This window comes from Choloepus didactylus (genome assembly GCF_015220235.1).
Source record: "Choloepus didactylus isolate mChoDid1 chromosome 24 unlocalized genomic scaffold, mChoDid1.pri SUPER_24_unloc1, whole genome shotgun sequence".
NCBI lineage: Eukaryota > Metazoa > Chordata > Mammalia > Pilosa > Megalonychidae > Choloepus > Choloepus didactylus.
In genome coordinates this window covers 1,461,648-1,605,826 of record NW_023637604.1, presented here as the reverse complement: position 1 = coordinate 1,605,826, position 144,179 = coordinate 1,461,648, and the positions used below count along the sequence as shown (strand labels likewise).

General features: G+C 38.7%; 1 protein-coding gene, 1 long non-coding RNA gene and 1 pseudogene across 2 annotated transcripts; 1 reads left to right on the top strand and 2 right to left on the bottom strand.

The window, feature by feature from the left end:
• Positions 1-63,445: 63,445 nt before the first annotated feature.
• On the bottom strand, positions 63,446-72,688 carry LOC119525142 (annotated as a pseudogene).
• A 17,189-nt stretch (positions 72,689-89,877) lies between these two features.
• On the top strand, positions 89,878-132,231 carry VSIG4 (V-set and immunoglobulin domain containing 4). Its single transcript, XM_037823755.1, is given in 9 exon segments — positions 89,878-90,031; positions 96,920-97,276; positions 97,824-98,105; positions 125,429-125,491; positions 126,042-126,119; positions 128,719-128,823; positions 131,093-131,114; position 131,239; positions 131,443-132,231. Coding segments are annotated over 9 exon segments (1,203 nt in total). The 5' UTR covers positions 89,878-89,973; the 3' UTR covers positions 131,680-132,231.
• Positions 132,232-134,155: 1,924 nt separating this feature from the next.
• On the bottom strand, positions 134,156-142,342 carry LOC119525147. Its single transcript, XR_005214929.1, has 2 exons — positions 142,043-142,342; positions 134,156-138,459 (listed from the first exon to the last, which is right to left on the bottom strand). It is a non-coding gene; the product is annotated as an uncharacterized LOC119525147 (long non-coding RNA).
• Between the last annotated feature and the right edge of the window lie 1,837 nt (positions 142,343-144,179).

Below are 144,179 nucleotides of genomic sequence, written 5' to 3'. Positions count from 1 at the left end.
GCTCTCTCATTGTCCTTGGTATTCATCAGTTTGACTGCTGTGTCTGGGCATGGTTCTCTTTGAATTTATCATGTTTGAGGTTTGTTGGTATTTTTGAATGTTTATGTTCATTTCTTTCATTAAATTTGGGAAGTTATTTTTTTGCCATTATTACTTTGAATATTCCTTCTCCCCCCTTCTCTCTTTCTTCTCCTTTGACTCTTATAAAGCATACTTTGGTACACTGATTTTGTCCCATCTGCCTCTTAGGCTCTTTTCACTTTTTTCATTCTTTTTTTTTTCTACTCTTCATCCTGAATCATTTCAATTTTCTTATCTTTGGGTTGGTTGATTATTTTTCTGTCAGCTCCAATCTAATGTTGAATCCCTCTAGGGAATTTTTCCATTTCATTTATTGTGGTCTTAATTCTCAGTATTTTTCTCTAGTTCCCTTAAAAATTTTATATATAGTATTGAAATTCTCATATTTTTTCATTCACCATTCTCTTAATATCATTTAGTTCTTTCTCTATGATTTCCTTTATCTCTTTGAGTATATTGAGGTTCTCTTTTTAAAGTATTTTTTCCAGTATTGTCAACATTTTGTCTTATTCATTGATGGCTTCTAACTTTGTAATTTTTTTTTTTTTTTTTTTGGAATTAGGTATCATTTCTCATTGTTTTGTCTTGTAAACTTTTGTTACAGTGTATATTTTAACATTTTAAGTCTTAACTCTGGGACTTAGTCCTTGAGCTTTTTGTTCCTTAAGTTTCTATCCAGCTAGTAATATGACAGAGATTTCCTTGAGTTCCCAGGAGCTAACCAGAACAAGCAATCCAATACAAAACAAGAAAACACCTTTCTTTGATTTTGCAGATTGGCTCTATGTTGGCTGCTGCTCTGCTTCAGAATTTAGCCCTCCTATGAAGTTCAGCCTGAGGCAAATACTACATGCAGAGTACTCTCTGTATTTTCTTAACCTCCTTGTTTTCCTGAAATTGTGCTCACTTGTGGCATTAGAAATCCCGCCATTAACAGGAACACAAATGTCCCCTCTACTCCTTATTTAATAGGAGTCACCTTTCTTTCATGCTCCATTGTATATCTTAAAGCTTGTAATCCTTTACATCACTTTGACATAACTGTTTCTTGCACTGCTTTAGCTGTCTGCAAGCTGCTTTGACCTTCAGGGCAACTTCTGGAAAACTTCTCTGGGTCAGAGAAGAATATATTGCTTTAGTATTTCAGGCTGCTAACCCATAAATTGCCACCAATATAGAGGTATCCCTGTATGCACATATGGATTACACTTTCCCCTCCAGAGCAGGGCTAGGAACCCACAATGAGTGTGCAAACTGCCTCCACACTGTCATGGGGAGTGGGTGGGAGAGGTGCTAGCAAAAATGTCACAAGCTTCTACTAAAGCTGAGTTTCCTTGATTAGGCATTTGCCCAATTTCTGCCACCCTTTGAATGTTTTCAAGAGAATTGAGGAATATGTCTAAGTTTCTGCCAGTTTTTCAAAGAACTTGTGGGACAGCAGCTCATGAAGCAGTTTACACTGCCTTCTTGGTTGACTGGAAGACTCTCCCTTTCTCTTTAGCTCCAGATCTGCATATAAGTTTGGCTGTTGAACATGTGCACATGGATTTCTTGCAAACACCTTAAATTAAAAATGTTCTAGACTGCACTCACCATTCTTATTCTCCTCTAACCCCGTAACATGTCCCTCTTCAATGAAATGACAGTAAATAGCACCAACCTTATTCCCTAAGCCAGACACCTGAAACTCATTCTTGTCTCTCTCCCTCTCTCTCTCTCTCCCTCACTCTCCATCTTTCATTACTATAGAAACTGTAGTCTCAAATAAGAGCTCACTGAGTGTCAACTTACATGCCTTCAACAGTTAGTATCTTTAGCAATCTATCCTTTCTCTCTTTAAGTTTCAGAGGGGGAAGAGATGTTACTTATTCATTAAGAGACTTCAAAGTTAATCCACTTATTTTCTGCAGCCTATTTCCTTTTGTAATTTTACACTATTGATGATCTCAGCTTTATGTTGCATATTAATTATCTTTCCTGGTTTCTGCCTATCAGTATAGATAAAAGCTCAAATATCTGCTATCTTAATGAAAACCCACACTTAAACACCCTATCTTTTGATATTATATAATATCATATCATACCAATTCACATTTATACCATACTCCTGGTAGGAGTTGTATATACACTCTGTTTCCACTTCTTCAGCTTTCGTTGATTCTTCAGTCCATTAGAATCTGGCTTCTGATCCCACTGCTCCATGGAATTTTCTCTGGAGAAAGTTACCAATGACATACATAGCATTGATTAATTATTTTCTCACTGAATCTCTCTCCCTCATTTGATAGGTAATTTCTTGAAACTACCTTGGCTTGTGACAACAACTCTCTCCTGTTTTTTCTTTTCTTTAGCTTTTCCTTATAATTCTTCTTCATGGAACCTTCTTATCCTGCTTGTTCTTAAATATTGGTGGCCCTAAAATTGTGTCCTTGGATTTCTTCTTTTTTTCTCTTCATGGGTGATCTTACCTCTATCCATGGCTTCAACAGCTGTTTATAGCTTGATAACTTCAATATTTCAGTTTTCATCATAGATCTCTCCACTGAGCTCCAATTAGATAGCACACAAATCTAAAGAGTATAAAACAGATCTGATCATTACATCCCACATTCTTCCATTATAGTCTTCACCTTGGAAAGAAGCCATATAAGTGAGGAACCTGGGAATTATCCTTAACCACTACTTTTCCATCATTCCCCAATTCCTACTCCTAAACAGTCCATAACCACATCCTATTTATTCTACATGGAATACAATTAGAAGTCAATGACTATCAGAGACAGAAAATTCACAAACACCTGGAGGTTAAACAACACACTCCTAAATTAAATGGTTTATAATGTAGAATGTAGGGGAACTAGCGATAGAGAGCAATTAATGAAGGGGGAACAATAACCCAATAAGACCAGATAAGCTTTTGTGGGTAAATTTAACATTCTGGGAATGCCCAGGAATGACTATGCTTTGTCAGTTTCTGACCGGTATGGCAGCTTACTCCTGCCTGCTTCTGCTAAGAAGAGAGGTTTCTGGCTGGACTCACTGACACTACCCTGATAAGAGAATGAGACTACTGACTGTTTCTTTCAGGCAGGGGTGAAAGATCATCTCCCAGTTGGACCCTGTGACACCACCTGTGAGTAAATTTCAGTGTCTCCACTTTTGTCAGGTGGGAAATGAAATATTAGTTCCCTGTTCAGGGGATGAAACATTAGCTCTCTGCTTGGCACTGCCAACATCAACCTGTGGAGAAGAATACCACTTGCCTCTGGGGGTGGGGATGATGGGTAAAAGTGGGTTAGAAGATGGTTTTTCCATTGGTGTTTGGCTGGAGCAGGGTGGGAATTGACAGAAATGTTTTCTATTGTTAGACTACTATTTTCCCAGTCCTTTGACCAGGCTTGGAGGTACTTTTTGTCTGGTTCTAGGTTAGAGGATTCTGGAGTACCTTGTGCAGGATATATGAGAGGTAATGAACAAACCCAGGGAACTCACTACCATGTCATTCCTCAAGTTCAAAGATTTCTAGGCAATCTGCCTTATTTCCATCTTTCTGTCTTCTTATGTTTGTTTGTTATTATGCCCAGGAATTTTTAGTCATCAGAGGAAGGAACTGGGAGGAATGAATATTTCCATCTTGGGGGGTAGGGGGGGGCGGGGGCTACTGAAAGTTCTCTGCACCATTTTCTAGGAAAAACTGTTCCATACATTCACCATTGGTAAGCATCAGTTTTCCTAAAAGGAAACTTTAAAAGAAAAAAACAATTTAACTAAAATGCCTTGTGTGATCATTACTTCTTAGAACTCCAGGGCTAGAAAAGTTCTTAGATTATCTATTCTCATTCCCTCATTTTACAGTGAGGAAATCAAGGTTCGGAGAGATCATAGGGATTGTTCTAAATCACACAGTGAATCAGAAATGGTTCGAGGATTAGAAAGTAAGCCTCTGATCTCTTAGCCCTTTTTGGTAATCCATACTGCCTCACATCTGCATTCCTTGTTATCTTCAAATGTGTTGTTTGTCTTCGGTTGTAAGTGATCAGAGGGCAGGGAGCAAGGCTGGGGCAATTGTTTGTACCAGGCTTGTTATGGCACCAGGAAGAACAAGGTGTATAATCATTGCTTTTTTGATGATGATGGTGGTGTTACACTAACATTCAGGGGAAAGGAAGGGTAAAGAGCAAAGGCTTATTTCCTTTCCAATATCAGTTTAAAGAGGCCATCAGTCAATTCATCAAAGTCAAAGTCATCAGGGAGAATTTCAGCATTCCAGCATTGGGTGTGGATTCAACATATATGTTCAGCTCAGCTTTCACCATTGGCTTCATTTCAAAATCATTTAATTAAGTCTTTATTATGGTGATCTTTAAGTTTTTAGGTAAGGATGCTACATCCTATTTCAGATGTGTGAGCTGCCAGAGCTCAGAAGAATCTTGAACTTTTTATAAATGTCTTTATGCTTTCTCACAGCACTCTCATAACCATTCTCACTGGATATTGAGGGACCCCAGGATATAGGTCTGGTGGCGAGGTGGTTTTATTCCCAATTTAGCAGATGAAGACTCTGAGGCTCTTGTTCATAAGTGAAAAAAGTTCTGATGTCATAAAGAGAAAAAAATATTAATGGCAAGATGGGAGTAAATCTAGGACACCTGATTTTCCTCTATTGTATGATCACAGAGAAGAGAAAATGAAGCTTAAATGCCCAGAATCATAATTTATTAGTGTTTACTCAGTCTTCTGAAGCAGCTTTTCTAAATGACTTGGTTCAGCCTAGGGATTTATTTCCTGCCCTTTTGCTGTGACACCCAGAGCAACTCCTTTTAAAGTGTCATTAACTTTGCAAAAGAAAATAAAAGTTAATATTTTTGTAAAAAAAATGGTAATAGTACCATAAATAAATAACAGTGTGTAGCTCTATGAGCATGGAGAATGACTTAAAACACTGCATACTAATTAAAAGTTGCATTCCAAAATCGTTGGGGAATTACAGTTCACAGTGAGTGGACTAGGAGTTAAAAGATTTTACCCCAGTTAGTGTTGTGTGAAAGACAAATTCAGCAACAGATAAGGAAAGACAGACATGAAGATCAACAGAGATAAAGGAAACAGAAGCAGAGACACATACAGAAGCTATTGACAGAGAAAGGAGAAGGCTGTGAGATAGAGAAAAAGGAGCCAAATAAGATTGAAGAGGAGAGAGAAAAGGGGAAAGAAGAGTGAGAGAGAAGAGAAGAAAAAGTAGAGAGAAAAGAAAAAGCAGATAGAAAGTGGTACATGGAAATGAAGTAAGTGGGAGAAAGGCAAGGGTGAGAATAGGCAAGGAGATAGATGGAGAAGAATGAGGATTTTTGTTAAAGAAAGACAAGAAAGGGATATAAAAAAGAGGCCATCTGGGTCTTTTTTAATTTTTATTTTTTAATGCATTTTCAGACTGTAATCAGGCACTCAACTATGCTGTGTAATCAGGCACTGAATTGTGGTCATAACCATGGCTACAGTAATGGCATATTGGTGATGGGTTAGAAAGTTGAAAGAATACTAATAAAAGCCCCTTGCATTTATGTATCACTTTAATTTATCACTTTTAAAATTACAAAGTTCCTGATGCACATTTCTCTTAGGAATACTGAGAGTGCTCAGCATTTATAAACTTCTCTTTCAGTCTCTTCTAGCTGAAGCTCCTGAAAGAAAAAGTGAGTTTGCAGGGGCCTTGTAAGGAAACTGGTATACAAATGCAAGTCATGGTTACATGCATTTTAACAATGCATCACCGTTTTCTCTCTAGTCTTCTAATGGAATGAAGTGTTTTGCTTAGTAGTCAATCATTTCTGTGATTGAAGGGAATGTGTGTTCTGCATTTTACACTAATGACCCCTCTTGTATCAGATCACATAATGGGGACCTCCTTTCTGAAAACTTCTTTGTTGATCAAAAACTTCTCTCTCTTGGTCAAGATTTATCCAGCAGAAACTTTTGGCTTTAAAAAGTTGAAGCTAAATATGTGCTTTCCCTGAAATCATGCCTTTTGCCAGGATAGCCATTTTAATCTAAGCAGTCATTAGACCAAAACTATTCATAATGGATCCACTTTACACTGTATGTAGTGTGTGCCAGCATTATTGTTCCTTGATGCATCCATCCAATAGATATTTATTAGGTACAGAAAATTATACTGAGCTCTAAAAGATACCAATAATGGACCTAATAAACCTGCTTTAAAACAACATGCATGCATTCTCTCCACACTGAGCTTGGAAATCAGGCTTATGTGCTTCTTCAGCACCCACTACTCTCATTTCCAATACTAGAAGTGTTAGTGAAGAAGGAAGGGTAACATGCCATGTGAGTCATGTGGCTCAGTCTGGTAATCAGAGAGGTGACAGATAACAACTAGATACTCTCACACCTAAGACAAACCCCCCACAGCGAATTACTAGAAATTGATATGAGATATTATCAGACTAAGGGCCACATTGCTTGGTACCAACTACAGATGCTCTAGGAATTTGAGGGAGGAAGCAATTCATAAAACCTGGAGTCAGAGAAGGTTTTCTGGACAAGGTAGGACTTCAATGTATCCTTGAAGGATAAGAAGGTTTTGGATTAGATGAGTAAGAGAAGATTATTTCAAGTAGGGGGGAAGGGGGATGGGCAGACATATTTATACTCCTGAAATAGGCTCTAGGTATAAACTGACATTACCTTTTAGAATTAAGATGTTTTTCTGTCCTACACTATTTTTGTATCCAACCATGGCTGCCTCAGAAGAGAAAGTGTCCTAAAAGTTTCTTATAAAACTGAAATGCATCAGAGAATCAGGAATGATAGCTTCCTTTGACTAAACCATAACAGTCAGAACTGTTAGTCACAAATCATGCATATTTCACAGACAGTGATAGTTAACATTTATTTTTTGTGCACCAGAAGCTATTCTATGTGATTGCCATGCATTTACTCATGTGACTCTCACAACAGTCCTATAAGATTAGTACTATTAATATCTCCAGTTTATAGTGAGAGAAATAAAGCACAATGAGGTTTCAGTAAACTACCTAAAGCCCACAGCTAGGAAGTGGCAGAGAACTGAAGTAGAATTGAAAGATTCAATTCTAGGTTTGACCGAGGGTTAAAGGGAGAGCTCTATCTTCTGAGAGCTAAAGACTAAGTCTTAGGACCCAGAATGAGAGGGAACCTTTGGGGAAGGCCCTGTAGTAAGGAGTAGTAATTACTTATAGTTCATGCTTTCCACAGATAGGGGAAAGTGATAATACCATGATAGACAGATGGATAGATAGATAAATTTATGATAGCATTATTTTCATAGGAATTTAAAGCATTACGGATAAGGCTAATGTCCCCTTGACCACTACCTCTAATCCTGATATATACACACTGTCCCCAACTCTTAGGTAATTTCTATACTTTTTAAAATTTGTCTCTGTATGTATGCATGTGTGTCTTTTACAAATAGACATATCTTCTGTGATGGTATATGTAATTTTGAAGTGGTATGTATTGGTCTGTAACAGTACAAATTCATACATATGTCTTACCTAAAGAAAATGCATAATATTTTTATGTTACAGTGTCTTTTAACATAAGTGGTATATATATAGATAGATATAGAGATACACACACACACACACACACAATATATATATATGCTGTATATATATGTTTGTATATATTTGTGACATATTTTTCCCGATCTATTGGTCATTTTTCCACTTTATCATGTTTTGGTTGCACAGAACTATGCCATCTATTTCGGTGGCAAGTTTACTTTAGTTAATGGCTACCTGTGATGTTGACAAACAAGGTAGTTTCTCAGTTCACAGAGGAGGACTCTAAATATCAGAGAGGTAAAGAAGTCTTCTTAATGTCACACAGTTAGTATGTGATGATACCAGGACTCAGAGTCAGCTCTTTTGACCCTGTATTAGTTTTCTGTTGTTGCTGTAACAAATTGCCAAAAACTTGGTGTCTTTAAAAAACACATATTTATTTTCTTACAGTTCCAGAGATCAGAAGTCCAAAATGAGTCTCACTAGGCTAAAATCAAATTGTCAGCAGGGCTGTTTCCTTTTGGAGTCTCTAGGTGGAGAATTCCTTTCCTTGCCTTACCTTCTCCAGATTGTAGAGACCACCTAAATTTCTTGGTTCCTAGCCCCCTTCCATCTTTAAAGCCAGCACCACAGCATCTTCAAACTCTCTGATTCTGACACTCTGCTTTCATCATCACACCACAGTCTCTGTCTGTTTTAAGGACCTTTGTGTTTACATTAGCCCCACAGGATAATCCAGGATAATGTTCCACCTCAAGGTCCTTAATTTAAACACACCTGCAAAATCCCTTTTGCTAACTAAGGTAACATATTCATAGGTTAAGGGATTAGGACATAAACATCTTTGTGTTGGTGGGGGCATTATTCTGCCTACCTAAACTCCCAATCCACTTTTTCACTACAACAGATTAACAAGTAACAAGAGGAGTAACAGAGCTAAAACCAATTCGTTTGGAAAGTAGAGCTGACAAGGAACCCATTCGCACAGCCTGGAATATACCCTGTGCTTTGATTGTGCTCTCATTTCCCAGAAGAGCAGTAGTATTGTGAAAATGCTTGGGTGTTTTGCATATGACTAAAAATCAAGGATTTGAAACTGCACACAACTCATTTTCTCAAGACGTATTGCCATAAAATCATTCATGCAAACTTGGAGGACCTATAAATTGTCTTCAGACACCTGTGTGTGCCTTCTGGATGCTGGTAGGTTCTAATTTAAAAACCTGTATCATAGAACCATAGGATGTGAGAGACAGAAGGGACCACATCTCCCATTTTACAAGTGAGAAATGGAGGAGCAAAGAGAAGATATGACCTCCCTAAGGTCACACACAGGTTTGTGGCAGAGTGAAGCTGGGAATGCAGTCCTCACTACTAGGTCCAACTTCTCCAAGCCATGCTGCCTTTTGGGGGCTCAGGGAAGGTAATTTAAAATGCCTTAGGTTATATCATGTAGATGACCACTTCCTGTAGCTTGTGGTTAAGCCAGTCACAACACTTGAATTTTACACCACACATCTTTGGGAATGAAGAAAGTATTGGGCATGAGTACTCATAAAGAATAGGGAAAAGATGAGGCTTTGGAGCCAACACAGCATTGTAGGTGCCCAGGAGGAGCACTGACTGGCATTTTTGCTCCCAGATATTGATTCAACAGAAAAAGGAACCAATGAGCTGAAGCTATCTTAGGTCAGATGTTGGACTTTAATATAAAGAAAAGTCACCCAGGGGTGGAATGAGTTGCCTTGGGAGACAGTGAGTTATGGGAGGTATACAAGCAGAGTATGTATAACCATTTGGAAAGAATGCTGTAGGTGGGCTTGGGAGTTTTCAGGATTCTTTTCCTAACAACTCTTTCTTTGAATAGAAGTCTACAGAATTCAAAACAGATAAATACAGTCTCTTTAACAGCCCTGCGAGGCAACCTGATCTGAAAGCTAACTCCCTCCATGCTTTCTGAGGCCTCTTTTTGCTCACTATTTTTGTAACACAAGATAAACTGAGAGGATTTGGGGGTCAGATGTTAAAGGAACAGGGCTGGGCTAGTTACAATGGATCAATAAGAACAGCACAGGAACTGGCAGTGACCTACACACAGGTTTTTGGGAACAGGCTTATTAACAAAACAGTGAAACTGTTAGGTAAAGTCAATCCAACCTTAAAATTGGAAAAACCTGTCTTTAAGTTTTCTTCCCAAACATGAAGTTCACAAATGTAGTTGTTTTCTAGTAAAAAAGGCTCAAACTCAAAGTTCATTCTTTCATTTATCATTTATTCATTCAGCAAATATTTATTGAGCACCAACTTTGTGTCAATCACTGTCTTAGACTGTGAGGCTACAATTGTTACCAGCTCACCGGACAAGGCCTAGCTCCTACCAGAGTCCGGTTGAGAAGGAATTCACAGATAGAACAGGCCAGTGGCAAGATGACAGCAAGGCTTTATTTGAGATGTTATGGAGGGCAACATCAGGCTGGAGCCTCCAAGCAAAGAGACTGCTCCTGGCAGGCTATAGCTCAGGCAGAATTACAGCTTAGGCCGTGTTACAGCTCAGACAGTGTTACAGCTTAGGACAGCACACCCCAAAGAATGTCAGGGCAAGCAAACTCAAGAGAGAGTCGCCCCCAGTGAATTTGGTCTTCGCCTTTTATTGTTTAGAGGGGGAGGGCTTAGACAATTGGTGTGTTAAAATTGGCTGATTTTTATGCAAATAAGGGCCTGCACTGTGGTCAAATGGGGGACCAGCTAAGAGCAACTTGTGATTGGTTCAACTGAAAGCCACTCTGATTGCCACTTGCATTCTGGACTATCTTGACTGGCTCATTTGCAATCTTAGTCCCATGCTCCCTTTCTGCCAGCCCAAGGTTCCCTATATATTTGTATATGTAATATATACACATTTTACACATATACATATACATGATGTAATATTTTATGTGCATTATATATAGCCTATTTAAATACATATATACATAAAAAATAAATATATGTAAAAGAAAGATCTGATCACTGACTTCACAGATTAAAACAAGGCAGTTAGACAAAGAACTTCATAAACTGTGGTTAAAAGCACAGGGTAATTTTAAAAAGTGGTGACTGCAGCCATGTGTTGGTTTGCCACTCCATCTCCTTTAACGTGTAACAGTGCTGCAGGAAGACCAAATCAGAAGGCCAACGAGAAGATAATTTCCACAGCTTCAACAACTAGTTTTTAAAAATGTCTGCAAGAATGAGTCTTTTTCAGAGATAACAGTCAAACCAACAGAATACTAATAAAGGCTTTAATGTCATGCACACACACACACGCAGAAAAGTACAGGGTACGCTAAGAGCACATGTCAGGAACTTTCTAACTCAGAAGCACAGGGAATCAGGGAAGACATCCTAGAGAAAGCGACTTCTAAGGTGAGACTTGAAAGATGAGTGGGAAGAAGATTACAGGGAAGAGTTTTGAGTTAGATGGAATGGCATATAAGAAGGTCTGGGGATGAGAGAGAGCACATAGTACCTTGGAAAACTGACAGACTGACAGAACTCTGGTATGGTGGAGCATAGGAAGTGCAAGCAAGGAAGTGCAAGCAGTGAGGTAGAAAAAAAGGCCAGATAACAAAGGGCCTTTGGGCCTTGTTAAAGTACTTGATCATTATCCTAGTGAAAATGAGACACAATTAAGGTTTTTTTAAAATATGACAGTGATGAGGGTTTTTTTAATGCACAGAAATACAAAGAAGGAAACAAAAGTGGGCCTTTATTCATTTCCCAGATAACACATAATGGCCATTTTGAAAAATAATTTCAGATAAGACACTTGAAAATTCAAACAGTTCAAAAATGAAAAATGAAAGTTTCCTTCCCCCAACCAAAGAAAACCACTACCAAGAATAATTTTGTGATTATTCTCAGAAGAAAAATTCCCTATCTCCCATATATCCATATATTTATATGTATATATGCATGTATATTTATTATTTATGTATATATGTATTTAAATAGGCTATATATAATACACATATAAAATATTACATGCATGTATATGTATATTGTATAATATGTATATATTACATATACAAATCTATGTACACATATATATTATATATATTGTATAATAGGCTATATATAATACACATATAAAATATTACATGCATGTATATGTATATTATATAATATGTATATATTACATATACAAATCTATGTACACATATATATTATATATATTGTATAATAGGCTATATATAATACACATATAAAATATTACATGCATGTATATGTATATTATATAATATGTATATATTACATATACAAATCTATGTACACATATATATTATATATATTGTATACCCACACATACACACAACACCTAGAAGCAATTGCATATGCTCACTCTTCTGTACCCTCCTACTTTTTACTTAATAGTATGTCTTGGAGATCTTTCCATATGTACCCTCACACATAAAAGGAACACTTCACCAGTTTGAGTGTTATCCTAACCCAGGGGCGCTGCTAATCTTTGTGTCACGCCATTTTCAGTCAATAAGGCAAACACTGCCAAAGGGTTTTAAGCAAGGGGGTAATATAATCATGTCTGTGTTTGGGGAAGAATAGCTTTGGATGTTACATGAAGAACAATTTATGAGCAGCAAAAGTGAAGGGAGAAAAAACCGTAAGGAAGCTATCACAGTTGTCCAATTAAGAGATTATGGTGTGATGGTTAGGTTCATGTGTCAACTTGGCCAGGTGATGGTACCCAGGTGTCTGGTCAAGCAAGCACTGGCCTAACTGTTACTGCAAGGACATTTGTGGCTGGTTAATAAACCAGAAGGCTGGTTTATTAAATCATCAGTCAATTGGCTGCAGCTGTGACTGATTATATCAGCGAAGGGTATGTCTTCCACAATAAGAGAATTCAATCAGCTGGATTTAATCTAATGAGTTGGGGGTTTTTACGAGAGAAAGTTAGAGGACCTCTACTTCTTCAGCTAGCCAGCGAAGCATTTCCTGAAGAGATCATCGAACACCTTTTTGGAGTTGCCTGTTCGCTCGCTGCTTGAAGAATTCATTGAACACCTTCATTGGAGTTGCCAGTTTGCTGCCTGCCCTATGAAATTTGTACTTGTGCATACCCACAATTGTGTGAGACACTTTTATAAAATCTTATATTTATAGATATCTCTTGTTGATTCTGTTTGCCTAGAGAACCCTAACTAATACAGATGGTAACTCAGACCAAGGCTATGACAATGAATTTGGAAAGAAGTAGGTAGATTCAAAAGATATTTAGGACATAAATACAACACTGATTCACTGATGAACTAGGCTGTATAGTGAGGGAGAAGGGAGGAATCTATGATGGCACTTAGATTTCTGACTTGGAAAATGGGAGTTGTAAGGATGATGATGTCATTTAGTCATTCATGAAGCTCATCCTGAAACCCACACGTTGAAAATGATCTCTCCCCCTCTAAAATGTTTTATCACTTTATTTATGTACTTGTTTTATCTTTCTTACTTGCTGTGGGCTCCTCAGGAGTAGGGATAGGGGTAGGCAGAAATGAGGAGAGTAAAGGAAGTAAGGAAAAGGCTAACATTTACTGAGCACTTACAATGTGACAGGTGCTGTGCTAAACCCTTTTGCAGACATTTTCCTATTTTATTTTTACATCCCCGTTTTACAGATAACAAAACTGAGGCTCCAAAAGCTCAAGTCACTTTCCCAAGATCACACATTTTAGGGAGATGCAAGCAAAGATTCAAACCAGACCTGTCTGTACCCAGAGCCCAGAGTCAGGGAGCCACATGAAAATACAGAAGAGATTTGGAAGAACAAGCTGATACCACCAATAGAGCTATTACAGGCAAGAAACCAGAAAGGAGGACACGTAAATCAAGCAGGAAGGGGAAATGGAGATTCACCCAAACAGAAAGGGTCTGGGACAAAAGGAGTGGACAAATAGGTACTGGAAGGATTCTATGGGAGTTTCCACATGAATGATGTACCAGGTGGCTTTAGAAAATATACTTTTGACCTGGGGCCAAAGAGTGACCTCCTAAAAAGGGGGAGTTAAGAGCTCAGAGCTCAGTCTGCAGAGGCAAGTTAGCTGACAGGGCATGAGCCTCAGAGCAAGAATCCCTTAGATCAGTGGTTCTCAGTGTGGTCCTTGGACCAGCAAGCATCGGCAACACCTGGGAACTTTTTAGAAATGCAAATTTAGGGGCCTGCCTCCAGATTTACTGAAGCAGAGACTCAGTATCTTAACAAACCCTGCAAGTGGTTTCAGTGCATGCTCAAGTTTGAGAGCCATGTCCTGGAGGACAGAAGAAAGCAGCCAATGGAATTCAAGAACCAAGTACAACACCCAGGCAGTGTCCTTAGAGGGAGCCCAGGGTAGTCAGTATAACTGCAGTGCAGAAGCAGTGGTGGAGAATGAAAAGGAAGAGCTATAGATTCAGAGGTGCAGTCTCTGGGGAGCAACACATTCTTCCCTCCATGCCCCAACCTTTGCTCAGATGCTGTCTTTCTAAGAACTGCTAAGAGCAAACACATCAGAGGGACCTGAGACAAAGGAGGTATACTGGCTACACCAGGGAACTCTATGAACTACCCACAGTTTTTCCTTTTCACCAGATACCTAATGCTGTCACTAAATTTCACTGCAGGAAAGATGGGAAGGAAAAGAACATTTACTAAGGGTCTCAAGTTCTCACACATGCCAGCTTATTTAATCCTCGCAATATTCCAGTTACAGAAGTATTAGAAACTAGAGGCTCAGAGAGGTTAATAGACTTTCCCAAGTTCACTCAGTTCAGAAGGAAACAACCAGGATATAAACCCTGATTCTTACTGACTCTAAACCCCATGCTTCCAACATTAGGCAATGTTGCCTCTAACATGAGGGTTCCCATGAAAAACTCATCTCTGTAGCTGCCCTAGGGCCTTACCCTTGTGATATCACTTAGATGGGTAACCTTGGCTACCTTTATCAAGATATTCACCACTATTTTCCTAATAACCTGTTAAACTGTCTGTCTTCCTGTTGGACTGTAATCCAGACATAAATATACCGTCCTGAAAATAGTGAGTGCTTAGTACAAATTACCTGGATGAACAAATGAATTAACAAGCAACCCTCTGGGACAGCACAGACTTATCATACCCAGCTCACAGTAGTGCTCAAGGAATATTTCCTGCATCAAATTAATGAATGGAGAACCAAATAAGTGACTCAGAATACTGTGGGCTGACACTGTTAGAGAAAGTTTCAAAGAGACACTGAGCTAAATTTGTAACTAGGATTTGGAGGGTGGGGAGGGAGATGAGAAGGAAAACATTTGGAGGAAGAGATTATATTAACAAGGCTGCAGAAGCCGAAAGGCACAAGGAGTTTGGGGAGAAACAGAAGAAATTAGATATAATAAGTTGGAAACAGATTTGAAGGGCTTTGAATATCAAGCATAGTCAATTCAACTTACTCAGTTGGTCCATAATGGGGAGTCACTGAGGATTTTTTGACAGAGGAGAAATGTGATAAAAGTATAATTTTATTAATAACAGTATAACTATTATAACTTTAATATATTTAATATAATGAATATATTTAATATAATGAACAAGCAAATATACCTCAGCCCAGCTCCTACTGGGGCTTTGATTAACAAATGTGGACTGCTTAATACAAGCTACAAATCCCCAAAAAGCAGACAGAGGCTTTTTTTTTTTTTTTTTTTTTTACATTTTATTTTGAAATAAATTCAAAGTCATAGGAACAGTTGCAAAAACAGTACAAACCCCATACACAGAACTCCAGCATTCTCTGACCCCCCCAATACCCCAATCCACTAACTTTAACATGTTGTCACACTGCTATTTCTTTCCCTCCTTCCCTCCCTCTCTCCCTATCTATCATTCATCATTTATTGCTCTGTCTTCTGAACATATGAGAGTTAGCTGCACACATCCTTGAGCAAACATTATAATTCACATATACAACTCCCATGAAAAAGAACATAGACAGAGGCTTTTAATGATGACTGACCTTAAAGAGCCAGCAGACTTCTCTGTGCCAGGAGGGGGAGCCCAGAGGACTCGGTGCTATCTCTGGCTGGTGGGTGAAGCTGGAGGGACCATGGACTGACCCTGAAGGGGGGAATTCTGTTCCTTTTTCTCTCTCTCAAATTGGGCAGCTCAGTGGAGAAAGCCACAGCCATTTTCAGTTTGCAGTACTCTGACCCAGACAAGGGTGGAGACAGCAGTGTCAGAGAGACAAAGAGCCTATTTAGATGCAAATGAAACTCCCTAGGGGGTTTATCTTCCCTAAGATGAAGGAGGTGGTGCCCAGATGTCTATTGGCCTCCCATTAAGAAACAGACCCCAGAGCCTGGCAGAAAACAGCCAAAACAGAAACTAAGGACTAAAAACAATCAGGAGCTACAGGCTGACAGGCACCATCTGCTGGACAAGTTAGGAAAAGCACAGTGGCTTGAGGTTTCACAGGGTGTGTCAATCTTCTAAGACACAACCCCAGGGAGACCTGATACTGAATATTGCCCTCTTCTGAGATCTGAGCCTGTTCTGGTCTGGAAATACCTGATTGGGGTAACCAAAGAAACCAGATACCTAGACAACAGAAAACTACAGCCTACACTAAGAAAAATTAAGATATAGCCAGTCAAAGGAACAAACTTACACTTCACCTGAAATACAGGAATTGAAACAACTAATGCTAAATCAATTCAAAAAGCTTATGGAGGAGAGGTGGGGCAAGATGGCAGAGTGGTGAGGTGTGGGTTTTAATTACTCCTCAGGGGAAGCTGGTAGAAAGCCAGGAATTGCAGGGAGTTCTGGACACCGCAGAGCAATTTGAGTTTGGACATACTTCATACAACACCCATGAATGTGTGGAGCAGCTGAGATCAGCAAAATCTGTAAGTTCTCATGGCCAGGGGGCCCAGTCCCCTCCCTGCCAGGCAGAGTCCCATGGGAGGAGGGGCCATCAGTACTGGGAACCAGGAGGGAGAACTGCAGTTGCAGCACTGATTAAAAACTTAGACTGCTGATCACAAACTCCAACCATAAATAGACTGAGAGCAGACACTGGAGAATCTGGGACAAGTCAGCCTGGAGGAGAGGAGATAAGGCTAGTAAAAACATCAAAAATAAATAAAAATAAAAACAGAGACTGTTTGGAGTTCAGGTGAACATAATATGGAGAAGGGCCAAGGACAAACAGAATTAGGCACATATACAAATCCAGGGGGAAATCTGAAAAGCCAGTTTCTCTGCTTTCTTGATTGTTCCTTCATCACCCCCAACTCCTTGTCTTTTAGCATTTCAGTAGCCCATTAGAGCCACAAGGACTGTAAATAGTCCATACTGGATCCTTCTTTTTCTTTTTCTGTTTTTTTTAACATTTTTTTTCTCTTTTTTTAAAACAATTATTCTAAGAGGCCTATTACAGAAAGCCTCAAAGACTTGCAATTTGGGCCCAGGCAAGAGCAGAGCTAAGATAGCTATGAGGGACAAAGCAATAAGTGTAGTGGCAGAGAAACACCATAACTTCCCAAGAAAAGGTGACTGTGGCCCAGCTCCAGTGGTAGCCCTCCTTGTGGTAACTCAGATACCAGGTGCTGGAATTCAGAAACCAGCTTCAGTCAGCCACTTCCTTGACAAGGTCAGGGTCACTGGAAGAACTAAAGTCTCCATGCCTCCTTACATGGGTGGGGGGGCAGTAACTGCAGGCAGGCAAGTGCCACCTGCTGGACAGCATAGGAGAAGCACAGAGTCTAAAAGCCTCACAGGAGGGTCTCATTCTCACAGAAACTCCATGCCCTCCTCCTGAGAACTGGGTCTCTCTGGACTGGGAAAACCTGACTGGGGTTGACCATATCTGAGGAAGCCATCACACAAGAAGACTACATAGAGGCAAGGCAAGAAACATGAAAGCAAGAGGTGAAAAACTCTGATAAACTAAACAGAATCAAAGTTAAAGGTCTAGAATAAGCTGAACTGAATACCAAAGGTTAGAGAAAAAAGCCAACGAACAATAGAACCCTAGGAAAAAGAGTGAAAAGAAGCTCCAGAATAAACTAATCAAGAAAATGAGATGCCTAGACAAGTTAAGATAATGTGCCATACTAGGAAACACAAAAATATGGACCAGCCAAAGGAGCAAACTATAGGTCAACTGAGATACAGGACTGGAAGTAATCATTGCTAAATCAACTCAATGAACTGAAGGAAGAACTAATTTGAGACATTCAAACAGATCTAAATCAAGTCAACAATCAAGTCAATGAATTCAGGGAAGACATAGCAAAAGAGATGAAGGATATAAGGAGGACACTGGGTGACCAAAAGGAAGAATTCATAAACTTGGAAAGCAAATGGCAGAACTTATGGGAATGAAGTGCATAATAGAAGAGATGGAAAAGACAATGGAAGGATACAACAGTAGATTTGAACAGGCAGAAGGAAGGATCAGTGAATTGGAAGATCAGACATCTGAATTCACACACATGAAAGAAGAGATGGTGAAAAGAATGGAAAAATATGACCAGGGTCTCAGGGAGCTGAGTGACAACATGAAATGGACAAATATATGTGTTATGGGTGTCCCAGAGGGAGAACAGAGGGGAAAAGGGGCAGAAAGAATAATAGAAGAAATAATCAATGAAAATTTCCCAACTCTTCTGAAACACAGAAAATGACAGATTCAAGAAGTACAGTACACCAAAATCAGAATAGACCCCGATAGACATACTCCAAGACACTTAATGATCAGATTGTCTGATGTCAAAGACAAAGAGAGAATTCTGAAAGCATCAAGAGAAAAGCAATCCATCACATACAAGAGAAGCTGAATAAGACTATATGCAGATTTCATCACAGAAACCATGGAGGCGAGAAGACAGTGGTATGATATATTAAGATACTGAAAGAGAAGAAGTGCCAACCAAGAATTGTATATCCAGCAAAACTGTTTTTCAAAAATGAGGGAGAGATTAAAATATTTTCAGACAAACAGACACTGAGAGAGTTTGTGAATATGAGACTGGTGCTACAAGAAATAGTAAAGGGGGTGCTACAGGCTGATAGGAAAAGACAAGAGAAAGATATTTGGACAAGAGTGTAGAAATGAAGATTATCAGGAAGGATAAAAAGAGATAAAGGAAAAAATAAGACATGATATATAAAATCCAAAAGACAAAATGATAGCAGAAAGTATTGCCCTTACGGTAATAACACAAAATGTTAATGGATTAAACTCTACAATAAAAAGAAAGACTGGCAGAATGGATTAAAAAACAGGACCCATCTGTATGCTGTGTACAAGAAACTCATCTTAGACACAAGGACAAAAATAGGCTGAAAGTGAAAGGTTGGAAAAAGATATTTCATGCAAAGAGCAACCAGAAAAAAGCAGGAGTAGCTATAGTAATATCAGACAAAGTAGACATCAAAAGTAAAACAATTAAAAGGGACAAAGAAGGACACCACATATTAATAAAAGGATCAATTCATCAAGAAAACATAACAAACATAAATATTTATGCACCAAGCCAGAGTGCCAGAGAACTCGTGAGGCAAACACTGAGAACACTGAAAGGAGAAGTAGATAACTTCACAGTAATAGTTGGAGACTTCAATACACCACTCTCATAAATGGATAGCACATATAGACAGAGGATCAACAAGGAAACAGAGCTGTTGAATTGTATGATAAATGAATTAGATTTGACAGACATGTATAGAACACTACACCCCATAAGAGCAGGATACACATTTTTCTCAACTGCTCATGGAACATTCTCTAGGATAGACCACAAGCTGGGTGACAAAGCAAGCCTCAACAAATTTAAAAATATTGATATTACAAAAAACACTATCTCACATAATAATGGAATGAAGTTGGGAATAAACAACAGGCAGAAGATTGTAAAATTCACAAATATATGGAGACTAAACAGTACACTCCTAGAAAAACAGTGGGTAAAGGAAGAAACCACAGGACAAATTAGTAAATACCTTGAGGCAAATGACAATGAAAAACAACATATCAGAACTTATGGGATAGAGCAAAGATGGTGCTGAGAGGGAAATTTATTTCCCTAAATGCCAATACTAAAAGAGAAGAGAGAGCAAAAATTGAGGAATTAACTCTCCACCTGGAAGAACTAGGGAAAGAACAGCAAATGAACCCCAAAGCAAACAGAAAGAAAGAAATAACAAAGGTCAGAGCAGAAATAAATGAAATTGAGAACAGGAAAACAATAAAGAGAATGAACACACCCAGAAGTTGTTTATTTGAGAAAATCAACAAAATTGATGGACTCCTAGTGAGGCTAAGAAAAAACAAGAGAGTGGATGAAAATAAATGCAATCAGAAATGGGAAAGGAAATATAACTACTGACCCTGCAGAAATTAAGGAGATAATGAGAAGATACTATGAGCAACTATATGCCAATAAACTGGACAACTTACATGAAATGGACAACTTCCTAGAAAAGCATAAACAACCAACACTGACCCAAGAAGAAATAGACAAGATGAACAAGTCAATCACAAGCAAAGAGATTGGGTCAGTCATCAAAAAGCTCCCAAAAACGAAAAGCCCAAGACCAGATGGCTTCACATGTGAATTCTACCAAGCATTCAAGAAAGAACTGATGCCAGTCCTGCTCAAACTCTTCAAAAAATCTGAAGAGGAGGGAAAGCTACTCAACTCATTCTATGAATCCAACATCATCCTAATGTCTAAATCACACAAAGATACTAGAAAAAAAAGAAAATTATAGACAAAATATCTTTAATGAATACAGATGCAAAAATCCTCAACAAAATACTCACAAATCAAATCCAGCAGCACATTTAAAGAATTATACACCATGACCAAGTGAGGTTTATTCCAGGTATGCAAGGTTGATCCAACACAAGAAAATCAACTAATGTAATACACCACATCAATAAATCAAAGCAAAAGAACCACATGATCATCTTGATCAATGTAGAAAAGGCATTTGACAAAATTCAACATCCTTTCTTGAAAACACTTCAAAGGATAGGAATAGAAGGGAACTTTCTCTATATGAAAAACCTGCAGCTAACATCATACTCAAGACTGAAAGCTTTCCCTTTAAGAGCAGGAAAAAGATGGATACCCACTGTCATGACTATTATTCTGCATTGTGCTGGAAGTGCTAGCTAGAACAATTAGGCAAGAAAAGGAAATAAAAGGCATCCAAATTGGAGAGGAAGAAGTAAAACTTTCACTTCTTGCAGATGACATGATTCTATATGTAGGAAATCCAGAAAAATCTACAGCAAAGCGATTAGAGCTAATCAATGAATACAGCAAAGTGGCAGGCTACAAGATCAACTGGCAAAAATCTGTAATGTTCTTATACACAAGTAATGTGTGACAAGAGGAAGAAATAAAAAAATTCCATTTAAAATAGTGGCCAAAAGAATCGAGTATTTAGGAATAAACCTAACAGAGGACACAAAAGACTTATGCAAAGAAAACTATAAGAAAGTGCTAAAAGAAATCAAACAGGACCTATAAAAATGGAAGAATATACCATGTTCATGGATTGGAAGACTAAATATAATTAAGATGTCTACTCTATGTAAAATAATTTCTAGATTCAATGCAATACCAATTAAAATGCCAACAACTTACTTTGCAGAGTTAGAAAAACCAATAACCAAATTTATTTGGAAGGGCAAGGTGCCCTGAATAGCCAAAAATATCTTGAGAAAGAGGAACAAAGTGAGAGGTCTCACAATACCTGACTTGGAAGCATATTACAAAGCTACAGTGCTCAAAACAGCATGGTACTTGCATAAGGACAGAGATACCAATCAAATTGAGTGTTCAGAAATAGACTCTCGCATCTACAGACAACTCATTTTTGATAAGGTAGTCAAGGCAAAGCAACTGGGACAGAGTGGCCTCTTCAATAAATTGTGTTTGGAGAACTGGATATCCATTTCCAAAAGAATCAAAGAGTACTCCTAACTCACACCTTATACAAAAATTAACTCCAATTGGATCAAAGACCTAAACATAAGTGCTAAGATCATAAGACTCTTAGAAGAAAACATAGGGCAATATCTTAAAGATCTTGTGATAGCAGGTGGTTTCCTAGGCCTTACACCCAAAGCACAAGCCACCAAAGAACAAGCAGACAAATGGGATCTCCTCAAAATCAAACACTTTTGTACATCAAAGGACTTTGTTAGAAAAGTAAAAGGCAGCCTACACAATGGGGTACAATATTTGGAAACCACATATCAGATAATATCCCAAATATATAAAGCAATCCTACAACTCAACAACAGAAAGACAAACAACCCAATTCAAAACTGGGCAAAAGACATGGACAGACACTTTTCTGAAGAGGAAATACAAATGGCTTAAAAACATATGAAAAAATGCTCAACTTCACTGGCTATTAGGGAAATGCAAATCAAAACCACAATGAGATATCATCTCACACCTACCAAAATAGCCATTATCAAAAAAAAAAAAAAAACAGAAAATGACAAGTGATGGAGAGGATGTGGAATAAGAGGCACAATTCTTCATTGCTGGTGAGAATGTAGACTGGTGCAACCACTCTGGAACACAGTGTGGAGGTCCCTCAGGAGGCTAAATACAGATTTGCCATATGACCCAGCTATTCCATTGCTGGATATATACTCAGAGAAACTGAAAGTTAAGACACAAACGGACATTTGTAAACCAATATTTATTGTGGCATTATTCACCATTGCCAAGAGATGGAAGCAGCCCATCGGATGAGTTGATAAACTGTGGTATATAAACATGATGGAATGTTTTGCAGCTGTAAGACAGAACAAAGACATGGAACATATAATAACATGGATGAACCTTGAGGACATTATGTTGAGTGAAGTTAGCCAGAAACAAAAGGACAGATTCTGTATGGTCTCACTAATATGAACAGACATTAATGAACAAACTTTGGGAGTTAAAAGCTGACAACACAGGCGACCAGGAGATAGAAAGAGGGCAGAGATCAGCCATTTGATGCTGAAGGACTACAGAATGTTTAGGATTGATTGCATAGATCCAGAAACAGATAGCATAATACTGTGTGATGGTAGCACGGTATTGTAAGTACACTGAACAAAGATGTCTGTGAGTAAAGCTGAAAGAGGTGGGATAGGAGAATGTATGACACCAGAGGTAAAGATAGATGATAAAGACTGGGACCGTATAACGTGGCAAAAACTGGAGTGGCCAATGACTGTTACTAAATGTACAAATATAAAAATGTTCTCACATTTGGGTGAACAAATGAATGTCAAACATGCAGAGTGCTGAAAAAGGGATGGTATTTGGGAAAAAACATAATCAGAGCAAACTGGAGTCTATGGTCAACAGTAACATTGTAATATACCTCCACTAAATGTAACAAAGGCAATATACCAAAGTTAAATGTATATGAGAGAGGGATATAAGGGAGGGATATGGAATTCTTGGTAGTGGTGTTGTTTTCTGTCCTTACGATTATATTGTATTGTATGACATTTTATATTTCATTTTATTATCTTTTTTATTATTCACCAAAAATTTTTTTCATAATAATCAACATGTTCAAGTGATGACTGTGGTGATAAATGCACAACTATATGATGATATTGTGATCAATTAATTGTATACTGTGGATAATTGCATGTTATGTGAATATAACTCTATAAAATTGTTGGAAAAACTATAAATAGGGGTAAAAGTGCAGAAGAAAACATGGAGAAAGGTATGTACGTATTTACTGTTGATGAGGAGGCAGAATGGTGTAGCCTTTATGGAGATCACTGTGGTGGCTCCACAAGAAGCTAAGTATGTGGGGAAAAAAGGGTCCTGCAACCTCTTTATGTGTTGTGTACTTGGAAGATCTGAGAGCAGAGACATGAATGGACATTTGCACATTGGTGTTTATGGAGGCAGTATTCATGATTTGCCATGGGTGGAGGTGGCCTAAGGGTACACTCAGGAACAGAATGGTGAACTGTGGTGTATGTATGCAATGGAATATTGAGCAACTATGAGAAGGAGTGAAGCTGTGAGACACATAACGAGGTGAATGGATCCTGCAGACAGCATTTTGAGTGAAGTACACCAGAAACAAAGGCAAACACTACAATGCCTCACCAATATGGACTAACTACAATGTGTAAACTCAGAATTGAATCTTAGAGGACAGCCTAACAGGGAAATGAGTATTGTAATGGTTGCTAGATTGTAAGCTCTTATGCAGTCAAATATATTCCTGAATTGTAATGGCTATCTCCAAACTGAGATATCAATCCCTTGGTGTATAACCTGATTGGTCTCTGGAACATTGTGTATTTGTATGACACCTGAAACTCAGAGCTAGCGCTCAGCAGATATGAATGTCAGTATTAATGCATACAGCAACTGGTAAAAAAAAAAAAAAAGCTGAAATAGAGCCCAGATTTCAATTAGAAATATGAACGAAGCAGATCTGGTTAAGACTAGGGCAAATCGAGCCAAAGGGTAAAGGTTGAAACTGACTGCATGTTAAAACTTCAACTTCCATGTGAAACCAAGGGGAGATGTTTATTTGGTGTAGGATCTATACTTTGTAAACAATATAATTTCTATATTCAGTTTGTTCAAACATCAAAATTACGTTGAACTCTGAATAACAAGTGAGCTATGGTAGGTCTGTATAGGTTAGAGTGAAATAGCAACACATACCGAAGTAATTTGGGTGGAGAATAGAAATACATATTCGGGGACCCCCTGAAGGGCTGGTGGAGGATGTGGAGTGGTTGGACTTCCTTACCTGGATTGCTGCTGATGTTCTTACCAACACTGGGAACCAACAGCTTGACATGCTAAGCCCTCTGTCTTGGGGCTTGCCCCTGTGAAGCTCGTTACTGAAAAGGAGAGGCTACACCTGCTTATAATTGTGCCTAAGTGTCTTCCCCTGAGTGCCTCTTTGTTGCTCAAATGTGGCCCTCTCTCTCTCTCTAACTGAGCCACCTTGGCTGGTGATCTCATTGCCCTCCCCCCTACATGGGACCTGACTCCCAGGGATGTAAATCTCCCTGGCAATGCAGGATATGACTCCCGGGGATGAATCTGGACCTGGCATCATGGGATTGAGTACATCTTCTTGACTGAAAGGGGGAGGTGAAACGAAATGAAATAAAGCTTCAGTAGCTGAGAGATTTCAAATGGAGTTGATAGGTCACTGTGGGGGCATTCTTACACACTATATAGATAACACATTTTAGGTTTTAATGTACTGGAATAGCTGAAAATAAATAACTGAAACTATCAAACTACAACCCAGTAGCTTTGACTCTTGAAGATGATTGTATAACAATGTAGATTATAAGGAGTGATAGTGTCATTGTGAAAACCTTGTGGATGGCACTCCCTTTATTCAGTGTATGGATGGATGAGTAGAAAAATGGGGATAAAAATTAAATGAAAAATAGGGTGGGATGGGGGAAGATTTGGATGTTCTTTTTCGCTTTTATTTTTTATTCTTATTCTGTTTCTTTCTGGTGTAAGGAAAATGTTCAAAAATAGATTGGGGTGATGAATGCAAAACTATACGATGGTACTGTGAACAGTTGATTGTGCACCATCGATTGTATGGTATGTGAATATATCTCAATAAAACTGAATTTTTTTTAAAAAAGCTTATGAATGTTCTTGTTCAGGGGAATTGTATATGTGAATTATAGTGTACATTCAAGAATGTGTACAGCTTGCTCTCATATGTTCAGAAGACAGAGCAATTGATAATAGATAGGGAGGAAGGGAGGGAGGGAGGGGAAGAAAGAAACAGTGGTGTGACAGGATGTTAAAGTTGGTGGATCGAGGTATAGGGGGAGGGGGTTGGGGTATGCTGGAGTTCTGTGTATGGGTTTTGAATTGTTTTTGCAGCTGTTCCTGTAAGTTTGAATTTATTTCAAAATAAAATTAAAAAAAAAAGCTTATGGAAGACACGGCAAAGAGATGAAGTGTATAATGAAAACACTGGGCGAATATAAGGTAGAAATAGAAAATTCGAAAAAACAACTGGCAGAATCTATGGAAATGAAAGGCACAACACAAGAGAGGAAAGACACAATGGAGACATGCAACAGCAGATCTCAAAAGGCAGAAGAAAACACTCAGGATCTGGAGAATAAGGAAACTGAAATCCTACATGCAAAAGAACAGATAGGGAAAAGAATGGAAAAATATGAGCAACATCTCAGGGAATTCAATGACAATATGCAGTGCATGAATGTACATGTCATGGGTGTCCCAGAAGGAGAAGAGGTGGAGAAAGGGGCAGAAGCAATAATAGAGAAAATAATCAATGAAAATTTTCCACCTCTTATGAAACACATAAAATTACAGATCCAAAAAGCAAGCATACCCCAAACAGAATAGATCTGAATAGACCTATGCCAAGACACTTAATAATCAGATTATCTAACATCAAAGACAAACAGAGAATCCTGAAAACAGCAAGAGAAAAGTGATCCACCATATACAAGGGAAGCTTGATAAGACTATGTGCAGATTTCTCAGCAGAAACCATGGAGGCAAGAAGGAAGTGGTGTAATATATTTAATATACTGAAAGAGAAAAACCACCAACCAAGAATCCTATATTCAGCAAAACTGTCCTTCAAATATGAGGAAGAGTTTAAAATATTTTCTGACAAACAGACAATGACAGAGTTTGTGAACAAGCTACCTGTGCTGTAGGAAATACTAAAGGGAGCACTACAGACAGATAGGAAAAGACAGAAGTGAAAGGTTTGGAACACAAACTTGGGTGATGGTAGCACAGCAATGAAAGTACACTGAACAAAGATGACTGTGAGTATGTTTGAAAGAGGAAGGTTAGGAGTATGTGGGACACCAGAAGGAAAGAGGAGAGATAAAGACTGGGACTGTATAACTCAGTGAAACCCAGAGTGCTCAACAATTGTCATAACATGTACAATTATGTTTTTACATGAGGGATAACAAAGAATGTCGACCTTGTAAGGTGTTAAAAATAGGGTGGTATTGGGGGAAAAACACAATCAATGCAAAGTAGAGACTATAATTAACAGAAACATTGTATTATGCTTTCTTTACTGTAACAAAGACAATATGTCAATGTTAAATGCATATAAGTGGGGGAGGGGTATGGGACTCTTGGCATTGGTGATTTTGTCTGACTCTTTATTCTACTTTACTTTAATGCTATCTTTCCTTTTGTTGCTTCCTACTGCCATGTTTTGCTTTGTTTTGTTTTGCTTCTTTTTCCTTTTTCTCTCTACCTTCTTTGATTCTTCCTCCTTCTTTGTGGAAGAAATGGAGATGTCCATATATAGATAGTGGTGAGGGTGGTGAATACTTAAATACGTGATTATATAGGGAACCACTGATTGCTTACTTAGGATGGAATGTATGGGGTGTGAACAAAACCGTCTTAAAAAATGGGTTGAGGAAGAATCCTTGAGGACATTATATTGACTGAAATAAGCAGGACACATAAGGACAAATATTGCAGGGTCTCACTGATATGAACTAATTATAATATGTAAACTCATAGACATGAAATGTAAGTTACCAGAATATAGAATGACGCTAAAGAATGAGGAGTGGCTGCTTATTATGAGCAGAATGTTCAACTAGGTTGAACTTAAGTTTTTGAAAATGCAGAGGTGATGGTAGCAATTTGTGAGAATAACAGTGCTGAATGGTGTGTGAATGTGGTGGAAAGGGGAAGCTTAGAGTAAAATATGTCACCAGAAGGAAAGTTAGAGATTAAAAGATGGGAATGTATGAAACAGTGAATCCTGTGGTGGGCAATATCCATAATTAACTGTACAAATATTAGAAATTTCTTTCATGAACTAGAACAAATGTATAACACTATAACTGGAAGTTAATACTAGGAGGGCATATAGGGAGAAAAGTGTACCTTTGCAAAATATATACCACAGTTATTAACGTTCTTTCATCAGCAGTAACAAATGTACTATACCAATACTATGAGTCAATAATGGAGGGGGAGTGGTTAGGGGTATGGGAGGATTTAAGTTTCCTTTTTTTTGTCTTTATTTCTTTTCTGGAGTAATGAAAATGTTCTTAAAAATTAAAAAAAAAATAATTGTGTTGATGGATGCCCAGCTGTATGATGGTACCATGGGCAATTGATGGTACACTTTGGATCTTTGGATAATTGTATGGAATGTGAACAATCTCAATAAAAAAATCAAACCCAAATCTGATAAAGCTTCAACATCTAATCTCTAGTTTATAGAGCAAAGTTAGAAGAAACATGAATGTGTAAAATGATTAGCAAAATACTGAATGTGGGAAATTCTACAAAAGACTTGGTTTCTTATAGAAAACTAAATGGCAAGGAAAAAAATATGGAAGTGGAAACTATAGATTTAATATGCAAGAGACAAACCAACCAAATGTGCCTTGTTTGGAACTTGATTTTTTCACACAAACTATTAAAAGTCATGAGAATACTGTCTGTGTATTTTATATTAAGGAATTATAATTAAAAGTTTGGTGTGATAATGGTATTATGGTTATGTTTTCTAAAATCCTTATCTTTTAGAGATACACTGTAAAATATTATAGATCAAATTACATGATGTTTGCAATTTGCTTTTAAATGCTCCATTGCAGAGTAGTCCAATGTAAGGCATCAACAGTTGGGTACCTTCACTGAAGCATGTCCAATGTCATCCAGAAAACCTCTGTTAGCTGGAAAGGCACTTGGCTGGCATCTGCTCCAGAGTTCTGATTTCAAAATGGCATTCTCCAAAATGTCTGCATCAGCTTCCAACAGCCGTCTTCAAAACGTCTCTCAGCTGCAGCAAGGAAAGCTCCTTCTGTCTGAGCTCATATATGGCTCTAGTAAACTAATCAAGGCCCACACTGAATGGGCGGGGCCACGCCTCCATGTAAATTATCCAGAGTTGTCACCTACATATGGGTGGGTCACATCACCATGGAAACAACCTAATCCAAAAGTTCCAATTTATTCAACACTAATATGTCTGCCCCCACAAGATTGCATCACAGAACATGGCTTTTTCTGGGGGACATAATATATACAAACCAGCACACTCATATACAATGACTTCTTATGTATCAATAATAAAAAGAAACATCCCACTAGAAAAATGTGCAAAGAGCACAAGCAGGTTTCTACAGTGTTCCAGTTTGCTAATGCTGCCAGAATGCAAAACACCAAAAATGGATTGGCTTTTATAAAGGGGTTTTATTTGGTTACAAAGTTACAGTCTTAAGGCCATAAAGTGTCCAAGGTAAGGCATCAACAATCGGGTACCTTAGCTGGAGGATGACCAATGGTGTCCAGAAAACTTCTGATAGCTGGGAAGGCACGTGGCTGGCATCTGCTCCAAAGTTCTGGTTTCAAAATGGCTTTCTCCCAGGATGTTCATCTCTAGACTGCAGTTCCTTAAAAATGTCACTCTTAGTTGCTCTTGGGGTGTTTGTTCTCTCTTAGCTTCTCTGGATCAAGGGTCTGCTTTCAATGGCCATCTTCAAAATGTCTCTCATTTGCAGCTACTCTCTCCATTTATGTACATTCTTCAAAGTGTCCCTATTGGCTGTAGCAAGCTCACTCCTTCTGTCTGAGCTTATATAGTGCTCCAGTAAACTAATCGAGGCCCACTGCTGAATGGGTGGGGCCACACCTCCACGGAAATTATCCAGTGAAAGATCTCACCCTCAGCTGAGTGATCACATCTCCACGGAAACATCGAATCAAAAATCTCCAACCCAATCAGCATCAATACGTTTTCCACCCACACAAGGCTGCATCAAAGATAATGGCATTTTGGGGGGACATAATACATCCAAACCAGCACACACAGAAAAAGTATATAAATAGCCATTGAAATAAAATAAAGTGCAACATGAAACAAAGAATATTTTTCACCTGCCAGATTGACAAGGATCAAAAAGACCGATAGAATATAGTGTTGACCAGAGTGTTGGAAAACATGCACTCTCAAAAACAATTGACTGGCAGGGCTGAAATCTGGTACAATTTTTTTTTTAAATAAATTTGGCATTATCTATAAAAATGCTGTGCCAGTTTGGATGTATTATGCCCCCCAAAATACTATTATCTTTGATTCAATCTTGTGGGGACAGATTGGTTAATCATTTTGATTAAGGTGTGACCTTTTGATTGGATGTTTCCATGGAGATATGAGCTACCCCACTGTGAACGATGACTTTGATTGGATAATTTCCATGGAGCTGTTACCCCGCCCATTCAGGGTGGGTGTTAATTGGATCGCTGGAGTCATATAAAGGAATTCACAGTCAGAGGGACTCAGAGCAACTGAGAGTGATATTTTGAAGAGGAGCTGCAGCTAAAAGAGGACAAAATGCCCCAGGAGCAACAACTTTGAGAATGCCATTTTGAAACAAAACCTGGGAGCAAGCAGACACCAGCCACATGCCTTCCCAGCTAACAGAGGTTTTCCAGATGCCAATGGCCTTTTTCCAGTGAAGATACCCTTTGTTGATGCTTTACCTTGGAGACTTTATGGACTTAAGACTGTAACTGTGTAACTAAATAAATCCCCTTTATAACAGCCAATCCATTTCTGGTGTTTTGCAAAAGAGCAGCACTGGCAAACCGGAACACATGCACTCACTAACCTATTAATTCCTGTTCGAAAATTTATCCTGCAGATATGCCCACAAATACACATATGCATAAGCAAAATTACTTCATCCTTTGTAATCACAAGAAAAAAGCTGTAGCCAACCAAAAAGCCATCAGTAATACAAGTAAAATCATATATTTACAGGATAAAATGCTGTAGAGTCATTAAAACACGAGACAGAACTATTTGGAAAAATCTGTAGAACTTACTAAGTGAAGAAAGCAACTTAATGAACATTCTGTTTTGGTATGATCCCATTTGTGTCAAAAAGCAGTCCATATAAACACATATCTGCATATATTCAGGTACATATGCTTCAACATGCAAAGAAAATTCTAGAAGCATTCACAAGGTATATTTAAAATAGCAATTGTTAAAAAAGGGACTGGGTCAGGGAAAGTGAAAAGATTTTCTTTTCACACTGTATCTTTCTGTATCAGTTTAGAAAAGAATTGTTGGAATTCTTTACCATGGAATTCTTTACCATGAGCATATACTGCTTTTGTCATTGAAAAAAGGAGGAAAACCAGTTTCTAACAAAAAGTAATTGTATATCAAGCACAATGCAGTGGTTGGGCAGAACATGACACCCAGGAATGAGCCTGGACCCGGCCTCTTCTTGACCAAAAGGGGGATACAAAATGAACCCAAAGTTTCAGTGGCTGAGAGATTTCAAATGGAGTCGAGAGGTCACTCTGGTAGACATTCTTATGCACTATATAGACATCCCTTTTTAGGTTTTAGTGTATTGGAATAGCTAGAAGGAAATACCTGTATTTATCAAACTGAAGCCCAGTAGCCTTGATTCTTGAAGATGATTGTATAACTACATAGATTACAAGGGGTGACAGTGTGATTGTGAAAACCTTGTGAATCACACTCCCTTTATCCAGTGTATGGATGGATGAGTAGAAAAATAGGAACAAAAATTAAATGAAAAAATGGATTGAATGGGAGGGGTGATTTGAGTGTTCTTTTTTACTTTTATTTTTTATTCTTATTCTGATTCTTTCTTGTATAAGGAAAATGTTCAAAAATAGACTGGGGTGATGAATGCCTAACTATATGATGACACTGTGAATAGTTGATTGTACATTTTGGATGACTGTATGGTATGTGAATATACTTCAATAAAACTGAATTTTAAAAAAATGCAGTGGTTGGAAGGATCCACGTCCATCCTCACTTCTTGCCACTTGTCTCATGCATTGCCACGAAACCATTCTTCTACACCTTCGCTTCTACTGTGCCTTTTGCCTGGAATGCAATTTCCATATTTTGCCAAGCCTGAGCATCCTTCAAAAACTAGCTGAAATGTAACTCAGCAGCTTTCCCTGATCCATCTCATGTAAAAAAATAGCAATTCCCTCTGCTGTGTTTCTGCAGTAGTTCATGGACTATGTCAAACTTCCTTTAAAGCACTTATCGCATTTCATTGCTTGTATATGTGTCTACATCTATTTTCTAGATTACAAACTCTTTATGATCAGGGACCAAATCTATGCCTCTCTGCATCACTTGAATGAGCCAACCTTAAAACAGCCCTCTATACATGCTTTTTAAATGAATGAGTAAAATGCAAGCTTATTATCACTTATCCAAAGAGACACTACTGATTTCAACTAAGAGAAATATTTATAGTATAAAATTATGTTGGAGAAGCTGAGAATATGGGTTCTGAAGTAACACAGCCTGGGTTTGAAACCCAATTCTTCCACTAACTGTTTGATGTGGGGCAAATTATTTAACTTCTCTGTGCTTCAGTTGTCTCATCTAATACCTACACAAGAGTATTACCTTCCTCACAAGGTCATTAAATGACGTGAGTATGTCATAAATGTCAGCCAATCTTAGCTATCATCATCATCTTCTTCTTCTTCATCATATCAACAGTTTACTTTGATTTGAACACAAAATTATAAGTAAAAATGCTGTAAAGAATCACTTGATAATTTTCCTTTCCTGCTTTGTGTATCAACTACTGAGGAGTTATAGATTAGAAGTTTCCTCAACCCAAATCTAAATATACAAAGTAGTACCCGTGCTTGAGTCAACATTTTAACACCTACTAACAACAGGCCTGGCATCCATGCATTAAACTTCCATAATAGGACTGGTTATAGCTCACAGCCCTAAAACATACTATCCCCTGTCCTATATAAACCTGCTGCCTATGATGCTGACCTTAACCAGAGGCCATTTCTGACTGGTGACCACATTAAACCCTACCCAGGGACTGCCCTTGGCAATATACCAGTTGTCCAAAGTTTGTGTATAATCCACCCAACAGAAGCCCAGAAAAGCTGCTTTCACCTATAATAGGAACCTTTGGGAGGATGAGGAAGCCAGAAAGTTTTGAAAAAGGAAGAAAGGATTGAAGCCTGTTTTGGCTTGCTAAAACTGCTAGAATGCAATATACTAGAAATGGGTTGGCTTTTACACTGGGAATTTATTAGTAAGATTTGAACCCATGTCTTTCCGAGCATACACTCTTAACCAGTGTGCCATACTGCTTTCTGTTTAGTAGGTCTCTCATGTCTTCCCTCCCATCCCCAAATAGTTTTGATCAATGGTCTATCACTTCAAACCCTCTGTTGCTAAAATCCTCAATTCCTTACCACTCACTGACTTTCCACTCCATCCAATCTTTTTTTAATACATTTTATTGTGAAATTTAAAACACACACATATATATGTACATATATATTACAGTGAAAATTTCAATGTATGATTTAATAAGTAGAGAGCAGATTTCAAAGAATGTTATGGGTTACAATTCCACATTTCAGTTATTTCTTTCTAGCTATTCTAATACCCTAGCTCTAAAATATATTTATATAAAGATTCAGTATTTGTAATCCTTTGATAAATTTTATTTTGTCTGTTACTACCCCTTCCTCTCATTTAATCACTTTCTCAAACTTCAGGGTGTCTAGTCAATGATGACCCTAACTTGTTCATATTGAAAAGGGGTGTTGAATTATGGGGAAGGTGGCTGCATCTGATTGTTGTTCTTAAAGAGGCTGTTGCCTATGGGTTTTAAGACTTGTCTGATATAGGAACACTCTGGTGGATTTAAGTTACTGAGAGATAAACTTAGTGAATAAAACTTCTATAGAGTCTCAGATAGGGACCTAGGTATTTAGGGACTACTATTGGTTAGGGCTTGGCATACTGTAGCCATTTGGGATAGCTAGCTGGCATCCAATCTTTAATGGACCAAACAGTCTACTTCTTCCTTGTACATGCTACCTCAACCTCAACTGGATTCTCAGCTTTCTATAGTTTCCTAGTCACTATCTTGTTGTATACTGGCTATTTCAAACATTTTCTACTGTACTAAAATTTCAGACTCAACATTTTTTCCCTCCCATCCTTCTCATATCCCCCACCCCACCTCACCTCACCTCCCAGAAGATGATCTTGCCTCCTACTTCCCAGAAAATAAAAAGTGCTCAGATAAGAACTGCCTCAACTTGCTTCCATCAAACCCATAAACTAACCTTCATCCACACCCATTTTTGTTTGGTCCCATTCCATTCCATTACAAAAGAATGAACGTCCCTTTTCCTAAGACTGATGCCTTTCCCTGATTTTAGCAGCCTTTCTCAACTTTAACCTATCCATCTATTGCTCAGTCTAGGGGTCTACAAGCGATGTCCATGAGCCAAATCTAGGTTGTCATCTGTTTTTTTTTGTTTGTTTGTTTCCTTTTTAAATTCAATTTTATTGAGATATATTCACATACCATACAATCATCCCCTTTGTACAATCAATTGCTCACAGCACCATTATATAGTTGTACATTCATCCCCACATACACTTTTTGAAAATTTTCATTACCATACACAAAAAAGAATAAGAATAATAGTTAAAGTGAAAAAGAACACCCAAAACATCCCATCCCCCCAACCCTCCCTATTATTCATTCACATTTTGTCCTCATTTTTCTATTCATCTGTCCATACACTGTATAAAGGGAGTGGTAGCTACAAAGTTTTCACAATCACACAGTCACATAGTGTAAGCTATATAGTTATACAGTCATCTTCAAGAATCAAGGCTACAGGGTTGCAGTTCAACAGTTCCAGGTATTTCCTTCCAGCCATTCCAACACACCAAAAACTAAAAAGAAAGACCTCTTGATTATATTTGAGATCTCTCAGACACTGAAACTTTAACTTGCTTCATTTTCCTTTCCCCTTTTGGTCCAAGGTTTTCTCAATCCCACAATGCCAGAGCCAAGCTCATCCCCGCAAGATGTCCCACATTGCCAGGGAGATCCACACCCCCAGGAGTCACATCCCATGTACAGGGGAGGGCAGTGAGGTTACCTACAGAGTTGGCTTAGAGAGAGAGAGGCCACATTGAATCAACAAAAGAGGTTCTCTCGGGGTGACTCAGGAACAATTATAAGTAGGCTTAGCCTCTCCTTTGCAGTAACAAGCTTCCTAAGGGCAAGCCTCAAGATTGTGGGCTCAGTCTTCTAATTTGGTAGCCCTCAATGCTTGTGAGAATATCATTAATTACCCAGGTGGGGAAGTTTAATATTTCCACATTTCCCCCAGACCCTCAAAGGTGCTTTGCAGATACATTTTTATTCTCTTCCAGAATTATTCTGGGATGTATTGGGGCTTCAAACTAACCTGTGTAGAAAAACCAGACCTCACTCCCCAATCAACGTTCCATGTAATTATGTTGTTTGAATAAACTGACCATACAAGTGAAATTATATAATGTGTTACAAAAATATAGATATTGCACCAAGCAAACATCTCTTCCTTTGGTTCCACACAAAAGCTGAAGCTTCAAAAACACCATCAACATCATCCTTTACCCTTTAGTCTAACTTACCTTAGTCCTAACCAAGTCCATTTCATTCATATCTCTAATTGAAGTCTGATCTCATTTTCAGACTCTTTAAGATTTGCTGTATGGGGTAATGCTGACATTCATAGCTGCTGAACGCTGGCTCTGAGTCTCAGGTGTCACACAGATAACCAGTTACAGGGACCATCCAGGTTATATACAAACAGCTCAGCATCTCATTGTTTAGAGATAACCATTGCAACTCAGGAATAGATGTAACTGCTATAAGAGCTTACAATCTAGGAACCTTTGCAATAAGCCTCTCCCTGATAACCTATGCCCTCAGACTCAATTCTCAGAATTTGCACATTATATTTAGTCCATATTAGTGAGACATTATAATATTTTTCTTCTCATTTCTGATTTCTTTCATTCAACTTACTGTCCAAAATGTCCATTCACCTCACAACTTCACTCCTTCTTGTAGCAGCTCAATATTCCATTGTAGGTATACACCACAGTTTGCCATTCCATTCATCAGTCCATGTACCCTTGGGCCACCTCCATCCAATGTGAATCATGAATACTGCCACCATAAACCCCACTGTGAAAATGTCCAATTGTGTCCCTCTTTTCAGTTCTTCCAAGTATATACCCAATAATAGGATTGCAGGACCATATGGCAACCCCATGCTTAACTTCCCATGGAATCAATACACTGCCCTCCACATGGGCTGCACCATTCTACTTCCCCACCAACGGTAATTAGGTATATCCCTTTCTCCATATTTTCTCCAGTACGTGTATCCCTCTGTTTATTTTTTAGACAGTTTTATTCATACATGATACATTCCATCCTAAGTAAACAATCAAAGGCTTCCTGTATTCCCATAGTTATGTATTCACCACCGTTATGTATATAAGCACATTTCCATTTCTTCCACAAAGAAAGCGGAAGAGGCAAAAAAAAGTAAAAAAAAAAAAAAAAAAAAAAAAAAAAAAAAACGAAAAAAATGACAATTAAAAAGCAACAAAAGAAGAAATAAAATTAAAACAAAATACAATAAAAAAGACAATTACACCAACACCAAGAATCCCATACCCCTCCTTACATCCCTCTTATGGATATTTAGCTTTGGTATATTGTCTTTGTTATAATTAGTGGAAGTATATTACAATGTTATTGTTAACTATAAACTCTAGTTTGCATTGATTGTTTTTTCTCTTGAGTACCATTCTGTTTTTAACACCTTGCAAAATTGACATTCATTTGTTCTCCCTTGTGTAAATATATATTTGTACATTTACTCACAATCATTGACCACTCTAGGTTTCACTTAGTTATACAGTCCAAGTCTTTATCTTCTATCTTCCCTTCAGGTGTCCTACATGCCCTTAACCTCTTCCTTTCAACTGTACTCACAGTCATCTTTGTTCAGTATACTTACGCTATTGTGCTACCATCACCCACTACTGTGCTCCAAACCTCTCCCTCCTGTCTTTTCCTATCTGTCTGTAGTTCTCCCTTTAGTGTTTCCTGTAGAGCAGGTATCTTGTTCACAAACTCTCTCAGTGTCTGTTTGAGAATATTTTAAACTCTCCCTCATTTTTGAAGGACAGTTTTGCTGGATATAGAATTCTTGGTTGGCAGTTTTTCTCTTTCAGTATCTTAAATATATCATACCACTTCCTTCTTACCTCCATGGTTTCTACTGAGAAATCCGCACATGGTCTTATTGAGCTTCCCTTGTATGTGCTGGATCACTTTTCTCTTGCTGCTTTCAGAATTTTCTGTCTTCGACATTTGATAATTGGATTATTGAGTGTCTTGACATAGGTCTATTTGGATCTATTCTGTTTGGGGTATGCTGCACTTCTTGCATCTTTAATTTTATGTCTTTCATAAGAGATGGGAAATTTTTGATGATTATTTCCTCCATTATTGTTTTTGCCCCCTTTCCCCTTCTCTTTTCCTTCTGGGACACCTATGACATGTACATTCATGCTCTTCATGTTGTCATTCAATCCCCTAGATATTGCTTATAGTTTTCCATTCTTTTCCCTATCTGTTCTTTTCTATGTAGAATTTCAGTCATCCTGTCATCCAGTTCATGAATGTTTGCTTCTTCCTCTTCAAATCTGCTGTTGTATGTCTCCATTGTGTTTTTCATCTCTTGTATTATGCTTTCATTCCCATAAGTTCTGCCAATTGTTTTTTCACACTTTCAATTTCTTCATTATGTTTACCCAACATCTTCTTTATATCCTTCATCTCTTTTGCTATATCTTCCCTCAACTCATTGATTTGATTTTTTAAATTGATTTAGCACATTTTTGAAGATCTTTAATTAGTTGTTTCAATACCTGTATCTCAGTTGAAGTGTAAGTGTTGTTCCTTTGACTGGGCCATATCTTTGTTTTTCCTAAGGTGACTCAAAATCTTTTGTTGTCTTGTCATCTGGTTTCCTTGATTACCCCAATCAGATTTTCCCAGACCAGAGGGGCCCAGGTCTCAGGAGGAAGCTGTAATCAATATCAAGTTTCCCTGAAGGCAGGTTGTCCAGCTTTCCCATGAGGCCTCTAGACTCTGTGCTTTTCTTACCCTCTCCAGCAGTTGGAACTTGTCAGCCCACAGCTCCCATCAGTGTAAAAAGGTGCAGTCCCTTTGATTCACAGTGGAGCCTGTCCTAGCCAGGGGCGAAGTGTGTCAGTAGCCAAGCTTAAGTTGTTTTTGGGTTGTTTCCCCCCGCCTCCCCACACCAGGCCCTGGGGTCTGAGTTCTCTGAGGGAGGGCTGCCACTTGAGCTGGCCTTGCTCCCCTTTTCTTGGGGAAGATACTCCCTCCAGAGAGTTATCATCTACACTTGAATTCCTCCTTTGTCTCACTGGCTCTTTTAACTCCACCCTTGCCTGGGTCAGCAATTGAAAATGCCTGAGGCTTTCTCTAATGAGCTTCTTAGAATGAGATAAAAACAAAAGGAAAAAGAGCAAAAGCCCCTTTTCAGACCCAGTCCCCAACCTCTCAGCTTCGCTGGTCGACCAGTGTTTGTACCCAGTTCTCTGGGACCCTTTTCTTGGGATTCAGCCATTTTCAAGTACTCTGAGCTCAGCCATCTCCAAAAGCCTCTGTTTTTATTTAGTTATATATATATATATATATATATATGTATTTTTCAGCCCTGCTTCGTCTCTGATGGGAGGAACTTCAGATTTCTTCTTTCTCAGGGCTTATCTGTGCTAGTAGCCTGTATTCAATAGCCCAAATTTGTTAAATTAAAACTGCAATTGGAGCTTGGTTGAGCTACAATCCCTTGCTACTGGCAGGGACTACTTCTTTCTCACACAGCAAAGTTTTGCAGTTCAGTCTGCCATGCCAGGGGGAGGGGTGCCAGTCCGCAGTTTCACTTACAGTTTTTATGCTGCAATCTCAGCTGTTCCATCCATTCCTGACTGGTGTATGATATGTGAACAGTCACAGATGTCCCCCAACAGTTATTTCAGACTATTTGCTAACTGTTCCTGGCTATTTACTAGTTGCTCTAGAGGACTAGCTGAATTCCACACCTCTCTATGCTGCCATTTTGCCCCACCTTGCCATCAGTTTTTGTAAGCCCTACAAGCTAAGAATAACTTTCACTTTTTTTAATAGTTGAAAAATTTCAAAATAATAATAATATTTTGTGATGTGTGAAAATAACATGAAATTAAAATTTTGATATCCTTAAACAAAGTTTTATTGGTAAACAGCCATGGTCATTCATTTACATGTTGTCAATGGCTGCTTTCAGACTAAAATGGCAAAGTTGAGTAACTGCAACAGGGACCATAATGCAAAGCCAAAAATATTCACTATCTGGCCTTTTCCTGAATAAGGCTGCTGGTCCTTAGCCTAGTCTCTCCATCTTCAACCTCTCACTCTCTAACATATTCTTCCCACCATTAAGCAGGTTCAAGTTTGTGTCATCTGAGAAAGAATGCTCACATTTTCACACCCTTCTCTCCTAGCATTCACAGACAAACTTCTCGAAAGAGTAGTCTATATTTCCTCACCTCTCTTTCATTCCTCAGCCCACAACAGTCAAGCTTCTTCTGTTATCTTCCAGCAACACTGCTTCACTGAAACCATTCTCAATCAGATTGCTGATAACATCCTCATTGCTAAATTCAATGGATGATTCTAAGTCAGCATCTTCCAAATTTAACATTGTCAATCACTCTTCACTTCTTGAAACATTCTCACCAACTGGCTTTTGTGACATTGTGCTGTCTTGTCTTTCCTTCTACACTCTCCTTCCAGGTTGCTTTCAAATGTTGACTTTGTCCTAAGCCCATTTCTCTTATTATTCATGTTCATCCACTGCCATGGTTTCTTGTACCATGCAGGGAACTCCTTCATCTATATCCTTACCTCAGATGTCTCTCCAGAGCTTCAGATCTAAATATCAGGAATTACTACTTGAGTGTCTCACAGGCACTCAAACTCAACAGGTTACATTTTGCATCTATCATCTTCTCCCCATGCCCTTCCAACAAACCTGATTCTCATCTCACATTACCCTATCTCAGTGAATTTCACCATGACTCACCTACCTGATGCCCAAGTCAGACAACTGGGAGTCATTCTTGACTGGACACTTCTCTTTCCCTAACTACTCTCATCTTCTCAATCACCAAGCCCTATTAATTCTTCCTCCCAAATATTTCTGGATTTGATTTACTTCTCCCTATCCTATCTGCTACCACTAGTCTAAGATGCCAGCATATCTCACCTGAACTGTCACAATCTCCTAACTGGGCTCCCTACCTCCAATCTTTAGTCCCATTCTCCAATACATTTTTTGGTACTGCAGCCGAATAAATTTTTATAAATGCAAATCCAATTATTTTTCCCTAAAACCCTAATTCTTTAACAGGGCCTTACCAGGCCCTACAGAATCTAGTCCCTGGTTACCTTTCCAACTTCATCAGAACCTAAATTCTTTCATTTCTCAAAAGTTTTTGTTCTCCCATAGCAAAGTACTTACAAATGTCTGGTATTCAAAAGGGGGTTGAGGGCAAGAGATGAACTAGAGTGGCCATGAGTTTATAATTGTTGAAATTGGGTGAAAGGTATAGGGGAGTTCATTATTCTATTCCCTCAATTTTGTATATTTTTAAAATATCCATAAAAATAAAAAAATCTTTTGAATTTTCAAATTTAAAAAATTGAAGCAATTGGGGGAATTGATTAATGTATATTTGGTTATTGTAAAGAATCATTGCTAATTTTTTAGGAGTGATATTAGCATTGTGCTTATAGTGCAAGAAATACTAAAATAGTTACTAAAATATTAATTTATTAAACTATATAATTTTATGGATTAGATAATATAACATCTAGATATTCAAAATAATCCAGGTGAGGGGAGGATTGTGGAGGGTTATAGGTGAAACAGGAAAAGCCATGAGTTGGCAGTTTGAAGCTGGATGATGAGAGGTGCATGGCTATCCCTTATAAAATTCTTTCTACATTTGTGTATGTTTGAAAATTTCCTTAATTATTATTTTTTTAAAGTGCTATGTTATATCACCTCCTCAACTTTGCATATACTGTTCTTTCTGTCTGAAATACTCTTTTCCCGCCTCTTTACAGAAGTTTCAGTTCAGGCATCACTTCTTCCAGAGAGATTTTCTTGTCCCCTAAAATCCAAGTTAGTAACCTCTGTGCTCCCACAGCATCCTTTACTTTTCTAATAATAGCACTGCACTTAATAGACTGTATTGCAGTTCCTCCTTTGCTTAGTTATAACCTTCACTATATTGTCTCAGCTTTGTGAGGCAAGGATCAAGTTTACCTTGTTCAATATTTAAATTCTAACACCAAGCTCAATGCCTTGCATGCGGTAGGCACTCAATAATTCTTTGTTCAATGAAGAAGCCTCAAATATCAGGAAACACACACACACACATACATACATAAATTCATTTGTTCATTCATTCATCTAAGAGGCAAACACAAAGTACTGAGCAGTTCTCTGGGCACTAGGAAGAATACAAAAGTAAAAAAGACAAAAGCCTTTGCTGTCACAGAGATTTCATTCTCATTCTAGTTGGAGAAGAAAGCAATAGGTAAAATTAGTGAAGATATAACAGCTGTAAATGCCATAAAGAAAACAGTAAGTAAAAGAATAGGGAGTTATTGAGTGTTGAGCCATAATTTACATAAGGTGACCAAGTAAAGTCTCACTGAAAATATGACATTTGAGGCAAACTTTAAGCATATGATGGAGAGATCCATGTAAACATCTGGAGTGCCTTTCCAGGCAGAGGAAACAAGTGAAAATTCTCTTATGTTAAGGAATATTTAGGGTGTTCGAAAAACAGCAAGGGAGCCAATGCAGCTGGAACAGAGGGAGCAATAGTGAAGCAGAGAAGATGAAGTCAGAATTAAAAGGAGATGGGATGAGGCATAGACCATGGAAGCCATTGGAAGATTTTCAGCAGAGAAGTTTCCTAATCTGTCATGCGTTTAAACTAGGTCACTATGGCTGCTTTGGGGAGAATGTGTGAAGAAGAGTCTATAGGGGGCCAACAACAGAGACAGGGATAAAAATTGGAGAACTACTGTAAGTGACGATTGTAAATTGTACCAGGTTTGTAGTTGTGGTGGTGGTGAGCTGCATCATTTAGGATTTCCTAAGGATTGGAGTGTAATGAATATAGGTTTGAGAAAGAATCAAGATTAGACTGAGAAGATGAGTAATGAAATAATGACAAAATATATAAATAATAGGGGGGATAAGGGGTATGGGATGGTTTGGATGTTCTTTTTTATTTTTATTTTTTTCTTTATTTTGCAGTAATGAATATGCTCTAAAATTGATTGTGGCAATGAATACACAACTATATGATGATGCTGTCAGCCATTGATTGTATACTCTGGATGGATTATATGGTGTGTGAATATATCTCCATAAAAGTTCATTAGAAAAAGAATAATCTAAGCAACTGGAAGAATAGAAGAGTCATTTCTTAAGCTACAGAAGACTGAGGAGCTTCAGAGGAGCAGGTTTGCAGAAAAGATCAGGAGCTCTGCTTTAGGTGTGCTAAGTTTGAAATGCTTTTTAGATAACCAAGTGGATGCAGCTAGAATTCAGGGAAGAGGTCTAGACTAGAGATATAAATTTGAAAGTGCACCACAGTAAAGTTGATATTTAAAGCTATGAGACTGGACCACTAAGGTAATGTAAGTGGATAAAAAAGAGAAGGGGTCTGAGGGCTGAGATAAGGAAGAACCAGAAAATAAAACCAAAAAGGACCCACCTGTGACATAGGAACTGTTATGCAAAATAAGTCTAAATATTTCCACATATATCTGTTCAGTTAATCCTTACAACCTCTCTGTAAGGCTGGTGATGTTGACCCCATTTTACAAACGAAGACACTGAAGTACTTAAGAAAAGAATACATATACAAGGTCACACATCTGATAGGTTCCATAACAGCAAGATCTGACCCTATATCCCACAGCTCCTCCACTGTTTTATTCTACCTCCCTATAAAAATAGATGGAATATCTATAGGCACAGGGAACAATATGGAATATTGACTGGATTATAGGTTATCTGAAGGGATGTAATGGGTGTTTAGGCAGGATAGGCAAATTTGGACCACTGTAATGTTAACGGATATGGTTACCAATGAGAGAGCCACTGTAATTTTCTGAGGTGAGGAATAATATCTAGTAGAGATATATAGGATGGCCTAGAGAAGAAAGCATACAGACAAAAAGAACAGGTGGGAATCAATACCAATGTCACTGAAAATAAAGAAGTATTACTGGAAAGGGAAGGATGATTTAGGGATCACTGGTCAAGCAGCATTTATATTAAGCACCTTCAGTGTACCTAGGCCTATGCTGTAGGACATGCCTTAAAAGTATAATACATGAAATAGTATCTGACTTTAACAAGTTTATATTCCAGTTGGAGAGTGAAGACATAAGCATGAGAAATGATTAACAAATGAAGTAGTATTATACACAATAAAATGAAAAAAAAATCTAAATTATTGGCAAAAACAAATAATCAGATGCTACATAATGAAAATGCTAATTGTCTGGTAGAGCCTTCCTTAGAGAAGGCTGAGAATGATAAAGGTTGAAATCAAAGGAGATCTCTAAAGCCTTCCTTGGCTTAGTCTTGAATAATGGGTGGAGTATGGAAGAAGAAAAGTAGACAGAAGAGATTGTAAGAAGTTAAGGAGAGTAGGGCCTCTCAGGGAAGGAATCATGAGAAGTAATGAGACACTTAAGTTCAGCTAGCTTCAGATAGCCCTATTATTAGGCATCACTATACCGCTCAACTTAAAAAGAACAGGTGCTGATTTATGTATAATTTTGAATTAATTTGAAAAGATTTTGATAAATAATACAAGACAATTCAGCTGAACAAAGATGATTGGTCAAGGAGCAATAAAGGATAAACATTAAATAACAAAGAATGCCCTCAAAAAAAGCTATAAAAAGGAAAAAAATTGCAACCTCAGTACAAATCTATTTCCAAATTTTAATGAACACTCAGTAATTAGTAACTCACTTCTCATTCATGAAGGACACATTTTTTTAAAATGAGGCATGCTGCCTGCTCTTAAGAAATTCACAATTTGTCAACAAAAATAAGCACTAGGCCTAATTATTTCCCCTTTAAAACTCAGAGAATTATGATTTTAAGGTCCCTTTCACCTCTAACATTCTATGAATGTGTGGCTATTTATTAAAATCCAAGAAGGCTATAAGTGAGATAAACCTTACTGCTGTTTTCATTATTGCTATTATTATTAACGTTAGAACTATAAGAGAGGGACTCAATTTCGGGACTCAATTCAACTCAGGGGGATCCAGGAGGACTTCAGGGAAGAGGTGGCATTCTAAAGTCCCACACCCAGGAGTCTCCCTTCCCGCCAAAAATGCATGCCAAAAATGCATGCCAAAATTGCACGCCAAAAATGCTCACCATCTATCTAAAGAAAAGGTCAATGTCATGTCCTGCAATGCAATTTCTTGCAATGCCATACACTGCAATACCAAGCTAAATGCAATGTCAAACTAATACAATGTCAAGTTAGTGCAATGCCATGTCCCGTGCATGCAAGTTCATGACCATGCTGTACAATGCTATGCCCTGTGCAATGAGTGTAAGGTTATGTCTCAAGCCATGTATCACCATGCCCATAATTTGCTGATCCCCACTGCGGAAGTTGAGAGGGTTTTCAAAAACCTCAATAGTTCCAGCTACTTACTTCTGCATCGAGGACCAGGTAGCAACACAGAAACACCCCAAACTTGCACTGGGTACATGTAACTTCACTGCTAATTTCCCCCATCCCTTTAAAGGTTTTTGTTGGTTTTTTTTTTTTTTTCTCTCCACCCAAAGTTCCTTAACAGTCACGTGCAGGTAGGGCTTCAAAATCACGATAGCTTTATTAACCAATAGGACTCACTCTTCGGGCACTCAGACTTCGCCCCCAACTGATGAAGGACTTGACTGGCTTTTAGTCACTGAACGCCGTTCTTTGCCTTGGAACATCTAGTTCTTGCAGATAGCATGGTAGCTTAGGCCTTAGCTGCCTTTGCCAGTGCTTTTGTCTTCTGAGTTTTCCCAGGACTCAGAGCCATGCAGGGAGCCTGGAATGCAGCCGTTCCCGGATTTCTCACCAAGCTATGGACGCTAGTGGACGACCCCACCTCAGACGATGTGATCGATGTGATCGGCTGGAGCGAGGTAAAGGCTGGTGGGTGTGCCTGCATAGCCAGAGGGAAGGACATGAGGAGGGGTCATCGGCTTGGAAAAGGTCCTCCCAGTAAGGTGGGGAGATTCCGTGAAGGGTCAGTGAGTGAGGCAGAGGAACTTTTCCCGTCCCACCCCGCTTTGGTGCGCAGGTTCAAAGTTCCGTCTGAAAAAGAGTCTCACCTTGTGGGACTCCGTATAGTTCTCAGCAGAGCTTCTCCTTGTATTCTTCTCAGAACCCCAAAGCAGCAAGGTCGTGGGTAAACGGCATCCAAGATGCAAGGTCCTCACCATAGGAAGTCCTCACCATACGAAGTGCCTGGAGCATAACACGGCTGCCTCTTCACCAGAGCAGGAAACACTTGTTTTTAGTAGTGGAAATTTTCTGCCATGTACCTAAGTTGGGTGTCTTGGATGCTTTTTACACAATTTTATGCCAAGGTTAGCGTATCACATGGCTTCTGAGAGGACTTTCTTGTGGTGGACCTAATGCCTCATGTAAGGCAGTAGCTTCTTCCAGCCGGGTGGGCGGCGGTTATAGAAGTTTGCACTATACACAGCATGGCAGTCGCAGCTTGCTCAGATAGCGTGCTTGAATTCTGAAATTCAAGGAGCCTCTTATTCACACTCACAGAGACTAGGAATCCCGTAGGATATGTAAAAGGCAGATTGCAGTCAAGTCTCTAGCCTGATAAAGGTTACTTTGGCGAAATATTCATGTAAACTTAGGCAAAAATTTTTCTTGGATTTTTTATTGTGGAAAAAATTCAGATGTACCCAAATATATTTATTGTGGTTCAGTGAAACCCCAAGATAGGTAACCCTTGCAATGACTGACTCGTGGCCCTTTATGTTTCATAGACCTCTTCATACCACATCTGACTATTTTGAAGCAAAATCTGAATGTTTTTTCATTTAATCCACAACTATTTCATACATATTGTTAAAAATAAAAGTATGCTGGGGTAAAATATTGAACACTTATAGAAATGAGTGGGTTCAGGGGATGGGGAGAAAATGAATCCTTCTGAGACAGTGGATACCTCTGTTGGTGGGCAGAGCAGATTTGACAAGTAAGGGGAATGAGGAAACTCGGGGGAAATGCTGATATTATATATCTTGATGAGGTTTGGTTTCAGTTTTATGCATTTATCAAAACTCATTGAATGGTACATTTAAGATTCATGCCTTTTACTGAGTGCAAATTTTACCAAAAAAAAAAAAAAAGTATTGACATCATCCTGAAGTGTTGAAGAGTATGTGTGCTCAGGGCTACGTCTTTAAAATGCATCAAAAATAAAGTGGATTAATGGGTAGGTAGATATGATATAAAGAAAATACAGTGAGAAGTTAATTGTCAAATCTAGATGGTAGAGATATGGGTAGAGAGAGATACTTTTCTACATATTTGAAATTTTTAATAATAAAATGTTGAGGAAAATATATTGTTGACTTAAAGCACTGAAATTTAAGTAAGCCTTTCTACAATCAGTGAAACTTTTAAAGTCTTTTCACAAGATCTACTGAAATCTTATGCCACATTCATACAGAAAAGACAAAAGTTGCTCTTAGGCTTTCCATGATTTTTGCCCCATGTGACGTGTAATATATATGTGTGTTGAAATAGTCATGCTTTATAGGCAGGGGTGTGCTAGCAAGAGCTCTTATCTTCCAGTTCCACATTCAGTACCATCACCTTCACAGGGTGAAATTGGCCATAGTAGGCACAATTTATAAATGAAAATCAACAAATGCCACAAATCACCCTTGTCCCTCCCCCAGCCTATTGTTAAACATTTACCAACACACACTGTTTCTAGGCCATTTTTAAGACAAATTTTTAGTTTATTAAATTAATGGTGTGAATTACCATTGTGAAAGCTAAAATTCAAATCAATCAATGAACCATTATCCTGCTAAAATTTCAATTCAGACTTTGTTAGGATCACAGAATGTAAGAGGTCAAGCTAATTACATTCTTGTGTAAGTGATATTAAGTAATCTAAACAGATGGTGAATATATTATATTGAATAGTGACGACTAATGATTGTGTAAGGCAAAAATTTTTCACTCTTTAAGGTAATTTATACAATTTTTTCAGTGTAAAAAAAACAACATATATAAGTTTACAGAGAAGTTTTAGAGTTTTACATATGAAACAAAGTGTGGATGGACTCCTAAAGAGAGAGGTTTTAGTACTGTCAATGAATTAAAATTGTATAATCTGTAAGACAGTCAATATTAAACACTCCTATATGGTGACATTGAACATGAAAACACAATTTGTTCTCTAAGTTAGGTAAGAGACTATGGGTTCCTAAATGCTAATGTATTATGAACTCTAACTTCTTCTAAATTATAATCTGAAAAATGGAAAGAATTGTCTGCAAAGGAAAAACCACCTATTAATTTCAGTCACCTTGTGGTCACAAGCTCTACAGCAAGTAAAGCTGCAGGTTTTCAGCACTATATATGGGCTAGGATGTCTAGGCCATTTTTTGCAGCAAGATTAGGGTGGCTTCTCTGCAGAATCTTTGGGTTAAAAGGCATTTTGGAGAAAAGAAGTAGCATGGTTCTATATGGTCAGTCCAAAATCAAGCCATTGCTTTTCATCACTCCGTCAAACCTCACTCTACCAATCCCAAAAGTCACTGTGATATAATAAGAGTTCACTGAATCAGGAGTCAGAAAATATGGATCCAGTTCTTCCAATTACTAGCCCTGGGATCTGAAGCAAAGCCCTTAATTTAGCAAATATTCATTGAGTGCCAGTTATGTATAAAGAACTGATCTAGGACATGGAGACATAAGCAAGAGATTAACCTCTAGATGATCACAGCCTAATATGGGAAACCAATGTAAAAATAATCACAATAAAGCTAGTTTTTTTGATGCCATTTACCTCAAAGGACATTGGCAAATAGCAGAATTGATGTCATTATAGCAGAGAAATTGTATTGTTTCCTCTGCAGTTTTCCCAAACTGGTTAATGTTTTGAAGCAATCAGGGACAAGTTTCTTCATGATAAAATAGAATGCCTTAGCAGTATATGAAGATCTTAAGAAAAAAACTGAATATCTAAAACTTTCTTTCCTTTATTGAAACTAGTGGTTTCAAGACCTGCTTTACTCTCTGTATAGTTCAATTATTAAAATATTTCCCTCATATTAAAACAATAGATTAATTAAGGCAACTCATCATAGATCATATTTTGTGAGGTTGCTAGCATCTTTTTTTTATTTTATTTTGAAATAAATTCAAACTTGCAGGAACAGTCACAAAAACAATACAAACTCCATACACAGAACTCCAGCATACCCTGACCCCCCTCCCCTGATACCCCTACACACCAACTTTAACATCCTGTCACACCATTTCTTTCTTTCCCTCCCTCCCTCCCTCCCTGTCATCCAACATCTATTGCTCTGTCTTTTGAATATATGAGAGCAAGCTGCACACATCCTTGAACAAACAATATAATTCACGTATACATTTCCCATGAACAAGAACATTCTTTTATGTAATCCCATTAAGTGCAGCTAAGAAGCTCAAGAAATTCAACACTGATACAAAGCTTACATTCTATATTTCCTTTTTTTCCTTTCTTATGTCCTGACTGTGTCCCTTTGTGCCTCCTCTCCTCCATCCTCAGATCCCATCCAGGATCATCCTTGGCATTTAATTGTCATTATCTATTTAGGCTGTTTTTTTTTTTTTTCAATTCTGGAAACATATATACAGCCTAAATCTTCCCATTCCAACACCTCCCTAGAATTCCATTAGTGGGATTAATCACATTTAGACTGTTGCAATGCTATCACTGTCCCACCATCCATTACTAGAAATTTCCCTTCACCCAGAACAGAAACCGTACACTCATTTGTTAACTCCCCATTGCCCCTTCCCCCGCTTCTCGTAACCCATACTCTACTTTTCATCTCTATGGTCATATTCTCTGATACTTTCCTTGTATTTACCATGGGGGTTAAATTTAACCTCTTAAATCTATAATAATCTTGTTTTTCTTTGATACCAACTGAACTTCAATAGGACACATAAACTATGTTCCTATACTATTCCATTCCCCCACCTTTATGTAGTTCTTGTCAAAAATTACAGCTTTTACATTGAGTCCAAAACCACTGATTTATCATTATGTAATCATTTATGTATTTTAGATCCTGTAAGAAGTAAATACTGGAGTTACAAATCAAAAATACAGTAGTATTGCTATTTATATTTACTATGTGATCTTTACTGGGAATCTTTATTTCTTCATGTGGTTTCAGTCAATTGTTTAGTGTCTCTTTCTTTCCACCTGCTCAGTTCCCTTTAGCATTTCTTATAGGACTGATCTACTGGTGATGAAGTCCCTCAGCTTTTGATTATCCAGGAATGTTTCCATTTCCCCTTCATTTTTACCCTTCAGTTGTTTGTGAATTTTCTAAGTTTCTGATGGTTATTGACTTCTATTTCTATTCCACTGTGGTCAGAGAATGTGCTTTGAATAAATTCATTTTTTTTTAATTTATTGAGGCTTGTTTTATGTCCCAGCATATGCTCTATTCTGGAGAAAGATCCATGATCACTAGTGAAGAATGTGTGTCATGGTGATTTTGGATGTAAGGTTCTATATATGTCTGTTAAATTTCTCTATATCACTCTCTCCTTTCTTTGTTTCTCTGTCAATAGGGCTCCCTTTAGTATCTGAAGTAGGGCAGGTCTTTTATTAGCAAAATCTCTCAGCATTTGTTTCTCTGTGAAAAATTTAAGCTCTCCCTCAAATTTGAGGGAGAGTTTTGCTGGATAAAGTGTTCTTGGTTGGAAATTTTTCTCCCTCAGAATTTTAAATATGTCATGCCACTGCCTTCTCGCCTCCATGGTGGCCGCTGAGTAGTCACTACTTAGTCTTATGTTGTTTCCTTTGTATGTGGTGAATTGCTTTTCTCTTGCTGCTTTCAGAGCTTGCTCCTTCTCTTCAGTATTTGACAGTCTGATCAGAATATGTCTTGGAGTGGGTTTATTTGGATATATTCTATTTTGGAGTTCACTGGGCATTTATGCTTTGTGTATTTATATTGTGTAGGATGTTTGGGAAGTTTTCCCTAACAATTTCTTTGAGTACTCTTTCTAGACCTTTACCCTTCTCTTCCCCTTCTGGGACACCAATGAGTCTTAAATTTGGATGTTTTATTTTATCTATCGTATCCCTGAGATCCATTTCAATTCTTTCAATTTTTTCCCCATTCTTTCTTTTGTTCTTTCATTTTCCATTCTGTGGTCCTCAAGGACGCTGGGTCACTGTTCAGCTTCCTCTAATCTTGTATTATGAGTATCCAGAGTCTTCTTAATTTGGCTAACAGTTTCTTTTATTTCCATAAGATCTTCTATTTTTTTATTCACTCTTGCAATTTCTTCTTTATGCTCTTCTAGGGTCTTCTTTATGTCCTTTATACCCTGTGCCATGCTCTTCTTCATGTCCTTTATATCCTGTGCCATGCTCTCATTGTTTGTCCTTAATTCTTTGATTAATTGTGCCAAGTACTATGTCTCTTCTGATCTTTTGATTTGGGTGTTTGGGTTTGCATTCTCCATTTCATCTGGTTTTATCATATGCTTTAAGATTTTCTGTTGTTTTTGGACTCTTGGCATTTGCTTTACTTGAGAGGGTTCTTTCTGGATATAAAATATACCAGTCTCTAATTTGTCAGATCTATAGCTTGGTGGTGTACACTTTAACTAACCAGCAGATGGTGTCTGCGAGTCTCCTATTCCCCTCAAGTCAGTTCTCCCCAACTTTGTCTTTGTGGTGTGTGGGGATCTCATTCTTGTGGGGTTCAGTTGGTGCACTAAGTTTAGGTGTGTTGTTGGTGCTTTTCACCCGGAGTGTGGGGCGTGTGTCTGGGTGGCTAGGGAGGCAGGGGAGCTTTAATAATCCAACCTCCCAGGTGTTCCCAGAGGTTTAAGGCTGTTGCAAGAGTCTAAGCCTTCATTTCAGTCTTGCCTCAGATTGCCTCTGCCACTGACCCGCAAGTCCCCGACATTTTTGTAGGGTCCCTGGGATTTCTGAGCAGGTCCCCCCTCTCAGCCATGCTCTTCCAGGACCTCTGCCGAGGGAAGGCTGTGCCACGCCCCAAGTGCGCGCTGGCCGGCCAGGTAAGCCCTGGGCCACCGGGCAGTGCAGGGTCGCTCCCAGCCCACTGCAAAGATGGCTGAATGGGGCATGTAAGTCTCCCACTCCTCGCACAACTCCACCTTCCCAGCTCCAGGATAACCAGCTGCGGGTGCACCAAAGGCCACTATCCACAGCCGATATTGTGGCATGTGCACAGTGCTGTGGGAAAAACTCCCCGTCACAGTGGGTTTCTTGGTGCAGCTCTGGGCTGTGGGTCAGGCCCGGGCAGGAGCGTCCCCCACCCACGGGGGAGATGGCTGCAAGGGCCGTGGTTTCTTTCTCCTTTTGGCTCTTCTCTGCCCCCCCTGGCCCTGAGGCAGTCAGCAGTGGGCTATCCTCCATGCCAGACACTGAGAGGTTGGCACAGCCTGTTCCTGCCATGCTTCACTGCACAGTTCTCACTGTCTTAACCGCAGCTGCTCCTGGGTTTATTTTTAAAGGAGCTAGTCCATCTCCAAGCACCAACCCATGGTTTCCCCACACTGCAGCATGGCTGCCAGACTTTCAGCCAGCTCACTCACACGTTTCAGCATGCAGACTCCCGGTTCCACCAAGTGCACATTCCCTGTGGATTTAGCAGACCTTGTCTGACTGGTGCATCACTGGGAACTGGTGTTCTGGGTCACTTTCTGGCTTTTATCTAGTATTTTTCACAGAGGTGTTTTTTTGTCCTGATTCACCCAGCTGCCATCTTACGTTCTTCCTGCTAGCATTTTTTAATGAAAAATTTCAAGCACACACAAAAATAGAAATATATAATGAGCATCCATATACCATCCCCCCAATTCAACACTTGGATTAATGATATTTTATGCTCATTTTAGGTGAAACTGAGGCTTGAAAAGAAGTTAAAAATAGATTCTGCATTCAAAATCTGGTCTGTACACCATTCGTTTAACATATATTTATTTAATATGTTCTATATATGCTGGGAAAAATGCCAAGTGTGGCAGAATCAGTGGACATCAAAATAGACATGGTTCCTGATCTCATTGAATTACAATCACCTAGGAAAAACAATCATAAAAGAAATAATCACACAAATAAATATATGATTACAAATTTTGGTAAGTGCTATGAAGGAAAAGTAAAAGGTACACTGAGATATTTATTTCAAGTAGATATGGTTGGATGACTATTCAGATGAATATTGGGCAGGTGAGCATTCCAGGCTGAAGAAAAAAATTGTGTAATGTGTGAAAGCAGGAGAGAGTTTCCTTGGTATGTTCAAGGAATGAAAAGGATGATAAATGAAGGGAGAATGAGAGAAGATCAGGCTGTAAAAGTAGGTAGAAGCTCTTTCATTCTAATTTCGCATCAATCTCCTAGCCCTCCTCATTTTGCTTTTTTTCTGTGACTGGCTCTTCCATAATGTGGAATTGGGTTTGGTTTCTCTCCCTCCCCATACTAGGAAAATTCTACTTGGACTTTTTTTAACTTTTTAAAAAATCAACCTTATTAAGAGTATAGTTTTTACAGTAAAATATACCTGTTGTAAGTTAAACAGTTTAATTGCTTTGACAAATGTGTATACCAATGTAACCACTATCCCAGTCAAGATATAAAGTTCCCTGCATCAGATCTGTAACTTTAATGAAAGTGTTTTCCATTAGAAAGGATGCCCTCCAGGACCTGAATCTCAAAGTAGTAACAGTTCACCCCAGGTTAAGCTTACGAAGAATTGATTGAGATGCTAGGGGAAAATGCTGATAGAGAGTTAACCGAAGTTAGTGTTTTTATTAGGTTTATCAATTGTTTTTATTAGTTTGTGTTCTGGGTGCAATGTTCCATAGATTTTGAGCAGTCTTTGTCTACCCTGAAATTTCCCATAAGCCCTGTTACTTTTAGTATGCAGTAATACATAATGTGAAGGTATTCAGGAATGCAAATATGGTATGTTTGAAGAATCTCCTGTGTAATGAAATTAGTGCTTTAACTAAGATTCATATGAACCTTTATGAGAACAAAGCAAATGAATTAGTGTCCTTGTTCTTCATTTACTAGCTGCGTGTAGCCTTGGCTAAGTTCCTTACTCCTCTAAACCTCAGTTGCACTAACATGTAAAATTAGAATGATAAGAGTTATTGTGAGGATTAAATGCCACAAGCTTTGTAAAGCACTTAGCATAGTTCCTGGCACATAATATATCCTCAGTAAATGTTTTAACAGTTGTAATTATCATGATGTAACTAGCCCTAGCTACCTATTCTTAGGATCAAATAAGAGAATGAATCAGAAAGCTTTTGGGGTGGTAAGACTCAGTATAAATGAAAGAAAGTTTTATTTTGGCCATCAACTTCTAAAATAATACATCTTTTATCAATTATTCTATATGCAACAGAACTCCATTAAGAGGTATCAAGCAAGAATGTGATATGATCTGTTTTATGCTTCTAAAAGATCACTCTGATGTATAGAGAAAGGTGAGGGACAGACAAGAATGAAAGCAAATGGCATTTATTAGTCAGATGTTGCCATAGTCCAAGTAAGACATGAAAGTGGCTTATATTAGGGTGGTAGCAATTTCAGTGAGTCAGAAATCTGATTAGAATGGATTAAGGAAAGAATGTGAGGGGAGGAAATAGAGTTAACATATTGGAAATAAATTTTATGGGGATGTTCTGTTATTACGGGAATAGAGAAATAATATATCAAATGGTTGAAGACATGGGTCAAAGGAGGGTAACTTATTTTTATTTCATTTATGCTTGTTAGATAATATATTCATGTGGTTTAAAATTTGGAGAAATAGGCAGGAGCTAAATCATGTAGGACCTTATAGACCGCAGTAAGGATTAATGTCTTATTCTGACTGAGATGGGAGGCAATTAGAGGGTTTTGAGCAAAGGAGCAGCGGGTCTGCTTTGTGAACATAAGGGATGCAAGAGTGGAAACAGGTTATGACCAGATTAGCACTTCTTGGCATTATCTTATTTCATTCTTTGATTCTTGCCCATTTTCTTTTCTCAGACTTGTAAGCTCCTTGAGGTACAAACAACTTGAATCTCATTCACATGTTTATGTACAAAGTTCTTATTGATTTTTTAAAAAATTTTAATATGTACTGGTTTGCAGTTGCCCTTATCACCCTTGAAGACTTTGCTTAGTTTTTCTCTTGTGATCCAGCTATACTAGTGAACTTAATTGCTTCTGTCTTCTTTTGATTGTCAAGTTGGTAGTAGAAAGAGCATTAGATCAGGAATCAGAAGACTTAGCTCTCGCACTGAGTCATGTAACCCTGGGCAAGTCTCTGCCCCTGTCAGATCCACAGTTTCTCCAAATGTAAAATATGCTCATTGGCTGGATGATCTCTTTGGCTTCTAGTTCTAGTATTCTGTAATTTCCGTTCTTTTTTTATCAAGTTGACAATTTCTGACCCTGACATACAGAGCCCTCTGCATTATTGTGTCATCTTACCTTCATGTCTTTCCTACAAGTATTTTATGTTCCAACCAAGTTAGAGTACTTGCTGCTCTCTAAATATACTTTCCATGTTGAAATCCTATGTTTTCCATGTTGAAATCCTAACCATTATCCAAATTTCCTCAAACCCCACTTTCTCAGGGAAAAAACATCTGATTGCCAAAATTAGATAAGATTTCTACTTCCTTGAGTAATTCTGATTTCTTACTCTGTATCTCACTGATTTTATTCACCCATCCATCATGGTTATTCATGAATTGTCTTTATGCCTCCTGTTATACCGAGAGCTCCTTAGGGACAGAAATTAACTTTTGAACCCTCCTTAGCCACCCCATCACACACATACTCCTAGCTTTACACTTCAAATGAAGTAGTTGAAAGGTAGAATTAAATATTAATAGAATCAGTTTGATTTTTTCTGTTTATTTATAGGATAAACCCAGAGGAGGACTATTGTTATCTTAAATAAATCAATAGGTTAGTTTAGGAAGAGTTTTCTTTACCCATTACTTTGCGCTTTTATTTCTGTTTTTTTCTCCTTGCGTATAGGACGTGGATATCCCACAGGTGAGGCAGGATCATTGATCTCTGTCATAGTGCTAGTGGCTAGTGAATAGCATAATCCTCTTTATTTATTTCTATCATTGAAAGGGACTTTGATCCCGTTTCAGCCCCATGAAAAACCAAAAGCTGTTTTTATGCCAATGTGTTTTAAGTGGCTCTGCATCTGAATAATTGATTTGAATTTGTATAGGTCTATTGCTATAGTTGAAATGAAAGAGAACTTAGAGCATTTTTAGAAGGCTTTTTTAGAAGTCTTTATGGGGTGGGGTGGGAACGAGTGCTACCTTGTGTCTTTCTGAGTTAGGAGCTTATGAGTTAGATAGCTATTAGCTGTTAGTTAGAAGCTACTAGTTATATAGCTATTATTTGTTAGTTAGAAGCTATTGCTTCTGACCCTAGGTTTTCTAGTAAGCAATTTATTATGGTAGTTAAAAACTGTCAATCTTTAGGTACGTTCACCAAAACCCACATTACCTTATGAGTTATTGATCTGTGAGATACCGTGAATGAGAGTACTGAAGTTTGAGCAACTATATTTATATCTATATCTATATCTGTATCTATCTATCTATCTATCTATCTATCTATATATATATAATTAGCAAATTTGGAAGATACAGGAAGGTACAGAAAGAAAAAATAAATAAAATTTATAATTACACCACTCAAATACAAGTTCAGTTTCACATATTCTTTTCCATATTGGTATATGTATTTATAGGTACACATTTATCTATGTGTATATTTAAGGGTGTATTTATGCCTGGGTATTATTATGTGTGCCTTTATGTGTGTGAAGTATATACAATTGTATATTTATAAATACATATTTATTTACCAAATTGGGATCATACTCTATATGGAATTTTATGACTTACTTTTTTTATTAGTTTTATACTGTGAACATTTCCTCATAGGATTAAATATTTTAACATATTATTTTTATGGCTGCATAATAATCCATCTGGATGTATCATAATTTATTTAATCATCTTATTTTAGGTATTTAGGTGGTTTTTAATTGTCTACTATTAAAAGTAATTGCATGATGACATTATGAATGTATCAGTACAGAAATATTTGTCATAATTTCTGCTTCTTTGGAATATATTCCTATAATGAGAATTACTAGATCAAATGATAAAAACATTTTTATTTTATTTGTATTGATTTGCATAATGACCAGCTGTGATTTAGAAGTGACATTCCTTTTTATAAAAAATGAGTTGCCATTAGGCGTATATACATATCTGCCTATCCTTCAGGCAAATTTTCTTCCCAAGCTAACTCAGGACAAAATTGAAGCCAGCCTTTCCTTTGCAACTCTGTCAGCAGCATTTTTTCTCTCTGACTGGGGCTGACTAGGGAAGATGTGATTTACAAAACATAATGTAAGGTAATAAGGCATTTTAAAAATTATTTGTTGGGAACAGAGCCATAATCATACAGGTAACTATTTTATGTTGTAGTTGATTTCCTGTAAGGTGTGTGTGTGTGTGTGTGTGTGTGTGTGTGTGTGTGTGTGTGCGCACGCGTGCATGTTGGGGGCTGGGAATGATCTCAAGTAATATTTTTGAAATGTTTTAAATTCTAAATATAGTACATGCTTACAATAAAAAAATCCCAAAATGTGAAAAAGTGGTTATTTCTGGGAGGTGAAATACTTTGATTCTTTGATTTTCTTTATACTTTTCATATTTCAAAAATTTTATTTTTGTATGTGGCATCTATATAAAAATATTTTAATGTATATGTAGCCATATCGTGGAATGGAATTTTTTAAAATGTTAACAATTGTTATACTTCAGAAATCTTATTTTGGTATGTTGCCATCTTTATAAAAATATTTTAGTGTATATGTAGACATGTCTTGGAATGGAGTTCTTAAAAATGTTAACAGTATTTTTCATCGAACAGTGGGATTTGGGGGTTATTTTAATATTTTTTTAGTTTTCTGTGCTCTTTATATTTTACACTGAGAATGTATCATTTTTATAATAAAAATAAAACAATTTTCATTTTGAGAAAGAAAACATTTAAAAGATATATATTACATGCAATTTTGTATATTTTAAAAGAACATTATATTGTGAGCATTTCCCATGACATTATTTTTTTCTAGAACATTTTTAATGGTTACATAATATTCCATCATGTAAATATGCCATAGGTTATACAATCTTCCCCGTTTGTTGGACATCTAGGTGCTTTTCATACAAGTCATATTTTAAATACATGAAGAAAAATGCATCCTTTAAAGGAAACTTAAACTGTCATTCCATTTGTAATATGAATAGTCAACTTCTAACTTATCTTTTTTAAAACTTTTTATTGTAATAACATACATACAACTCAAATGTTCCCATTTTAAACACTTTAAAATGTACAATTCAATGGTATTAATTAGATTAATTAGATTCACAATGTTGTGCTAACATCACCAACATCCATTACACCAGCCTTTTCATAACATAAAACAGGAATTATGCATCAATTAAACAGTAAGTCCCCCTTTCCTCCCCCTCCCATGGCCCCTGGTAATCTGTACTATACTATCTGTCTATATGAAATTTGCTTATTGTAAGTGTTTCGTGTAATAAAGATCATATAACTTATGACTTTTGTGTCTGCTTAATTTCACTCAACATAATGTCTTCAAGGTTCATCCATGATGTTATGTGTATCAGAGCTTCATTGCTGAATAATATTCCATTGTGTGCAAATACCACATTTTTCTTATCTATTTATTTGTTGAAGGACACTTGGGTTGTTTCCACCTTTTGGCTATTAAGAATAATGTTGCCATAAACATTGTTGCACAAATATCTGTTGGAGTCCCTACTTTCAATTCTTTGAGTATATACCTGGGTCATATGTTAATTTTATGTTCAACTTTCTGACAAACTGACAAACAGATGTCCACAGTGGCTGCCCCATTTTCCATTCCCACCAACAATGTATGAGGGTTCCAATTTCTCCATATCCTCACTAACACTTGCTATTTTCTTTTTTTTTTTTTAATAGCTATTCTAGTGGGTAAGAAGTGGTATCTCATGGTTTTCATTTGCATTTCCCTGATAACGAATGATTTTGAACATCTTTTCATGTGCTTATTGAGTCATTTTAAATCTTTTCGGATAGCCATTCAATCCCTTTGCCCAATTTTTAAATTGAGATTTTTTTTTGTCTTTTTGTTGTTGATTTGTAGCAGTACTTTGTTGACATCTTAGTAAGTCTTCCCATCCAGGAACATGAGATGTTTTAATATCCAAAACATATTCTGGATATTAAACCCTTATCTCTCATATGGTTAGCAATTATTTTCTCCCATTCTGTAGGTTGTCTTTTCACTTTTAGTGTCTTTGGACATACAAGTTTTAAATTTTGATAAAAACCATTTTATCTATTTCTTCTTTTGTTGCTCATGTTTTTGGAGTCATATCTAAGAAATCACTACCAAATTCAAGGTTATGAAGCCTCCTGCTATGTTTTCTGCTAAGAGTTTTATGATTTTAGTTCTTATGCTTAGTTCCTCAATCCATTTTGAGTTAATTTTTGTATATAGTGTGAGATAAAGTTCCAACTTCATTCCTCTTCAAGTGGATACCGAGTTTTCCCAAATCATTTTTTGAAGAGACCATTCTTTCCCTAATTAATGTACTTGGTACCCTTGTCAAAAATCAGTTGGCCATAGATGTATGGGTTATTTCTGAAGTCTCAATTCTGTTCCATTGGTCTATATATCTATCTCTATGCCAGCATCAAATTGTTTTGATTACTGTGACCTTCTAGTAAGTTTTGAAATCAGAAAGTGTGAGACTTCCAACTTTGATTTTGGTAATAATGATTTGGCTATTTGGGGTCCCTTGCAATTCCATGTGAATGTGAGGATCAGCTTTTCCATTTCTGCATAAAAGGCTTCTGGGATTTTAATAGGTATTGCATTGAGGTTGTAGATAGTATTGATAGTGTTCACATCTTAGTAATAGTATTCCCATCCATGAACATGGGGTGTCTTGCCATTTATTAGGTCTCCTTTAGTTTCATTCAACAATATCTTGACGTTTTCAGTGTATAAGTAATTCCTACCCTTGGTTAAATTTCCTCCTAGTTAATTTATTCTTTTAGGGGCTATTGTGAATGGATTTCTTTAAAAATTTCCATTTCAGAATATTCTTGGCCGGTGTACAGAACTGCAAATGATTTTTTTGTGTTCATCTTGTAGCCTGAAACTTTGTGGATTTGTTTATTAGCTCTAGTAATTTTCTTGTGGGTTCTTTGGGATTTCCTAAGTAAAGGATCATGCCATCTGCAAATAGAGATAGTTTTACTTTTTCCTTTCCAATTTGGATGCCTTTATTTCTTTTTCTTGCCTAAGTGCTCTGGGAAGGACTTTCAATGATCAAATCAGTTGATATGGAAAAAGCATTTGACAAAATCCAACACCTTTTCATGATAGAAACACTCAGAATCATAGGAATAGAAGGTAATTCATCTTTTTCATGAGTTTCTCTTCTCAAATATATACTGTTTAATTTTTCATGTGAGACATGACCAAAAGAGACAATGCAATTAAATCAGAATGTAGTGTCACATTTTTCTATAAATTTATTATGTGTCAATACCAGTCCATTAATTGTTCAATCACCATTTTAGCCTATTTACAGATAATTTTCTCTGGAGACTTTCCCCCTACCTGACTATTTTTTAAAAGCAATTTTATTGAGACATAGTCACATACCATACAATTATCCAATATGTACAATCAGTTGTTCACAGTGCCATCATATAATTGTGCATTCATTCCCACGATCAATTTTTCGAACATTTTCTTTACTCCAAGTAATAAAAATGAAAATAAGAAAAAAAAAATAACACCCAAAATATCTCATACTCCTCCCCCCCACATATTATTCATTTACTTTTTGTCCCCCTTTTTTCTACTCATCTGTCCATACACTGGATAAAGGGAGTGTGAGCCACAGTATTTTCACAATCACACAGTCACACCATATAAACTATATAGTTATAAATTCATCTTAAAGAATCAAGGATACTGGATTGCAGTTCAACAGTTTAGGTATTTCCTTCTAGCTATTTGAATATGCTAACAACTATAAAGGGATATCTATAAAATGCATAAGAATAACCTCCAGAATAACCTCTCAACTACATTTGAAATCTCTCAACCACTGAAGCTTTATTGTCCCATTTCTCTTCCCCCGTTTGGTCAAGAAGTCTTTCTCAGTCCCATGATGTTGGGTCCAGGCTCATCCTTGGGAGTCATGCACCATGTTTCTAGGGACATTTACACCCCTGGGAGTTATGTCCCATGTAGAGGGGAGGGTAGTGAGTTTATCTGCCGTGTTAGCTTAGAGAAAGAGGCTACATCTGAGCAACAAAAGAGGTTCTCTGGGGATGACAATTAGGCACAATTATCAGTAGGCTTAGCCTCTCCTTTGCAGTAAGAAATTTCTTAAGGGCAAGCCCCAAGAGTGAGGGCTTGGCCTACTACCATGGTAGTACCCAATGCTTGTGAGAAATGTCAGGAATTCCCTAGATGGGAAGTTAAATATTTCCAATTTTTCCCCAGTCCCTCAAGGGGAATTTGAAAATACATTTTTACTCTCTGTCCAAATTACTCTGGGATATGTCAGGGCTTCATGCCAACCAGACCTCACCCCCTACTCAAGTTACATGTAATTATGGTGTTTGAATAAACTGATCATACAAGATAAATGATGTGACTTGCTACAGAAAACACTGATTTTTCCACAAAATAGACATCAATTCCTTTGGTCTCACATAGAAGTTAAAATTTTAAAACACAGTCAATAACATTGTTTTCTAGTCTCGTTTACCTTAGTCCTAACCACAACCATTTTGTTCAAATCTCCAATTAAGGCCTGATCTCTTTTTCAGCTTCTTTAATATTTGTTGAATGGGGTAATGCTGACATTCATAGCTGCCAAACTCTACCTCTGAGTCTGAAGTATCACACAGATACCCAAAGTTCCAGGGACCAACAAGGTTATACACAAAGAGTTCAGCATCTCAGAAGTTAGAAATAACCATTACAACTCAGGAATAGATGTAACCGCCGTAAGGGCTTACAATCTAAGCCTTCCCCTATAACCTCAGATTCAATTCTCAGAGTTTGCACATTATAGTTAGTCCATATTAGCATTATAATGTTTGCCTTTTTGATTCTGGCTTATTTCACTCAACATACCATCCTCAAGGTCCATTCACCTAGTTTCATACCTCACAATGTCATTTCTTCTTGCTGTTGCTCAATATTCCATTGAATGTATACACCACAGTTCATCATTCTATTTAACAGTCAATATACCCTTACGTCACCTCCATCTGTTGCGAGTCATGAATACTGCTACCATAAACCCCAGTGTTCAATGTCCATTCATGTCCCTGCTCTCATTTCTTCCAAGTATATACCCAATAATGGCGTTGCAGGACCATATCGAAACCCCATATTTAGCTTCCTGTGGAACAACCACACTGCCCTCCAGATGGGCTGCACCATTCTTCTTCTCTACCAACAGTGAACAGGAATATCCCTCTCTCCACATTTTCTTCTGCACTTATATCCCTCTGTTTATTTTTGAAACAGCTTAATTCACACACCATACAATCCATTCTAAGTTAACAATCAATGATTCCCAGTATAGTCACATAGTTATGCATTTACCTCCACAACCAATAAGAGGACGTTTCCATTTCTTCCACAAAGAAAGAGGAAATGGAAAAAAAATGAAGACTAAAAATATAAAAGATAGAAGAAAAATAAAAATAGAGTAAAAGATAATGCAAAGGTCAGACAGCAACACCACCACAAAAAAATCCCATATCCCTCCCTTGTAACCCCCTCTTACAGACATTTAGCTTTGGTATATTGCCTTTTTTGCAATTAATGGAAGCATCTTACAATGCTACCATTAACTATAGACTAGTTTGCATTGACTATATATTTCCCTTGTACCATTCAATATTCAACACCTTGCAATGTTGACATTCATTTATTCTCCCTCTTTTCAAAATAGTCTTATATTTATATATTTCATCACCATCACTGACCACCCTAGGTTTCACTAAGTTATACAATCCCAGTCTTTATCTTCTGTCTTTCCTTCTGGTGTCATCCATGCCCCTAGCCTTCCTCTTTCAACTGTACTCATGCTCATCCTTGTTCAGAGTACTTATAATATTGTACTACCATCACAATGTATTATGCCATCTGTTTCTGGATCTATACAATCTTGTTTACCCTTATGTACTCCTTCAGTATCAAATGCCCAATTTGTAACCTCTTTCTATCACCTGGTATCCTGTGTTCTCAACTTCAACTCTCAATTTTTGCTTATCAATGTTATTTCATATTAGTGAGTCCATAGAGTACCTGTCCTTTGGTTTCTGGCTAATTTCATTCAATGTAATGTCTACTGTCTACCATTTTGACTTTTGGAATTTATATGCCATTTCTTATTATATTTTATTTTCCCTCTCTCTCTTTTTATTTTCACTGATAGTCTTCATTTCTACTCTCTTCTCCATACTTCTTTCTCCTGTCTTTTCCTACCTGCCTGTAGTGCTCCCTTTACTATTTCTTGTAGAGCAGGCATCTTGTTCACAAACTCCCTCAGTGTCTGTCTGAAAATATTTTAAACTCCCCCTCATTTTTGAAGGACAGTTTTGCCAGATATAGAATTCTTTGTTGGCAGTTTTTCTTTCAATATCTTAAATATATCATACCACTGCCTTTTCACCTCCCTGGTTTCTACTGAGAAATCTGCACACAGTCTTATCGAGCTTCTTTTGTATGTGATGGATCATTTTTCTCTTGCTGTTTTCAGAATTCTCTTTGTCTTTGACATTTGATAATCTGATTATTAAGTGTCTTGGTGTAGGTCTATTTGGCTCTATTCTGTTTGGGGTACACTGTGCTTCTTGGATCTGCGATTTTATGTCTTTCATAAAGATTTTTCCTCTGTTATTGTTTTTGCCCCCTTTCCCTTCTCTTCTCCTTCTGAGACACCCATAACTTGTATACTCATGCACGTCATGGCGTCATTCAGTTCCCTGAGATGCTGCTCATATTTTTCCGTTCTTTTCCCTATCTGTTCTTTTGTGTGTAGGATTTCAGATGTCTTGTCCTCTCTTTTCTGATGCCTTTCCTCTGTCTCTTCAAATCTGCTGTTGTATGTGCCTGTTGTCTTTTTCATCTCTTCTATTGTGCATTTCATTCCCATAAGTTCTGACAATTGTTTTATTTTTCAAACTTTCAAGTTCTTCCTTATGTTCACCCAATGTCTTCCTTATGTCCTTCATCTTTTTTGCCTTATCTTCCCTCAACTTGTTTATTTCATTTCTGAATTCATTTAGCATATTTGTTTGAAGATCTTTAGTTAGTTGTTTCAACTCCTGTATCTCATTTGAAGTTAAGTTTGTTCCTATGACTGGGCCATATCTTTATTCTTTCTAGTGTGATTTGTAACTTTTTGTTTTCTATGTGTCTGGTTTACTTGATGACTCCAATCAGATTTTCCCAGACCAGATGGGCCCTGATCTCAAGAAGGTGTAATCTGTATCAGGTTTACCTGAGGAATGAAAACCAGAAGGCTGTCAGACTTTCCTGTGTGGTCTCTTAACACCGTGCTTTTCCTACCCTGCCCAGTTGGTGGCACATGACAGCCTGAAGCTCCCCACTGGCATAAAGAGGTACGTTGCCTTTAATTCTCAGTAGACCCTGTCACTGCCAGGGGCCAAAAGTGTCCAAAGCCAAGCCCAAGCTGTTTCTGTTTTCTTCCCCAGGCTCTATGGTCTGAGTTCCAGAGGGAGGGCAGCCACTTAAGGTGTGTCCCAATTCCACCTTTTCTTAGAGAAGATAAGCCCTTTAAGAATTAGTCTCCTACATTTACTTCTTTCTTTGTCTCTCTATCTTAAATCCACCCTTGTCTGGGTCAGGGCTGACAACTGGAAATGCCTGAGGCTTTCTCTAATGAGCTACTTAGAATGAGAGGAAAAAAAGGAAAAAAGAAAAAAAAATCCCCTTTTCATAGCCAGTCCCCAGCCCCCCAGTTACCAGTCAAGAATCAGAGCTTGTTCCTGATTCTATGTGCCCCTTTTCTTGGCACACAGCCCTTTTTCAGTATTCTGAACTCAGCTGACTCCAAAAGCCTCTTTTTAAAATTTATTTATGTACTTTTTCCATCAGCCCACCTCCTCTCTGCCAGGGGAAACCTCAGGATCCTTCCTTTTTTTTCTTTTGGAAACCATATATCTGATAAGGGTTTAATATCCATAATATATGAAGAAATACAACTAAACAACAAAACATAACTGAACTAAAATTGTGCAAATGGCTTGAATAGACATTTTTCTAAAGAAGATGTACAAATGGCTAAGATGTTCTATATCTTTCGCCATTAGGGAAATGCAAATTGAAACCACAATTAGATAGCATGCCCACCCACCTGAATGGCTACAATTGAAAAAAAGAACAAGTGCTGGTGAGGATGAACAGAAATAGGAACCCACATACACTGTTGGTGGGAATGCAAAATGTTGCAGCCACTGTGGAAAACAGTTTGGTGGTTCCTGAAAAAGTTAAACATAGAACTACCATATGACCCAGCAATTCCACTTCTAGGTATATACCCAAAGAATTGAAAGCAGGGATTTTGTCAGGTACTTTTACACCAATGTTCATGGTAGCATTACTCACAACAGCCAAAAGGTAGATGCAACCCAATTTCTCATCAGCAGATGAATCGATAAACAAAAAAGGTGGTATACACATAAAATAGACTTTATTCAGCCCTTAAAAGAATAAGGTCCTGATGCATCAGACAACATGGAAGAACCCTGAAGACAACATGTTGAGTGAAATACATCAGAAACAAAGAGACAAACATATTATCCTACTTGTATGGTAGGTAGAATGTGAAGATTCATAAAGACAGAAAATAGAGGACAGGTTACAGCAGGGGGTGCTGGGAGGGGAATGAAGAATTAATGAATAACTTTTAGGCTTTCTTTTTAGGAAGATGGGAAAGTTCTGGTAAGGAATAGTGGTGAGTATAGCACAACACTGTGAATGTGATTAAAAACTCACTGAATGGTACGCTTGGGAGTGGTTGAAATGGGAAAGTTTATGTTGTATACATGTTTCCACAATTAAGGAAAAAAACAACTAAAGAGACAATGACAAGAAAATGCCAGACATGATACTGGACTGGATCTAAAAACGAAGGGTATAAGGTGAAATAGGGCATTATTGGGACATATGAAAAAATTGGGATATAGACTTTAAGCTTTATATCAATATTAATTTTTTTTAACATGTTAACTGTACTTAAGGTGTTTACATAAGGGAATATGCTTATTCTCGGGAAGTGTACATGGATGTATTATGTGTTCAAGAGCATAATGCATACAACCAATTCACAAATATTTGGAAAATAGATAGATATATAGATAGTCAGACAGAAGGAAAGACTGATGGACAGGGGATGGCTAGATAGATGGATAGATAGAAATAATTATATGGCAAATGTGGCAAAATGTTAAAATTGGTGTATCTGAGTATCCCAGGAGGGGTATGTTGGAGTTCTCTGGGGTTTTGTATTAGTTTTCTAACTATCCTGTAATTTTGAAATTATTTCAAAAAATAAAAGTTGAGGAAAAAAAAAGCCATGAAACCATAACAACCCTCAATGTATCTCTTAAGGCATCTGCATTCTATGCCATTGTTGGTGAACAATGTGAAGAACCAATAGATCACCCTTGAACAACCAGAGTTTAGATAGTCACATCATCATCAAATAGCATTCATATCCTTAGGTACAAATAAAGTTTGTTTATTAAAAGATAGTTTTTGATAAACTAGTTTACATGGAGAAGTACACTCATTGCATTATCATGAAAACCAAGAAATTTCATTAAGTATTTAATAACCAGATATCTAGCCATGAAATGCACTTTTCCATTGTAAAAATTTCTGGTTCTCTTTAATCCTTCTTTTTGAAAACGGCACATTTAAAGAATACTTCAGGAAAAACAATAATTAGCAGTTTGAATATATCTTATGATTAAGTATTTCAACTTTTAGCTGTTGGCTAAAAATGCAAAAAACAAAAGACTAAACTGAATATAAAACAAGAAAACAATGGTTTATAAAGCTAAAGGTCTTAATAGGGTAGGTTCTACATCATGAGTAAAATAATGAGCATATTCAGTAAGAGTGTTTGTCATAAATTAAACATGAGATTATTCAACAATCATTTGGAAAAAGTGACATTCTAAATCTGGAAAAGGTAAGTTACATTTACTAAAATTAATGTTCTCTGATCATTTATGGCCCTCTAAGGCAAGCATTATTGTCTTGACTTTATACCAGCTGAAACCTTGATTAAAAGAAATAAAAGAGATAAATATTTTATTCCATTTCTTTTGCAGTTATTTTTAAAATGAGAAAACTCCTAAGTTGTATATGATTTTCAAAGAAGCAAAATAAAGGATTTGTTCTAAATTGGCCACTATTAACAGTGCCATAAGATGTTGTGGCTCCTATTTTTAGGGAAATGAAAAATATGGCATTATAGATAAGTTATTTGCCAATTTATATTCAATCCATAAACCCAGGAATGTTGTTATTTATTAACAAGTTCAAAAACCTGTTTTAATCGCCTCCTCTTCACTCCATTTTAGAGGGAAAGATTCCTGCCCTAGTGTTATAGGGATGGCCTAACCCATGACATCTGACACTGTACACATGAGATTGACAGCAATTTATTAGTAACACACTCAATGCCTAGGGGAGGAGGACACCACATGCCATTCATGGCCACACAGGGGTTGCACTCAGGGACAGAGTGAACAACCAGGGATGGTGGAAAGCAGGCTCTGTAGTATCAAGAGGGCTGGGTACTCTTTGGTTTCTGAGGAAGGATATAATTGGCTTGTTTGTTTAAGTCGAAGGGCTGGGAGGGAACTGAAACCCACTACTTAGAAATAAGCAGGAACTGCACTTGGATGTTTGTTAAGGAGGGTTGTTTGGCTAGGGCACACTATCCATAAGAATAGATTAGGGAGGGGAACTTGGGGTTAGGCCATTTGAGGCTCTCCTGATTTTGCTAGATGTCAAGGCAGCACATAATATTAATTTTGGGCCTTTAACCACAGTGCTTAAGGAGATTTAAAAATATTTGAGTATATGTTGGGCAGAGTATCCCTCTACTGGGGGCTTAAGTGATGCCAAACTACTAACACATCTAGAGGGAGAAACTTTTAATGAAATATACCGATTTAAGAACACACACACACACACACACACACACACACACACACACATATTTGTGTGATGAGGCTTAAACAACTGGTTAAAATGGTTAAACTGGTTAAATGATGGTGGGGTTATTGGGGAAAGGAGACAGTAAGTGATGAAATTTTATTCCATGGGAGGACATTTAAATTTTTATATAAAGATTCCATGAATTGAAATACTTAAATAAATACCTACTGTTATGATTTACACCAGCTTTTAATAATGCATGCCATGCGAAGGAAAATATAGCATGAGGAACTTAATCATATCAAAGGTTGGAACAAAAACAATATTGCAATTTTGGAAGAAGAAGGAAGGAGTTTCTCTCCCACTGAAGGACAACTCTTTCAGTTCTTATTTTTAAAGACCAAAAAGGACTACTATTAAAATTTCACATCCCTAAAGGATATTTCATTTGATTAGGTAGTCATCATTATTAGTGTCTACTCTTTGCAAGACATTATGATTATGGTATAGGGTGTGGAGGTAGATAGCAATACAATAATGTCTTTGCCTTTAAGGAACTCATAGTAATCTATGAAACGGTAGCATTTTTGTTTAGCAACTATAACACAAGGCAGAGTAAAAGGCACTAAAAAAGAGGTATAAGCAACTTACAAGAGGATTCAAAGGGTTGGCACCAATCACCAGATTTCCACCCTCAGTGACTAGTATCTCTGAATCCAGAGTCTTCTCCTTAATTTCTCCATAGGGGGTGAGGGAGGGATAATGCCTGATAATGTGTGGAGTGCTAATACAGTCCAGGGGTCTAACAGCTTCTTATAAGGACTTTCAAACAAACTAATTGCTTCAACCCTGTTTCTCCCTTTCCCTTAATTGTCCTTAAATGGTTCTTTGTGTAGCCAGTTCCTGGGCTTTTCTGGGGTTCGCCCATAGTCAGGTAATTTCTAGATGGTACCTCCCTGAAGGCACTTTGCTTTGTCTTCCCTTTGTTCTGCTAAGTCATTTACCATTCCTCTATCCATTCTCTGTCTTGATGGTTTGTGAATTGGGGATCAGGTATTTTCTATCTTCATTGAACATGGAACAAAGTTTCTGGCTGTTCTTGGTTCGGTAAGTTTCAAAAGGAGAGTATGGTGGAAATAACGTAATTCTTTCATCTTTAAAGCCTGTCTTGACTACCAGAACTTGATAATTAAACTGACTTTAAGAAATGATTTTTAACAATACAGTGGAAAATTTAAAACTCAAAATATAAGAATAAATCTTTCATAGAAAAATCTTAAGCAATGTTGCAAATAGCATAGGAGAAGACGCTTGTGTCATGGGAAAGCAGTAATTTCAAAGTATTCCCCAAATCATCTGAACTAGGCCACTAACTCTGCTGGAAGTAAAATACTAATTAGTAAACCACACATAATTCAAACCTTTACAAATATGGTGAATTCTTCTATTTTCTCATTGGCTAATAGCAGTTTCTTCTGTGCACCTTCTAGGGCCTGCTTACTTTGCATTGCTAATCCTTGAAGCTGCTTTGACGCTTCTGTTTCAATTTTTGCCATTGCAGATTCAGTGTCATTTACTCTGGATACTAGTAGAGTAAGCTTGAGCTCCTTTTTCTCTAACTCCCCTTTAGTTTTCTGATACATCTGTTCGTACTGTAACTTCTCTTTCACAGCAACGTTAAGTCTTTGCTTTAGTGAATCCATTGATAACTTCTTATTAGAACACTCTTCAGTCAATGTCTTCACCTTTTTTTCAAGATTTTCTAACATTTCATTAATACTCGCATTACTTTCCAAGTTTACTTTCTGTCAAAATTTCAAGTCCTCTATCAAATGTCTTTTCATGTTTATATCCCTCTCCATTCGAAACACCTTTTCATGCATTTCCTTTATGTGTTCTTCTTTTGCAAGAAGTTTGAATTTCAGAGACTTCACATTTGATGACTGTTTAGTGAGTTCATTAGTTGAATTCTTTAGTTTACAATGCAGTTGCTTCATTTCCAAATCCATGCTCCATGAAGGAGCAAGTGATGTAACTTGTGTCCATGGAACTGTTTCCCGGGTTACTTCTGCCAAACTTGTAATTTCAGATGAGGACTCTAATTTCTTTAGTAAATCTTTTTCTTTCCGAAGCTCAGCCAAATCCAAATTTAGTTTCTTTACAGTTTGCTGGCTTGTCTGAAATCTTTGATCAGATATTTGCTGCTGATGAAGGAGCTTTTCACTGATTTCCTTATATTCTTTAACAGACAATTCAGCTTTTTTTTTTTTTTTTTGGCACTCTGTAGTACACTGTTTTGTTGTTGCAAGGATATAATCTGTTCCTGTAATAAAATAATATTGCTACTTGATTTCTGGGCACTTACATTTTTCCTCTTTTCTCTGTTAACTCTATTAGGAATTGTTGTATGTGAACTCTTTTGCATATTACCATTCTTCTTTCAGAAATTCGGTTTTCTGGCATTCTTGTAATGAGAAAACTCCTTTGGGAACTTGCCATCCATATCTGAATATGCTTGTATTATTTCTTTCTCTTGTGTTTCATTGTCTTCTGTTTGATCACTTTCTTTCTGATCTCTTACATCTTCTGTAGGACTTATTTTCTGGGATGTTTCTACAATAATTGTTCCCAAGTTTTGAGAGGTCTGTGTTTCTGAATCACTGTTTTCACTCACATCCTCCCAGCCATCCTTACCAAGGTTCTCAAACACATTGGTCATAACCTTGATAGAGTGATTGAGAACAGTGTGGTGACGACCCACAGAGCAGTTTTTCTTGGCAGCTTTAAATTTAACCTTGGTCGTGGTTGTCTTACAACCGTATCGTCTAGATCTCACTTCCATGTTGCCCATCTCAGATTTAGCTTTGTCTGCTGTATCCTGTAGCTTCTCCATTGGATTCATCAGCTCTTCATTTTCATTTTTCAACCTATTAGCTTCTGCCACTTGTCTCCTTAGGAAAGTGACTTCTCTCTCCAGCTTACTGATTTTTATTTGAAGTTCAGATTTCTCTTTTTCTACATCTTCATTCCTCTTTACTAGCTGCTCCAGTTCTTTTTCTCTGGTTTCTTCATCTTCTTGCTGCTGTTTTAGGAGTGATTTCAGGAAATCATTTTCTTTCATTAACTTTTTATTCTCTTCTTTTAATTTTCTTGACCTTTTCTCAAAAGATTTTATCCTATTTTCCAACTCAATTACCTTCTGTAATGTCTGTTCCGACATTTCTTTCCCATTCTTCTCTGAAGTACTCTTCCTGACCCCATTGTCTTCATCGTATCTAAAGAGATGTTCTTTTCTTTCCTCTTCCAGATATGTACCTAAATCTTGTATTGCTGCCTTATTAATAGATACATACGCTTTAAGTTCATACAATTCTTGAAGATTCATCTTTTCATTCATTAGTTCCTGGTTCTCCCTTTTGAAATATGCCAGTTCATTCCATACAGCATCAGAATCTTCTTGTCAAAGTTGTTGGGGATCTGCTCTCTTGATTTTTCTGATTTCAGTCATGCCACTGCCTTCTTCCCGCTGTTTTAATTGCTCTTTTAGTGCTCTGTAGTTGGTCTGTAACATTTGTAGCCTTTCCTTGTGTTTTTCATGGGCATCTCTTAGTTCATCATTTTCTTGGCTCTTTAGTTGTAGTGTCTTTTCTAAGTTTTCAATCTCTCTTTCAGCCTTTCTCAGCTTCTTAAGCTCCTCTGATTCTATGAAAGAGTTCTTTGGGGACAAAGACCTTGAGTGTTTCACAGGTGGTTCCTTACATTTTCCTTCTGCACTTTCCATAATGCTCTCTGAGAACACCTTACTGGTAGACCTGTTCTCTGATAGTTTTTCATTTGCTATTTTCAGTTTCTCCTATAAACAGTCAATTTCAGACTTCTGTGAGATCAGTAAGGTTTCTAGGCTGGTTAAAGATGGCTGTTGAGATACCTGTTCTGAGTGGTCTGAATCACACTTTCAAGGTAAAGGACCGGGCGATCTTTGGGATTCCTGAAGTTTTTCTTTTAACTTAGCATTCTCTTGTTCCTTTTGAAGTAGCTGATCGTGAAGACTAACAATACTTTGCCAGAGCATAGCTTCACTTGATTTTGTGGTTTCAAAACAAACATGTAACTCATTGCAAAGTTTTTGATATGATACACTTTCAGCTGTATGAACACCTTCCTGATTTCTCAGTACTTTTTGTGTGTCCATATTGAGAAACTAAAGCTACTGGATCAGCTCTGCTTGCTGTGCTGTATGTGCGCTGTTCTGTTTATAAAGATTCTGAAGCTTCTGCACCTTTTCATGACCACAGTAATATCCATAGCCTTCTGGATAAGTTCAGTCTGTTTATTATTCAGCTGTAATGATAGGGCATTATATTTACTCTGTGATACTTCAATTTCTTTCCTTGCTTCAATTAAATTGTCTTCAAAGGCCTTTATTTTTGCATCAACACCATATTTTTCTTTTCTCCAATGTGCTTCCTCAGTTTCTTTAGGGCATTTAGCAGGTCAGCACAGCATGTACTTAATTTTTTATTTTCCTCCTCCAGATTTTTTATAACCAATCTGTTTTGCTCCTCCTTACTCTGTACACACTCCTTGGTATCCTTAAGTTCTTGATTTTTATCTTTAAATTTCTTCTGCAAGGTACTAAATTCATTCCTTAAGAAAGCATTTTCTTCATCTTTTGCAGTCTTCCTTTTTACAAGGTCATTTACTTACTGTTTGTTTGAGTCCTGTTTCTCTCTGTTCTAATTCTTGTATCTTGGCATCCTTGACTTGCAAAATTTCTAGAACTCTTCTGTCTTTAGCTTCAGATTTCTGTTTTTCTCTTTCCACAACCAAGCTGACTGCCTGTGTGATATCTGGGTCTGTCACTTGGAGATGTTTCCACAAAGACCAAACAAATTCTTTATCAGCCTGACACAGGGACAGCTCCTTCTTTAGGCTGCTCAGTTCTTCTTCCAGCAGCTGCGTCCGGGTCACCATCGCCTCCTCTACCGAGATGCTCTCTAGCCGTTTCTGGACTCCATAGGTGCGCTAATGAAGGGAGCAAGAGCTGGAGCCACGCCCCCTCTTCCTGCCCGGCCCCCTGACCTTACTTCGCCTCACACTGATAAATTAATTTTGCCTGCGACGAACTCCCGTGCTGCGCTGTCAAGACCCGAGGCTTCGCTGCTCACTCCGTGTACCTCAGCTCCCTGCCCAACATTTGGGAACCAGGGGCCCAACCGTCGCCCTGGGGGCGAAGGGGACTGTGAGGGCGGCGAGGATGGCGAGCACATGGCCATGGCTTCTGAGGCTTAACGGGTCAAGTTCCTTCTTGGAAACTCCATCTCCCCTTCCCCATCCTTCCTCAGGATCTTTTCTTGCTTGCTTTGGCTCATCTGTGATCATAGACTGCTCTCAGCAGTCCACATTCATTAGCTAAAACCATGGTTTGAGCTTGACTGAGTTACCTTCCCTTCCTCTTAGCAGACTGCTTCTCTTTCCCACCGGGAAGTGTTTCTGCTCAGCCTGCTGTGCTGGTGGCATAGAGGCTCAAGCTCCGCAGTATGGGGAGTTTTACTGAGAGTTCTTATTCTGCGATTTCAGCTGTTCCACCCATTCCAGCCTGGTCACAATGGGCGTCCAGTCACAGATGTCCCGCAACAGTTGTTCCAGACTATTTACTAGTTGCCCCTGGCTATATGCTATTTGTTCCAGGGGACTAATTAAATTCCACACCTCCCTATGCCCCCATCTTGCCCCGCCTCCTTTCTGACTGCTTTTAATTAAATTATCTTTTGTTTGTCTCTCAGCCAAAACTCGATCAAGGAAAGGGAGAAACTAATACAACCTTGTGCAATTTTTCACTGGTATTCTGTCACATCCCTGAAGACTTATCAATTCCAGAAAACGTCTGAGCTGAGGTAGATTCTTGGAATGTATCCAAACTGGAGTGGTCTCGGAGTAATTTAGTTTGAATTGTAAATAGTCGCAAGAGCGCTTGAGAGACAAAGCCAATTGAAGACAGCCCCTACTCACTCACCCAAACCCCCACCTCCATTCACACACATATCCCTTCCATAAGAGTGATCCCAGATGTCTGAGAACAAACTAGACTAGAATGAATTAAAATTCCTGGGTGTGCCTTTTAATCTCTTTTGAGAATTATGATGATCCATTCATCTCTAAAGAATTGAACTCTCCAGCTGATAGGTATTCTGGGGAAATGACATATAAACAGTTTTTTTCCTAAGTCTTAATCTGAGTGGACAAGAAATGTTGAGCAACATAATACTGAAGTTAGTTTATTATGTTATAATATTATGAAACATAGTAAATGTATAATTTAAGAGAGTGAGCAACATATATATGCATGTGTATATTTATATATTACCTTCGCCTATTTTTACGAATCACATTTTTGTCAGAGTAATATACATTTGTCCTAGAAAATTTAGAAAATACAAATAAGCAAAAAATTAACTGTATGTTACCATCCATTGGTAACCATTACTAATATATTATAGTATATCTTTTTTGTAGGTATTTATTTATAAATGATATTTTAAATTTTATAATAATTTGTGATATGCTTTATTCACTTAAAATATATCATAAATGTTTTTCCATTTCATTAAGTACTCTTCTTTGTCTTCATTTTGATGGCTACACAACATTAATTTGTGTGAGCATATCAAAATTTAGTCATTTTCTCAGTATTTGTTATTTCCAATTTTTTAGATGTTGTATACAACTATGAAAATAACATTGTAGCTAATTTTTTTACATATCCAAAATTGTTCCCTGTACATTCTTAGAAATGGAATTTTTCTTTCAAAACCTATAAATATTTTTAAAGCTTTAAATGAATGTTGTCAGAGGTGTTGAGGCAATTTATGTCTCATCCCCAATATGTGATTGCCTCTTTATCTGAATTTTGGTCAACTTGCCAACGCTTGGGATTAACATTTTTAAAAATTTGCCAATTTGGTAGGCAACAATTGTATCTCATGGTCATTTTAGTTTGCATTTTGGACACCTTTTTCCAATCTTAATCAGATTATTTTTTGAATTGTCTCTTCATGTCTTTGTCCATTTTTTTTCTGAGTTTTGTGTTTTTCTTATTAATTTGTAAGAGCTCATTGCATACTGATAGCAATGTTCTTTGTTATTATGTTGAAAATATTTCACCCATTGTGTAGTTTGCCTTGTAATTTTGTTTATGGTGCTTTAAATTTTTAATTTATGGTGTTTTATGTGCATGTTTTTGTAGCCTAGTCCATTACTTTTTCCTTTATGGTTTCTCTCTGTGGCATATTCTACCCTTTTATAGGGTGTTTTGATAATAAATTCTGACTTTACGTTTTCATAAGTCTTTCAAAGTTCATGGTTCCTGATGCTTTGTTATTGAATTGTCACTTTGTTGATATTTCATTTTTCTGTGAATGACTATTTTGACTCTTCCTTGTTTCTAGAATGGTCAGAGCTTTTGCATTGTGGATGAACAAACATTTGCCAAACAACTACTTCCCAAATACTTCAAACATAGCAATATATCCAGCTTTACACGACAGCTCAACATGCGTAAGTAAAATTATTTTGTTTCTGCAGGCAACATTAGAATTCAGTGGATTAGTCCAGAAAACTTAACTCTTTCATGTCAAACATATGAATATCACTGAGTTGGGCAAGGACACTTTCTAGAGTTTTTCTTATCATTAACTCTCTTAGTTTGGCATATTGGTTGGGGTTCCAAACAGAAAAATTTCCTTCCTGATAAATTCTGCTCTCATCCCCATGAATTATAGAATCTTAGAGTTAAAAGGAAAGTCTCCTATTATGTTATTAAGAAATGGGGCCCAAAGAGATTAAATGTACATACAACTAGGCAAGTGAAGTCTGGACTCCATTATTTTGATTAAAAGTAGATTTTTTTATGGTTCTAATCTCTCAAATTCAATGTCTGACATAGTGCAGATGTGATCTCTAATGCTTCCATGAGGACATGTTTTCTCTATATGTATTTTTGGGTTAACATTGTAGAAAAAAATGAGAAATACATAAAAGTTTAAAAAAATAAACACCAGGGATTATATCACTGAATGAATATATACTCAACATATTAAATATATGTATTTAACCACCTTAAGACACTATTTGAAAATTTGTGTCCTGATTTTTTAATTCAAGTTTTACTGAGATATGTTCACATACTACACAGTTATCTATAGTGTACAATCAGTTGTTCACAGCACCATCATATAGTTGTGCATTCATCACCACAATCAATTTTTGAACATTTTCATTACTCAAAAACATAAAAATAAGAATAAAAATAAAAGTAAAAAAGAACACCTAAAACATGCTTCCCTCCATCTCCCCTCCTATTTTTCATTTAATTTTTCTCCCTGTTTTTCTACTCATCTGTCCATATACTGGATAAAAGCAGTGTGAGCCACAAGGTTTTCACAATCACACAGTCACACCTTGTAAGCTATGTAAGTTATACAGTCATCTGCAAGAATCAAGGCTACTGGGGTGCAGTTCAACAGTTTCAGGTATTTCCTTCTAGCTATTCCAATACACTAAAATCTAAAAAGGGATACCAGTATAGCACATAAGAATACCCTCCAGAGTGACCTCTCAACTCCATTTGAAGTCTCTCAGCCAATGAAACTTTTTTGGTTTCATTTTGCTTCCCCCTTTTGGTCAAGAAAGCTTTGTCAATTCCACAATGCCGGAGCCAACCTCATCCCCACAAGTCATGACCCACGTTGCCAGGCAGATTTACACACCTGGAAGTCATGTCCCGCCTAGGGGGAGAAGGCAGTGAGTTTACCCACTGACTTGGCTTAGAGAGGCCACATTTCAGCCACAAAAGAGGTTCTCTGAGGGTGATTTTCATGCAGAATTAAAAGTAGGCTTAGCCTCTCATTTGCAGTAACAAGCTTCATAAGAGCAAGCCCCATGGTAGAGGCTTGACCTACTAAACTGGTAGTCGTCAATGCTTGTGAGAATATGTCCTGTTTATTTTTGACCTAACTGAGGTAAATATTTCCCACATTTTAAAACTATTTAAAAACATCATTTTGAATGGATGTAGTATTTATTATCTTATGTAAAACCAGGATCATTATTAAGGACTCTTTGATTTTTGCATGCTTTTTAAAAAGAACTATTTTTTCCCCAAATTTTCATAGTGAGCATATATTATTTTATAACAGAAAGGAAACATTGTTTATATACAGTAACATTGCAATGTTACCATCAGATCCTTAAAATGGTGCTGGAAGAGAGAGGATGCACTGCTTTAAATCAGACATTTACTTAAAAATTGAAGCACAGTGATCATTTGAATTTATTAAAAACATGCAATATTTTCATTTTACATGTTTAAGGCATACGTAAATATAAATACATCTTATAATTAAAGATGTATACTATATAAATATCTATGGTATACCAACCAGAATGACAAGTATTGCTACAAATGAAAAGATTAAGAATTTATTCATGAATTCCCCAGTTCATAAAATTACTTTTTTCCCATTCTTACCTTTACATCTTCCAAATTTTTACCTTTTACTTTTGAGCTGATCTCAATATAATCAGAGACGTGATCTGTTTTTCTAGTTACTTAGAGGAATAAAAAACTGTTTATCCATTTACTAATACTCTTCCAATGTTGATTTTTAACTCTGTTGGGTGTTTTAGGTTTAATTAAACATTCTACCGTGTGATTAGCCTATACCTAATTAATAGGAACTTCCAATATAAAAAGTGTGTTGAATTCCTGTTCTCCAATAATTCTATTATATTCCAAACTAACTTGTTTTAGAGTAACATATATTCTATTTAAAGAAATTTTAAATCCAGTACTGATTGTTGAGGCTTATATGTTTAAAGAAAGAATAATCCTTACCATTATAAGAAAAAAATCACAGTAAATTGGTCTAGGTCCATGGAAAGAAAGTGCAACTTGGCTAATAAGGATAGGCCTTAAGAAATGTGATAGTCCACCCTTTTTATGGTCACTGCGGGGTATGTGTGTGTGTGTATTTGTGGTGTAAAATTGATACAAGTCTCTTTTAGTTTCCTCGGCTGCTCAAGCAAATACCATGGAAAGTGGTGGTTTAAAGAATGAGAATTTAGTAGCTCATGTTTCTTTTTTCTTTATTAGAGAAGTTGTGCATTTACAGAACAATCATACATAAAATACAGTATTGTATTTGGCTTGATGGAGGTATTTTAATGATGGATGGTGGTGATGGTGGCACAAATATTGTATGTTTTTAATAAATTCAAGTGATCACTGTGCTTCAATTTTTAAGTAAATGTCTGATTTAAAGCAGTGCATCCTCTCTTTTCCACCACCATTTTGAGGATCTGATGGTAACATTTCAATGTTACTGTATATAAACAATGTTTCCTTTTTGTTATAAAATAATATATGCTCGCTATGAAAATTTGTGGAAAAAAATAGTTCTTTTTAAAAAGCATGCAAAAATCAAAGAGGCCTTAACAATGATCCTGGTGTTACATAAGATAATAAATACTACATCCATTCAAAATGATGTTTATAAATAGTTTTAAAATGTGGGCAATATTTACCTCATGTTAGGTCAAAAATAAACAGGACATATGCCACCCACTAACAACACCTTGCACTGCTGTGGAATTTTGCTACAATTGATGATGCACATATTTATAGTTGAACTATTAAATACAGTCTATGGCTTAACCTAGGGTTCATTATTTGTGTACTGTAGTACCACGGATTTTTAAACTTTTTTATTGTTAGCATATATACAATTTAACATTTCCCCTTTTAATAGAACTCAGATAAATACCACAGTATCACAAGTCCCATTCACAACAAAGTGCCACTATCACCACCATCCACCATTAAAATACCTCCATCATGTCAAATAGGAACCCTGCACATTACAAGTCTTAATTTCCATTCTTTATCCTCACCCTATCCCCTGATATTTCAGACTCTGACTTCATGAATTTGTTTATTCTAATTCTTTTGAATCAGTGTGATCATACAATATTTGTCCTGTTGTGTCAGCTTATTGCACTCAACATGATGTATTCGGGGTTCATCCATGTTGTTGCATGTATCAGGACTTCAATCCTTTATATGGCTCAATAATATTCCATTGTATGTATATACCAAATTTTATTTATTGATTCATCAATTGATGGACACTTGGGTTCCTTCCATCTTGTGCCAATTGTGAAAAATGTTGCTATAAATTTCGGTGTATAAATATCTGTTTGATTCCCTACTTTCATTTCTTTTGGGTACATACCTAGTAGTGGGATGGCCAGGTCATATGGTAGTTCTATATGTAGCTTTCTTTTCAAATTGTCTTCCACAGCAGCTCCACCATTTTACACTGCCTCCAGCAATTAATAAGTGTTCCTATTATTCTATGCATCCTCTCCAACACTTGTTATTTTATTTTTTTAATAGCAGCCATTCTAATGAATGGGAAATGTTATCTCATTGTGGTTTTGATTTGTATTTCCCTGATGACTAGTGATGTCTAGCATCTTTTTATGTCCTTTCCTGTACTTTCTATATCTTCTTTGGATAGATGTCTATTCAAGTCTTTTGCCCATCTTTTAATTGAGGTGTTTGTTTGCTTATTTTTTTTGTTGAAGGATTTCCTTAAATTTTCTGGATATTAAATCTTTATCGGCTACATGGTTTCCAAATATTTTCTCCCCTTGTATTGGTTGTTGTATTACTTTCATGTCAAAGTCCTTTGAGGCTCAAAAGTTTGTAATTTTGATGAGGTCCCATTTTTCTTTTTTTTTCTTTTGTTGCTTATGCTTTGGATGGAAAAATCTAAGAAACCATTGCCTAACATAAGATCCTAAATATGCTTCCCTACATTTTCTTTTAGGAGTTTGAAAGTTTTGGCTCTTATGTTTAGGTCTTTGATCCATTTTGAGTTAATTTTTTGTATAAGGTGTGAGGTAGGAGACCTCCTTTAATTTTTGCAAATGGAGATCCAATTCTCCCAGCAATATTTGTTGAAGAGACTATTCTTTCCCACTTGAGCCTATTTTATCTTATATTGATATAGCTACCCTAGCTCTCCTTTCGTTACTACTTGCATGGTATATTTTTTCCCATCCTTTCACTTTCAACCTATTGCATCTTTGAATTTTAGGTGAATCTCTGGCAGAGAGCATAAAGTTGGGTCATGCTTTTTTATCCACTCTGCCAGTCTCTGCCTTTTGACTGGAAAGGTTAATCCCTTTACATTTAAATCACTACTGATAGTGCAGGAGTTTTTTCTGCCATTTTGCTATTTAGCCTTTGTAAGTCTTACACCTTTTTTTGTCCTTCAATTCTTCCATTAATGTCTACTTTTATATTTACTTGATTTGGGGGTGTTGTACCATATGGAGTGTCTTCTCATTTCTATCTGGTTATATTTTTCAACTATTTTCCTTATGGTTACCATGGGGTTAAAATTTAACAGCCTAATCATATTTGGTTTGATACCAACTTAACTTCAATATTTTACATATGTACTTTTTCTGTACCCCTCCATTCCCCCTCCTTTTTTGTACTTGTTACCAATTATGTTTTTCCATTGTATTTCCACAGCCATAAATTTATTATTTTTTATGCATTTGTATTTTAGCACCTGTAGGAAGACGTGGACTTACATGCCAAACAATACCATACAACGTCTAGAATAAGTTGAACTGAACAACAAAGGTCAGAGAACAAACCCAGCCAACAAGAAACCTCTAGGTAGAAGAGTGAAAACGAGCTCCAGAATAAACTAATCAAGAAAATCAGATGCCTAGACAAGATAATGAGCCATACTAGGAAACATGAAAATATGGATCAGCCAAAGGAGCAAACTAATAGTTCAACAAAGATACAGGAGTTGAGACAATTAACACTCAATGAATTCAGTGAACTGATGGAAGATATGGAAAAAGTGATGAAGGATATAAAGAACACACTGGATGACCATAAAGAAGAATTCATAAACTTGAAAAAACTAATGGCAGAACTTACGAGAATGAAGGCCACAATGGAAGAGATGAAAACGACAATGGAAGGAAACAACAGTAGATTTGAACAGGCAGGAGAACTGGAAGATAAGACATTTGAATTCATACACACAAAAGAACAGATGGTTAAAAAATGGAAAAATATGAGCATGGTGTTGGGAGCTGAGTGACAATATGAAACACACAAATGTACATGTTACGGACATCCCAGAAGGAGAAGAGAGGGGAAAGGGGGTAGAAAGAATAAAAGAAGAAATATTTACTGAAAATTTCCCAATTCTTATGAAACAGAAAATTACAGATTTAAGAAGTACAGCATACCCGAAACAGAATAGATTTCAATAGACCTACTACAAGACACTTACTGATCAGATTGTCCAATGTCAAAGACAAAGAGAATTCTGAAAGCAGTATGAGAAAAGCAATCCATCAAGGGAAGCTCAATAAGACTATGTACATATTTCTCCTCAGAAACCATGGAGGCGAGAAGACAGTGGCATGATATATTTAAGATACTGAAAGAGAAAAACTTCCAACCAAGAATTCTATGTCTGGGAAAACGTTCCTTCAAAAATGAGGGAGAGATTAAAATATTTTCAGACAAAAAGACACTGAGAGAGTTTGTGAATAAGAGACAAGCACTTCAAGAAATACTAAAGGAATTGCTACAGGCTGATAGGAAAAGACAGGAGAGAGAGAGTTGGAGAAGAGTGCAGAAATGAAGATTATCAGGAAAAGCAAAAGGAGAGAGAGGAAAAAATAAGACATGACATATAAAATTCAAAAGACAAAATGATAGAAGCAAGTACTGCCCTTACAGTAATAACACTAAATGTAAATGGATTAAACTCCCCAATAAAAAGACACAGGCTGGCAGAATGGATTAAGAAACAGGACCCACTATATGCTATCTACAAGAAACTGACTTTAGACATAAGGACAAAAATAGACTGAAATTGAAAGGTTGGAAAAAGATATTTCAGGGAGTTAGCAACCAGAAAAAGTGGGAGTAGCTATATTAATGTCAGAAAAATTAGACTTCAAAAGTAAAACAACTAAAAGAGACAAAGAAGGACCATATATATTAATAAAAGGGTTGATTCATCAAGAAAGCATAACAATCATAAATATTTATGCACCAAGCCAGAATGCCCCAAAATTGATGAGCCAAACACTGAGAATACTGAAAGGAGATGTAGATACAGCTACAATAATAATTGGAGACTTAATACACTGCTCTCATCGATGGATAGAACATCTAGACAGAGGATCAATAAAGAAATGGAATTGTTGAATTGTATGATAAATGAACTAGACTGGACAGATATTTATAGAATGCTACATCCAAAAACGGTAGGATACATGTTTTTCTCAAGTGCTCATGGAACATTTTCTAGGATCGACCACATGTTGGGTCACAAAGCAAGTATAAACAAATTTTAAAATATTGATGTTATACAAATACTTTCTTGGACCACAATGGAATTAAGTTGGAAATAAATAACAGGCAGAAGGTCATAAAGTTCACAAATACATGGAGGCTAAAAACACCTTCTTAGAAACCAGTGGATAAAAGAAGAAATTGCCAGTGAAATTACTAAATACCTCAAGGCATGTGACAATGAAAAGACAGCATATCAAAACTTATGGGATGCAGCAAAGGTGGTGCTGAGAGGGAAATTTATTGCCCTAAAATGCTTATATTAAAAGAGAAGAGAAAGCAAAAACTGAGGAATTAACTGTTCACCTGGAGGAATTGGAGAAAGAACAGCAAACTAACCCCAAAGCAAACATAAATGGAGAAATAACAAAGATTAGAGCAGAAATAAATGAAATTGAGAACAGGAAAACAATAGAGAGTATCAACAAAACCAGAAGTTGGTTCTTTGAAAAAATCAGTAAAATTGATGGACCGCTAGCTAGGCTAACAAAAAAAAAAAAAAAGAGAGAGAGAGAGAGAGAGAGAGTGAGCGGATGCAAATAAATACAATCAGAAATGGGAAAGGAGATATAACTACTGACTCTGCAAAAATAAAAGAGATAATGAGAAGATACTATGAGTAACCACATGCTAATGAACTAGACAACTTAGATGAAATGGACAACTTTCTAGAAAAGCATAAACAACCAACATTGACTCAAGAAGAAATAGATGACCTCAACAAACCAATCACAATTAAAGAGTTTGAGTCAGTCATCAAAAAGCTCCCAAAAAGGAAAAGCCTAGAAAAAGATGGTTCCATATATGAATTCTACCAAGCATTCAAGAAAGAATTTGTACCAAACCTGTTCAAACTCTTAAAAAAAATTGACAAAGAGGGAATGCTACCTAACTCATTCTATGAAGCCCAGATCACCCTGGTACCAAAATTGTACAAAGATACTACAAAAAAATTATAGACCAATCACTTTCATGAATAGAGAGGCAAAACTCCTCAACAAAATACTCAGAAATCAAATCCAACAGCATGTTAAAAAAATTACACACCACAACCAGGTGGGATTTATTCCAGGTAGGCAAGGCTGGTTTAATACAAGAAAATCAATTAGTGTAATATGCCACATCAATAAATCAAAGCAGAAGGACCACATGATCATCTCAATTGATGCAGAAAAGGCATTTGACAAAATTCAACATCCTTTCCTGATGAAAACACTTCAAAGGATAGGAATAGAAGGGAATTTTCTCAATATGAGAAAGACAACATATGAAAAACCCATAGCTAACATCATACTCAATGAGGAGAGACTGAAAGCTTCCTAAGATCAGGAGCAAGACCAGGATGCCCATTGTCACCATTGTTATTCAACATTGTGCTGGAAGTGCTAGCTGGAGCAATTAGGCAAGAAAAGGAATAAAAGGCATCCAGATTGGAGAGGAAGAAGTAAAACTTTCATTGTTTGCAGATGACATGATTCCATAAGTAGAAAATCCAGAAAAATCTAAAGCAAAGCCACTAGAACAAGTCAATGAATACGGCAAAGTGGCAGGCTGCAAGATCAACACCCAAAACTCTGTAGTGTTCTTATTCACAAGGAATGTGCAACAGGAGGAGGAAATCAAGAAAAAAATTTCATTTACAATAGCAACCAAAAGAATCAAGTATTTAGGAATAAACTTAACCAAGGACACAAAAGACCCTTACACAGAAAACTCTAAGAAATTGCTAAAAGAAATTGAACAGGACCTTAAAAAATGGAAGAACATAGCTTGTTCATGGATTGGAAGACTAAATATAGTTAAGATGGCAATTTTACCTAAACTGACTTGTAGATTCAATGCAATACCAATTAAAATCCCAACAACTTACTTTACAGAAATAGAAAAACCAATAATCAAATTTATTTGGAAGGGCAAGTTGCCCCAAATAGCCAAAAATATCTTGAGAAAGAGGAACAAAGTAGGAGGTCTAACACTGCTTGACTTTGGAACATATTACAAAGCTACAGTGGTGAAAACAGCATGGTACTGGCATAAGGACAGATATACTGACCAATGGATATGAATTGAGTGTTCAGAAATACACCCTCAGATCTACGCACAATTGATCTTTGATACGGCAGTCAAACCAAAGCAACTGGGAGAGAGCAGCCTCTTCAATAAATTGTGTTTGGAGAACTGGATATCCATTTCCGAAAGAATGAAAGAGGATGTCCATCTCACACCTTATACCAAAATTAACTCAAAGTGGATCAAAGACCTAAACATTAGCACCAAGACCATAAAACTCTTAGAAGAAAATGTAAGGCAATTTCTTAAAGATCTTGTGAAAGGAGGTGGTTTCTTAGACCTCACACCCAAGGCGTGAGCAATCAAAGAACACATAGACAAATGGGAGCTCTTCAAAATTAAACACCTTTGTATATCAAAGGACTTTGTCAGAAAAGTAAAAAGGCAACCTAAGCAATGGTAGATGATATTTGGAAACCACATATCAGATAAGGATTTAATATCCCGAATATATAAAGCAATCCTACAACTCAACAACAGAAAGACAAAAAACCCAATTAAAAAAATGGGCAAAAGACATGGACAGACAGTTTTCCAAAGAGGAAAAACAAATGGCTCAAAAACACATGAAAAAATGTTCAACTTCACCAGCTACAAGAGAAATGCAAATCAAACCCACAATGAGATATCATCTCACACCTACCAGAATGGCCATTATCAAAAAAAAAAAAAAAAAAAAAAAAAAAAAAAAAAAACCCAGAAAATTACAAGTGCTGGAGAGGATGTGGAGAAAGAGGCAACTTATTCATTGTTGGTTTGAATGCAGAATGGTGCAACCACTCTGAAAGACAGCATGGAGTTTCCTCAGGCAGCTAAGTATAGATTTGCCATATGACCCAGCTATTCCATTGCTAGGTATATACTCAGAGGAACTGAAAGTTAGGACACAAATGGACATTTGTGAACCAATGTTTATTGTTGCATTATTCACACTTGCCAAGAGATGGAAACAGCCCAAATGTCCATCAATGGACGAGTGGATAAACTAACTGGTATATACACATGATAGAATATTATGCAGCTGTAAGACAGAACAAACACATGGAACATATAATAATGTGGATGAACCTTGAGGACATTATGTTGAGTGAAGTTAGCCAGAAACAAAAGGACAAATACTGTATGGTCTCACTAATATGAAATAACACTAATGAGCAAACTTTGAGAGCTAAAAGCTCATAAGACAGGCTACCAGGAGATAGAAAGAGGGTAGAGGTCAGGCATTTGATGCTGAAGGACTACAGAAATGTTCAGCAGGAATGATTGTATAGATGCAGAAATATCTAGCATAATACTGTGTGATGGTAGCACAACATTGTAAGTACACTGAACTTAGATTTCTGTGGGTAAAGCTGAAAGAGATGGGATAGGGGAATGTATGACATCAGAGTTAAAGATAGATGATAGAGACTGGGACTGTGTAACTTGACAAAAACTGGAATGGCCAATGACTGTTACTAAATGTACAAATATAAAAATGTTTTTACATGTGGGAGAACAAATGAATGTCAACCATGTAGAGTGTTGAAAAAGGGATGGTATTTGGGATAAAACATAATCAAAGCAAACTGGAGTCTATGGTCAGCAGAAACATTGTAATATGCTTCCATTAAGTGTAACAAAGGGAATATACCAAAGTTAAACGTGTATGAGAGAGGGATATAAGGGAAGGAATGGGATTTTTAGAAGTGGTGTTGTTTTCTGTCCTTACTATTCCATTGTGTTGCATGATATGTTATCTTTCTTTTTTTTTTATTATTCACTAAAAAAATCACTTTTTCTGTAGTAATCAATATGCTCAAGTGCTGATTGTGGTGGTACATGTACAACTTTATGATGATAGCATGAATAACTGACTGTACACTGTGGATCAATGTATGGTATGTGAAAATAACTATAAAATCATAGGAAAAAATATGAATAGGAGTAAAAGTGTTGGAGAGAACACAGAAAGAGGGATGTACCTATCTACTGTTGATGAGGAGGCAGAATGGTGTAGCCTTTATGGAGGTCAATGTGGTGGTTTCACGAAAAGCTAAGTATTTGGGGTCATAAGGTCCTGCAACCTCATTATGGGATATGTAATTGGAAGATCTGAGATCAGAGACATGAATGGACATTTGCACATTGGTGTTCATGGAAGCAGTATCCATGACTTGCAGTGGGTGGAGGTGGCCTAAGGGTACACTCAGGAACAGAGTGGTGAACTATGGTGTATGTATACAATGGAATACTGAGCAACTATGAGAAGGAACGAAGCTGTGAGGCACACAACAAAGTGAATGGATCCTGTGGACAGCATGTTGAGTGAAGTACACCAGACACTAAGGCAAGCACTATAATGCCTCACCAATATGGACTAACTACAATGTGTAAACTCAGAATTGAATCTTAGAACACAGCCTAACAGGGAAATGATTATTGTAATGGTTCCTAGATTGTAAGCTCTTACAGCAATCAAATCTATTCCTGAATTGTAATGGCTATCTCCATATTCTGAGATGCTGATCCCTTTGTGTATAACCTGATTGGACTCTGGAACATTGGGTATCTGTGTGACTCAGAGCTAGAGCTCAGCAGATATAAATGTCAGTATTACCACATACAGCAACTGTTAAAAAAAAAAAAAAACAGCTGAAAAAGAGCCCAGAATTCAATTAGAGATATGAATGAAGCAGATCTGACTAAGACTAGGACAAATCAGGCCAAAGGGTGAAGGTTGAAACAGACTGCATGTTAAAACTTCAACTTCTTTGTGAGACCAAGGGAAGAGATATTTATTTGGTGCAGGATCTATATTTTCTGAACAGTATAACTTCTACATTCAGTTTGTTCAAACACACAATTGGAAGTTTGAATGGGAAGTGAGATATGGTAGGTTTGTATAGGTTAGAGTGAAATAGTGACACATCCAAAAGTAATTTGGGCAGAGAATAAAAATATACATGCAGGGCCCTCTGAGAAGCTGGGGGGAAATGCAGAAGTGGTCGTCTTCCTTACCTGGATTGTTGGTGATATTGTCACAAACATTGAGGACTGGCAGTTTGATGTGAAAGCCATCTATCATGGGACTTTCCCTTATGAAGCTCATTACTGCAAAGGAGAGGCTAAACCTGCTTATAATTGCACCTAAGAGTCTCCCCGAGTGCCTCTTTGTTGCTCAGATGTGGCCTCTCTCTCTAGCTAAGCCAACTCGACAGGTGAGCTCACTGCCCTCCCCCCTACATGGGACCTGACACCCAGGGGTGTAAATCTCCCTGACAACACAGGATATAACTCCTGGGGATGAATCTGGACCCAGCATCATGGGATTGAGAACATCTTGACCAAAAAGGGGATGCAAAATGAAATGAAATGAATTTTCAGTGGCTGAGAGATTTCAAACGGAGTTGAGAGGTCACTCTGGTTTACAATCTTTTGCACTATATAGTTAACACTTTTTAGGTTTAATGTATTGGAATAGCTAGAGGTAAATACCTAGACTATCAAACTCCAACCCAGTAGCCTGGACTCTTGAAGATGATTGTATAACAATGCACCTTACAAGGGGTGACATTATGATTATGAAAACCTTGTAGATTGCACTCCCTTTATCCAGTGTATGGATGGGTGAGTAGAAAAATGGGGACAAAAACTAACTGAAAAATAGGGTGGGATGGGGGGATTATTTGGGTGTTCTTTTTTTTTACTGTTATTTTTTATTCTTATTCTGATTCTTTCTGATGAAAGGAAAATATTCAAAAATCGATTGGAGTGATGAATGCTTAACTATGTGATGGTACTATGAACAGTTGATTGTGCACCATGGATGATTGTATGTTATGTGAATATATTTCAATAAAACAATTTAATTTTAAAAAGGGGGGTTAGACTGTGTATATGTTACTAGAATAAAAATTTTTAAAAATTCATGGAACTGTTCAACACAAGCAGTGAAACCTAAGTTAAACCATGGGCTATATATTTAATAGTACAATTATACAAATGTGCTTTCATCAACTGTAACACATGTACCACACTAATGCAAGTTTTAATAATAGTGTGTTATATGGGAACCCTGCACTTTATGCATGATTTTTCTGTAAACCCATAGCTTCTGTAATAAAAAAAGAGAGACACAATCACCGAACCAGACAGAAATTGGCACCTGTCTGGTAGGGCTTGGGCTTCCAGCTCTTCAGCGGGAAGGTTGTTTTAAGGGGAATAGGTATTTGTGCACGTGTGTGTGTTTGTGTGGTTTTGGTGTTATGGTGTTGGTTGGAAAATATAAAGGGAGGGTTCTCCAAAATCTGGGGTTCTCTGAATAAGGACCCAATAGGAAAGAATGGCTAGAAGTTCCAGCGAGGAGGATTGAATGCAAATAAACTAAAAAGCATTTATAATTATTTTCATATGGGAATGGCAGTCAGAAATGGATTTTCTCTCAGCCCTTGCATAGATCCAAAGTATTTGTACATAACCACCTCTTGCCAAGTGTTTTAGTTATCCAGCTGCTAAAATAAATACCATATATTGTGTTGGCTTAGCAGCAGAAATTTATTGGCTCATGGTTTCAGAGGCTAGAAGACTTGTTCCTCCTGGGGTTGGTATCTTCTAGTCAGCTAGCATTCTTTGGGGTTTCTTGGCTTTTCCATCAAATGGAAATGCAAATGGTGGCATCTTTTCCTTTCTCTTCCATGTTCTGTTGACTTTCAGTTTCTTGCTTCTCCCCTGGCTATGTCCCTCCATGGCCTTCTCTATAAGGCCTCCAGTAATAGGATTAAGACACATCCTGATTCAGTTGGGCCATACCTTAACTGAAGTAACTTTATCAAAATGTCCTATTTGCAAAGTGTTCATACCCACAGGAAAAGATTAAGCTTAAGAACTTATTTCTCTGGGGTACTTAACTCCAAACCACCACACTAAGCATATGAAAGTGGTATTTTTCTCTTTGGCATGTACTCCCTCTCTGTATAAGCCCTGTATGACCAGGACCTCTCAAGATAAGCTTAAACATCAGTTACATTGCAGTGGTGAATTTGTTGAATGTGTTTCTCTTTTTGGAAGTGTTTATATTTTCAAAGCTTAGTACAGTGCTGGCAGTGCTAAACCTAAAATTAAACTACTGAAGTAATTACAGTCACTCTGGGGCCTGTAAAGAGGAGTGAGTTTTAGAGCAATTGAGTTTTCCAAGGGAAATGAAAGTCACTGGTCCTTAAATTCAACTGAATTGAGCATAGCATATGGTCAAAGGGTTGGTGCACTGGAAATTAAGCCTAACTTTCCCTTAAAGGAAACAAATAGATCCCTCATAAAAAAGCATGGGGAGCAATAATGAGATTGACTACTCTGTTACTACCAGAGAGGTGGTACTTTTGCAGAAAGTGATTCAATGAGCTTTCCCAATGTGAAATATGGGAGTATACTTCCCCTAATGGTCCTATCAGTGGACTTGCCCAATAGTGTAAGCCTTGATGTGTTCAAAGCCCTTTCACACACTTTAGCTCTTGTACTCCGAATCCCACAGGCGCCCCACACCTAACACCCTGTCTTTTTGCATTGACTGAGCAGGCAGGGATTAATAGTAAGACTGTTGAATATTACATAGGCTAGCAAAGTTGATGTCTTCTTCCTTGGCCCACCAGAAGGAAAAATACTCCCACATTGGAGTGAGCAGATTCATCAGAAAGGTTGCCCCCCCAGCTTCTAAATCTTGCAGAGTGGACCCAAAATAAACACAGCCTGGAGATCAAAGACCAGAGAGCACAACTGGCTCCAGGGAAAGTCAAGTCAATACCCTAGCAGGGGGAAGGATTGCTTCACTCACCCTCACACCTCAACCCTAAGCAGGGAAGGAAAGGAGAGCTCTCCACGTGACTTGTGCTAAAATAGGGAAGGAAGGGGAATGTGCTATGAGACTGGGAGTTCAAGTGAAAGATATAGGGAAGGAAGAGAAGTGAGCAGTCACAGACACTGGCAGCCACCAGGAGTTCAAGCCTCTTTGATAGCAGGAGGCTGGAAGAAGGGACAGAAGTGGCTCTGGCTATGATGGGGCTCTTACTGGGCCTGCTGCTCCTGGGCCACCTAACAGTGGTCACCTATGGTAAGGCAGCATGTGGGGGTCTGCCTGCAATTGCTGGCATGGGCACAGGGTTAGGGGTATAGGTTTGAAGGCCTGCTGAGGAAAACCTGTTCCTACTGGGCAGGTGGGCATTCTTGGTCATTGCTGCAAGCTCTCAGCTTTGGGTGGAAGGGAGGGAGGTAGTTTTGAAGGTTGTTGAAGGATACAGGAAGTAACTTGAATGGGAATTGAAAAGGCCCTTCTCTTGGAAAACATTAATATGATTCTCTAGTGCTTATCATTATCTCAGGGATACCAATAAGGCTACAAATGCCATCCAAATCCCTCCTGCATTTCCTGCTTCTCAGCCAAAATTCTAACATTATACTTTAGCCCATCTCCTTCCAGCCTTTGATCCCTGTTTTGATATATAGCCTACAAAGAAGGAATGTTGTCTAAGAGCTAGATGGGACTTGAGAAGTAAACTATACGCACCCTTCCCTGTTAGTAACAAGTGCTCATCAATACTTGTTCCTATACTTACAGTAATGAGGAGTTCACTGTTTCCCCGGAACATATAGTCTATCCAGGGGCATCTCCAACTTTTAGAAAGATCTTCCTTGGGTTGAACTAAATCTGCCTTCCTGTGGCTTTCATCTAAAGGCCTCAGATCTGCTTCTGGGAGCCACACAGCAATAGCTCTGCCAGGCAACAGCTCTTTAGAGATCTAAGGACGGACACCGTGTACCTCTGGCAGCTCATCTCTAATCTAAACAGCCCCGGTTCCTTCAATTGGTCTTCACAGGTGTTAGTTTTTTGCCTCCTTCTAGGCTTAATCACTTTCCTGTGGTCACAGCTCAGTTTGCCTGGGTTGTTTGAGGTAGCCTAAAGCTGGACACATATCTCAACAGAGGTCTTACTATTCCAGTAGTAGTAGTATTTGCTTGGGTCCATCCCCACCCTCATTTACAACTCTGAAAAATGAGATGGCCTTTCAGGAAACTAAGCCTGGTAATAGGTAAGTAGGACCCAACATAGGACCAAGTGGTCTGTGTTGCACCCCTGCCTGTTCCATCTCCTTGGAGGGAAAGACTGGGTGCATATTAATTTGTTGTCTTTGTGGGGTCAGAAGGAACCAGCCTTCCATAGCTGGGTTATATTGGACCATTCTATCCTGAGACTCTGTGACCCAATAAACTGTAGAACCTCAGATCCAGAAGAGATCCTGAAAGTCATCTGAGAAAGAAAAGAATTTTCTCCTCAAGCTAAACAGGGTTAGAGGCATAGTCAATGCTCCTGAAAACAGTATTCTTTATACAACTACAATATTTTCATCCTTTAATAGATTTCAGGAGTGCACCACTCTGTCTTCTCCAAATCTGCTGGTTTTATCTGCATCTTGTAGCGACAGGGCTAGGGCTTAGGGGAACATTTTGTAAATATTAAATTTAAATCATGTGTAAGTGTATGTGTGTGTAAGAGTGTGTGCATGCACATACTCACATGTCTCTTGTTCCCTCCCTAGCCTGTGAGCTACTGTAGCCCCCGAAACAGGCCTTATTTTTGTGCAGAGGGTCTTACACAGTGCTCCTGGCCCATCTGTACAGTGAGGAGGTTGCTGGCCTTGTAGGGCCCTGTTAGCTGGACAGCTCTGTAGAACTGTGAGTCCACTGTTAAAAAACCCCTAGAGGCCAGAATCAGCTATTAGTCTATGCCTGTGGGACTGAGGAACACTTTAAAAAAATCATAATAAAAATAAATGATGATATTTGCATTTTATAAATATTTCAACATTTTAAAAACATTATAAACATTTTATAAAAATCTGTTTTCTAAGCTAAGACAGCCAGAGAGTAGGCATGAGAGAGGGTGGGAGAGGTCAGGCACAGATGTGAGAGGAAGAAGATCCAGAAAGGGACCCAGAATGGGTCCTTTAAGGGGCCCACAACCAGAAAACTAGGCCTTTCCTTTCCTCAAGGCCATCACAAAGGCCCCACACCTTTGGTTTTCTAAATTCAGGTCTCAGGAACAAAGTGGGCCCTAGTACTTCCCCCTCTTTCTCAAGTCAAACCCTCCTTTAATAGTCCCTGGAATCAATATCCAGCCCTAGTCTTTCTCCTGAGGGTGTTGACATTTGAGGAAAACCCAATTCTTCACTGAGTAGAGGGGAAGCAAGGCTCTGAGGTTCTGGGAAAGTCTTCTCAGAAGGCAGCCAAAAGATGTGGACATTCTTTTTCAAGGCAGTCTGGGGATACTTTCAAGCCCCAGGACAATATCCCTTAAACAGTGTCAAGTAGGGCCAGGTGAGGAGTTGCTGTTTTCAGTTGTGGCTAGCTGTCTAAGTTAAGAAGGTAAGAAGACAGTGTAGTATCTGAAAGCCTGTACTCTGGGCCTCTCAGCCAAGCTCTGCTCCTGTTATCAGTGTGGCTTCAGGTGAGCATCTGTCCCACTTAGGGCCTTAGTTTGCTCATATATTTCAAGAGGGAATGTGAATAAGTTGTTTTTAAAAGCCCTTCCAGCTCTGTCATTCAAGAAGTCTCCAAATCCCATCCTGCCTGGTACCTCGGCCCCTGTTATACCAAGTACCTTTCCATTTTGTTATTTTGAGGTATCTATAAAGGGCAGAGCATGCCCCCAAGAGGTGGGGCTTTCCTGAAATGGATTTTTCCTACACAATCTTCCAGGCAAGTCAGGAGTATTGCTTAATTTGGCTAATGTTTCACATTGGCTGCCAAACCAGGCTGCTGTGTCCTTTCTGGCTGCCCTGCAACCCATGGATGACCCTTTATCTTCTGTGGTTGTTTGGAGCTGCATGCACCCCAGAAAAACATGTTCTTAAACTTAATCCATTCCTGTGTGTATGACTCCATTGTAAGTAGGACATGTTGATGAGGTTACTTCAGTTAAGGTGTGGCCCAACTAAATCAGGTTGTATCTATTGCTGAAGCCCTTTATAAGCAGAATGAAATTCAGACATAGAGAGAGAAAGCCATGGGAACCAAGAAGCTGAAGGTCAAGGGAACCCAGAAGAGAAAGGAGAGGCCACCTAAATGCTGTCATGTGCATTGCCATCTGACAGAGGAACCCAGGAGCAAGGATCACTAGCAGCCAGCCCCAGAACACCACAGTCTTCAGTAAGAAATCATTGCCTTGATGATTCCCTGATTTGGATGTATTCCTAGCCTCAAAATTATGAGCCAATAAATTCCCATTGTTTAAGCTGACCCACTGAACGATATTTGCTTGAGCAGTCAAGGAAACTAAAATACCTGCCCATAACTTAAGTAGGTTCTATTAGGCTGGAGGGGGTGGCTTCTTGACTTCTCATGTACCAACTTGTCCTTCAGCTTATTATTAAAGCTGATGATGATACAAGCAAATGAATCTGTCTGCCCAGGAAGGACAGATTGAACACTTCATAAGATAGAAAGAATCAACAAAAAATATGGAAAGTTTCACTTGGGGCATAGGATAGGACTGGCATTTATCTATTACCTACTGAATGCCAGCCTCCATGTTAGGTATTTTCACATCTATGAGCACATCTGAGCTCCACAATAACCTTTTATTCTATTGATAGTGACCTGAAGCTCAGAAAGGTTTTGTAATTTACCCAGCATCACACAGCAAGACATATGATGAGCCATATGGACTTGGATTGGTTTTATACTTTCTACTACTTCTTTCAGTCTTTTACTTCCCTCCTGATCTTACCAGGTGCTCCTGTTTGGTGCTTCTCTAGGCTCTCTGGGCAACATAGTGATTGTCCTAGTTTGCTAATGCTGCCAGAATGCAAAACACCAGAAATTGATCAGCTTTTATAAAGGGGGTTTATTTGGTTACACAGTTACAGTCCTAAGGCCATAAAGTGTCCAAGGTAACACATCAACAATTGGGTACCTTCACTGGAGGATGGCCGATGGTGTCCAGAAAACCTCTGTTAGCTGGGAAGGCATGTGGCTGGTGTCTGCTCCAAAGTTCTGATTTCAAAATGGTTTTCTCCCAGGATGTTCCTCTCTAGGCTGCAGTTCCTCAAAAATGTCACTCTTAATTTCACTTGGGATGTTTGTCCTCTCTCAGCTTCTCTGGAGCAAGAGTCTGCTTTCAACACCCGTCTTCAAACTGTCTCTCATCTGCAGCGCCTGTGCTTTCTTCAGAGTGACCTTCTTGGCTATAGCTCCTCTTCAAAATGTCACTCTCAGCTGCACTGAGTTTGTTCTGTTTGTCAGCTCATTTATATGGCTCCTGTGATTTAATTTAGACCCATCCTGAATGGGTGTGGTAACACCTCCATGGAGATTATCCAATCAAGTTATCACCCACAGTTGGGTGGGGTGCATCTCCATGGAAACACTCAAAGAATTACAATGTAATCAACACTGATACATCTGCCCACACAAGATTACATCAAAGATAATGGTGTTTTGGGGGACATAATATATTCAAACCAGCACAGTGATAGTTGGAAGATATAAGTCAATGCTGCTATTTACCTTCTTTTGGAGATCAGGGAACATGAAGAATACTAAAATGTTGCTCTTTCCTGTGGTGCCCTATGTCTAGAATACACTCACTTTTTATGATACTAATGAAGAAGGAGGAGGAAGAGAATAAGGGAGAAGAAGAAAAATAAGGAGGAAGGGGAGGAGAGGAGAGGAAGGAGGAGGAGTAAGATGGAAAGATGGAAGAAAAGAAGGAGAGAAGGGGGGGCAAAAAGGAAAAAGAATAAAGAAACCATGTCATTCTTGGAAGTTGGGTCACCAACTCTGTCTAATGCCCCCAATCTTGAATGGGAGAGTCAAGCCTAGCCTACTTCCAGAAGTGACTTTGAAGATTGGGAGATTGGAACTGGCTTGTCATGTTCTTGATGGACTAGTGTGAGAATCCCTAGCAAGTTCACAGAGAAAGGAATGCAAGCCATTCCCTGAGGTCACAGGGAAGACATTCATACTCACAGACAAAGGCATTTGCAGCTGTTCCAGATGAACTCATAGAAAAATGCTGCTTTGTTGCTCATGAGGGGAATGTGAGAATGTTTTCCAGGGAATGGGAGAGGGGTCAGAAAGGATTGGACAGAGATTAATAATAAAGAGTCCATTAAACAGAAAAGTTCAGATGGTCTTCATGAGGCTTAAGGCTGGTATGTTTGTGTTTGTGTATGGCCAAAAATATGTATGGGCATGTGTGTCCATGATGATGATAAGCTGTATCCACATGCACATTAGAGGAATGAAGAATCACATAGCACAGTAGAACCCATTACCTGGTTGAAGTTCACCACCAGAGAGTACATGTAATTATTTAACATCTGTTTCTATTACAGGCTATTAGCACAGAACTTTCCAGGATTGGAAGGAACCTTAAAGAATAGTAGTGTCCATGCTTCAAACAAAGCTCACAATTTCCCCAGACAGATCAGTCCATTCACAGACAGCTCTGATCAACTATAAAGTTCATTTTTAGGGCGAACCAAGATCTTGCCCATTAATGGGTCTGAGTTTTGTTTCCTGTCACTCTGAAACTCTCCAGGGACTACGTGGTGGACCTAGAAATGTGGACTTATGTTTCCTTTTTTTTTCTTTTCTTCTCAGGAAATTTATCATGGCCAACACATGCTGTTGATATTCTAAGAGTCCCTAGTGAGAGCACAGTCCAGAGATTAGACTTTAGTCTCCATATTGACATGGGCCCCGGTGCTCCAAAAAACATTCTAGGAGCTGGAAAGCATGTTCTCACCCCATCCAAAGGTGTCATCTTCCATCTGCTTGACTGAAGTTTGGGAATCCTGGCCTAAATAATAGGTTTTTATTTGATAATAGCTCACAGTTTGAAACCACCTTTCCTAGGAGAGACACCAAGAAATTATTGAATTACGCCCCCCACTCCTGTCCCCAGTTAAATAAAATACCAAATCCTGAAAATATGAGCTTATGAATGGAAAATCCATATGGATGGGAAGGAATGGTGTCTCAATACCCCCAACTTTTCCCCCCCTCCCCTGGATCTCCTTCCCCAGCATGCCAAGGGGCAATTGCTCTTTGTCCCTACCACATCGCTCTCACATCCTGTCCCAGGATTTTACTCAGATTCTTTTTGTCTGCAGACCAAGAATGTACAAAACCAAAACCTCTCTCTTTTCATCCTCAGGTTGGAATTTTCCGATGAGTCTTTGCTGAGAATTAAGAGGAAGCAAAAGGGAAATAAACGAACAAAAGAGAGAAACCAGAAGAAAGTCAGGCTTACAAAGTGCAGGTTTCAGACATAAAAATAGTTAATGACTTTATTAAACAGCCATGTACACCCTGGCCTATTTCTCATGAAAGTTTCCACCCTCAGACTTGTCCTTTGCCTGGCTCCCTTCTTCTCTTTCAGAACAGAACTTGAAGTTGGGGCCCCAATCACTGAACCCTTTTGAGAGAGCAATGGGGAATAGACAAGGCAAATGTCCAGTTCTGATTGAGCCCTGCAGCCTCCACGTTTCTCCAGGTGCATATTTACATACAATGAAACAGACCAGATCCAGCTGCTTATCATTTTTTGCTACCCTTTCTTTTAGGGAAAATGGTAAAAGAAACTTTTCTCATGGACCTATAGAATGACAGTGTTGGCAGAATCCCTAAAGATCTAAACTCTCCACAATAAAGATGAAAACAATGGGTCATCCATGGTGGTAGGTGACTTGTCTAATTTCACTGGGAAAGGACTTGAAGCTCACAAGAACTAAACAATATTAAGGGATTTCCTTCCACTGACTGGTTCCTATTAATGCGAAGGCTTGCAAAGATTAAATGGTCATGAGAAACCTGAAAGTGTGATGGGAAGCAAGTTGAGGGGGGTTTCTCAGAAGACTTTGGAGGCCTGCCACTGCCATGCAAAATCACAGGGGATGTGCTGTCTATGTCTGCTTCCTTCTCCTCTTTCCCTGTTCAGGCCTTCCCATCCTGGAATCTCCAAAGAGCATAACAGGGCCCTGGAAAGGGGATGTGAACATTCCCTGCACTTATGGCCCCCTGCAAGGCTATACCCAAGTCTTGGTGAAGTGGCTGGTGCAACATGGCTCAGTCCCAGTCACTATCTTTTTGCGTGACTCCTCTGGAGACCATATCTAGCTGGCAAAGTACCGGGACCACCTGCACGTGAACCACGAAGTTCCAGGAGATGTGTCCCTCCAACTGAAAACCCTGGAGATGGATGATCAAAGCCACTACATCTGTGAAATCACTTGGAAGACCCCTGATGGCAACTCAGTGGTGAGAGATAAGAACATTGAGTTTCATGTCCAGAAACGTGAGTCACTGTGGGTTTAGAAGAACACTGATACGCAAATACTCAACAGAGGATTGTAATCCTGGAAGTGCCGGAGGAATCCTTAGCTCTTTGTTTAATTTTATATAGGTTCCCTTCAGTTATATATAACTGAACTTTATATAGGTTCCCTTCAGTTATATAAGTTGACAGGAAAAATCCCTGGCAGGATTTAAGAAGTATTAGGAATGGAAGGGTCCCTGGCCTTCAAATCTCTTCCTCTCCAAGTGACACAGAAATTCCAGCATCCATAGCCTGGTTGCCCTACTTGGACTCAGGATCCTAGCCCTCATAAAATGATCATATCTGATCAGGGTTTTGGAGAGAAGATGAGAGAGGCATCTAATTCTCCAAAGGAAGCTATTTTACTTGCATTGCCCAATTCCTTTCCTCCCTCCCAAGTCAGGAGCCTCCTTTAGTTCCTTTTGCAGATATATGAAAACCCCTATGTCCAGCAGGAATGACTCAGCCTTGTGTTCCTTTATATTTGTGACTTCCTAAACTCTCCTCTCTTGTCTGCCCTTTACAGTCTCTGTCTCCAAGCCCACAGTGACGACTGGCAACGGCTATGGTTTCACAGTGCCCCAGGGGCTGAGGATTAGCCTTCAATGCCAGACACAGGGTTCTCCCCCCATCAGTTATGTTTGGTACAAGGAACAAACTAACAACCAGGAACCCATCAAAGTGGCAGCCTTGAGTACCTTACTCTTCAAGCCTGTAGCGGTGTCTGACTCGGGCTTCTATTTTTGTACTGCCAAGGGCTGGGTTGGCTCTGAGCAATGCAGTGAACTTGTGAAGTTTGTGGTCAAAGGTGAGCAGGCCTCCTTCCTGGGGAACACCTCAATGGGCCACCTTACACCAGATACCAGAGTCACTTCATGATAGTACCCTTAACCCAGAGAAGAAGAGTAGTGGTTGGGGTGGGGTGGGGGATATCAGGTCCCTGATAGGAAATGGTTGTACAATCACAAAGGCCAATAAAATTTAGAGGACAGGGGACAATGTCTTTCATCATAATTTAAGCAGATTAAGATGGTAAAGGGAAAAGTGACACTTACTAAGTACCTCGTATTTGCCTAATACAATGCACATATTTTTTCATTGAATCCCCATAACTGTCCCATGAGATGGACACCATTATCCCCATTTTACAAGAGAGAAAACCTGAAATTCACAGTGGGGAACTACTTGCCCAGGGTCTCACAGTAAGAGAGTGCAAGCTGGGATTTGCTCTCAGATCTCATGCTCTTTCTACTACATCTGATGTTCTCTTATCATTGAATTTTATACCAGATGCTATTTTATTTGCTTGTTCTTTTTGTTTGGTTGTTTGAGGTTGGTTTTGTTTTGTTTTTGTTGTTGTTTTGCTTGATTAGGTTTGGTTTTGCTTTACAAAATAAAGCCCCAAATCTCTACATATTTTCCTTTAATTTTTCCTCTTCTTCCTAAAGCCAAATGCAAGTTCTGGTTGAGGTCTCCAAGGATACAGGTTCTGGTTAATCAAGGTCTGATTCTGTTCCTTACAGCATTGTCATGGGAACACTACAAACTATATACATAAAGACTGCAGGCTGGGGTTTAAATGAATAGCCCAGCAGTTATATGTCCAGACGATTCTTCTTTCCTTCAAAGAGATCTCCTTGGAAGGGCAGACACTTATCCCAACAAAGCTGCTAGGAACTAACTGCTCTTCGGGAAATACCCTCAGACCCTCCCCAAAAATATTGTCCTCTCACCATCATGCTGTATAAGGAGGGTGAGCAGACTAGCTCTCACCAACAGGGTTAGGAAATTGATGTTGTTGAGACTTCTGCATTTTCCTGCAGGCATTTGTTTCCCAATGTTGAGTTGTAGTGAGGATTTGTGTGCTGTAATTCCTGAACAGGTAGTTTTGGAGGAACAAGGACAGTCTTACCCTGTCGGAATTGTATGAACATTGGGCCAGTTCTCTGAGAGCTGATAATCTGGTCAATCGGAGAAGGAGGGCATGACCATAAAGTTTAAGAATCTTTACTCCTTAAAGAGACAAGATGTTCTCGCATGCCTCTAATTTAATTCCTGGTTCATCTGGGCAGGAACTTGCTCACAGCCAACCAGCCTGCCTTTTCCTTATCACAGTTGGTGCTTACTGGCAACAATGCTGTTAGGCAAGTTTACTATTGCCCCCTACTGACAGATGAGAAAAATGAGGCTCAGAGAAGTTGCCCAATTGCTTCAAATCCCGCAGCAAGGGCATGCACAAGCCAGATCTTGAATTCAAGTCCTTAATTTACATGTAGTTTTCCTTCTCTCAACTGATACCACAGGCTAATGATCTAACTTGGCTATATCCTCTCTGAGCACATCCTCCCATTTTTGTCCCTCCTTCTCCGTCACTTAAATTAATCCACTTTTCACCTGATTCTTGACTCTCAGCCTTACACTTTTCCATGTTCTCTGAGCCAAGATACTGTTTCTTGGCTTCCCTTCTTGCCTCTCTCTCCATATCAACCTGACCCCAGGAGTCTAGTTCCCTGCCTCACTTCTGCCCTACATAGTCCTGTGCCCCTCACCCCTCTGCCTCACTCTCTGTGATGTTCCTCAGTTCTGCAGTGGTGCCACACATGTCATGCCTTTGCTCATGCTCTTGGACTGCTGAGCTTTGCTGCTAAAAAATAAAACACACACATGCACAAAGCACGCATAAAAAGGACTGAGGTGCATTGCCCCAGCTTTAGTTTCATGCTCTTCAATCTACTGCAGGCCTCCATGCTGTTTCCCAATCCATGTACTCATCCCTGTACCATTCCTTATAGCAGATGTTCAGAATACTTTCCAACCTATTTCAGGCCAGCATACCAGCTCCCAGAAGATGAAGTCATCTATTCCTGCTCTGAGAAGATCCAGACCTTCTACAGATGTGAATTCCATCATCTCCATTCCTCCTTGCCTTGACATTTCTCTGCCCATTCCCATTTGGCTCAGAGTAAGATTTGCCTTGCCCCTCTCCCACAGCAAAGCCTTCCACCAGAACTCTTAACCTCAGCTACTCAAATGCCCTGCTCCACTTATAATCCCCTACTTCAGCCTAATATGTATGTACATATGTATATATATTATTTTGAAAATCGTGCTCTTCATCTGCCACAACATTTCTCTCCTCTGGACACTAACCATCTTCTGAAGAAAGTATTTTCCACTGGCTGCCCCTCCCAATTCCACTATAACATATCCTTGTAAACTGGTGTAATTGATGACCTCTGAACCACCAAAAAAGAGGTCCATGGCCTCTTCATTCATACTCTCCTCCTCAACATCTCTGAAGCAGTTGATCCTGTGGGCTATCCCTTCCTCCTCAAAGCTCTTTCCACCACTGGTATCAATGACACCACTCTCTCCTGGCTTCCCTGAGACCTCTCTGAATGATCCCTCTTAGTCTCCTTTGCTGGCTCTTCTCATTAATTGTAGGCATTCTCAAAGACTTTGTTCTTATGCCTCTCTTCTTTTATTTCTATAGTCTTATTTCAAGGAATTTTATTCACTTTTATGGCTTCAAATGTCACCTCAAGGCTGATGACTCTCAAAATTAATAATTTAACCCCTAATTTCTCTCCTGATTGCTAGATACCAATGTCTAGTTACTTTATGGGCACTTTCACTTCTAATCTTGGCTTGTTCAAAACTGAACTTAACATTGTATCAACAAATCTGTTCCTATAAATTGATCTATCTTACTGGTCATTCAAGTTAGAAGACACAAACTTATCTTTGACTCCTCCCCCTCCTTCACCTCACATAGTCTAATAGCACCAAGATCACCAAGTCCTTTGAATTCAACCACTGAATCAGCTCTCTTACCAAGTTCCTCCTTTCTCTTCTGACCCCCTCTGCCTTAGTTCAGAGTCTCATGATTTTTTACCTTAACAATTTCAATAGCACCCAAATGCTCTCCCCATGTACATCCATCCTCACCAAACCACCCATTTGTTCAGCATTTATTGAGTACCTATTTTAAGCCACTAGATTTTAAAATGCAAAAGTGCAGAATCCTACCTGTCTTGTTCATAGCTGTATCTCTGGTATTCAGCAAAGTACCTGGCATATAGGAGACAATGAATGAATATTTATTAAATGAATGGACAAAATATGCTACTCCCACACCTTCAAAAATCCTACCACACTATTGTCAAAAGTATTTCCCTAAAACTTAGTTTAGACCATGTTTACTTCCTTTCTCAAAAAATTCTGACTCCTATTCAACGTCTCTACCATAAGAACAAAGCCCAATCTTCCTTAGTCTGATCCCAACCTATCTATCCAGCCTCACCTTCTACTGTATAGTCAATCCTCATTATTCACAGATTCTGTATTTATGAATTTGCCTACTTGGTAAAATTTATTTGTAACATCATAATCAATACTTGTAGTGCTTTCTTGGTGATTCAAGTACATTTACAGAGTGGTAGGAGTGAAGTTGTATCTTATTATGGTTTTGAGTTGCAATTCCCTAATGATTAAAGATTTTGAGCATCTTTACATGTGCTTGTTGGTCTTTTGTATACCTTCTTAGGAGAACCATCTATTCAAATCCTTTGCCTATTTTTTAATTGGATTCTTTTGTCTTTTTGTTGCTGCTGTTGGGTTGTAAGAGTTCATTATATATTCTGGGGATCAGAGTCATATCAGATACATAATTTACAAATATTTTCTCTCACTTAATAAGTTGTCTTTTCTCTTTCTTGCTAGTGTCCTTTGATGCACAAAAGCTTTTAATTGTGTTGATGTTAAATGTTATCTATTTTTTCTTTAGTTGCTTGTGTATTCAGTGTCATATCTATGAATCCATTGCCAAATCCAAGGGCATGAAAATTTACACCTGTACTTTCTTCTAAGACTTTTATTGTCTTAGCTCTTACATTCTTTCAGTTAGGTCATTGATCCATTTGAATTAGTTTTTATATATGGTGTGATATAGGGCTTGGTCTTGTTTTGCTAATGCTGCCATTTTGCAAAACACCAGAAATGGATTGGCTTTTATAAAGGGGGTTATTTGGTTACAAAGTTACAGGCCATTAAGTGTCCAAGGTAAGGCATCAACAATAGGGTACCTTCATTGAAGGAAGGCCAATGGTGCCCAGGAAAACCTCTGTAAGCTGGAAAGGCACATGGCTGGCATCTGGTGGTCCCGGGTTGAGTTCCAGCTCCTCTCTCAGTTCCTGTGCATTCTTCAAAATGTTGCCTTTGGGGCATCTGTCCTCTCTTGGCTTCTCCGGAGCAAAAGTCTGCTTTTAACAACCATCTTCAAAATGTCTGTCTTAGCTGCAGCAGCGAGCTCCTTCTGTCTGAGCTCCTATATAGAACTCTAGTAAACTAATCAAGGCCCACGCTGAATGGGTGGTGCCACATCTCCATGGAAATTATCTCATCAGAGTTATCATCTACAGTTGGGTAGGTCACATCTCCATGGAAACAACCTAATCCAAAGGTTCTAACCTAATCAACACTAATATGTCTGCCCCCACAAGATTGCATCAAAGAACATGACTTTCTGGAGGACATAAAATACAAACCAGCACAGGGCTCCAAATTCATTTTTGTCACTTGCAGATATCCACTTGTCCCAGTACTATTTGTTGAGAAGACTTATTCATTCCCTATTGAATGGTCTGGCACTCTTGTCAAAAATCAATTGACCATAGATGTATAGGTTTATTTCTGGACTCTAAATTCTTTTCCGTGAATCCATGTCTATTCTTGTGCAAAGCACCACACTCTATTGATACTATAGTTTTGTGGTAAGTTTTTGTCTTTGTTTTTTTTAATATTCAGAGCATACTTTAATTGAGTTAGCAATTCAGTTCCACAGGTAAGCAGAAAGGGTTCTTCTTTTTCTTTGCACTTACAAAATACTTTAGCAACTATAATCATGAATCTCAAACTATGTGCCTTATTATATTAATATTGCATGCTTTAATATTTAAATTTGAGATAGTTAAGTCTAGTTAACTCAGTGTTGGGCTAAAGTTTGAGCTTCTTTGCTTCCAGGGAACATAATAGGGAAATAGGAAGGACTTCCTACATATTTAAGTAAATAGAGCTGTAATGAGAAATTTGTTTTAACTTTGTTGATGGAAAATAATAGTCAGAATAGGGGTAGCAGATATAAGACACTTTATTAAATGGAGAGAAAATTAGCTTACAATCAGCCATTGAGTGTATGCCACTTTTAGCTCTTTTTATTTTCTGATAGAGGAATAAAAATTAATTTTAAATCTACTTTGCTAGTTGGCTAATTGATCTAGAAGCCACTTTAATTGGTTTGTTTACTTTTGACTTCATGTCTGTCATGTTTGTTTGGTTTTTAGGTTTGATAGCTTTATAAATGAATAAAAATAGGTGAGGATGCTATTTTTTAATTTTTCTAGGCAATGATCCCAGAATTTTGGCATGTCACATTGGCATTACAATATGGTCAAGTGGAGATAGCTTACAGTGTGAAGTCAGAGAAATCTAGGCTTGAATCCTTGCTCTGTGAATAGCTAACTGTGTGAAATTGTATGCATCCTTGGAGAGCCAGGGGACCTCTCTAGGAGGGAGGGGGAGCCCAGAGGATTGGATGCCATCTCTGGCCCTCTGGTGAAACAGGGTGGCCGGGAACTTGGCACTGAAAGGGGGATTTCTGTCCCTTTTTTGGCTCAGTGGAGAAAGCCTCAGCCATTTTCAGTTTCCAGCACTCTGACCCAGCTGTAGTAAGTTTTGAAATTGGGAAGTGTGCATACTCCAACATTGTTCTTCTTTAACAAGACTATTTTGGCTATTCTGGGTTCCCTGCTTTTCCATGTGAATTTTAGAATCACCTTGTTCATTTATGCAAAATAAAGAAAAGGTTGTTAGAATTTTGATAGAGATTGTGTGGAATCTCTAGGTCTACATCAATTTGGGGAGTATTACCATCTTAACAATCTTAAGTCTTCCAATCGATGAACCTGGGATGTCTTTCCATTTCTCTCTGCTATCTTTAATTTCTTTCAACAATGTTTTGTAGCTTTCAGTGTACAAGTCTTTCATTCCTTTGGTTAAATTTATTCCTATGTATTTTTTTATTTTTTATGTTATTTTAAATGGAATTGCTTTCTTAATTTCATTTTTGGACTGTTCATTGCTATTGTATAGAAATACAACTAATTTGTGTGTGTTAATCTTCTAGTCTGCAACTTTGCTGAATTTGTTTATCAGCCCATAGAGATAGTCTTACTTCTTCTTTTCCAATCTGCACATATTTTATTTCTTTTTCCTGCATAATTTCCATGACTAGAACCTCCAGTACAATCTTGATTAGAAGTGTCAAGTGGATATCGTTTTGTTCTTTGAGAAAAATCAGTCTTTCTCCATTAAATATGATATTAGCTGTGGGTTTTCCATAGGTGCCCTTTGTCAAGTTGAGGAAGTTCCCATCTATTCCTAATTTCTTGAGTGTTTTCATCATGAAACAGTGTTGAATTTTTTCAAATGCCAAATGCTGTTTCTGCATCTGTTGAGATGGTCAAGTGGTTTTCATTTCCTTTATTCTATTAATTAATGTGGTGTATTGCATTGATTTTTTTTGTATATAAAACCAACCTTAGATTCCTGGGATAAACTCCACTTGGTTATGGTGTATAATCTTTTTTACATGTTTTAGGATATGCTTGGATAGTACTTTAATGAAGATTTTTGAATATATATTCATAAGGGATATTGGTCTATAGGTTTATTTTCTTGTGATGTCTTTGTCTGCTTTTGTATTAGGTTAATACTAGCCCCATATAATGAGTTGAAAAGTATTCCCTGATATACTTTTTAATAGAAATTGTGAAGAATTGGCATTAATTTTTCTTTAAATGTTAGGTAGAATTTGCCTGTATAAGCACATAGTCCTAGCCTTTTCTTTGTCAATATTTCTTTGTTTATCAAGTCAATCTCTTTATTTATTTAAAATCTTTTAGATTTTCTATTTCTTCTTAAGTCAGTTTCAGTAGTTTGCATTTTCCAGGAAATTGCCCTTTACATCTAAGCTACTTAATTTGCTGTCATACAATTGTAGTAGTTCCTTATAATTCTTTTTATTTTGGTAAGGTTAGTAGTAATATCCCATTTTCTTTCCTGATTTTAGTAATTTTATTGTTCTCTGTTTTTCTAGGTCAATCTAGCTGAAGATTATCAATTTTGTTAATCTTTTCGAAGAACCAATTTTTAGTTTTGCAGATTTTCTCTAGTTTTAAAAATATTCTATTTCGTTTATCTCCATTAAATCTTTATTATTTTCTTCCTTCTTATAGCATTGGGTTTAGTTTGCTCTTCTTTTTCTAGATTTTAAGGTGAAAAATTCAGTTCTATTTGCTTGACTATTTTCTGTGCAGTTGCTCTATCTGTTATTGAAAGACGGGTGGTGAAGTCTCTGAATATTATTCCTGAATTGTCTATTTCTCCCTTCAATACTGTCGGTTTTTCCTTCATGTATTTTTGGGCTGTGGTATGAGCACATGTGTTCATAATTGCAATGTCTTCCTGATGGATTGACCCTTTTATTATTATAAAATGTCCTTTTTTGTCTCTAGCAACTGTTTTCTTAAAGTCTATTTTTCTCATACTAGTATAGCCATTCCAGTTCTACTTTCATTACTGTTTGCATGGTATATCTTTTTCCATCATTTTACTTTCCACTTATTTATGTTTTGAAACATGTGCATGTCTGTTGTCCACAGCATATAGTTAGTTTATGTTTATTTTATCCATTCTGGAAATTTATGCCTTTTAATTGAATGTTTCATCCATTTACATTTTTTTTAATTCAGTTTTATTGAAATATATTCATAAACCATACAGTCATCCATGGTATACAATCAACTGTTCACAGTATGATCATATAGTTATGCGTTCATCACCACAATCTATTTCTGAACATTTTCCTTACATCAGAAAGAATCAGAATAAGAATAAAAAATAAAAGTGAAAAGAGAATACCCAAACCATCCCCCCTTCCCACCCTATTTGTCATTTAGTTTTTACTCCCATTTTTCTACTGATTTTTTTTCAATTTTTTAACTTTGTTTATCAAACAATTAAAAACAAACAGGCAAACAACAACCAAAAAAACCCCTCAACATTTCAAACAAAGCAATGGATTAAGGAAAACAAATAACCTAAAATAACTACTTTGCTTCCAATATGTTCCTACCATACCCCAGGAAAATTAATAAACCATGTCCAAACAGAGGAGTAAGAAAAACAAATAATCTAAAATAACTACATTGCTTCCAACATGTTCCTACCATATCCCAAGAAAATTAACAACCCCTAAGAAAACAAAGGAATAAGAGAAAAAAAAAACCTAAAATAACTCTATTGCTTCCAACATGATCTTACTATATCCAAGAAAGTTTACAAACCATAATCATTCCTGAGCATTCCCATAACATTGAGATTACCCTCCATAGTTTATCTGTTCTTATTAGATTATCATTCCTCCTCCACTAATTGGTATCTCTAGGTCCCCTACATTCTACAGTATAAAACATTGTACATTTTTCACAGAATTCACAATAGTGGTAACATACAATATCTCTCTTTTTGTGCCTGGCTTATTTTGCTCAGCATTATGTCTTTTTTTTTTTTTTTTTTTTAATCTTCATTTTATTGAGATATATTCATATACCACGCAGTCATACAAAACAAATCGTACTTTCGATTGTTCACAGTACCATTACATAGTTGTACATTCATCACCCAAATCAATCCCTGACACCTTCATTAGCACACACACAAGAATAACAAGAATAATAATTAGAGTGAAAAAGAGCAATTGAAGTAAAAAAGAACACTGGATACCTTTGTCTGTTTGTTTCCTTCCCCTATTTTTCTACTCATCCATCCATAAACTAGGCAAAGTGGAGTGTGGTCCTTATGACTTTCCCAATCCCCTTGTCACCCCACATAAGCTACATTTTTATACAACTGTCTTCGAGATTCATGGGTTCTGGGTTGTAGTTTGATAGTTTCAGGTATCCACCACCAGCTACCCCAATTCTTTAGAACCTAAAAAGGGTTGTCTAAAGTGTGCATAAGAGTGCCCACCAGAGTGACCTCTCGGCTCCTTTTGGATTCTCTCTGCCACTGAAGCTTATTTCATTTCCTTTCACATCCCCCTTTTGGTCAAGAAGATGTTCTCCGTCCCACGATGCCAGGTCTACATTCCTCCCCGGGAGTCATATTCCACGTTGCCAGGGAGATTCACTCCCCTGGGTGTCTGATCCCACATAGGGGGGAGGGCAGTGATTTCACCTTTCAAGTTGACTTAGCTAGAGAGACAGGGCCACATCTGAGCAACAAAGAGGCATTCGGGAGGAGGCTCTTAGGCACAACCATAGGGAGGCCTAGCCTCTCCTTTGCAGCAACCGTCTTCCCAAGGGTAAAACCTGTGGTAGAGGGCCCAACCCATCAAACCACCAGTCCCCTATGTCTGTGGTCATGTTAGCAACCATGGAGGTGGGGTAGGCGAATACCCCTGCATTCTCCACAGGCTCCTCAAGGGGGCAATACATCTTTTTTTTCCCTTGTTTTTTTTTTTTTTTTTTTTTTAACTTTCCCTTCTTTTTTAAATCAACTGTATGAAAAAAAAGTTAAAAAGAAAACAAACATACAATAAAAGAACATTTCAAAGAGACCATAACAAGGGAGTAAGAAAAAGACAACTAACCTAAGATATCTACTTAACTTCCAACATGTTCCTACTTTACCCCAAGAAAGTTACCTAATATAGCAACACTTCTGTGAACTTGCTCCTACTATATCCATCAGAAATTAACAGACCATAGTCATTCCTGGGCATCCCCAGAACGTTAAATAGCTTATCTGTTCTTCTTGGATTATTGTTCCCCCTTCCTTAATTGCTCTCTATTGCTAGTTCCCCTACATTCTACATTATAAGCCATTTGTTTTACATTTTTCAAAGTTCACATTAGTGGTAGCATATAATATTTCTCTTTTTGTGCCTGGCTTATTTAGCTTAGCATTATGTCCTCAAGGTTCATCCATGTTGTCGTATGTTTCACAAGATCGTTCCTTCTTACTGCTGCGTAGTAATCCATCGTGTGTATATACCACATTTTATTTATCCACTCATCTGTTGAAGGACATTTGGGTTGTTTCCATCTTTTGGCAATTGTGAATAATGCTGCTATGAACATTGGCGTGCAGATGTCTGTTCGTGTCACTGCTTTCCGATCTTCCGGGTATATACCGAGAAGTGCAATCGCTGGATCGAATGGTAACTCTATATCTAGTTTTCTAAGGAACTGCCAGACTGACTTCCAGAGTGGCTGAACCATTATACAGTCCCACCAACAGTGAATAAGAGTTCCAATTTCTCCACATCCCCTCCAGCATTTGTAGTTTCCTGTTTGTTTAATGGCAGCCATTCTAACCGGTGTTAGATGGTATCTCATTGTGGTCTTAATTTGCATCTCTCTAATAGCTAGTGAAGCTGAACATTTTTTCATGTGTTTCTTGGCCATTTGTATTTCCTCTTCAGAGAACTGTCTTTTCATATCTTTTGCCCATTTTATAATTGGGCCGACTGTACTATTGTCATTGAGTTGTAGGATTTCTTTATATATGCAAGATATCAGTCTTTTGTCAGATACATGGTTTCCAAATATTTTTTCCCATTGAGTTGGCTGCCTCTTTACCTTTTTGAGAAATTCCTTTGAGGTGCAGAAACTTCTATGCTTGAGGAGTTCCCATTTATCTATTTTCTCTTTTGTTGCTTGTGCTTTGGGTGTAAAGTCTAGGAAGTGGCCGCCTAATACAAGGTCTTGAAGATGTTTTCCTACATTATCCTCTAGGAGTTTTGTGGTACTTTCTTTTATATTGAGATCTTTGGTCCATTTTGAGTTAATTTTTGTGTAGGGGGTAAGGTAGGGGTCCTCTTTCATTCTTTTGGATATGGATATCCAACTCTCCAAGCCCCATTTGTTGAAAAGACCATTATGACCCAGTTCAGTGACTTTGGGGGCCTTATCAAAGGTCAGTCGGCCATAGATCTGAGGGTCTATCTCTGAATTCTCAATTCGATTCCATTGATCTATATGTCTATCTTTGTGCCAGTACCATGCTGTTTTGGCAACTGTGGCTTTATAATAAGCTTCAAAGTCAGGGAGTATAAGTCCTCCCACTTCGTTTTTCTTTTTTAGAGTGTCTTTAGCAATTCGAGGCATCTTCCCTTTCCAAATAAATTTGATAACTAGCTTTTCCAAGTCTGCAAAGTAGGTTGTTGGAATTTTGATTGGGTTTGCATTGAATCTGTAGATGAGTTTGGGTAGAATTGACATCTTAATGACATTTAGTCTTCCTATCCATGAACATGGAATATTTTTCCATCTTTTAAGGTCCCCTTCTATTTCTTTTAGTAGGGTTATGTAGTTTTCTTTGTATAGGTCTTTTACATCTTTGGTTAAGTTTATTCCTAGGTACTTGATTTTTTTAGTTGCTATTGAAAATGGTATCTTTTTCTTGAGTGTCTCTTCAGTTTGTTCATTTCTAGCATATAGAAACATTACTGACTTATGTGCATTAACCTTGTATCCCGCTACTTTGCTAAATTTGTTTATTAGCTCTAGTAGCTGTATCGTCGATTTCTCAGGGTTTTCTAGATATAAGATCATATCATCTGCGAACAATGACAGTTTTACTTCTTCTTTTCCAATTTGGATGCCTTTTATTTCTTTGTCTTGCCGGATTGCCCTGGCTAGCATTTCCAGCACAATGTTGAATAACAGTGGTGACAGCGGGCATCCTTGTCTTGTTCCTGATCTTAGAGGGAAGGCTTTCAGTCTCTCACCATTGAGTACTATCCTGGCTGTGGGTTTTTCATATATGCTCTTTATCATGTTGAGGAAGTTTCCTTCAATTCCTACCTTTTGAAGTGTTTTTATCAAAAAAGGATGTTGGATTTTGTCAAATGCTTTTTCAGCATCTATTGAGATGATCAATTGATTTTTCCCTTTTGACTTGTTAATGTGTTGTAATACAATGATTGATTTTCTTATGTTGAACCATCCTTGCATGCCTGGAATAAACCCCTCTTGGTCATGGTGTACGATTTTTTTAATGTGTCTTTGGATTCAATTTGCAAGTATTTTGTTGAGGATTTTTGCATCTATATTCATTAGGGAGATTGGCCGGTAGTTTTCCTTTTTTGTAACATCTTTGCCTGGTTTTGGTATTAGATTGATGTTTGCTTCATAAAATGAGTTAGGTAGCATTCCATTTTCTTCAATGTTTTTAAAGAGTGTGAGTAAGATTGGTGTCAGTTCTTTCTGGAAAGTATGGTAGAATTCCCCTGTGAAGCCATCTGGCCCTGGGCATTTATTTGTGGGAAGATTTTTGATGACTGATTGGATCTCTTTGCTTGTGATGGGTTGGTTGAGGTCTTCTATTTCTTCTCTGGTCAGTCTAGGTTGTTCATATGTTTCCAGGAAATTGTCCATTTCCTCTACATTATCCAGTTTGTTGCCATACAGTTGTTCATAGTATCTTCTTTTAATTTTTTTAATTTCTTCAGGATCTGCAGTTATGTCACCTTTTTCATTCATTATTTTGTTTATATGGGTCTTCTCTCTTTTTGATTTTGTAAGTCTAGCTAGGGGCTTGTCAATCTTGTTGATCTTCTTAAAGAACCAACTTTTGGTGATATTGATCCTCTCTATTGTGTTTTTGTTCTCTATGTCATTTATTTCTGCTTTAATCCTTGTTATTTCTTTTCTTCTACTTGGTTTAGGATTGGTTTGCTGTTCATTTTCTAGCTTCTTCAGTTGATCCATTAGTTCTTTGATTTTGGCTCTTTCTTCCTTTTTAATATATGCGTTTAGTGCTATAAATTTCCCCCTTAGCACTGCTTTTGCTGCATCCCATAGATTTTGGTATGTTGTGTTCTCATTTTCATTCGTCTCTATATATTTAGCAATTTCTCTTGCTATTTCTTCTTTAACCCACTGATTGTTTAGGAGTGTGTTGTTTAACCTCCAGGTATTTGTGAATTTTCTAAGTCTCTGATGGTTATTGACTTCTAATTGTATTCCACTGTGGTCAGAGAATGTGCTTTGAATAATATCAATCTTTTTAAATTTATTGAGGCTTGTTTTATGTCCCAGCATATGATCTATTCTGGAGAAAGTTCCGTGAGCACTAGAAAAGTATGTGTATCCTAGTGATTTGGGATGTAATGTCCTGTATATGTCTGTTAAATCTAATTCATTTATCAGATTGTTTAGGTTTTCAATTTCCTTATTGGTCTTCTGTCTGGTTGATCTATCTATAGGAGAGAGTGATGTGTTGAAGTCTCCCACAATTATTGTGGAAACATCAATTGCTTCCTGTAGTTTTGTCAATGTTTCTCTCATGTATTTTGTGGCACCTTGATTGGGTGCATAGACATTTACGATTGTTATTTCTTCTTGCTGAATTGCCCCTTTTATTAGTACGTAGTGGCCTTCTTTGTCTCTCAAAACATCCCTGCATTTGAAGTCTATTTTATCTGAGATTAATATTGCTACACCTGCTTTCTTTTGGCTGTAGCTTGCATGAAATATTTTTTTCCATCCTTTCACTTTCAGTTTCTTTGTGTCCCTGTGTCTAAGATGAGTCTCTTGTATGCAACATATTGATGGTTCATTTTTTTGGATCCATTCTGCGAATCTATATCTTTTAATTGGGGAGTTTAATCCATTTACATTCAACGTTATAACCGTGAAGGCATTTCTTGAATCAGCCATCTTATCCTTTGGTTTATGTTTGTCATATTTTTCCCCTCTGTCTATTAATATCCTTTATTGTACCCATACCGAATCTCTTTAGTACTGAACCTTTCTCCAAGTCTCTCTGTCCTGTCTTTGTTTCTCTGTCTGTAGGGCTCCCTTGAGTATCCCCGGTAGGGCAGTTCTCTTGTTAGCAAATTCTCTCAGCATTTGTTTGTCTGTGAAAAATTTAAGCTCTCCCTCAAATTTGAAGGAGAGCTTTGCTGGATAAAGTATTCTTGGCAGGAAATTTTTCTCACTCAGAATTTTAAATATATCGTGCCACTGCCTTCTTGCCTCCATGGTGGCTGCTGAGTAGTCACTACTTAGTCTTTTGCTGTTTCCTTTGTATATGGTGAATTGCTTTTCTCTTGCTGCTTTCAGAACTTGCTCCTTCTCTTCTGTGTTTGACAGTGTGATCAGTATATGTCTCGGAGTGGGTTTATTTGGATTTATTCTATTTGGAGTTCGCTGAGCATTTATGATTTGTGTATTTATGTTGTTTAGAAGATTTGGAAAGTTTTCCCCAACAATTTCTTTGAATACTCTTCCTAGACCTTTACCCTTTTCTTCCCCTTCTGGGACACCAATGAGTCTTATATTTGGACGTTTCATGTGATCTATCATATCCCTGAGGTCCATTTCAATTTTTTCAATTTTTTTTCCCCATTCTTTCTTTTATGCTTTCATTTTCCATTCTGTCATCTTCGAGGTCACTGATTCATTGTTCAACTTCCTCTAGTCTTGTACTATGAGTGTCCAGAATCTTTTTAATTTGGTTAACAGTTTCTTTAATTTCCATAAGATCATCCATTTTTTTATTTAGTCTTGCAATGTCTTCTTTATGCTCTTCTAGGGTCTTCTTGATTTCCTTTATCTCCCGTACTATGGTCTCATTGTTCATCTTTAGTTCTTTGAGTAGTTGCTCTAGGTGCTGTGTCTCTTCTGGTCTTTTGATTTGGGTGCTTGGGCTTGGGTTATCCATATCATCTGTTTTTTTCATATGCTTTATAATTTTCTGTTGTTTTTGGCCTCTTGGCATTTGCTGAACTTGATAGGGTTCTTTTAGGATTTGTAGACCAATTGAAGTCCTTATCTCTAATTTATCAGATCTACAGCTTTGTGGAGTACACTTTCTCTAACTAACCAGCAGGTGGCGTCCATGAGCCACCTGTTCTCCACAAGCCAGTTCTCCCCTGCTTAGCCTTTTTGGTGAGTGGGGGAGTGAGTCTTGTGGGGTCCAATTGGTGTGCCAAGCTTGCGTGTGTAGTTGGTGTTGCCTGCCCTGTATATGGGGCGTGTTTCTGGGTAGTCAGGGAGGGGGGGGGTGGCTCTAACAATCAAATCTCCCTGGTGATCGTAGAGTTTTAAAGCTGCTGCAATAGTCTAATCCTTCAGTTCAGTCCTGCCACAGTTTGTCTCTGCCACTGACCCACAAGTCCTTGGTATTGGCGTATGGCTCCTGAGACTTGCAATTGGGCCCCTCTTCCAGGCCGTGCACCCTGGGTCCTCTGTTGAGGGATGACTGTGCTATGTCACAGGTGAGTGCCATCCCCCCAGGGCAGTTCCGGGCTGCTGGGCTGTGTAAGGAGGCTCCCAGTCTGCTGAAATGATGGCTGAATGGGGCTTTGTTAATTCACACTGCTCTACCTTCCCAACTCTGGGACAATCAGCTGAGGTTGCAGGGAAGGCTAATGTCCACGCCCAGTTTTGTGGTGTGTGTCTGTTATTTGAAGCACTTCCGTCACACTGGGTTGTCTGGGGCAGTTCTCGGCTATGGGGCTGGCGATGGGCAGGAGTGTTTCCTTTCCACCAGGTGATGGCTGTGAGCGGACACCCCCCTTTTCTTGGGAAGTTGTGGTGTTTAGTGAATTTTCTCAGCCACTGGATTATTGCGTTTTGTCTCAGAGCTCTCCTAGTTCTGCTCTTGACTTGACCTGCCCAAATAGCAAGTCTTTGAAGCTTTCTGTATTGGGCTTCTTAGAGTAATTGTTTTAGAAAAAGAAAAAAGGATTTAAAAAGACAAACAAACAAACAAACAAACAAACAAAAAAACGGGCTCTCCTCAGAGATCTAATGGCTTATTGAAATGCTAAGAGACAAAGCAACCAGGGCCATTAAGGAAAGGTCCACAGGGCAGAGAGATCAGCTTTTCTTCAGGATTTGCATATGCACCTCAGGGCCCTTCCCCTTTCTATGTTCACCAGAACTCCAAAAATCCTCCGCTTTTATTTTGGAGTTTTTCGTGTTGTTTTTTTTCTATGCCTGTCTCCTCTCTGCTGGGCTGGCTGCTCTCAGATTCTCTGGTGTCTGGTTTCAGTCTATCTATGGTTGGAGTTTGAATCAGTAGAATGAGTTTCCGATAAGGGCTGCCACTGCAGTTCTCCCTTCTTCTTCCCGGAGCTGACAGCCCCTCCTCCCCCGGGACTGAGCCTGGCAGGGAGGGGCGCGGGTCCCCTGGCCGCAAAAACTTACAGATTTCGCTGATCTCAGCAGTTCCACATTTTCATGAGTGTTGTATGAAGTATGCCCAAAGTCAGATTGCTCTGTGGTGTCCAGTCCACGCAGTTCCTGGCTTTCTACCTACTTTCCTGGAGGAGTAACTAAAACATACAGCTCACCAGTCTGCCATCTTGCCCCGCCTCCCATCCATTTACATTTAATGTAATTCCTGATATGGTAGGATTTAGTTTTGCCATTTTGCTGTTTGTTTTCTATATGCCTGGAGTCTTTTTTATTCCTCTATTCCTCCATTACTGCATTCTTTTATATTAATAGGTATTTTCTAGTGTACCGTTTAATTCTCTTTTCATTTCTTTTATGAAATATTTTGAGTTATTTTTCTGATGGTTGCCCTGTGGATTAATCAATAAATCAGTTAATTTATAACAATCTAGTTTGGATTAATTTCACCTTAATTTCAATAGTATTTTTGCCCTTGTGTAGTGCCAATTATCTCTCCTTTATGCTATTATTGTAACAAATTGCCTCTTTATACATTAAAATCTTGACTGATTTATAATTATTGCTTTATTCGTCTTTTAAATCAGATAGGAAATAAAAAGGTGTTACAAATGAAAACTACAATAATACTGTTTTTATATTTACCTATGTAGTTACTTTTACCAGTGCTCATTATTTCTCCAAAGTGATTAGAGTTGCTATTTAGTGATCTTTCATTTTAGCCTGAAGATCTCTCTTAATATTTCTTGTAGAGCAGATCTGCTTGCAACAAACTCTCTCTATTATTATGATGGAATATCTCAATTTCTCTTTTGTTTTTGAAGGTTAGTTTTGCCAGACATAGAATTTTTTGTTGAGTTTCTTTCTTTAAGCCCTATCAATATGGCATCCAGCTACCTTCTGGCTTCCATGGACTCTGATGAGAATTAGCTGTTAATCTTATCAAGAATCCCTTGTACATGATGAGTTGCTTCTCTGCTACTTTCAAGATTGCTTCTTTGTCTTTGGATTTTTTTTTTTTTTTTTTTTTTTTTTTTTTTTTTTTTGTGTTTGGTCTATTTATTTTTTTTTTTTTATCATCATTTTATTGAGATATATTCACATACCACGCAGTCATACAAAACAAATTGTACTTTCGATTGTTTACAGTACCATTACATAGTTGTACATTCATCACCTAAATCAATCCCTGACACCTTCATTAGCACACACACAAAAATAACAAGAATAATAATTAGAGTGAAAAAGAGCAATTGAAGTAAAAAAGAACACTAGGTACCTTTGTCTGTTTGTTTGCTTCCCCTACTTTTCTACACATCGATCCATAAACTAGACAAAGTGGAGTTTGGTCCTTATGGCATTCCCAATCCCACTGTCACCCCTCATAAGCTACATTTTTATACAACTGTCTTCGAGATTCATGGGTTCTGGGTTGTAGTTTAATAGTTTCAGGTATCCACCACCAGCTACCCCAATTCTTTAGAACCTAAAAAAGGTTGTCTAAAGTGTGCGTAAGAGTGCCCACCAGAGTGATCTCTCGGCTCGTTTTGGAATCTCTCTGCCACTGAAGCTTATTTCATTTCCTTTCACATCCCCCTTTTGGTCAAGAAGATGTTCTCCATCCCACGATGCCGGGTCTACATTCCTCCCCGGGAGTCATATTCCACGTTGCCAGGGAGATTCACTTCCCTGGGTGTCTGATCCCACGTAGGGGGGAGGGCAGTGATTTCACCTTTCAAGTTGGCTTAGCCAGAGAGAGAGGGCCACATCTGAGCAACAAAGAGGCATTCAGGAGGAGACTCTTAGGCACAAATACAGGGAGGCCTAGCCTCTCCTTTGCAGCAACCGTCTTCCCAAGGGTAAAACTTATGGTAGAGGGCTCAACCCATCAAACCACCAGTCCCCTATGTCTGTGGTCATGTTAGCAACCATGGAGGTGGGGTAGGCGAATACCCCTGCATTCTCCACAGGCTCCTCAAGGGGGCACTACATCTTTTTTTTTTTTTTTTCCTTGTTTGTCTTTTTTCTTTTTTTTTTTTTTAACTTTCCCTTCTTTTTTCAAATCAACTGTATGAAAAAAAAAGTTAAAAAGAAAACAAACATACAATAAAAGAACATTTCAAAGAGACCATAACAAGGGAGTAAGAAAAAGACAACTAACCTAAGATAACTGCTTAACTTCCAACATGTTCCTACTTTACCCCAAGAAAGTTACATACTATAGCAACATTTCAGTGAACTTGTTCCTACTACATCCATCAGAAATTAACAGACCATAGTCATTTCTGGGCATCCCCAGAACATTAAATAGCTTATCTGTTCTTCTTGGATTATTGTTCCCCCTTCCTTAATTGCTCTCTACTGCTAGTTCCCCTACATTCTACATTATAAACCATTTGTTTTACATTTTCAAAGTTCACATTAGTGGTAGCATATAATATTTCTCTTTTGTGCCTGGCTTATTTCGCTCAGCATTATGTCTTCAAGGTTCATCCATGTTGTCATATGTTTCACCAGATCGTTCCTTCTTACTGCCGCGTAGTATTCCATCGTGTGTATATACCACATTTTATTTATCCACTCATCTGTTGATGGACATTTCGGTTGTTTCCATCTCTTGGCAATTGTGAATAATGCTGCTATGAACATTGGCGTGCAGATATCTGTTCGTGTCACTGCTTTCCGATCTTCCGGGTATATCCCGAGAAGTGCAATCGCTGGATCGAATGGTAGCTCTATCTCTAGTTTTCTAAGGAACTGCCAGACTGACTTCCAGAGTGGCTGAACCATTATACAGTCCCACCAACAATGAATAAGAGTTCCAATTTCTCCACATCCCCTCCAGCATTTGTAGTCTCCTGTTTGTTTAATGGCAGCCATTCTAACCGGTGTTAGATGGTATCTCATTGTGGTCTTAATTTGCATCTCTCTAATAGCTAGTGAAGCTGAACATTTTTTCATGTGTTTCTTGGCCATTTGTATTTCCTCTTCAGAGAACTGTCTTTTCATATCTTTTGCCCATTTTATAATTGGGCTGTCTGTACTATTGTCATTGAGTTGTAGGATTTCTTTGTATATGCAAGATATCAGTCTTTTGTCAGATACATGGTTTCCAAAAATTTTTTCCCATTGAGTTGGCTGCCTCTTTACCTTTTTGAGAAATTCCTTTGAGGTGCAGAAACTTCTAAGCTTGAGGAGTTCCCATTTATCTATTTTCTCTTTTGTTGCTTGTGCTTTGGGTGTAAAGTCTAGGAAGTGGCCTCCTAATACAAGGTCTTGAAGATGTTTTCCTACATTATCTTCTAGGAGTTTAATGGTACTTTCTTTTATATTGAGATCTTTGGTCCATTTTGAGTTAATTTTTGTGTAGGGGGTGAGGTAGGGGTCCTCTTTCATTCTTTGGATATGGATATCCAACTCTCCCAGCCCCATTTGTTGAAAAGACCATTATGGCTCAGTTCGGTGACTTTGGGGGCCTTATCAAAGATCAGTCGGCCATAGATCTGAGGGTCTATCTCTGAATTCTCAATTCGATTCCATTGATCTATATGTCTATCTTTGTGCCAGTACCATGCTGTTTTGGCAACTGTGGCTTTATAATAAGCTTCAAAGTCAGGGAGTGTAAGTCCTCCCACTTCGTTTTTCTTTTTTAAAGTGTCTTTAGCAATTCGAGGCATCTTCCCTTTCCAAATAAATTTGATAACTAGCTTTTCCAAGTCTGCAAAGTAGGTTGTTGGAATTTTGATTGGGATTGCATTGAATCTGTAGATGAGTTTGGGTAGAATTGACATCTTAATGACATTTAGCCTTCCTATCCATGAACATGGAATATTTTTCCATCTTTTAAGGTCCCCTTCTATTTCTTTTAGTAGAGTTATGTAGTTTTCTTTGTATAGGTCTTTTACATCTTTGGTTAAGTTTATTCCTAGGTACTTGATTTTTTTAGTTGCTATTGAAAATGGTATCTTTTTCTTGAGTGTCTCTTCAGTTTGTTCATTTCTAGCATATAGAAACATTACTGACTTATGTGCATTAATCTTGTATCCCGCTACTTTGCTAAATTTGTTTATTAGCTCTAGTAGGTGTATCGTTGATTTCTCAGGGTTTTCTAGATATAAGATCATATCATCTGCAAACAATGACAGTTTTACTTCTTCTTTTCCAATTTGGATGCCTTTTATTTCTTTGTCTTGCCGGATTGCCCTGGCTAGCACTTCCAGCACAATGTTGAATAACAGTGGTGACAGCGGGCATCCTTGTCTTGTTCCTGATCTTAGAGGGAAGGCTTTCAGTCTCTCACCATTGAGTACTATGCTGGCTGTGGGTTTTTCATATATGCTCTTTATCATGTTGAGGAAGTTTCCTTCAATTCCTACCTTTTGAAGTGTTTTTATCAAAAACGGATGTTGGATTTTGTCAAATGCTTTTTCAGCATCTATTGAGATGATCAATTGATTTTTCCCTTTCGAGTTTTTAATGTGTTGTAATACATTGATTGTTTTTCTTATGTTGAACCATCCTTGCATGCCTGGAATGAACCCCACTTGGTCATGGTGTATGATTTTTTTAATGTGTCTTTGGATTCGATTTGCAAGTATTTTGTTGAGGATTTTTGCATCTATATTCATTAGGGAGATTGGCCGGTAGTTTTCCTTTTTTGTAGCATCTTTGCCTGGTTTTGGTATTAGATTGATGTTAGCTTCATAAAATGAGTTAGGTAGTGTTCCATTTTTTTCAATGTTTTGAAAGAGTTTGAGTAAGATTGGTGTCAGTTCTTTCTGGAAAGTTTGGTAGAATTCCCCTGTGAAGCCATCTGGCCCTGGGCATTTATTTGTGGGAAGATTTTTGATGACTGATTGGATCTCTTTGCTTGTGATGGGTTGGTTGAGGTCTTCTATTTCTTCTCTGGTCAGTCTAGGTTGTTCATATGTTTCCAGGAAATTGTCCATTTCTTCTACATTATCCAGTTTGTTGCCATTCAGTTGTTCATAATATCCTCTTATAATTTTTTTTAATTTCTTCAGGATCTGCAGTTATGTCACCTTTTTCATTCATTATTTTGTTTATATGGGTCTTCTCTCTTTTTGATTTTGTCAGTCTAGCTAGGGGCTTGTCAATCTTGTTGATCTTCTCAAAGAACCAACTTTTGGTGATATTTATCCTTTCTATTGTTTTTTTTGTTCTCTATGTCATTTATTTCTGCTTTAATCCTTGTTATTTCTTTTCTTGTACTTGGTTTAGGATTGGTTTGCTGTTCATTTTCTAGCTTCTTCAGTTGATCCATTAGTTCTTTGATTTTGGCTCTTTCTTCCTTTTTAATATATGCGTTTAGTGCTATAAATTTCCCCCTTAGCACTGCTTTTGCTGCATCCCATAGGTTTTGGTATGTTGTGTTCTCATTTTCATTCGTCTCTATATATTTAGCAATTTCTCTTGCTATTTCTTCTTTAACCCACTGATTGTTTAGGAGTGTGTTGTTTAACCTCCAGGTATTTGTGAATTTTCTAAGTCTCTGATGGTTATTGACTTCTAATTGTATTCCATTGTGGTCAGAGAATGTGCTTTGAATAATTTCAATCTTTTTAAATTTATTGAGACTTGTTTTATGTCCCAGCATATGATCTATTCTGGAGAAAGTTCCGTGAGCACTAGAAAAGTATGTGTATCCTGTTGATTTGGGATGTAATGTCCTGTAGATGTCTGTTAAATCTAATTCATTTATCAGATTGTTTAGGTTTTCAATTTCCTTATTGGTCTTCTGTCTGGTTGATCTATCTATAGGAGAGAGTGATGTGTTGAAGTCTCCCACAATTATTGTGGAAACATCAATTGCTTCCTTTAGTTTTGCCAATGTTTCTCTCATGTATTTTGTGGCAACCTTGATTGGGTGCATAGACATTTACGATTGTTATTTCTTCTTGCTGAATTGCCCCTTTTATTAGTATGTAGTGGCCTTCTTTGTCTCTCAAAACATCCCTGCATTTGAAGTCTATTTTATCTGAGATTAATATTGCTACACCTGCTTTCTTTTGGCTGTAGCTTGCATGAAATATTTTTTTCCATCCTTTCACTTTCAGTTTCTTTGTGTCCCTGTGTCTAAGATGAGTCTCTTGTATGCAACATATTGATGGTTCATTTTTTTTGATCCATTCTGCGAATCTATATCTTTTAATTGGGGAGTTTAATCCATTTACATTCAACGTTAAAACCGTGAAGGCATTTCTTGAATCGGCCATCTTATCCTTTGGATTATGTTTGCCATATTTTTCCCTCTCTCTATTAATATCCTTTATTGTACCCATACCGAATCTCTTTAGTACTGAACCTTTCTCCAAGTCTCTCTGTCCTGTCTTGTTTCTCTGTCTGTAGGGCTCCCTTTAGTATCTCCAGTAGGGCAGGTCTCTTGTTAGCAAATTCTCTCAGCATTTGTTTGTCTGTGAAAAATTTAAGCTCTCCCTCAAATTTGAAGGAGAGCTTTGCTGGATAAGTATTCTTGGCTGGAAATTCCTCTCACTCAGAATTTTAAATATATCGTGCCACTGCCTTCTTGCCTCCATGGTGGCTGCTGAGTAGTCACTACTTAGTCTTATGCTGTTTCCTTTGTATGTGGTGAATTGCTTTTCTCTTGCTGCTTTCAGAACTTGCTCCTTCTCTTCTATGTTTGACAGTGTGATCAGTATATGTCTCGGAGTGGGTTTTTTTGGATTTATTCTATTTGGAGTTCGCTGAGCATTTATGATTTGTGTATTTATGTTGTTTAGAAGATTTGGGAAGTTTTCCCCAACAATTTCTTTGAATACTCTTCCTAGACCTTTACCCTTTTCTTCCCCTTCTGGGACACCAATGAGTCTTATATTCGGACGTTTCATATTATCTATCATATCCCTGAGGTCCATTTCGAGTTTTTCAATTTTTTTCCCCATTCTTTCTTTTATGCTTTCATTTTCCATTCTGTCATCTTCCAGGTCACTGATTCGTTGTTCAACTTCCTCTAGTCTTGTACTATGAGTGTCCAGAATCTTTTTAATTTGGTCAACAGTTTCTTTAATTTCCATAAGATCATCCATTTTTTTATTTAGTCTTGCAATGTCTTCTTTATGCTCTTCTAGGGTCTTCTTGATTTCCTTCATATCCCGTACTATGGTCTCATTGTTCATCTTTAGTTCTTTGAGTAGCTGCTCTAGGTGTGTCTCTTCTGGTCTTTTGATTTGGGTGCTTGGGCTTGGGTTATCCATATCGTCTGGTTTTTTCATATGCTTTATAATTTTCTGTTGTTTTTGGCCTCGTGGCATTTGCTGACCTTGATAGGGTTCTTTTAGGGTTTGTAGACCAGTTGAAGTCCTTATCTCTAATTTATCAGATCTACAGCTTCGTGGAGTACACTTTCTCTAACTAACCAGCAGGTGGCGTCCACGAGCCACCTGTTCTCCACAAGCCAGATCTCCCCTGCTTAGCCTTTTTGGTGAGTGGGGGAGTGAGTCTTGTGGGGCCCAATTGGTGTCCCAAGCTTGCGTGTGTAGTTGGTGTTGCCTGCCCTGTATGTGGGGCGTGTTTCTGGGCAGTCGGGGAGGGGGGGGTGGCCCTAACAATCAAATCTCCCTGATGATCCTAGAGTTTTAAAGCTACTGCAATAGTCTAATCCTTCAGTTCAGTCCTGCCACAGTTTGTCTCTGCCACTGACCCACAAGTCTTTGGTATTGGCGTATGGCTCCTGAGACTTGCAAGTGGGCCCCTCTTCCAGGCTGTGCACCCCAGGTCCTCTGTTGAGGGATGACTGTGCTATGTCACAGGTGAGTGCCGTCCCCCCAGGGCAGTTCTGGGCTGCTGGGCTGTGTAGGGAGGCTCCCAGTCTGCTCAAATGATGGCTGAATGGGGCTCTGTTAATTCACACTGCTCCCCCTTCCCAGCTCTGGGACATTCAGCTGAGGTTGCAGGGAAGGCTAATGTCCACGCCCAGTTTTGTGGTGTGTGCCTGTTATTTGAAGCACTTCCGTCACACTGGGTTGTCTGGGGCAGCTCTGGGCTATGGGGCTGGCGATGGGCAGGAGTGTTTCCTGTCCACCAGGATGGTGGCTGTGAGCGGACACCCCCCTTTTCTTGGGAAGTTGTGTTGTTTAGTGAATTTTCTCAGCCACTGGATTATTGCCTTTTGTCTCAGAGCTCTCTTAGTTCTGCTCTTGACTTGAGGTGCCCAAATTTCAATTCTTTGAAGCTTTCTGTATTGAGCTTCTTAGAGTAATTGTTTTAGAAAAAGCAAAAAGGATTTAAAAAAAAAAAAAAAAAAAAAACGGCCCTCCTCAGAGATCTAATGGGTTATTGAAATGCTAATAGACAAAGCAACCAGGGCCATTAAGGAAAAGTGCCCAGGGCAGAGAGATCAGCCTTGCTTCTGGATTTGCATATGCGCCTCAAGGCCTGATCTCCGCCCTTCCCCTTTCTGTGTTCACCAGAACTCCAAAAATCCTCTGCTTTTATTTTGGAGTTTTCCGTGTTGTTTTTTTTCTATGCCTGTCTCCTCTCTGCTGGGCTGGCTGCTCTCAGAGTCTCTGGTGTCTGGCCTCAGTCTATCTATGGTTGGAGTTTGAATCAGTAGAATGAGTTTCCGATAAGAGCAGCCACTGCAATTCTCCCTTCTCCTTCCTGGAGCTGACAGCCCCTCCTCCCCCGGGACTGAGCCTGGCAGGGAGGGGCGCGGGTCCCCTGGCCGCAAAAACTTACAGATTTCGCTGATCTCAGCAGTTCCACGTTTTCATGAGTGTTGTATGAAGTATGCCCAAAGACAGATTGCTCTGTGGTGTCCAGTCCACGCAGTTCCTGGCTTTTTACCTACTTTCCTGGAGGAGTAACTAAAACATACAGCTCACCAGTCTGCCATCTTGCCCCGCCTCTCTGTCTTTGGATTTTGACAGTTTGTTTATGATGTGTTTAGGTATGGAGATTTTTAGTTTACCTTATCTTAAATTCATTGAGCTTCTTGGATTTCTAGATTAATTTTTTCATCAAATTGTGTTTTCTGACATTATTTCTTCAATGCTCTCTCTGCCCCTTTGTCTCTCTCCTCTCCTTCTGAGATTCCCATTAAGCATATGTTGATATGCTTGATGGTGCCCCACAGGTTTGTGAAGCTTAATCTCCTTAAATGTCTGTTTATTTTTCATTCATGTTTCTTTCTTTATCTCATATTGAAAAATCTCAAATCACTTATCTCCAAGTTCACTGATTCTTCTGTATGCTCAAATCTGCTGTTGAGTCCTTTTAGTGAATTTTTCCTTACAGTTATTTTACATTTAAACTCCACAATTTCTATTTAATTCATTTTTACAATTTCTATCTCTCTATGGTTTCATCTAATTGGTGAGACTCATTCTCATTCTTTCTTTTAGCTCTTTGTCCATGGTGTCCTTTAGTTCTTTGAGCATAATTAAGACAATTGATTTCAAGTCTTTGTCTTTTAAATCCAATTCCTGTGCTTCTCAGGGACAATTTCTATTGGTTGCTATTTTCCTTGTTTATGAGCCATACTTTCTTGTATCTTTGCATGACTTATATTTTTTGCTGGAAAACAATTTCTTACATACTATAACATGACAACTCTGGTAATGTGATTGATTCTTCCTCCTCCCCAGAGTTTGTTGTTGCTGCTGCTTGTTAAAGTAGTTGTTTATTTTTTAGTGACTTTTCTGTATTCATTGTCATGTGTGGCCATTGAAGTCTCTATTCAGTTAGCTTAGTGATAACTATGGTTGGATAGAGATCTCCTTAAATGTCTGGAGCCAAAAAAAGTCTCCCAGTCTTTACCAAGAGACTCTGAGTGAGTGTTGAGGCATTCCTTCAGCACTCTGCCAGGCACTTTAAAATTTTTCCATAGCCTTCACTTGCTGCTTATGTGGGCCTCAATATTAGCCAGAGGCAAGAGCTTAGGGCCTTCTCAGGTCTTTCCTGAGCATGCACACAGCCTTATCCTTGTGTGTGGCCTTCTAAATCTCAGGAATATGTCAGAATTTTTCCAAGCCCCTATGGATCTCATTTCTCAGCTTTTCATTTTAAGGTTTTTGTTGAGTCTGTTATTTCCTCCAACTGCTATCTGTTGCTGCAGGCAACTATGTGACAAACACCCTTCTCCTTCCTTAGGGAGAGGCTTTCTGTAGTAGATTACCCATAAAGACAAGCCTTTTATGTCAGGTTTTTCAGGGAACCACCAGACAGGTCAAATAATGAAAAACTGGGGGGAATGATGCCTGCTATGCTCCCTCTAGTATCTACTATCTGAAGTCAGGGTTTTATTTTCAAGACTACTGCTGAGCTGGAAAAAGAGGATAGGACTCAAGTGAGTTAAAACTCCACAAAGCCTGCTGTTTTTACTGAGATTCAGATATTTTCCCTTTCATAAATGCTAGGAATTTGCATTTGGTTAATTTCCAGAGTTCTGCAAAAGTTGATTCTGACAAATTTTGTCAGGTCATTTTTGTTGCGTTTATGAAGTGGTGAATTTTCAGAGATTATTACCCTGCCATTTTAGCTGATGTCACCTACTACCATCTCTTTGTGGATACTTCCCAAGTTTCTCTCAAGAGAATGAATCACTAGATTTCTGTTAGAAGTTAGTAAAAATAAAATCATATTTTTTCACATCCAAGTTCATGAACCTCTGGACAGAGATCCTCTGTTAAGAACTTTACCCTAGACTGGTATGTGAAGTATGAACAGGCAATGCAGGACTTATCAGCCTCTGAAGGAAAGTGCTGAGACAGGTATATTTATGGGCCTGGATGGCCTTTACTGGTTTCCCAATTTCCCTAGAGCCTTCAACAGTTCACCCAAGTGTGTCAGGGCCCTTGACTGGCCTCCCTTTTCCTTGCAGACTCCTCAAAGCCACTCACCACCAAGACTGAGGCATCTACAGTCATGCAAACCTCCTTGAAAGGTGAGTTTTATTGGGATCTGGGGAAATAGTAGAATTCCAGAATAGTGTCATGGAAACCATGAGAAATGCCCCAATGCCAGTTGATGGGAACTAAGAGGTCATTGGAGTCCTTAGAGAGAGCATGGCAGTAAAGGAGTAGAGACTAAAACAGATAGGAAGGAATTAAGGGTAGTAAAGATGTGGAGTCATGAATGTACATTATTATTATGAAAACTGCTGAGACAAAAGGAAGGAGGAAGAATGCCCACATGATAAAATTTAGAAGAGGAAAAGCTGAGACTTCTGTCCTGATCCTTGTGTGACTTGCTATGTGACCTTAGGTCTCTTTCCTCTCCTTTACAGGCCTTCTCCCCTCCCCATCCCCAACAGTAAGAAATTAAGATATTTCACCTCACAGTACTAGTGATCACTGACACCTCCAGGCACTCTGGATAGCCTAGCACAGATGCTCAGAGAAAGGCTCCGAATTTTGTAGCCACACCCATCCCCCCCTCCCCCACAACTCCTGGCTGGAAGTGAGGCCTCTGACCCTAATTCCCTGTTGTCATAGAAACATCCACAATGAACCCATCTTAGAGCTGGACCACTGAAGTGAATAGCTACCTTGGGGAGACCAGTGCTGCATCAGGTAAAGGCATTGTTAAGATTTCTCTCCTTCCTTCTTGACTCTAAGTTTGTGATCAAATCTTCCACTATAAACACTATTCTCTGGAATTCAGCTCTCCAAATGATTACCTGTTGAGTGCAAGGAGATGGGTAGGGGTGGGTTAAGGTGGAGCAGGACAGATCCAGATCCAGAGATAAACAAAATCAGGGTGGGAGAAAGTGGAAAGGTAGATGTGCTCATAGCTTATCCAACAGTTGTTACCTTTTTTGTACAAAAAGAGTTTGTGCAAGGGTCTAAGAGATGGTCCAAAGATCCAGAGATCAGGCTGGGAACACAAGACAAGGATGGAATTAATTCATATTTTGTTTGGAGAACATTCTTGCAGCTCTTACAGTACCCACAGGCTCCAAAACCTCCTGAAGAGGGTCAAGCCCACTGACAAAATTGTAGTCAGTTCCCTTTGCCATAACACTCACTGAACAAGAATAGGGATAGGTTCATGACCTCAGCCAGCTCTCTGAGAGAAACCAATGTTAGGCCAGGTAAGGGTAATATCAGAGCTTCATTACTTGGACTCATAACTAGGGCTCTCCAAACAGCTTGCAACTGATTTCTGAGGCCTCAAAACTATCTAGGATCCCCAAGTCAGGGTCTCAGAGATCCAAAACCTAAAGGGAAGCTCTGTCTGTGTTTCACCTGAACTGATGGTCAGCTGATATGCACTGGTACAACTAAATTGATGATTAAAATAATGAAATACTTTCATATCAGTTGATAACTGGCTGTTTACCTGAATTCCTTATGCTACCCTGGTCCATCCCCCATGACTCTCCAGATTACTCCATGGTCCCAAAGCAAAAGTTCTAATTCCTGGCACAGTAGGGCACCTCCTAGACCCTGTTTCAAGTTGACAGTTGGCATCCCTTTTTATTGGTTGGTGCTAGACAGTTTGATGATTCTCACTCCTGGTCTCATCTTCTGGTTGCGTATCATTGAGAGTGAATTTCTGAATGCCCTTGTACCTCTCACCTCCTGGTTGAAGAGCTTCTTGGCTATCTCTGGGCACAGCCCAAGCTTGCCCTTTGTGCCAACTTTGCATTGCCACCTTTGCCTTGGAAGCACTGGTCTGGAGTCCACAGCTCCATGTCTCTCCCAGGATAATACTCATTGGGAGAAGGGAGGCTAGAAGATGCCTCTTGGAGAATTCTTTTGGGAAGATAGGAAGATAACTTTGGAGGAAGTAGAAATTCCCAGATACCAGGGCTGTGCCTACTTCCTCTATTAGGTTTTTCACAACTGGACTCCTTCCAAGGGAGGATCTCTCTTTTTTTGATCTCTATCACCTTTTAACTTGAGTTCCCCAGCTCCAATCATGAGCTCTGAGGACCATAAATTTCTAGGAAAAAAATATATTGATGTATGGTAAGAACACAGTCAATTGCAACAGCAAATCCTAGTGACACTGGAATTCCTTTGTCTCCTCCCTACCTCCTGATCTAGCCCCTAGTTTCAGTTTATTACAGTTACAAGTGCCTTAGAGATCAAACAAACTTTTCATTGATCGGATGGGAAAACTGAGGCCTAGTGACAGTTAAATATTTGACTGCTGTAATAAATTACCACAAACTTCAATACAAAATAATACAAGTTTATTGTCTTACATTTCTGGAGGTCAGAAATCCAACACAGGTATCACTAGGCTAAAATCATGGCTGCATTCCTTCTGGAGGCTCTGGAAGAGAATCTGTTTCCTTGCCCTTTCCAAATTCTAGAGGGCACCCACATTCCTTGGCTCGTGTCCCCTTCCTCCATCTTCAAAGCCATAAAATAGCATCTTCAAAGGTCTCTGAGTCTGACCTCTTCTGCCTACCTCTTCCACTTTAAAGATCTTTGTGATTAGATTGGGTCCTCTAGACAATTCAGGATAATATCCTTATCTCAAGGTCAGCTGATTAGCAACCTTAATTCTATTTTTAACCTTAATTCCTCCTTGCTTTGTATACTAACATGCTCACTGGTTCCAGGGATTAGGATGTGGACATCTTTGAAGAGCCATCATTCTGTCCACCATGGTTACACAGCAAATAAATAAAATATCCAAGCCTAGAAGCCCAGTCTATTAGTTTCCTTCAGCCTGTAGAAATGATTGAGATAAGCACCCCAGGAGACCCAGGGGAAGCACATTATAAGGAAGAAGGAATCCAGGGACTTGGCCAGAGATTAGGTAGGAGAGAATCATTGTGGCTAGAAGTAACTGGCCAGAATTCAATAAGATAGCTTTTTGGCAAAGCTGGGAGGTCATGGTACTACTTTCTTCTATCTAAAGGAAGGTTAAAAAAAAAACCTGTTTTGGCCCCAATGAAAGCATGAAGGACTAACTCAAATGCCCAGGTCCCCAGCCATTTGCTCTGGTAAGAACTGCTTAGACATGGTCTCTCTAGCCTCTCTCAAGTTTCTCTCCCAGCCCTGGGGATTTGTGTGTCTCTGGCTACCTAAGAAGTTTAGGAGAAGATGAAAGATGGAGAAGAAAGAAGTCCGGGCTGGGGTGGCCTGATTCTTAAGCTCATGTTTCTGACTTCATTTTCAGTCACATACCACCTGGTCTTATTTTCCCTTCTAGGAAAAGGCCTGCCGATCTTTGCCATCATCCTCATCATCTCCCTGTGCTGTATGGTGGTTTTCACCATGGCTTATATCATGCTTTGCCGGAAGATACCCCAATGGGGTAAGTGATGAATATGGCTGGGTGGCTGTTGCTCATTCATTCTGGCAGCATATTTGAGCATATTATCTGTATCAGGCACCATGTTAGGCACTTCAAGGAGCCCCAGGCTAGTTTGGGAGTGGGAATGGGGATGCATGGAATCAGAAATGCAAGCTAACAATGACAGTACAACTAATGGAAGCTAATTCAGAAATCTTTGCTACCCAGCCTAATACAGCCATCTCTACAATGGGTTGCCTCATAAGGATGTAAGAGAAGGAGAAGTCACAATCCTTGCCCTCAAGTTGCCTACAAGTTATTTAGGTGATTCAAGATGAAAACATGGAATTGATCAGTAACAATTCATAGAAGTAAAAGCTAAAGGCTAAATACTCAAGGCCTGAAGAAGACAATTAATACTAAAGGGATCTAGAGGAAAGAAGGGTCAGTTAGGGTTGGAGTTAAAAAGGAAGGGCTTTTGGAATGAGGTGGGACTAAGGACAAGCTTTGGAGGATGAAAGCAGTTTGGAAGAGGGCAATATTCCAGGAGGTAGGAATTTAATGGGTAAATACATAAAAGCATAAAAGATACCTGTGAGTTGGATAAAGAAAAGTCAGGCAGACAAGCAATGGGGAAATACAGGGGAAAAAGAAAGTTAATTCTTGTTTATAGAAGGCCTTGAATGCCAAGCTAAGGAATTTGGGCTTTGTTCTCTAATTCTAGCAAATATACCAAAATCACCAAATTATTTTGAACAGGGGAGCAACATCATGAAGTTGCAGTTGTCAGAGCCATTTAACAACTATGAGCCCTCAGAGGAGGAAAATTAATTTGGTTGTTTAATTTCTAAGGAAAACCCAGCCACAACTCAATGCCCATTGCATTAGCTATTTTGCCTAGCATTACCTTGTCTCTTCACATGAGCAGCTCCTACTCCCACATTGACTGGTTTCCACCATAGGTCTCTCCAACCAAAGAGGAGAGGAAAGCCCTGAACATCTTCTTTCACAGGGTCCCAGATATAAGCTCTGGGATTGCCAGTCAGCATGGCCATGTCCTGTGAGGCTAAACTTGGGGCTGAAGATAACTTATGTGACCACAAACACCTGAGAGTACTAACAGGAAAGCATTCATCATAATCTTGATTAGACTGGAAATAACAGTAAACATATCAGATTGCTTCCCTCTCAAAAACCTTCCGTGGATACTTATGACCCAGAGGAGAGAGGTTAAAATGTAGCATTCCTTTCAACGCCATTTGTGATGTGACTTGAGCCTGTCTTCACAATCTCCATCACTCCCCTATACCTATTCTCATCTCCACTCAATTGAGTCAAACGGGCAAACAGGCTTTAAACCTCTTGCCTCTATACTTTCTCTTTTCCTGGAATGACTTCCAAGAATTCCTGTTGCTTTCTTCCTCTCTATAAAGAATACAGCCTTACGGCATCAATTCAATTTAACATATCCTTACTGATCACCTACTGTGTGCCAGGCACTAGGCATATACGGATGAAAAAGATATAGCTCCTGCAGTTCAGGAGCTCCCAGGCCAGTGGAGTAGGTAAGACACAGAAGCACAAGACTACCACACAGCAGAAAGCCCATGGCTTGCCATGTTTGCCTTGTTGTGGTTCAGTACATACATTCCCAGTTGTGTCCTTCAAATATTATAAGCTTTTAGAGGGTAGTACCAAGAGACATCCATCTCTGTACCAGGCTAAGCCTTTGGGTCCGCGTGTAATGTCAGGTATTTCTCAACGGACACTAGGGGGCAATGGCGACCTATTCCAGGGCCTTTCCTGGATGCAGGGTAGAGTTCAGTGTATCTGAGAGTGGCTTGAGCCATGGCCCCTGACATTGGACTAAGTCAGCCCCCTCTGCAAGGGACCATAGCCCAAGCCATTCTCAAATACATTCACCTCTGCCCTACCAAGTTCCCTTCCTGCCAAATTCCCCACAAGACATCTCTGGGGATCTTTGGTGAGATTCCTGGGTGGGGAGTGGGTCCAATTCCTGTGCCCCTCCCCCCATATACAACAAGCCACCTCTCCAGCCCATTGTCCTCAGTCAGTGTGTGCCAAAGAGAATAATGACTGAGTATACTTCTCCAAGAAAACTGCATCTCTGTGTTCCAGTTCTCACCTTCCTCCCATTACCTCATAGTTTTTGGAAAGCTGAGACATCTTGAGATCTCCCTTGCCATCTTCCCTTCCCTCACCAGGGTCCATATTTGGCCCTATCAACTCCCCATGAAGACTTCTGACCTAATTCCTCCTTTTTTTCTAGAGCACGTCTATGAAGTGGCCAGGTAAGATAGCCTCTCCTCTTCCATCTTCTGACCTCTTCCCTGCCCTCAGTTCTGTTGATCACTGGTAGGAAACATGGAGGGAGGTGGTATGGAGGAGACCAAATCCCAGGTCAGAGAGCTTCAGGGTCAGAGTGCAGCTTTCTTCCCTCTCTGAGACAACTCCAAAGGCTCTGTCCTGGCCCACTGAACACACAGGATAATTCAGGTCCACCTGCCCCTTGCAGCCAGAATCTTTAGATGTCAGTTGGCAAGAATTAGAGCAGAAGGGAAGGAAAACAGGTCCCAACCCCAAACTCCTTCTCATGGGTGGTGGGCTCTTGAACCACAGGGTGCATCCAGGGAGACCAGCAACTCTGGGGAAACGATGAGGGTGGCCATCTTTGCAAGTGGTTGCTCCAGTGAAGAGCCAGATACCCAGGCTCTGAGCAATGACTATTCCAGTGAGCCCTGCCTGGGCCAGGAGTACCAGATCATTGCCCAGATCAATGGTGACTATGACCACCTGCTGCACACAATGCTCCCAGATCATGAGCTTCTGCCCACCAAAGGCAAGAGTGTCTGCTAAAAATGCCCCACTAGGCCAGAGTCTGCTGACATAATTGTCTATTCAGCCCCTGTCTTCTGCATGATCCCCTTCCCCACTACCTTTCTTCCTGGCTAGCCCAAAGCCTCTGCCCTACCAACATTAGAGCCCTTGTAAGTAGCTGGCTTTGCCCAAGAAGTTTCCATATTCACTTCCAGCAAGCCAGCTTCTGGGTCAAGCCTTAGTTCCTTCTGGCATCCCTGACTAGAACATCTGTGGCTTGTCTCCCTCCTCCTCTCCATGGCTTCTGTCAAGATACCAGAGGGAAATGCCTATAGTACCAGGACTTGTTCATCATGCTTCCAGGTACCACTCAGCTTCAGCATCTTGACACCAGAAGACCAGAGGGAGGCTCAACTCTTTCAAATCAGTGGATCAACTGTATCCAGGAACACTTCCCTTTCTCCAGGTCCACGCAGAAATCTTAATTGAGATTGTCAGGTCACAAGTCAGAGGTCATTTCTGCTTCTGCACCATGGGTCTAGTGCCCTGGTATTCTTTTGGTGCTCAATAAATATCTAATCATGATAGCAATCTCAGTTGTGTTGGTCTTCTCTCAAGGTACAGTAGGACTTAACAGGAGGGATTCAAGTGAAACTAGTTGAGATAGTTGGGACCCCTGGAGGTATGGATGACCCTTGCTATTTTGGTCTTTCTTTCCATACCCATGACACCCCCACCTCATTCCACAGGTGTGGAGCACAATGAATCTTTGGTCAAACAGTACTCTATTGGCTTTCATTCCATTACCCACCAAACTACCAGCTCTACCCAGATGGTGCTTCCCAGATCAGTTGGAAGCCTGAAAAAGAAGCCCTTCTTTATCTCAGGGAAGTGTGGATGCAGAGATGAAGGGATTCCCTTCTTTCCAAAGTATGGATGTTTCACCCCCAATGATTTCCACCTCCTGGAATCCTCAAATCTTTGGCACAGCAACATTCTACATAGGTCCTCTTCTCTAGTCCTCTGCCCTTCTTATGATGTGCAATGAGGGGCTGAGCAAGGAAGTCTTTCTACTGAAGTAAGAATGGGGGGCAGGAGTGTGTGTGTATATGTCTGTGTGTGTGTGTGTGTGTGTGTGTGTGTGTGTGTGTGTGTGTGTACCTTTAAATCAGTCTCCTCAGTGAGGACATATTCTGGGCCAGGTCTATACTGTTTCCTTTCCCGCACATAATTCATGTCAAACTAACATGTTCACTCTTCATAGAAGCTGCCATTTTGCCATTTCTGATTCCAATGCTGGTTCCAGGAGCTGCTCCTTTTTGGGATGATTACAGGAATCAAAATAATTCATGAAAGAGAACAAGGAGGAGTCTTCTTTTTCACCACCACCCAACCCTGCCAAGTCCACAATCAAAACCTCAGCACTTTGTCAGCCCCAGATGAAAAGGAACAACTTCTTTCCCATTGTGTTTATAATCCTCTAAAACAGGGTCCCCACCCAGTGGAAAATTCAGCTTCCCACATGAAACAACTCTGTGTCCAGTCACCACAACTCCTGAAAACATCCATCAGCTCTTCCAACTATCCTGATAAGAAGGAACTCCTGGTGTTGGGAAGAGAATCTTATTTGCATTTCCACTGATAAAAGAAGCCCCACATCCAGAGACTCCCACCCTGAATCCAGAGGGCTATAGACCCTAGGAATAGCTCTGAGTCTCTTGTCTTAAAGAGTTTAGAGAGTATTAATTCTAGCAATCCCATATCACAAATGAGGAAATGTAGCCCAGAGAGTAACAGTGACTTGTCTAAAGTCACATCAAGTCAATGGTAGAACCAAGACCAGAAGTCAGTCCTGTGAATTCCTATGAGCATATGTTCATTGCAGCAAGAAACTTCTGGAGATAATCTTTGAACCAATATCTGAGAATTTTCTACACAGGGCAAGCCAGTAAGGGAGTCCTAGGTTAGAGCTAGACCAAAGCTACGGGATAGGCTAAACAAAAGGGGGTGATAACATGTGAACTGTCCTAGGTGGGAAGCTGGTCAGGGATAATATGGAAGTGAAGAGAGGAGAAAATCTGTAGAAGAGAGGAAAGGTATGAAAACCCTCCAGTGTAGTTTCCCAAATTTTATTCCATGGAACATTAGACCCAGGAGAATGGCCCATGAGAAGAAAAGGTTTCCATGACCTGGTAAGTGTGGGAAGGGCTTCATTCCTTAGCTCCTTCTTTAAGATTCATCATGTATATTAGCATATAAAAGGTTCTGAAAAATCCTGCAATTAAGCACCTGTATAACTTTGTGTAATAAAGAAATTCCAAAACTTATTTGCCCTCTCAACCTATTTGTATGCCCTCCTCCTGCAGCCCTTGGCCCTCTTTCTCAGGAAAAAAAGAAAAACAACCATACTGGCTACCACCTCCTACTTCTATATCATTGCAGTGTCCAGTTTGATTTTTTCCCACAAAATTCCTGGATGGCATTTGGCACCAAACCCAAAGTCAATGGACTGATGGAAAGTCAATCAATCAATAAATATTTATTGAATATTTTCTATATTCAGAGTATTACACTAGGGACTGGAATAATGGTGGAGTGGGGAGACAACAATCAAGGAAACTTAATTTTGTCTTCTAGAAACTTACAGTCTAGTTCAGAATACAGAAACATCCCCTGGAAAAGTTCACTAACTGCACAAGAGGTGTCTTTGGGCAGTAGGAGCTAAAGGGGCATATATGGAGACCCAGGCAGGAAGAACTTTATAAATGAAGAAATAAAGAGTGCAAGGTTAGTTTTCAAAAGTCCCTGGAAAGACTGAATTTCAGCTGAGCCAAGAAGTACGGGGAAGAATTGGATAGATAGTGAGGAATGGAAAGGGTATTCCCAGAAAGACAAAAGGCATGAGCAAAAGGGCAAAGGTAGGCAAGGTCAAAGTATGTTTAGAAACAAAGGCTGCATAGGACCAGATTCAAGGGACTATGTCATAAGCCGTGATACCTGTGTGAGAATTCTAGTATCCTGGCTGGGAGACTCTGGAAGGGTAATGTGAAGGAAGAAGAGAATAAAAAGTCAAGAAACAATTCCATCCTTGGGCCCTTTCTTCTTTTCAAACCTAATGTGCCTCCCTTGGGCTCCTATGTTTGTGGATAGACAGAGCCCAGGGTTATAACTTCCAGAAATACCTCACTTTTCTCCTGGATCCCTCATATACAATGTCGCAGTTTCGTGATGGTCACGGAAAATAATTTGTGAGAGCTTAGGTGGTGTTTGTTGAGAATTCTTGCATCCAACCAGCTATCTTCTGTTGTATCCCATTTGCTCTTGTCTGGAGTTGCTAAGCATGTGCCACACTTGGGGTATTTGACAAACTGACACTCTACTATAGGGAGTGTCCAACTCATCTTGTCAAATACACGGAGTGTGGCACTGCAGGAGGCAAAGTCAGGGGCTTCAATAGAGAGGTGAGATCTTCTCTGTGAAGATGTGATCCTGAAGGGAAAGGAAAAGAAAAAAGTAATGAAGTCACACCTTTAGCTCCAGGAAACAGGCAGAAGCTAGAAGGACCCACCTAAGCTCCAGAACAAAGAAGTGAGCAAAATAAGCATAAGGCCAGAAGAGAGATCCTGAAGGTATGTAGCGAAGGCCCAAGTGAGACTGCAGGCAAGGCATCATTGCTAGGGATTCATCAGGCCTGTGTCCTGTTGCTATGGCATTTCCAGGGGTCCTAAGTTTCAGTGAGCTCCTCCGTGCAGCAGAGAGAGAAAAATTTGTTCATCCTTCAGCTTAGAAGATGACGAAGTTAGAGTCAATTTTCATGCTCCCCTTTCCCAACACTCCCAGGCTGTGTCCTCACAGTGTTGTGGTTATGAACATAGGCTTTGAAGTTAAACGTGGGCTTTAATCTTGACTCTGCCACTAACTAGCTGGGCAACATGGGTAAATCATTTCATCTCTCTGGGCTCCAGTGGTTCAGATCCACAAAATGGGAATAATATAGTAATACCTCATAGGGTTATTGTGAGAATGAAATGAGATAATGCATGTAAAGCCCTTAGTTCAGTATTTGATACACAACAAATTCTCAAAAAAAAAAAAAAAAACAAAAAAAAAACAAAAAAAAAAAAACAAAACATGGCTCTTGCTACGGAAAGGAATATCTAATGGCCATTAACAATTGATTTAACAAGGGTAGGACAGTTGAGACAGGAATTTCTTGTGACTTCAGCCTTGCCTAACATAGTCTCTTTGTCCTATCAGCAATCACAGAACTCAAGAAGGGCAGCCATAAAAGCGCCCTTAGAGATCATCAAGTGTCAAACACTCATGTTATAGGTGAGAAAAGTCAAGTTACAGGTCAGTTAATATTGTGGAAGAGACTTGCTAAAGGTCAGGGAATTAGTTGTTCACAATTCAAGACTGGGCCCTATACCACCCCACTGTGCCTTCTAGCTTTCCTGACCAGTCCTTCTACTTCCCAACTCTGTATATTCCTGTGGGAAAAGGGAGATACATCAACCAGGAGAGAAAAAGACAGGTGGTGGACTTGGCAGTACAGCATTGATATCCTTGAACCCACAGCCATCTGGGCAATAAGGAAATTGCCAGGAGCAGGGTCAGACCTGAAACTTCTGGGAGAATTTTCTTGGCAATACATAGATCTTGTTTCTAAAAATTCCAGGTTGTCCAGGTCAAATTCCATTTCTTCCCATATGAGACAGCTAACTTGTGAGAAAGTAACTGGCCTACATTAAATACTGGTGTAAAAAGTGGCAAATATCACAAGGTTATTGGGAATAGAAAACTGCCCACAATAACTGCCCCAGAAGACCTTGTCCCAGTCAATTCAAGGCAGAGGGACTCAGCCCTGTCTTTCAACAAGAAAATTCTTAGAGTGGGTTTTTCTCTCACCTTTTTCAGTTATATGTATGTTGATGAGTGGTTGATGTGCTCCTCTAGTATAAGATCTGGGGGTGACTTAAAAGCTAAGATTCTAAAATATTTTTTACACCATCCTCCCTCTACTTACCTCTATGACTATCCAATGTAGCCTCCCAGAAGTGTGGCTCTTTCAGCCAAAGCAGTCATGGTCACCAGATATGGTTATAGTGGAAAAAATCAAACAAAACATGGGTTATAATGCCATCTTGGCCACCAAATAGCTAATCATGATGTTCAGCAAGTCTTTCTTTGGGTCTCAGTTATCTTCTCTATTATAAGGACAAGAAGACCTATCTGGCAGGGCTGTTGGTAAAGAGTTTGGTGAGCTATCCAGGGCCTCCCACATAGAGGCTCATGGGTACCATGGCTAAGCCCTTGGAGCTGTGGGTGGAGGCCTGCCAAGAGAGTTGATTCTTCAGACTTTTTTGCTGGAGGTGACAGAGGAGAGAGAACTAGACTGATAACTTTCTTCTACCATCATCTCCATTGGCTACCATCTCCAGTGAAAAGACCTGGATAAGCTGAAGGTACCCATAGCCTTCTGAAAGCCCTTGCTAACTTCACTTACCCCAGAAAGCCTTGCAGAGAGGAATAATGGGCTAAGGATTCCTTCTTAGTACTGTGGAAGTTGAAAGGACTTACAGAACATGTCACCTCAGTATTGATGGAGACAGCCAGTGGCTGAGCAGAAACTTGACTGGATTTATTTCCCAATATTGCTGCTCTAGTTCATGCCTCTCTAATAGAGTATATATAAGAAAAGCAGGTTCAGTTAAGAGACTGACCACATCCATAGAAGTGGATATGGATACCTATATCAGGTGATACTGAGGGACTTGGAGATCTCTCCTCTTGGCTTGTCATATTACCTAAAACATCATCATTGGGTCAAGACTTTGTCCCCAGTTGAAATGCAAAGTCATCTATTGGAGAGTTTCACAAAATCACTATTACTGAGGCAAAAGATAGGTTGATTTTAATAGAGAAATTGGAGGTTATAGGCCTGTAGAAGAATGTATAAGTAGGCATCTTGGGATCACTGAACTCCCAGCTAGTGCCAAGTACCTGAAAGGGGAGTAGGAGTAAAGAAGGAATCCTCAGAACCATTCTTGAAAAAAGCCAGTCTGCCTCCAGTGTGGGGGCTCTTCCAATTCTGAAATTCTAGGAGTCTAAGATGGGGCTATGGAAGAAAGAGGTTTTCATCTTTGATGCCACTCAGAGTGCTATATGGATGACCACCACCTCTCCTCCTTGGTTTGAACAGGCCCACCCAGAGATATTTACTCAGAATCACTCTCATCTCCTTTCTCAGCAGAGGGCTGAAAATGATCAAAATATGAGATATAAGAAATAAAAACCTCTGTAAAGTGTATCCATCTAAAACTTCCCTTCCTCTCTTTTGCAGAGGAGACCAAAAATCTGAGTATTGGAGTAGAGAAAGAACTTGCCTAAAGTTAGACAGTAAGTAAATTGCAAAACCTGTTACTAAGTCATGGAACATTCCACTTCCCCATGGCTGCCTTCTAGATAGTCTGCTTGGGTAGGAATTATCACCCCCCTTTTCCCCACCATTAGAAGCTCCAAGATAGAAGGCCAGTGGTAACCTTTCTCTCCCTGACACTTGACCCTGGATCCTTGAGAAGGACCCAAGGAGAATGGGATGGGCAGGGGTCCAAGCCACCCTTGGCTGCCATGGACACTGTCCCAGCCTGGAAAGCCAAGAAGAGAAGGCAAATGGATACTATACCTGTAATAGGAGTGGTGCCTGGATCTCAAGCAGGGCACAGTCTCCCCGTTGTTGAGCCAAACTGCAGAGGCCAGAGAGAGCCGGGCTTTGTGCTGTGGGCAGGAAGGCTGTGTGTTTTGAAGGACCCTTGGTGTCTTCAAGAGGAAACAGAAATGAGGAAGATAAAGCTGAGGTTAGCCAACGGAAATCTGGGTGCAAAATGACAAAATAGTGCTGTTGTGAAAGGGCCTACTAGTGCAGCAACAGTCCCCATTGCTGTGCCCATGCCCTCCACCCACAGCCAACCTCCAACAGATCAACAGACTGCCTGTGGAAAGTTTCCAGCTGCCCTAGGTTCTGCCTATGGGTCAGGGAATTTTCCCTAGAATTAACTCCAAGAGGGCAATCTTGGAATGTCAGAGCTGAAACATAATCAAATTTGAGAAACTGAGGTTCTGAGGGATGAAAGGAAATGTCTGACACCACAAAGTAATTTAATGGTGAAGTTAGAATTTAAACCCATTTCTGTCAACTCCAAATCCTATGTTCTCTCACTTTGTCAGAATATTTCCTAGTCCTTGAGTCTCCTTTTTACCTCCAACTTTTCTCCTGGCACACAAAACCAGCTACTGGAGCCCAGTGCAAAATAAAAATAAGTGACCCAAATGTTAAAAAATATTAATAATTTAAAGATAGCAACTGTAGAACATTAAATCAAGTGTGAGACAGTTCTGAATGTGGTGCCTTTCTAACTGTGGGGCCCTGTGCAGCTGCGTAGGTCACATGCCTATGAAGTAGGTCCTGCTAGCCACATGCTGATATCTGGGATCTTACAGAAGGAAAGAAAGAAATTCACTTTTATTAGAATACTTATTATGTGCTTTACATATGTCATATCATTTAAATGACAATCCTCTGGTATAGGTGTTATTATTAGTCCTATTTATAAGTGAGGAAACTAAAGCACATAGAAGTAAAGAGACTTGACTAAGGACACAAAACTTGGAAATAATGGAGAAGGCAAGATTTGCAGTCAGGTCTTTCTGATGCCAGATGTTACACTTTTTCTTCTCTTCTACATTGGCTATAAGGAGGGGAGAGAAAAATAGATGATCTTGAGAAGGAAAAGGTGGTGCCAAACCCCTAAGATCATTTGTGACTTCAGGTTGCATGAGGAACATGAAAGGAGCAAGATGGAGGTGAGTGGCTTCCTAATACCTCAAGTTTGCAGTCCCTGGGCAGATCTGTTCACAGCCAGGAAAATGATGGATTCTCATCATGCTATACTCTCCATCATGGATCCGGATGACATGGAATCCATGAGTGTTAGCTCTTTCAATTCTCTCAGGGTATATTTGGGAAGGCCTTCAAGGATTGCAGTACCCAAATCCCAGCCCAAGTGTGCACTATCAAGAGTCTATCCAGGCTACAAACAGTCTTATAAGTTCAGGCTCAATGGAAAAGATCACAACCTGGGAACCAGAAGCCCTGGGCCCTAGTCCCACCTCTGTCAGCTCTGCTCCCTCCCTGAGCCTTGGTTTCCCAGTTAGCCAACAGAACTTGGACTAAACAGTCTTGGGGGCCTCTACAACTCAAACATTCCCTGGTTTCTTTATGATTCCTTCTGTCCCTCCCCTCCTTCCTTACTGGGCTTTGCTGAGGGAGGTTGAAGGGCCTGGAGCCTCTGAGGACAGCCTAAGATAAGGATTCCCTTGCTCTCATAATGCTTTGTGGAAAATTTCCTTCTACCAGAAAAAATTATTATTGGCTTAGGCCTCAAGACCAGTTTCCCCAGATCTGAATTCTTGAAAGATTCAGTTCCTGTTTCATTTTGGTTTCTAACTAAAGCTTAAGGCAGGGACAAGGTGGTGCTGTGGGCACTTTCCTAGGATGGGAACCCCTCCTCTTTACTTATGGCACAGAGATTAAGTTCAGCTACCCATGACTTCTTTTTACTTCCTTGTCCGTTTAGGTTCTCTACTGGGTTTTTAAGACGGGCCTTCTGGAGACTATGTCTTCACCTAAAGGAGTAATTAATGGTGGCCATTATGAGCACTATAGCAGGTCCATGAAAGAGAGCATTAGGATCCAGAAGAGCCTACAGATCATGCCACCAATGCAGAGGCCCTGAATGAGAGCAAAAGGCACTGGGTTCCTTGGAGTTCCTCTTTACCCCATAACCACAAAGTATGCTGAGAAAGGTCAGGCTGTTGTTTGCAGCAACATCACAAGGTGGCCTCTTCCTTAAGATCTATTATTCAAGATGTTGCTCAAAGCAACCAGAAGTTACAAAGTCCTCCCATTTTTGATGCTCTTTGCCTTGGCTATGCTTGTGGAGGTGGGGTGAGGAAGAAGGGAAGAGAGTTAGATGGGGGGTAGGCAGTTCTGGGACCTCACACTATAGACACATTTATTTACCCACTCAGTGCTGGAGTAGAAAGAACACTGAATTTTGAGTCAGAGCCCCTGTGTCTTAGACCCTAGGTTATATATCCTGTATTACAGACCCAAATCTGTAACTCATTAACTATGTGACCTTGACCAATCATGCACAGCCTGTCTGAGCCTCAGTCACCACATCTGATTGAGAGATTTTCAGGCTGGAGGGGAGAGGGAAGGCAGGCATGCACATAAGGAAATATGTTACTCTACAGAATATGACAAGCAATCTTAAAAAGGCACTAAGTGCCGTAAAAAGAGTAGGTAAGAAAGACATGATTATTACAGGGGTGGGGAGGTGGTGGTGATTAGAAAGTTTCTTGAAGGAGTAGGATTTTAGCTATATCTTGAAGGATGGAGAGAGAAGAAAACGGCACACACTGTCTTTGGAGAGCCTTTCCTGATCACCCCTCTTCCAGCAAAATTGGTTGCTCCCTGTGTTACTGCCATCCAGTCTCCAACAGCTGTCTATATTTTGCTTATGTGTCTGTCTTTCTCAGGAGACCAAGAACTGGCCAAAGCAGAGACTGCTCCTGATCCTTTCCTGTCTTTTCAGGATGAGAACTGTGAGTTGAATATGTGAATGAGTCAGTGCATAGCAAATGAAGGAGACCTCATGGGCCAAGATCCACATATTCCTTTGCTTAATTCACCTCCATAAAGGAATTGAGAAAGCTCCCATTTACTTAGAGTCCATCTCCCTCCTCTCCCACCCTGGCCTTCCTTCCGACATCTGTCAAGAAGAGTCCCCAGGGACAATTGCAGAGCTAAGGCCACTTCCTGTGCAAAAGGCCTGTGTCCACACACTCTACCTCAAACCTAGTGATTGCTGTTCATACAATTGCACTGGGGTTTCCTCTGGGAAGAAACCCAAATGTTGATGCAATGCAGACGGCAGCCCCAGGCCAGGCTTGAAGAACTTCATGTACTCCTGGACTTGGGGACAGAGGTTTCACTGTGGGTCTTCCCTACAAAGCCAGTGATGTTAAGATGGTTGGCAGCAATTAGCTCACCAACTGTAGCCCAACTTTATTCAACAAATGTATTTGAGCACCTACTGCCTTCAAAGCACTATGCTCAACACCAAGGAGGAAAACAAATACATAATAGTGCTATCTAACAGAAATATTATGAGAGCCACAAATATTCTAATAACCACATTATAAATAAACAGATGAAATTATTTTAACAATATATTTCTTTTAACTCAATACATCCAAAATATTATTTGAAGCTGTAAGCATTATAAAAATTTATGGAGATATTTATACTCTTTGAAATCCAGTATTTTATACTTACTATACAACTTGATTTGAAGCAATTTTTGAAGTGCTCAGTTGCTATATGTTGCTAGCAGCAGCACAGGTATGAGATGTGAACCCTACTCTCAAGTACTTCACAGCATAGTCCAGGAGCCAGACTGCTACATAAGCATGTACAAGGAGTGAGTAAGATAGTGGAGGCACAAGTATGGAAAAGAACACCATACCAGGAGTCATAAGACTTGGCTATAGTCTTTTGTCATCACCAATTTTCTGTGTGACCACTGGCAAATCCCTCTCCTTCTTTGAGCCTCCTTATTTCCATGTCTACAGTGAAGTTGGAATAGATTCATTCAATCAATAAATATACATTGAGTATTTCCTAAGTAGCAGGCATATTGCAAGGCACTTAGGATACTAAAGAGAATAAGACACATAAATGCTTGCCTTCCTGGAACTTACAGTATTATGTAAAACAACTATTAAACAAATAATTACAGGCAAATATGATAAATGGGAAGTCTGGAGAGCTGGGAGAAAACATAATAAGGGATCCTAATCCACTAGGGTCAGTTAAGTCAAGGAAACCTCTAAGAGGAAGTAACTTTTGAACTGAGACTGAAGGATGAGATGGAGTAAGCTAAGTGAATAATGGGCAAAAAGCAGTTCCAGGCAGAAAGAACAGCATGTGCAAAGATTCTGAGGTGGGAAAGAATGTGGCATATTCCAGGAAGATAAGGAGGTTGATGTGGCCTGGCATAGAGTGAGCAGCAAAAGAATAGAACAAAGCAAGGCAGGAGAGATTAAGTGGGAGCAAAACTGAAGAAGTCCTTGTATGCTGTGTTGATGATGTGGGACTTATTCAATGAGACATGAGAATCCAGAGAAGACTGTAAGTGATGCAGTGTTTATCCAGCTCCAAGCCTAGGATTTTGGAATCTAGGACATGGAGACAAAGGGGAAAGAAAAGTTAATTCTAACTGGTTGAATTAGAGGCTTCAAAGGACAGGCAGCATTTAAAAAGACCCTTTAAAGATAACAGGAGAAGTAGTAAGAGAAGAGCATTCTAGGCAGAGAAAGAAAACCTGGGTAAAAGTGCAGAGGTAGGAAAGAAAGGTGAGCTTGTGTGGTTGGCAGGACTACTGATGCAACAGAGTAAATATAAACCCAAGAACATTTTTGAATGTCTATAAATATACCAGAAGAATAGCAGGCCAAATGTCCTATACAATATACTGAATAAGTTCTGGGAGAAATGAGACAAAGATATAAGACCTACTAAGAGATCCATTTTGTATTATAATAATAATAATGAACAGGCACTGTGAACTGACCAAGTGCCAGGCACTGTCCCAAGCCCTTACATATATTAGTTTATGTAATTCTCACAATGACTTTATGAAGAAATACAATGGTTTTCCCCATTTTACCAAAGAGAATTTGACGTTCAGTGAGGGTATGCCACTTATATGGCAGAGCAAGTATTTAAATGCCCCACAACAATTTATCAAGGGTAGGAATTCTGCAGCAATCTACAAAAAATATATAATATGGTCCTGTGTAAGAAATATCAAATTCAGGCCAGTTATCATCTCATTCTACTAGGACAGCTTTATCCTGGGAAACCTCATTAATTTCCAGTTTATGATCATTAGACAGCGGACTGTTGCTTAGCTTCTTAAAAAGAAAAAAAAAAAGGAAATGGGAGTTCTGGAGAGTTTTTTTTAAAGACTTAGGGAAAAAAAACAGATTCCACACCTCACTCCCCTCTCCTTACCTCAGTCACAGTCCTTCAGAAGCTGCCATCTATGAAGTAACAAAAATAACTGAAGTAATCCTAACTAACCATTCTTATCGACAATAGTCTGCCTAAGGCTTTTTTCCACTGGGCAACAGTTTTGAATCAACAGGAAAGGAAGGAAGGAGGAACCAACTTCTGATAGTCTATTGCATATATTTGGCAGAAACAAAACTATGTTTCTTTAAACTATATGTTCTCTAATTCAGACAGGGGTGGGTGCCCAGTTATTATTGATTTTGGCACACCCAGACCATCTTCATTTCCCTAGTGTTTACTCTGAGTAAAGGAAGGGGAGGGTTGGTGACTTTAGGGGGACAGAAAGAGAATTTAGACCAAACCCTTGAGCAAAGATCACAGCTAGACATCTTCTGGA